The sequence below is a fragment of the Cupressus sempervirens genome, chromosome 11 (assembly GCF_028749045.1).
Source record: "Cupressus sempervirens isolate cs-2001-9-10 chromosome 11, ASM2874904v1, whole genome shotgun sequence".
NCBI lineage: Eukaryota > Viridiplantae > Streptophyta > Pinopsida > Cupressales > Cupressaceae > Cupressus > Cupressus sempervirens.
Window position 1 is genome coordinate 352,350,541 of NC_143128.1, and position 144,179 is coordinate 352,494,719.

Below are 144,179 nucleotides of genomic sequence, written 5' to 3' on the forward strand. Positions count from 1 at the left end.
TTTGATAATCTTGTCAACGAGAACATACATAGGAAATCAAATAGGGACAAAAAGACAAAAAATAAAAACATATGCAAGCAAATTAGGACTATAGATATAATATAGGACAGAATCATGAACTATGCAATCATCTAGCAAATCACATTTCTATATGCTTTCAAGTTCTACAATTGAGCATTCATCATTTGCCACTCTTTGTGTATTCCATGTATGTATGGTTCAAATATAACTCTAATTAACAATGCAATGAACAACTATACCAAACTTTTACGAGATCATAAACTACATGTTGTGAGAGATCAATAAAATACCATTAAACAAAGTCAACTAACCATCTAGAATTATTTCACATGCCAATCGTGTGAATTCCAATGAAATGAACAACTAAACTATGTATTGACCAATGCCAATCATGTCAATGAAATGAATGACTAAACTATGCATAGATCAAGTATGTATACATACGTACATACATGCATGTACATACATATGCATAGACATACATACATACGCACATACATACATACACACATACATACATGTGTATATACATATGCATGTACATACATACATACGCACATACATACATGCATGCTTAGCAAAATAGTAAAAATGTGCTCAGTAATGATTTTCAATATAGTGTTGTGACAGATCAATGCAATACCATTACATAAAGCCAATTAACCATCTGGAATGACTTCACATGCCAATCATGTGAATGCCAATGAAATGAACAACTATCCTGCATATTGACCAATGCCAATCATGTCAATAAAATGGATGACTAAACTATGCATAGATCAAGTTTGTATACATACGTACATACATGTGTATACATACATATGCACATACATACATACATACGTACATACATGTGTGTACATACATATGCACATACATACATACATATGCATATACATACATACATACTTAGCAAAATAGTAAAAATGTGCTCAGTAATGAGTTCCAGTATAGTGTTGTGAGAGATCAATGCAATGAATAGATCAAGTATGTATACATGCGTACATACATGTGTGTACATACATACGCACATACATACATACATAAATGTGTGTAGATACATACTGTTTGTTTCAAATCTGTTTAGTAAAATAGTCAATTTGTGCTCACTAATGAATTCAAGTATAGTGTTGTGATAGATCAATACTAGTGAAATGGACAACTAAACTTTGTAACAGTTTCTTGCCAATAATGAGTTCTAGTATAGTGTTGTGAGAGATGAATGCAATACCATATAAATAGAGCCAAGTCATAAACTATGTATAGATCAATGGCAATCATGGCTTTTATCTAGACATAATCAATATGTGCTCAATATGTGCTCAATAATGAAATTTACAAGTATATCACTAGCTTTTATCTATACATAGCTGACCTATACATAGTTTATCATAGTTCTATTTCTATATGCTATCTGCTTAGCATAGTCAATAGATGTGGTAACTATTTGTTTCAAATCTATTTAGCAAAATAGTCAATATGTGCTCACTAATAAATTCTAGTATGGTGCTATGAGAGATCAATACCAATGAAATGAACAACTAAACTTTGTAACAGTGTCTGGCTGTTTGTGTCAAATCTGTTTAGCAAAATAGTCAATATGTGCTCAATAATAAATTCCAGTATGTGCTCATGTGATTACCTATATATGTCATAATGCCAATCATAATAGAAAAACATGGCAATCATGCTTTTATCTATACATAGTTGACCTATACATAGTTTATCATGGTTCAAATCTATTTAGCAAAACAGTCCAATATATGTTGTAGCAGTTTGTTAGAATCTGTTTAACAAAATAGTAAATATATGCTCACTAATGACTTCCAGTATAGTGCTGTGAGAGATCAATGCAATACCATTAATCAAAGTGAATCATGCCAATGAAATCAACAACTAAACTATGGATATATCAAGTATGTATAGATCCATGCAAAATCATTCAACATACTTATGACGTCATAAACTATGCACAGATCAATGCAATACCATTAAACACAGCCAACTCATAAACTATGTATGGATACATGAAAGATCAATGACAATCATGGCTTTTATCTATACATAGTTGACATATACATAGTTTATCATAGTTCAAATCTGTTTAGCAAAACAATCCAATACATGTTGTAACAGTTTGTTTAGAATCTATTTAACAAAATAGTAAATATATGCTCACTAATGACTTCCAGTATAGTGTTGTGAGAGATCAATGCAATACCATTAATCAAATTGAATCATGCCAATGAAATGGACAACTAAACTATGGATATATCAAGTATGTATAGATCCATGCAAAATCATTCAACATACTTATGAGGTCATAAATTATGTACAGATCAATGCAATACCATTAAACGCAGCCAACTCATAAACTATGTATAGATACATGGAAGATCAATGACAATCATGGCTTTTATCTATACATAGTTGACATATACATAATTTATCATGGTTCAAATCTGTTTAGCAAAATAGTCCAATACATGCTGTAACAATTTGTTTAGAATATGTTTAACAAAATAGTAAATATATGCTCACTAATGACTTCTAGTATAGTGTTGTGAGAGATCACTAATTAAATAGTCAAAATGTGCTCAATAATGAAATATAATATAGTGATGTGAGATCAATATAGTTTTAGTTTAGTGCTATTAGAGATTAATGCAAAACCATTGAATAGAGTAATCATGCAGCATAAGTCATTGCAATCCAGTCAGTAGATAAAATAGCTAAATGGTACCAAATGTCATTGCAATCCACTCCACTCTCTCCACCTCATCCATCATCAAGAACCCTTTGCCTCTTTCACGTTGAAGCACAAAGGTATCATGTGCTTTCACGAAAATTGTTCGACTTAATTCAATGACAGCTTTGAGAGCAGTATATGCAGCAGTCAAAATATTATCATCTTTAGATTTATCCACTTTTACAATCTTAGGCTTACTGAGGCCATCTTTCAGTTCCTTCATAGTTTCACATATCACATCCAATGATGTATCCAAAGATGTCTTCTTCCTCTTTCCCCTCCTTGATGATGATGATGGAGGAGTCCCTCTAACACTTGCACTCGACTGATTGGAATGATATAACTCTTCATCAATATCTGGTTGGCTGTCAAGAGGTGTACCACAATTGGTATCATCCTCATCAAGCACATTAAATGCATCGTTCATAGGGTGCCCTTCTTCAGCATCAAGGGGCATTTTCGATACGAACTTTTTAGCAATGTCATTACAGACAATTATAGCCAACTCATTGAAATATTGGAAAGGTGACCTCTTATAAATTTTTGCATTTTTGAATTCTCTCCTCTACATGTAAGCATTAATAGATGGATTCGGTTGTAAGTTTTTCATTATTAAAATAAGAAGGGAAAATTTCTTCAATAAAAAGAGTACAAAGATCATCCTACCTTCAAAAAGTCATCCCACACTAAATCCTTAGCATCCACAGTTTGAGTTTCTTCATTCCAAGCTAACCCACTTGTATTTTTCAAGTCCTTCATTACTTTATATCCTACTTTCCATGTTTTCAGCATATTCTTAAAATGATCTCGTGATAGATTCAAGTTCATCACTGCATTGAATGTCCTCTCTATCACATTCCACACCTCTTTTTTAAACCAACCTTCACCTTTCCGTCCGAGATGGACTTGTTCAAGGAGCAAGTCTAAAAACTTGTGTTCCATCGATTTTGTCCACATTTTCTTCTTTGAAGAAGAAGATTTGTTGCTGACAGTGAGGGATCCATCTATATCACTCAAAGTAATGAAAGAACACATCTAGTTCACATGATTAGATCCGTCCATGCTCATCATGAGCTCCGTATATGCCATTGTGTACTCCTTCCTGTATTTCATTTAAATTTGAAGGTGAAAATCTTTAACTATAAATTTGTAATACGTCATAATGGAACGAGGCTAACATATTGAATAGGTAAACGTATTACGATTTAAAGTAATTATACGACTGAAATTGAAATTTATTGCTCTTTAAATTTAAATGGAATGCAGCAAGCAATAACATCAGAAAAATAGGATTTTCAACGAATTCGTTGTTCTCTTCTTACTAGTGAGCTTATGATCTTCATCATTTGATACTCCTTGTTGTATTTCATTTAAAATTGAAGACGATAAACTTTAAATATCATTTTTTAATACATCCTAATGTAATGAGGCTAACATTTAATAAACTTGAAAGCATTTAACTAAAGATGATACACATTTTAAGCAATAATTGATGATAACACATCAACATCAAAAAAACTACCAATAAGACAAAATGGTGATATCAATGGCAAGTAAATAGTCATGAGCCCCATTATGAAGCATGTTATTGTACTTTCTCAATGCAAAGATGTATAATAATTGTGCTTTCTTGCATTTAAAACAATGTAATCTATATTTCAAGTTGGATTGTGTATTGCAGATATGATCAACAATTTTTGTACATAATGTAGGTATGAAACTGAAAGTTCATGTTCTTTTTATTTAATTAGAATGTAGCAAAGACTAATATTAGAATAAAAAAATCACACACCATCATTGTATATGCATACCTCAATTTAATCATATAAAGCACATTGCCTTCTAATAAATCATTTATTCTCGAGATCTATAATCTTCCCACATCCTATTTGCTATATCTTCTCGAAATTGGGCCCACTCATTTCTATCCTCCTGAGACAACCCATATGTCTCAAGTAGTGGTACCTCTATCCCATCATGATCATCTTCCTCTTCAATAGCTTCTTCCGATGGAAGGCCATCCTCTATCGTAATGAAATTGTGAAGTATGCAAAATGCTAAAACAATATAGGATTGTGTCATGATATCATAAGACATTGCATGTCTTAAGATTGGAAAATGCTACTTCAGAATACCAAATGTACATTCTATTGCATTTCTAAGAGAGGAGTGTCGATGGTTGAACAACTCATGTGCAGAGTTTATTGGGTTTTCTCTTGACCACTCTTTCAAGTGGTAGCATGTACACCGATAAGGAGCGACAAATCCATGTGCATTTGGATATTTAGCATCCATGAGATAATATTTTCCTACATAAAGAAAGTATATTGTCAATACTTGAACCATTTAGCATAACCTTGAGTATATTAAAATGTGATTTGGCTTACCAGGGGGAACTACAAGTGGATATGATCTGGATAGAGCTGAGGCTAGAACATGGCTATCTACAGCAGAGCCTTCCCAACCAGCAAGGCAATACTGAAACTCACAATCAAAGGAGCAGACACCCATAACATTTTGCGATAGGTTCCCTCTTCTATCATGATATTTACCCTGTATGTCAACATCGACTTGCACTGGAATATGGGTTTCGTCGATGGCTCCAATGCAATCCTGTGGGATATGATATACTGATCAAATGTATGCTCAAGTAATAATAAGATAAGGACAACATTCTAGACAATAAACTTGTAACAATGTGTGATTTACCTTGAAGAATGGTTCAAAATGATCCTTCCCACTAATTTCAGGAGGAGTGCCTGGACCAGGTGGTATGAAGTAATCTCTATGAAGGGCTAAGATAGCCATCAAAACCTTGTGGAAGTACTAACTGACTGTCTCTCCTGAGTGACCAAAGTTATAGGAAATCTTGCGGTTCCTTAGATTTTTCCCAAGGGTGTGGAGGAACATCACTAGTTGTTCCTCTAACTTCAAGTGGATCGTTTCTCTCAAACTTCCTTTCAGCCTCAGAATATGAGCTAGAGAAAAGAAGGCTGCCCTACTCATCTGAATCTGATCATGACAATCCACCTCATTCGAATGAATAATGTCTCTACAAAAGGAATTTCCTTTTCTTATTCGTTTACCCATTTGACAGCCTTCTCGAGCTACCAGTACTTTGGCTATGCCAACAAAAGCAAAAAGAATTGTGAGAATGCGGGTGTATGTGGTCTTCCTAACTATGCTTCATTGGACCTCTATACTCTGCATAGGATCCATCAATGACTTGAAAGGTGGACAATTTAAACACTATCAGTTATGAGATATCAACTATCACCTATCGAGATACAACATGATTATTTGCTAGCCTCATTGCATTAAGAAGTCAATTATTTATTCAAATACAGCAAGGAGTACCAACTACTGAGGATCATAAGCCCATAAAGAACAAATTATAATAATGTGTCATTATACTCCATGTAATCTATCTATACCAATGAAAGCATAATACTAATTCCATTTGTCTATATGTATACACACATGTATGTATATATGTATGTGCACACACATGTATGTATGCATGTATGTACACACACACACATGTATGCATGTATGTATGTACACACACACACACATGTATGTATGCATGTACGTATGTACACACACATGTATGTATGTGTGTATGTACATACACACATGAATGTATGTATGTATGTATGCATGTATGTACGTACACACACATGTATGCATGTATGTATGTTTGTACGTACATACACACACATGTATGTATGTATGTATGTATACATGTACACACATGTATAAATGTATAGACACATGTATGTATGTACACATACACATGTACAAACTATAACCTAAATTTGGGCTTTTATGAATGTGTTTTAATAAACTGTCGAGTCCACTGAAACTAAGGCTCATCTTTTAGAAGATGAAAAGTAGCATTGTTGGCAATGGGAATAGAGTTTCTTTCTACATTGATCTATACATAGTTTGAAATCATGGATTTTATCTATACATAGTTTATGACCTCATAAGTATGTTGAATGATTTTGCATGGATCAATACATAATTGATATATCCATAGTTTAGTTGTTCATTTCATTGGCATGATTCACTTTGATTAATGGTATTGCATTGATCTCTCACAACACTATACTGGAACTCATTGGACTATTTTGCTAAATATATTACCTACAAGATCATAAATCTTAATAGAAGAAATACCTAGAACCATGAACACTGTGAATCTTCACATGCAAGAAACATACAAATCACAAAACTATGTTCTGATACCAATTGAAGGGAAATGGGAGCATCCCAAAAGGATATTTGATATCAGTATATACATCCAATAAGCAATGATTTATTTAGTAGCTTCTAATAAGCAAATACAAGTATATACTTTACCGGGCCATAAAACCAGGAACATACATAGTTGATTCTCTCAATTAAAACCTTAAAGGAAAGTGATTGCAATTACAAATCTAACAAATTTTTGCAGCATTACAGCATACAGATTTAATAATCTACAATCATAAAAGTAGAAGAATGAGACATGATAGAAAATACAGATATACGTAGGGAAAACCTTTCCAGGTAAAACATTCCATACTCCAATACATCAAGCTAATGTATTATTCAGCAACAAGTTACAATTTATTTTCAGCCTTCACATGGAGATTTGCATCTTGCTCCAGCCTAGAGAAAATTCGATAGCATAACCCTGTGTCATGAACTTTTCATCTCTCTTACACATTTCTTCAACAACACGTATTTATGGAGGTTTCATGCAAAAGGAAATTGTTTCTAAATGTCTACATTCAATGTATTTACAACCTATTAGTAACTTCCTTTGTGCACAACTCTTGGATAAAAACAAATCCAAGAGAATGTGCCAAAAAAAAAAAATAAATTATTTTTCGCTCCAAGTCTATCCTTGTAAAAGATTTGGTCTCATTTAGCATCTTTCCTAAAATGCTTAAATAATAACCAATAAAATATCCTAAGGTTGACTCATCTTATCCCAACAACAAGTAACCTATTGATTTTTGTGACAACTTCTCAACACATGCAATATTGCTTGTGGATGTGCCTAGGTTATTGTAGTATCCAAAAACTTGTATATTCCAAGATTGTCCCTACATAATCATCTTGCCTCTGAAGAGACAGGGTTGCCCTTTGATATATAATTGGTGTCTAGCTTGCATTACCCTGTTAGGGGGTTCCCATTCCACAATTATGTCCATTTTATCATAAACATTGTTGGGGTCTTTTCCTAGGATTTCATATGATTATATGTATTGAAACATTATTAGTTCGCTAGTCATTTTTAATGGTAGATTAATGATGCAAAAAGAAAAGTATGAAATGCATCGTACGAAGAAGTAGGAATCTTTTTTGTTTTTAATGATCTTAAAGAATTTTGTGTCTTAATCATTATTTTGGCTTTTTAGAGTAAATCATTAAGCAATTGATATTGAATGAAAATTCAATATTTTATTTTATCTTGTTTTGATTAAGTAAAAACAGGTTTTGAAAGGACCCGAAACCTTGTACAAAGGGAGAAGAAAGATATAACAATAAGGACCATAACACAACTATGGAAAACCACTTGACAAACTAGAGGGACCCACCCAAGTTCCCAACAAGAGGACAAACAGCCCAAGAAACCAAAGTCCATAAGATTTACATTTTGGTCCCGACTTATAAGAACATAAAGCCATATCAAATGAGGGTTTGGTGGACTTGCCTTTTTTTCCTTTAATTGCTGTCCAACCATCCTCCACCTTCCTAACAACCTTTTGCTAATCCCCACTAACACCCAAAACCCTAGCTATAGGAAAAGCACCAGCAGCAAAGTTCTGGCCAGAGTCAGCAGCAAAAAAAGGGGCCATTATCAACCTTTTTGACTCAAAACCGCCAAACGAACAACAATTGAATCAACAGATTTAGTAGCAGGAGAAGAGCCGTTAGCAAGAGAAGTGTCAGTAGTCAAAGGGACATCATACAAATTGTCAGAGACAGCAACCGGAACCTCATCATAATCAGCAAGAGAAGAGCGGTCTAACTCATCTACCACCATGGACACTTTCTGAACCGTATAGTGATCATTTGAAACCCCCAACCACCAAGAAGGTGATTTATTTGAACGAACTTTGTCAGAGGAACAACATGCCGCTAGATGGCCAGTCATATGACATTTCTTGCATCCCTCATAATCAAGAAGTTGAATCCATGACCCAAGAGGAGAAGCCAACTTTATCTTTTCTGGAAGCCCCTTAGAGACATCAATCTCCACCAGGATGTGGGCATACGTTGTCCTATAAATGTTGGAGGAAGCCACATCAACCATCAAGAAATCTCCAAGGGCCTCTCCCATAGTCTCCAAGATTAAATCCACTCAAAAGTGAAGGGGGAGGTTCGGCAGCCAAACTCAAAGAGGAATCTTATTGAAGGTTTCAGTATTAAGATATTTTATTTTATCTTGTTTCATGATGCTGGGGGATGAACTAATTTTCCTCTAAGGGACCATATTTATTTTTAGGAAGGACACTTAAATTGTTGGTTGCTTACTTATCTTTCTCCTGTACATTTTTAATGGAATATATTTTTTATTAGCTTATTTGTAATTCAAGCTATTTCTACAGCTTTATGAATTATGAGTAAACAATGCAACTTGAAAGATTTCTGCATATTGTAAACTTAATGCTTCTCCACTTGGACTACTGTTGGAGATACAGATTTACTTAAACTATGCGTTTCCACTAAACATTTTTCTGGGCACTTACTTTCTGCTATTGTGTTCATTTCATTCGCTTTGCATTGACAGTCGCATTTTGGGAGCATCATCGCTGTTGCTAGTTTTCTCATATCCTCTCATGAAAAGATTCACATTTTGGGTAAGAAATGTACTATTAAAATATTCTACTGTCCCACGGGATTATGATGAATTTATATATTTGAATCAGTTAGGCTTGGGTCAAAACATATTAACTAGGTGTAGACTACGCATCTATGTGGGATCATAACTGTCAGGATACAACTAAGAGAATAATTGTCTTTTTTTGTTTGTAGCCTTAGGCATATCTGGGGTTAACATTCAATTGGGGTGCTTTACTAGGTTGGGCAGCAATAAAGGGTAGCCTAGACCTTGACGTGGTCTTGCCACTATATGCCTCTGGAATATGTTGGACCCTTGTGTATGACACTATCTATGCTCGTCAGGTATGATGTATAGTCCTTGGTGTGTATTCACAAAGTAGGAAAATCAATATTTCAAGTTGATTCTGTTATATAGAATCGTACCATATGGATATGCTTATGCTTATACTATCTGTTACTTTTTTAAAGGACAAGGAAGATGATTTGAAAGTTGGTGTCAAATCAACTGCATTGAGATTTGGGGAGCAGACAAAAACTTGGATCACTGGCTTTAGTGTTGCATGCATGAGTGGGCTTCTACTTAGCGGGTTTAATAGTGGCCTTGGTAGGTACTTGGGTGAGATTTTTGTTTTTTGGAGTTTTCAAGCTCATTCATTTATAAAACAGAGAACAGTAACATATTTGTTTTTGAGAAAGAGAAATACATAAAAATATTTGGTTATATGTACAGGATGGCCATTTTATGTGGTGATGACAACAGCAGCTGGACATCTTGCATGGCAAATCACCACACTTGATGCCTTGTCCTGCACTGACTGTAACAGAAAGTGGGTATTATTGAATGTCTTGTTATTTGTCATGATAATAGTAATGATAATTAAGTACTATAACCCCTCATCAAACGAGTTATGACTTTAGGTTTCTCTTTTGTATTTTGCTCATTAATGTGTATTTTTCAATGCTCTCTATGGATCTATTTTTTTAATTATACAGTAGCTTTGTGCTACCATTTGAGTAAGTGCTTTCATTTTAGACTGGAAATAGATATAGCTTTATGGCATTCAGCTTTAATAATGGTAATATTCCCTTATACCAATTTAATTTTTAAATTTGCATTTTTCTGAAATAAGCTCAGTACATCTTCATCCTTCTATCTCTGATATGTGTCTTTTCATTCTACAATCCCCCTTTGTCTTATGATGTTGTCATACCATTATTTAGTTTTTATTTTGAGATTTCAAAATGTGTAAAAGTAATTCTTTGTACTTACCCAAACTCTATTTGACTGTATTTTTTGATATAAGCTCATGACTGTCAAATGTATTCCTAAATTCACTAATATATTAACTCCATAGATGACATACACTTGTTTTTTTGTACTACTTTTGGCTATTCAGTAATGCTTTTTTAATCATCTTCCCACTTTGGGCTATCTTTTGGTTATCTTCAACACCCATGTTTCTGTTTCCTGCGAATTGGAGTCCTCCATTGATGTGAATGTGAGAAATACAAATTAAAAATTTTAACTCACAACCCTAAACCTAAAAATTTTACTCGGTACTTTGAAAAAACTACTTGGCACATGAAGGTGTCGAGTGCCAGTTTTACTCGGCACATGAAGGTACCGAGTGCCAGATAGCTCGACACTTGCTTAGTGCCGAGTGACAAGCAAGAGGTGTCGAGTGAGCTCGGCACAAGAAGAGCTCGACACACAATAATTGCACGGCACCAATGGATGCTGAGTGAGCTCGGCTCCAACAAAAAATGCTCGGCAACAATAGATGTTGAGTGTTCTGTTTCAAACTTAAGAAATATAATTTAGAAAATATTTCAACGTGAGTGTATTCACCATTAAAACCAGAGAGCCAAAGCTTTAAGTTTTCAATCAAACTTGTCAAATGCAATGAATAGAAGAGTAAGAACAATAGATTCGAGTATGCCTACTTGCTTAGTATTTAACTTTGATTTAAAACAATACCAGATCTGGGAGCATTCGGCTTCAACCAGAAAACCCTAAATTTACCCTAAAACTTCAAACAACTTCAATACTTCAAACTTTAAACTTGCAGCTCTAATGGTTGCATACAAAATTCCTGGAGCAATCACTGCTTCACAGGTTGAATCCAATGAATAGTAAACTTATAGAATAATCAGAGAGAAGACGTGCAACTGCAGGCACGAAATAAACAAACTCCTTCTCTGCACTCTGACGACTAGATCTGCTGACCTTCTTCCACTGCTCTTCTCTGCAACTTCTGATCTGATCTACTTGATCTGCTCTCTCTCTGAATGAATCAAACAATAACATTTCTTTTTTGTCCCATTCCATTTTCCCTCTCAACGTTCAAATTCGAAATCTCACCTACCAAAATGAATGCCTACCGTCCATGAATGCATGTAGTGACCTAACAGGGTAGATGGGTGTGGGGCTCAAGGACAACCTGTAGGCATTGACGTTTATTTCCAACACTCCCCCTTTGTCCTGAGACCCACAAACAAGGATCATTGTTGATCCAAATCAACTACACCAAGACTCTGTCTTAGGTGCACAAAAGTTCCAATGCCTAATGGCTTGGTAAAAATGTCTGCTAGCTGCTGCTCAGACCTACAAAATTTCATCTTGATATCCCCATTCTTCACCAACTCTCTGATGAATTGATATTTGATTTCTATATGCTTGCTTATCTCATGGAAGACCGAATTCTTAGACAATGCAATTGATGAGATGTTGTCACAATAAATTGTGGTTCCATCCTCTTGCCTTTCATTCAAATCTGTCAAGATCCTCCTTAGCCAAATTGCTTGACATGCTGCTGCATTTGCCGCAATGTATTCATCCTCTGTTGTAGATTGAGCAACAATAGGTTGCTTCTTGGATGCCCATGAAATTGCACCCGATCCCATATGAAACATGTATCTGAAAGTGCTCTTCCTATCATCTAAACTTCCAGCCCAATCACTATCAGTGTAACCAACCAACTTGAAATCATCATTTGCAGTATATAAAATTTCAAATCCCTTGGTACCTTTCACATACCTTAGGATCCTTTTTCCTTCTTGCCAATGGGAATCCCTTGGTGTTTCCATAAATCTGAAAATCAAACTTACTGCATGCATTAGGTCTGGTCGAGTTGCAGTCAAATACATTAGACTTCCAACCATACTCTTGTATAGTGTTGGATCCACTCTTTTGCTAGAGTCTTCCTTACTCAACTTCAGACCTACTGCTGTTGGTGTGGGGGTTGCCTTACTGTTCTGCATTTTAAATCTCTCCAAGATCTGCCCTGCATATTTTTCTTGAGAGATGAAGATGCCATCATGCATTTGTTCTACTTCTATGCCTAGAAAGTATTTTAGGAGACCTAAGTCTGTCATCTCAAATTCACTTTTCATGGTCTCTTTGAACTTACCAATTAGAGTCTTATCATTTTCAGAAAAAATTAAGTCATCTACATACAAGACAACAATCATACATTACCATCTACTGCCTTGATGTAAAGAGTGGGCTCACCATTGCTTTTGCTAAAGCCATTGCTCATCAAATATGAGTCAATCCTACTGTACCATGCCCGTGGAGCTTACTTGAGCCCATAAAGAGCTCTCTTCAACCTATATACTTTGTTCTTTTCACCTGCAACTTCATAACCAGGTGGCTGCTTCACATACACTTCTTCTTTCAATACACCATTAAGGAAGGCGAACTTCACATCCATTTGAAATACCTTCCATTTGTGCTGAGCTGCAATTGCTATGATAGCACGCACGGTTTCTATTCTTGCAACTGGGGCATAGGTCTCATCATAATCTCTTCCATACTGTTGTTTGTAGCCTTTGACTACCAGCCTTGTCTTATGCCTATCAATCTTGCCTTCAGCATTGCATTTGGTCTTATAGACCCATTTCACTCCAATCATTTGCTTCTTTGGAGGCAATTCAGTTAGCTCCCATGTCTCATTCCTTTCTATGGCATCTATTTCCTCATCCATGGCATTACACCATTTCTTCTCCTTAATAGCTTCCTCAAAATATATTGGATCACTATGAAAAAATAATGCAAAATTAACACTCTCATCATAATCTCCATACCTTTCATCTTGGTATATCTCCCTAAGACTCGTGGTCTTTCTTGGTAACAAGGAGGAGAGTGTGGGATTAGAATCTTCATTGCTGTGGCATTGCCGACTTGGTCAGTCTTCACTGGTGTTGAGATAATGGGTGTTGCACACATTGCATAATATTGTTATTTTATTATTTTATTTTTATTATGTAATGTTGTACCTAGATGGACGTGCAACATGTAAAGATTCTCATAGAATATTCTTGATGAGTTGTATTGAAAGATTGTGATAATATTTCATGTAATTATTTAATATTGAGAAAAAGAATTAAATGCCCAATATTAAATGTGGGGTCAGTGGGTTAGGTAGCACATGGTTTTAGCACATGATTTATGTAATACCACTTAGTGGTTTTGTGGGACTTGCTACTATATAAGAAGCCACAAGGGTAGTTGTTGTAGAGCTAGAGAGAGTGACAAGGAGAAGACAAAAGGCAAGAGTCGAGCGAGACAAGGCTTGACAGGTTAGCCAAGGGAGCATTTGTGAAGGTTGAAAGCATGGCATGGGATGTGTGGATTCATGCTTGTTCACATATTTTGCTCGGTTGTGGCTATGGCCATGAAGGCTTCCATGGTTGTATGGCAATGGTATTTTTGTTGAATAATACATGGTGATAGATGCTTTTGGAGGCTGGGTTTTTTCCCTCAATGAGGGTTTCCCAGGGTATATCTTGTGTCACATTTTATGGGTATGTTGTCTATTCTCTTGCATGTGGATTTTAATTTCGTATTTATTTTAGATCTATAATGGGTTATGTGGAAACGGTTATATTCTTTGTTGCCAAATTTCCTTACAAGTGGTATCAGAGCTATGGTTTTATTATTGTAACCCTAAATTGAATCCATGGGAATGCATAAGAGGATAAAAGAAAGGGCAAGATATATGAATGATTTATTGCAGATCTGAGGACTTTGGATTTGCTGTTATGATGGGATGTTAAAAGATTTGGGCATGTGAAATTGTTGGACAAACAGAGTTTTTCGGATGTTTCATTTAAATGAGGGTTTTGGGGGGTAGTATGTAGAAATGACCTCCTGGGTAAAAACAAACCTCACCATTGGATCTGGGTCAACATTTCCATAAATTTTGATATATAATATGTCCTAGTTTGGCCATGTTTAGAGGAAATGCAAGAGTTTTTTAGTTTCAGCCCATGATGGCCATCAAATTTAATCCCATCGGAATTTTCGTCACTGAATTTTTTTTTTTTGAAAAATCGTACTGAAAATGGTAAAAAGACTGTCTTAGTAAAATGGCCATAACTTTCTCTTAGAATATCGGATTTCAATGTTCTTATAGCCGTTGGAAAGCAAATTCAGAGCACTACAAGATGGTGTAGGTTTGGTTCTATGATTTTGAAATTTTGTCAGGTTTTAAGAGCCCTAAAGTTAGATGTTGTTTATTTTGAGCACGGACTGGGGCATAACTTGGGCATACGAAGTCGGATTTTGGACTTTGAGTAGTCAACGGAAAGCTCTTGGAGAGCTCTACAAATTGGTTCAGATTTGGTATAAGTTTGGCATGATTTATTTGTTGATATATTGATCTGAATAGTTTATAGGTATATTTTGACTATGGTAACATTGTGAGTTTATGGCATTGGAGATTTAAGATTTGATGTCATTATATACTTAGTTCATATTGGTCTCATGATGATATGGTTATTAGTGTTGGATTTTGGATATGCATGATGACTTGTTGGGTCTACAAGTTGTGCAGTGTTGTAAGCGGTCTATACTTACAGGTTGCATTTATAGCTTGGTTATGGGTTGTCTTTGCCCATTGATCTTTCATTATTGATGCATATTCAGATTGGTGGCTTGGATTTGGGTTGTCTATGCCCTAAGTCACATGATTTTATCTTCATGTAGAAGGGATGAGATGTTGTTACCAGGTACAGTCATGGTGGAGGATTGTGGTTGACTATTTTATGCTGATAGGTTGGACACTTTGAGAGCCAGATGCTCAGTTCATGGATGTGATTATGGTGTCATGGATTTTGGCATGACATGATTGGTTATACAAGTACATCCTTGATGTTCATTAGCTTGGATTTCTGATTCAGTTATGGTGGTATATCTTCTTGGTTGAGGATCATGGTTATTTGGTTTCTTTTGAGGAGCTCATGATGTGCACTTTGAGTTCTTTGATGGTTTGATGCCTTGGTTGATTCTCATGGTTAGAGTATTTTTTTTTTCATCATGATGTCATGGATAGCTTGGATACATGGTTTAGTGGGAGCTTGTGACAGTGATGGGGTGACAGTGCAGGATTAGTTCCTGGTTTGATTTATATCTTCTTGGTTTGGAGAGGATGGATTTAATGATGCCATAGGTGACTTGGTACCACGGTTAAGTGAGAGTTTTTTGGCATTGATATATTTATTGAGTGTTTGCAGATGTTGGAGGTTTGTCTTAGATCCTGTTGCTGCAGAAGCGTCTTTGACATTTGCATTGTGCACTTGTTATCTTCATGGTGTTTGAAGATGGTTAGATCTTGAGGACTCATGGAGTTCTTGATTATCTTCATGGTGTATGGAGATGGTTCTTCCTGGTATATAGAGATGGTTTTTCTTCATGGTGTGTGGAGATGGTTGCATCTTGAGGACTCACAGGGTTCTTGGAAAAGGTGTGGTTTATGCTTTTATTTGGCATGTTATCTTTGGTATGAGGATGGTTTCATTATTATGTCATGGTATACTCTTGATACGCGTTTAGAGTTGTAACATGTTATGGTATGTTCATGTGGAGCATGTTATCTCTTTAGTTGAGATGGTAAGATCATGTTGTCATGTTTATGTTCCTAAGGCCATGGTTGGAACTTTGACATTGATCTTGGTTTAGTTTCTTGGTATTGAGTACACTGATCCTAAGCTGGATACTTCATGATATTGCTATGTTGCATTTCGAGTTGGCATGGATTGATTGGTTACAGGTGCTCATGGATACTTAGAGACGGTGGTGACGCTGATTTCTCTTGGATTAGAGAAGTATTTGTTGGGACAGTTAATGGTTTCAGCAGGAAGTCCGAGGGGCAGTCACCTGATATGGACTTGAGAGGAGATTTTTCTTAGATGAGTCTTGGTTGGAGACTTGGGTATCTTGACGAGCATTCTCATTCCCCACTCTTGGTCTACTCGACGGTTTGCTACTTGAGAGGTATAGCCCATGATTTTCTCTCAGTTGCATTATATTTATGCTTATCTTTCATGGATATGGATCTTGAGCTATGGTACATGAGTTAGTTCTGGAGGGTTCATTTGAGAGATGGTTTAGCATTGGTTATCTCCATGTGCATATGTTGTTATGCTGGCTGAATTTGGGAGATGGTTTTATATTGGGCATTTTCCTTGGATTAGGAATGGTTATTCCTTGGTTTAGGAATGGTTTATTGAGTTTGATCTTCTTGTGAGAGGCTTACATCCATGATTAGCTATATGGTATGGTTTGGGTGTTGTTAAGGCTTCTTTTTGGGGTTTTATGGAGGAGATCATACTTGCACAGTTTACATCTAGAGGTGTGTGTAGAAGGACATGATACAAGTTATGATTTGCATGGTTTCTCTGGTCTTGGTTATCTTCTTGGATGTTCAATTTTGCCTACATTGGATTTGAAATTGGTTAGAGATTGTGATCACTGGTTTGTGCTCATGTATGTCATGTGAGAGATGACATGGTTATTCCTTTATCTCTTTCCTCTGTTGGTTGTGGTGAATTTGGGAGACTATTGGAAACTTGTTATGAGAGTTGTTCTTGCAGGATATCAGTTTATGTATTATGGATGTCCTTGATACTACATGGATTCACTTCTTTGAGATGTGTTGAGTGGATTGGTTATAGATTTGATATTATCTTTTGTAGTGGGAGCTTCTTGGTATATATGTGGCAGGTATTGCTCTTGAGGCCTGTGATTGCAGGTTACAGATTGGATATCTCGGTGATATGAGATTCACTTGTTATACCTTTGAGGTATGGATAGTTGGATGGGTTTGGCACTTTGCTGTGGGTGCTATTTCAGCTATGGATATTTTGACAACTACGGATACATGTGATTACCTTTGGATCAGGTTATTTGTGGTTGAAATTTCAGGTTGCACAAGATTTTATGATCTTCTAATGCGACATGTTGGGTGGTTTTCTCTTTGGATGGCTTCTATGTATGTCCAGTGGGAGTGGCATAATAGGAGGTGAGATCATTCATGTTCGAGATGCTAGATACTTTGATTTTGTTGTGGCTACTAGGATGGAGCACTTGGTGTATTTTGATCCATGATGGTGGATGTGCTAGGAGGGATTGTTCCCTTGTTCATTTTATGTGGCTACGGATTGACCCTATGCAATGTATACAACAAGTGGGAGATTGTTGAGATAATGGGTGTTGCACACATTGCATAATATTGTTATTTTATTATTTTATTTTTATTATGTAATGTTGTACCTAGATGGACGTGTAACATGTAAAGATTCCCATAGAATATTCTTGATGGGTTGTATTGTAACATTGTGATAATATTTCATATAATTATTTAATATTGGGGAAAAGAATTAAATGCCCAATATTAAATGTGGGGTCAGTGGGTTAGGTAGAATATAGTTTTAGCACATGGTTTATGTAATACCACTTAGTGGTTTTGTAGGACTTGCTACTATATAAGAAGCCACAAGGGTAGTTGTTGTAGAGTGAGAGAGAGTGACAAGGAGAAGACAAAAGGCAAGAGTCAAGCGGGACAAGGCTTGACAGGTTAGCCAAGGGAGCATTTGTGAAGGTTGAAAGCATGGCGTGGGATGTGTGGATTCATGCTTGTTCACATAGTTTTCTCGGTTGTGGCTATGGCCATGAAGGCTTCCATGGTTGTATGGCAATGGTATTTTTGCTGAATAATACATGGTGATGGATGCTTTTGGAGGCTGGGTTTTTTCCCTCAATGAGGGTTTCCCAGGGTATATCTTGTGTCACATTTTATGGGTATGTTGTCTATTCTCTTGCATGTGGATTTTAATTCCGTATTTATTTCAGATCTATAATGGGTTATGTGGAAACGGTTATATTCTTTGTTGCCAAGTTTCCTTACAACTGGTACTCGGCACTGACACTCGATCATGCCTAGAGGAGCTTGGCACTGTCTGAATTTGCTTGCCTTTTCTTCTATCTGATCCTTCTTCTTGCTGCTCATCAGCATCCTCTTCACTCATAATTGGCACTTTACTTAAAGTGCTCGGTGACTCAGCAATTGAACCATACCAAGACTGATTTTCAAGAAATTCCACATCTCTTGAAAGCATCATCTTGTTGTTCAATGGGTCATACAATCTGTATGCCTTTGATTTTGGGTTGTACCTTGTGAAAATGCATTTCACACCTTTGTCATCAAATTTTTTCCTTTTCTCTTTAGGCACATGTGCATATGCAACACATCCAAACACTCTTAAGTGTTCAACTGTCCATCTTCTTCGTGACCAAGCTTCCATTGGAATTCTGTCACGGACTGCCTTTGTAGGACACCTATTAATTAGGTAAACTGTTGTTGCCATAGCCTCTCCCCAAAATTCAGTGGGGAGACCTTTCTCTTTCATCATGCTCCTTGCCATTTCAACAATGGTTCTGTTCTTTCTTTCAGCCACTCCATTCTGTTGTGGTGTATAGCCGGATATGAGCTCTTTCTTAATGCCATTTTTTTTGCAAAAGTTTACAAAAGAATTGGAGGTATACTCCCCCCCTTTATCTGATCTAAGGACCTTGATATAGTGTCCATATTCTCTTTCAGCTTGGGCTTTAAATTTTACAAATTTATCAAATGCTTCAGATTTATTCTTTAAGAAATACACCCATGTCCTACGACTGAAGTCATCAATAAATGTCATAAAATAAGTACTCTTCCCAATGGGAGTAACTTGCATAGGACCAACTAGGTCATTATGCACTAATTCTAATGGATATCTAGCCCTCCTAGAATTTTCAGAATTAAAGGGAAGCCTATGTTGCTTATCCAAAATGCAAGCCTCACACTTGTCACAAGAATTTCCTACACGTGGCAAACCATCTACCATTCTTTTATTTGACAATAAATTTAAACCAGCATAGCCAAGATGACCATACCTGAGGTGCCATAGCCATGAGGGGTCTTCAATCACACTCCTTAAAGCTGATTGTGTGAGAGGTGCAGCACTAACTTGAGATGAGAAACATGTCTCAATCCTCAAGGGAAATATTCTGTTCTTGGTCATTTGAACTGCTACAAGTAGGTTCTTGCTCCCATCCTTTTCTTGAATGACACACATGTCATTCTCCATCAGCACTTTGTATCCATTTTGAATAAGCTGACCAATGCTCATCAAATTGTGCTTCATACCAGAGGCGAAATATACATTTTGTATTTCTCTTTTCTCACCTTTCTTGGTGTGGACCATAATAGATCCTTTGCCCACAACTGGTAGGGTTCCATTATTACCCATCTTAATTTCTGATTTGAAACTCTTCTCAATGAATGAAAACAAGGTTTCATTACCACTCATGTGGTTGCTACATCCACTGTCGAGGTACCAAACTTCAGGGCTTCCTTCTTCACCAACATTACACATTATGAAGGTAGTGTTTTCACTTCCCATATTCACATCAGCCACATTTTCTTGTCCTGACTGATCTTTCTACTTCTTCCAGCATTCATTTGCATAATGCCCATATTTATGACAGTAGTAGCATTCTACATTACTCTTATTTGAGTTGTAGTTTTTCTTACCTCCTCTTGAAGTATTTTGTGAGCTACTTGCTCCATCTGCTCTTCCTAAGCTTTCTACTGCAGCATTTCTTTGTCCTCCATTACCTCGGCCTCTGCCTATGGAGTTTCTGCCTGAGCCATTTCTTCTTCTCCCCCTTCCTCTTGGATTCGACTGAGCCTTGAATGCTTGGTCTTGGGTAGAAGAAGATGTGGATCTATTGATCCTATACTCATGGGTTTGAAGAGAACCCATCAACTCATCCATTGTCAAAGTAGTGAGGTCTTTTTCCTCTTCTATTGTCATGACCAAATGGTCATATTTATGAGGTAAACTTCTCAATATCTTTTCCACTATCCTCTGCTCTTGATAGTCTTCTCCATTTGACTTCAGTTGGTTAATCACATTGGAGGTTCTTGAACTGAAGTCTGCAACTGATTCATTCTCCTTCATTTGAAGGTTCTCAAACTCCCTCCTTATATTCTGTAGCTTTACAGCACAGACTTTATCAGTCCCCTTGAAGTTTGTCTCAAGGATATCCCATGCTCCCTTTGCATAATTTGCTGCTGCAATCTTTGGGAATACTATCTCTGTCATTGCTGCTTCAATAAGGCTTAATGCCTTAGCATCCTTCCTCCTTGACTCTTTCAAATGAGTCTTCTATGCATTTGTGAGAGTAGCATATTGAGTTGGATCAGTCACATCATTTAATTCATTAACTACAAACTCTCACAAATCATTTGCAACCATAATGGTCTTCATCTTCTTTGCAAATATATCATAATTCTGTCCATTAAATGATGGTGGCTGCTGCCAAATCTTTCCTGCATCTCCTGCCATGATAAATATCCCAAGGAAACAAATGCCCTAACTCACTTTGGATGTGGGGCCTCAAAGCTCTGATACCATGTGAGAAATACAAATTAAAAATTTAAACTCACAACCCTAAACCTAAAAATTTTACTCGGCACTTTGAAAAAACTGCTCAGCACATGAAGGTGTCGAGTGCTAGTTTTACTCGGCACATGAATGTGCCGAGTGCCAGATAGCTCGACACTTGCTTGGTGCCAAGTGACAGGCAAGAGGTGCTGAGTGAGCTCGGCACAAGAAGAGCTCGGCACACAATAATTGCACAGCACCAATGGATGCCGAGTGAGCTCGGCTCCAACAAGAAATGCTCAGTAACAATAGATGTCGAGTGTTTTGTTTCAAACTTAAGAAATATAATTTAGAAAATATTTCAACGTGAGTGCATTCACCATTAAAACCAAAGAGTCAAAGCTTTAAGCTTTCAACCAAACTTGTCAAATGCAATGAATAGAAGAGTAAGAACAATAGATTCGAGTATTCCTGCTTGCTTAGTATTTAACTTTGATTTAAAACAATACCAAATTTGGGAGCATTCGGCTTCAACCAAAAAATCTTAAATTTACCCTAAAACTTCAAATAGCTTCAATACTTCAAACTTTAAACTTGCAGCTCTAATGGCTGCATACAAAAATGCCTAGAGCAATCACTGCTTCATAGGTCGAATCCAACGAACAATAAACTTACAGAATAATCAGAGAGAAGATGTGCAACTGCAGGCACGAAATAAACAAACTCCTTCTCTGCACTCTGACGACTGGATCTACTAACCTTCTTCCACTGCTCTTCTCTGCAACTTCTAATCTGATCTGCTTGATCTGCTCTCTCTCTCTCTGAATGAATGAAAGAATAACATTCCTTTTTTGTCCCATTCCATTTTCCCTCTCAACGTTCAAATTTGAAATCTCACCTACCAAAATGAATGCCTGTCGTCCATGAATGCCTGCGGTGACCTGATAGGGTAGATGGGCGTGGGGCTCGAGGACAACCTGTAGGCATTGACGTTTATTTCCAACAGTGAAGAACTAACATTGACTTTTTACAAATTTTAAATTATAATCGAGTTTTTACAAAATCAACCTACAAACTAAGTACAGAGCTCCAAAAATTAAACATAGCCAATGACTCTTGCTACTACAAAGAGTACTACACTAGGGGATTGTAGGACTACTAGGACTCGATGATGAAACTCCTAGGTTAGAGACTTGTAAGTTCTTCAATAAATTTTATCAAGGTCAATTGGATCCTCAACAGTATTTGATTTTGCCCATGGAGAAACTAGTCTTGGTAATATTGAAAGTTTAAAAACCTAATGCCTGTAATTGTAACCATGGTTTCAAGTATATCAAGATTCAAAAGTCTAACTTTGAGCTTATTGCCATTTGTTTGCTCTCTTAGATGGTTGTTTTTCTTTGAATGTATTTGTCTAAGACAATCCGAGTTCACTTGCAAGTCAATGAATGACACAATTGGCTCAAAATGTGTCTTACCATCTATCTAAGATTTTTTCAGTTTCTAGGCCAAAAGTTTGTATACTCGATTTGAAGATTTTCTTGCCTTCCACAACAATCTATAGCTGACAAAAAAACCCTTTGCTTGCTTGTACATTGGCTACTTTGCCATAAGTTTTTGAAAGTGTTTTGAGGCAATGAACTTTTTCTATGCACATGAACATGCCCTATCTGCCCTCAACGTCATTCACCTTTGAACAAGGAGCTATAGAACAATGTTGGGTTCAAGTATTATCTAGCAGTATGGAGAAGAGAGTGCATTTGTTTGTTCCACCTTCTGGGTCTTATCCATGAGATGATGACATTGAATGAGTGATTCCATGATGGATACTTTTGTTTGACTGCATTTCCATTCATGGATGTAGCCATGATGGACCCACCCTCTGGGAGTAGCCATGGTGGAGGTCATTCCATTACTAGACACTTATCTCGAGTCACCCTTTGGGAGTAGCTATGGTGACTGTCATTGTGACATGAGAACATCACGTGAGTGATTCCATGACAAACACTTTGTGTTTATTTTCATTGTTTCATTCATGGGAGAAACCATGATGGAGCCACCCTCTGGGAGTAGCCATGGTGGATATCATTCTATAACTCAGATATTTGAGTACATCCTCCTTAGCTAAGAGGGAATGTTGAAAATACCATTGGGAGGACTACCACAAACAGAGAGCGAATATGTATATCATAAACAAATTAATGGACTATCATTAATACTATTAGGGTGTTAATCTGAAAACAAACACTTAACAAGCAATCATGATTAATGAAGATGCTAACGATTATGATAACCGGTGATTATAACTAAATGAAAAAGGCATGAGTTTGAAAGACACATTGTATGGATGTGGTCCATTCATAGTGCAGGTATAAGACCATGAGAATATTGTTTTCCAAAATCATTGATCAAACATAAGATATTCGGTCTGCAGTCTAAAGAAACATTGTAGAGGATAAAAAGGTCACTGATATATATATATTTGAAGATTGCTGAATACTTACGATGGCTGAGTATGTAAGATGTTTCGACACATACGATTGCTAAGATTGCAGACTACATAAGGTCATAATACATATAAGGAAGTGAGCATTATATATATTGCAGCATTGAGGAGGAGATCATTATATATCACAGAATACATAATTGCAGTAAATAACTGGAGATGTATATTGTTGAGCATATATATGTATTACAAAGAACATGCTTACTGGATTGCAGACATTAATACGTATTGGAGATACATCTTGCAGATCAAGATTGTCTTGACAAACAGTAATCAGACATCAATAGACGAAATAATTGGCAAGCATAAAAACTTCTGATTTTTTTACTAGTCGGCGAGGTTTACATGTATGTGCTGTTCTATGAGTTCTAGCTCTACCTTTTTGCATTTGAACTTAAGCCTCCTCACAATCCCTACTTCCACTTCTACACTTTTGTTTGTTAACCATTCAAGAGAGTTGCAACTTCATATAAAAGAAAAAATAAAATGAAAATCCGTTTCAATGTAATGTCCTTTTCGTGGCCTTCCCAGTAATTTTGGTAGCTTCAATTTTCTTGCAGCATGTCAATCTTTCAAGACAAAATTCTGGAAATGACATTTAGTTCTAGTAATTAAAGTGAGTTTCGTGGAACTTTTAAGGTATAGTTTTGACTTTTTGGGTGCTTGTCACACCTCCTAGAGAGGTCTGCAATTTATGAAAAGCACTATTTTTCACAAGGTTTGATTTCTAGATAAGTAAAGAATATTTTGGCATGATCAGAATTTATGTTCGATCCATTTTATTATTATCCAGAGCATTGATTGGATATGTGGAAAATGATTAACTTCATTGTTTTGCTATTGAAAAAGCACAAATTAAAAGATTATTTATGTTAAATATTAAATTGGAGCATAAAGGCACTTAATAGGAGCAAAAGTGATCATCTAAAAAAAGGTGTTGAATACAATTGTTGGAAAGTTCCACCGGAATGATAAAGAGAGGTTGAGAAGACTCTTTGATTCCTTCTGGGTATTTGCATTTTATTGAAACCCTAATTCTGGAGTTCAGCATATTTGTGCCACCCTAAGATGAAAAATCCTACAGTGAAAATTGGGTGCAAGTGAAAGATTTCTCTAGCCAATTGCAGAGATGGATTCAGACAGAGTTTGCATTTTAGATGAATGCTTACAAAGAAAAAGTTTGGAACAATTGAAATATCTATGACTTGTAGCCAAGAAATTTGTAGGATATTTGCAGGCAAATTACAAAATTGTACATTTTGTGTATGTGAATGGAGAAGAAATAGTAATTATAAGTGTTGTGTATAGTGTATGAATGAATTAAAAGTAATTATTTTGTATATATATACTCAAGAACCCACCCACAAACCAGAATGAGAATTTTTTTTTCGCTTGAACCCATGAACCCGAACCTCGAACCCCAATCCATCCCTGAACCTGAATCAGCAACTTAGCTTCAGGTTCGGAGTTCGGATTCGTGGGTTCGGGCAATTTTTATTTTCCCATTTTGGTTCGTGGGTGGATTTGCGAGCATATATATATATATACCAAAAAAAAAAAACTCGTGGGTCCTCCTGGGTTCATTGTGGGTCCTCCCTGATTCGCCACGGGTCCTCCCGGGTTTGCCATGGGTCTGTCCGGGTTCACAGTGGGTTCGAGAAGGATCCTTAATTTGGACTATACATCTTCCTAGGTTCATGCTGACGTGAACCCAGGCGTGCCCACAATCCAAATTAAGGACCCTACTTGAACCTGAAGTGAACCCGGGCACGAACTTGGACCCATGCGAACTCGGACCCAGATTCGGGCAGCAGGGTCCAAACCCGGTAACTAAGGGTATTAGAGCTTGGTAACAGGTGTAAATTCACTCACATTGTGATGAGTAATGTTGGGAGAGCGATTTTTGGCAGTGCACCAACGTCCTTCGTAGGGATTTGTGATATGTTTGAAGTTTGAACAGCCTCATGTGGATTCCATAAGTCTTGTGGTTGTATCGGGCAATAAAAGCTCAATCTTTTTGGTGCAATGATAACCACTACTTCCAACACCATTGACAATTTATTTGTGACATTGACTTTGTAAGAAATTTTTTGTATAGACCATTTTGTAGCAACAGTTCACAAAATTATTTAGTGACATCTCATGCATATAATATTCAGTGCTTTCAGTAAAATGAAGTTTTATCAATATTTGGAAATTGAGAAATTAATGTTATGATCATTTATAATATTCCATCAAAAAAAGTTGAAAAAGGTATGAAAATTACAAATCTGATGGAAGAAACTTGAAGGGTCGTTACACCTTACATGTTTAATTATTTAAAAAATCTTGAAAAATGCAAAACAAATTTGAAAAAATAGATGTCAGATGAACTTACCTCTAATGTTGTGGATTTGATGCTCTAGTGCCTTTATTCAGCTTGTGTTATCTCCTCTTTTAATTGCTTCTCTTATACACAAGTTTGGAAATGTTAAAATGAGATAGCAGAATAATCTAATTTTGCTACAATTTCGTACATTTGTCTGAATAGGTTTGTTGCCAATAAGTGGTTTGGAGCCATTGTTTTCACTGGAATTTTTCTTGGAAAATTAACTGCATGAAGATATGAGGTCAGTTGAGATTCAAAACAAATAATATATGCTCGTGAACACTAAAATCATGTGAGTTGTTTTAGTGGTGTTTATGCTTTATAAGAATTTTTTTCTGCTCTGACACACTATGTTTGCTATTTTTTATGTTTGTAGGTGGTACATTCCCACACAAGTGTTAAAATCATTCTTACCTAGCCAATGCAAATACTTGAATTTAGAAACCCTGTTATGAGGCTTGGCTTGTCTATGATGAGTAATATTTGTTTATTCTTTGTTGGTAGTTATCAAATAGTAAAGGGTTATATTTGGAGGGTTGTATACCACAGGATAACTGAATACAAACCTAATATCTTAAGATAAAACAACGAACAAATCGAACACTGTAGTTAGAAATCATCCGTTTTGAATCTTTAGGTGTTTTTATTTTGATAACAATTCTTCAAGTTGATGATATATAATAAAGAAAAAATGTTTATTCAATGTTGTTGGCCATCAAATCGCAACAGGTTAGATTTTGAAGAGTTATATTCTGTGTCGTGATTATATGGAGTGATTCTCCTCAGTAGTCCCGCTTCTCTGAGGTTTGCATGATATCCAATTACACTCATAATTCAAGCAATATAAAATGAAAACAACAAAGTACTTACGGAGCATACCTTTGAATCTTTTCAATATTGTGTTTCATTTTTTTTCGTGTGCTTTAAGGGATAATTGTAAGGAGAGCAAGAAATTGGGTTCTTATACTAATCTGATAGATCTATCATCTGACATTATATACTTTCTCTAGATTCAAGCATTTGTGATTTCATTAAGACTTCATTGTGTGCATACAGGCATTTAATTCATCATATGTATCTGTAGGTGAAATCTATGATGGTCAACCTTACAGAGTTTCCACAAGCCTTATATTGTCTCTTTTCCAATTCATGCAAGCTCTTCAGTTGTTAGATTAAAAACATAATTTTTTCATCGTAACATATGCCATATTACTGTCATCTAAAGAACGCAAAGGTTTTTTTAAAAATATGATTTTCATTGTACAATTCCAAGCTTTCACTTTCTTTTGGTAAATACATTAGCTATTTATTATTGTATTGGTGTGTTTTTATTTATTATTGCCTTCTACATTCTTTCATCACTTTGCAATAATATTGCATACCTAAGGAACTTGTTTTGTAGCATGTTTTGTTGGGTAATTTGTGAGATAGTTTAAGGAATTTTCTGTGACATACTGAATTTATGGTTGGATATTTATTGCATTTGTTCATGTTGGGTGGATATTTTGCAATACCATGTTTGGGATCAATTGCAAAAGTGGTTCTTGCCACAATGTGTGAGATATGTTAATGTATTTTCCCAAAAAATAATTTAAACAAGGAAGAGAGAAAATGACACACAACAGACTCAAAATATTTATCATGGGAAAACCCTTCCACTTGAAGGGAAAAACCCAGCCGCACTAGCAAAACATCTATTTTATTGATAATAAATTGTTTGAGTACAAAACTTTCACTTGACTTGATTTACAATATACCACACAAACATAAAAATAGATTGCATAAGACTTCATCTTACACATGAATGTCTCTTTGAGTCTCGAAAATAAAACCCTTCAAATTTTCACATATTCAACACTTCACATTTCCATATGCATGCCTCTTCACATGACGCATGATGCATGTCTTTTGCATAATATTAACTTGAATATATTCACAAATATCTCTTTCAACTGAAGATGATAAAAAACATATTTCTATTAGAGATAAAGATTTCTATCGCAGCTACAAACTTCAACACTCCCTCTTAGCAAGAGAGATCTCTAGTTAGACATGCACACATCGCTGCAACCAAAGATGATACATTCATACATGGTATCTCAACATAACATAATCAACCATAGTTACTTCATAGGCACCTAGAATGGAGTCACACTCATGACTTTCACCATATTTTCTTGTAAAGGGTAGAATAAAGACATTTTATTCTAAAACTTCTCTCAGATAAGGATACATTTCCACCATGCCTACTTGTAGAGGGTGATACAAGAGATTTCACCTCAAGCTTCTTCCAGAGAAGAATGCATATCCACCATGCCTACTCGCAAAGGGTGGAACGAGGGCTTTCACCTCAAACTTCTCCCAGAGAAGAATACATTAATAATTAAGAGTTTCTCTTAATAATGACTCCCTCTTAGCAGGGACACTTTTAGTAACTGAGATTTTCTTTTAACATAGACTCCCTTCTAGCAGGGATAACTTTAATAATATAGGTTTTCTCTTAATGGAGACTCCCTCTCAACATGGATAGTTTTAATAATTGAGATTTTCTCTTAACAAAGACTCCCTCTTAGCATGGACACCTTTAATAACATAGATTTTCTCTTAACCTAGACTCCCTCTCAGTAGGGATAGTGTTAATCTCCATAATAAGATAAACTTGCAAAGGTTTGGGCATCTCCCTCTAGCTTCTACCAACAAATACTCTCTATCTCTACCATGGTCTGAGTCGACATATCTATCAGTACTAGACTTACAACAACTCCGGAGGCCTTTCTTTGTCGCTTTTCAGATTCTTGTGCATTCACTCCTTGAAGTTTGAAATTCCTTAAGAGATGCTTTGATTGAGAGTGAGCTTACAAAACATTGGCTCTTTCTACAATATCCAACAATGAAAGTCGTACAAGGTATCATCTACATTCAATACTCAAACACCGACCTTCTATCCAACCAAAAGAAACAAGACTTTTCCATTTACAACTAAATTAGGTAAACTTGGCTCTAATATCATGTTAATGTATTTGTCCATAATCAAATAAACAAGAAGGAAGAGAGAAAATAATCCCTTTTATTGATCTTATAATGTTTGAGTATAAGGCTTTCACTTGACTTGATTTACAATATACCAAGCAACCATATAAATAGATTGCATAAGACTCTTCATCTTACACACGAAGGTCTCTTTGAGCCCCAAAAATAAGACTCTTCAAATTACCACATATTCAACACTTAACATTTCCATACGCATGTCTCTTTGCATGACATATGTAACGTCTTTTGCATAATATTAACTTGAATATAATCACAATATCTCTTTCAGTTGAAGACGACCATAAAAATTACAACAAACATATTTCTATCAGAGATAAAGATCTCTATTATAGTTACAAACTTTAACAAGATTCTCTCCTATTTCTAAGAGAAGGCTCTCCCTTCTTATTGCTACTATAAAACAATTTAAGCATTTGGATGGAGCCTTCTCCGAATACCCTTGTAAGGAGAAGAGAAAATACCATGAACTATTTTCTTTTTGAGGGCAAGTAGAATCATTAACCAACCTTTGCACCATAGGATCCATTTTTGCAAAGGAAAAAAATGTCTCAAATGAAATTTTTTCTTCAAACCAACATTTTCCTATTCTTATCACTCCAATGAGAATGAGATCGTCTTCAATTTTAGTTGCCAAATTTTGTGCACCTATGAGGGTTGATGGAGTTGCTCTTATAGATAGAAAACTCACCTCAAGAATTTAAGCATTGAGTAAGAAACACTTCAAAATTCTCAATAGTAGGTCTAGCGCTAGTAAAATTCTATATGTTAACTTGTTGATATGGGCAATGGATTCATCCATAGGCACGTGACATTTGTTCTTCAACTAGGTGAGATGAGCCAAAAGGGGTGAGCATCTTTTGCAGGTTTAAACTATTCGTCAAACTTAATTTTGAGATAGCCTAGTTTATGATAGTCTATGGTGTGAGATAGTAAAACCAAAACACAACCACACCTTAGAGAGTCTCAAAAAACAACCTTATATATACATCTTCATGTTCAATGCCATGAGCTCCAAAGTATGTGTTCATCAAGGCGGTGTTATCCATTGCCAAAGAAGTTAGGAATGTTCTTCCTTGAGCCATAAAAAGGAACATGTAGAGGTGGAGTCAATGATGGAGAGGGTTATGCAATGCAAGGTAAATCTCTGAAACTTCGAGGTAAGCAACGTTTGATTGACCCACTCCTTGGTCTTCCTCAAGAGGCCATAATTCAATAAGACTTGTCTTGGAGAACACTCATGTGTCCTACCTATGTACAAGTAATCCTATTTCATGTGAGATACAACTTCTCACATCACACTCATCTTCACTTGGAACATACCCTCGCATCCAACCCTAGCAATATGATATCTATCACCATACATTGAAGAGAGGAGTTGTGGATGTGTTTTGATTCTCCCTTTGTCTCATTGGTTCAATTCCACCATTAGAAACCAACTTGAGAAACCCACTACACTAGTTGGGGTATGAGACCGCATAACAATTAGCCCTCCTAATTAATTTTTTTGATTACAACTCCCAATCTTCCTAAAAAAGGGACCCAAACAATGATGGTTTCATATACCATTTTGATACTCCAATAAATATTTCAAAATGGACTTTGAGTTTGGCTTTTGACCAAATTAACTCCACCATGTCCAAATTAATGAAGGATCCCTATACCAGTCAACTTTCCTATCAATTGGAGTATTGGGACATCTTTGCACATGTCCAAGGCTACCAAATTCACCCTTAGTTCACACCCACTTGCTAATTTGATCACTCTACAACACCAAGCTATCCACTTCCTGACTTGTCACATGGTTGTGCCAAGCATAGGGCTTCACCTCAAAAATTGGAACTCGACAAGTCTGGTTGGATTTCTTTTGCAACTTATAGTACACCCCATAGTCTAACATTACTCATAGTTTGGGCTAGATCCCTTGGTGGAATGTCAAGTTTCCATGAATCAATTCCAAAACCCCAGTGTATGGAGAATTTCATAACAATTTACACCAAAACCATTTGATCTCACTCTAAACCTTGCTAAATGAGTTCAAACCAAGTGCAAAGGAAAGGTAGCTCATAATACTTAAAAATATGCCCTTGATTTTTCCTTACCAATCACACTATGTTTGTACATATGTGATGAAGCAACGAGAGCTCTGTAATTCTTATAACAGTCCAATCAAAACTTTAATTCAAATCACTGAAATTGCTAGTTACATCATTTTTTGATCCAATGGGTCTTATACAATCTTCTCACATTAGTTCCAATTGGTCCCAATTGAATTTCAAATTAGTCAGCTGTTACTTCGCAAATTGCAAAAAATGTTATCAAAGTTGAAAATCAACATTGAAAACTTTTTGACAACATTTGTAACTTTCAACACATTATGCATTCAACCCATTAACCTATCCTATCAATCTTACAAATAGGTCACATATGACCAAAACCATCAAAAAAACATGTTTGGTCCCCTTCTAGACAACCCAGGTGGCCATTAACTACAATTGAACTTATAGGTCCTAATGGGTTGCGTTCATCAAATTTTCTCTATTGGTCATACTCCAATGCAAAAAAGTGTAGAATGGTCTTCACAAGACCTTAATACATCTTTTGACAACGAGATGGGCACCAAAGTATCAAGATCCTTTACGAGTCCTTTAGGTGCTCTTGCACTAGTTAGATGCAATGGGCTAAAAACATTCACCCAAGATCTTGGGCAGCCATTTACATGTCCTTGGTGATAGCTTGAAAAAATTACAAGAAATTAAATTATAATTAATCAGATATCAATATACTTCAAATTAAAACATGAGGCTTTTGAATTCATATTGTATTGATGTTGGATCATCTTGGCTTCTTGACTATCTTGCATAATTTTGAGTAGTTTTGGTTCTTTTCTATTTGAGTTAGCCAATCTGGATGATTTAAGTGTGTGGTTCATCAGTCGTGCAATTCAGCTTGTGTATTTCTAGTGGCTTTCTATGGACCTATTTAGAATCATTCTCTTATGATCTCACATCATTTGGATTCTAATTGGTTGAGTTATGGATCTTTTTTCTGTCGAGTAGTGTGTTCTTCATCAGTGTTCAAAGTGATAGTTGGAGATTTGTTGTGCAATGCATTATTTGTGTGCACATTGGTTTGAGGTTCGTCATGAAGATTCTTAGATCATATGTGGATCTATATATGTGATCACACATCTCTATGTTAGGATTAGTTAGATAGAAAATAATATTTTAATGTAAATACAACCAATATCAGAAAGAAATAAAGCACACAAATGAAAAAAAGACATGGATTCAACATGATTCACCCAATCCTCAGGCTACATTCACCAAACAACAAGTCCAATATTATTATCCAGTGATTCAATCCGATTACAATCTGCAATCTCTTGCAACTCAATACCACTACAAGTAGCTACTAAATAATCATAAAATCCCTAACCCTAAGTCATTTTATACAAGACTTAAGGAAGTTGCAAAACTAGGGCTAGAATATATCGTCCAATACGAAAAACAACTTTTGATGCCTTTTATTATAATAAAGTCATTTTTGGCCTTGGGGGCATTGCCCTTGGTCCCCATCATGGGGTTGTTACCCCAAAACCCCCATAGAAAAAATATGGTGGTAAATCGCATTGAAGGAAGTGGGGAAAAATTAGCCTTTGAGTTTGATAAGGTTGCACATAGCAACACTCTATGTGCTTCTGGCATTAACCCCTGACCTTGTCTTTAGGGTTCTAGTTGTTGTAACATGTTTTCCTATTAATTGGGGAATGTGATTCTTTAAGCTGACCTATGTGTCATAATAATTATAAATGAAATGTAATAGAGTGTTAAGGTAGAGATGTGTAGCCAAAGAGCTTGTAAAGGTTATCTAGTTGGCTCCTAAGGGATCAAAAGGAAGATTAGAGTTTGGTTTTCTTTACATTGGCCGTAGTAGAGAAGGCCTTACAACTTGACATGCTTGATGTCTATTTGATGTAATAAGACACTTTCTAATATAAAAGTTGTTTTATTTCAGTTACATCTTTGGTGTTTTCATTGTGACTCATTGTTGCAAGGTACGTGCATCTCCTTTGGTGATTCTCCACTGCATCATGTATCCTCAATAGTGTTGCCAAAATTTGTTGGATGGATATTTTGCAAATGACAATTTTGGGATCATTTATAAAAACAATGGTTCTAACCATAGTGTGTGAGACAATCTGTCTTACTTCTAAAAGAAGGTTCCTCATTCTTATTTATTCTATTACACAATCTACACTAAACTAAGTCCTAAGATTATGTACACTAAGCTAATTCACGAGGTGTCACATTTGCCATATTCTCTTCTTTAAGAGTGGGTGCTCTTTCTTTATTGTATTCTCTTATTTCAAAATGTATTATTTTTTTCTACAATAAACTTTCGAGAAAAAATTAACAAAGTTAACAACAAGAAGCTCATAAAATCCCAAAGTCTTCCCATGACTCCTTACATGAATTCAAGAACAAAAATGAAACATATGAGCAACTCAAAGTCTCCAACATATACTCACCGTATATGCACAACATAGAAGCTAAAATCAACACAATGTCTATAAACTATTTTTAATAATCTTATATTGACATATTATTAATCTAAAAATATTTTTAATTACATACTATTGTGAATGCAATCATAATAATCAATATAGATAACAACGGACAATTTATAATCAATATAAATAAGTAGTCATTAGTATTCATTATTAAGATAATTAATAACAAGAGCTCTTTAAGAGCTAGAGTCCCTGCATCTAGGGAAACAAATTAGACGTAATATTTGTTAAAATTATGGTTTTGAAAAGAGAAGTTATAAATTTTAGCAAATTTAATTTAGATTTTTAGTTAATATTTTAAATTTTAGTTTTATAGAATAATGTGGTGACTAGCCATTGTTTAAAAATATACAACATAATGTAATGCATTGTAAAATCACGAGATTTGAATGAATAGAGTTTTAACTAAGAAATTTAAGATTTTTAGAATTTTATTACATAAGTTAAATTTGGAGATTAATTGTTTTTTTTTTTTTTAATTAATATATACTAAAGTTTATTTATATAAAGCAATACAACTCTTTATAGCAATAATATATTTTAATAAAAAATCAAATTTAGTAATTATTGATTTATATCAAACTAATTTTTAAAATAATATAAAATATATTAACATTTTTAAATACTATATTAAAAATTAAAAATTGTGATATTTAATATTGATAAGACATTATTTTTGTTGTGGAAGATAAAAACATGACTTTTTAATAAATCTAATGAACTTGTGACAAATATCTAAAAGATAAAATTGTAATTATTTTATAAATCTAATGAACTTGTGACAAATATGCAAAAGATAAAGTTGTAATTAATAATGAACTTGTCACAAATATGGAAAAGATAGAGCTGTAATTAATGAATTCATTAATGCATGTTAGAAAATATTGTATTTTTTGGAGTGGAAAAATAAAATAAACCCCACCAAAAATGTAACAGACCAATTAGAAAAAGGTAATAAATCAATATAAATTAATTTTAAAATAGAAAGCTTGTTGAACTTTAAGAATAACTTTAGAAATAGAGTAATTGTTCTCCAAAAAATTAATTAAGGGCGGGGGGGTGGTGGGGTGTGAAAAAAACATTAGTACCCTGCCTATAGATAGGCAGGGACTAATAATACTAAATCATATTAATTTACAAATTATTCATCAAAGATTATATTTTATAGGTCTCAAACATTATATTAATTATTCAATATATAAAAATAATATAACTGGCACCCATCATGTAAATGAATCAAGGTAAATAATAATATTCAACAAGGAAATCAACCATGATTATTAATGAATAAACAAAGCTAAGCGGTCAGCTTTCAAATGATGCAATCGATGGCCCATTAAACATATACATGTGAATCATTAACAATTGGGGTGAAATAAAAAGATTACATCATAAAAGAAGAAGGCATTAATAATGAGGGAAACATTAAACAAAAAAAAGCTTCATATACACATGGCACCAAATAGAAAGAAAGGGAATTAATTAAGGCTTAAAAGGAGATAACCTTATTCCTATTCAAATCTCCCTTATGTATGCTAAAGTGGGGAGTATAATGAGTATTAAAAATTCAAAGATAAGTTATAAAAGGTGGACATAACCACTCAAGATATAAGGTATGCTTTCTGAGGTGAATTTAAAATTAGAAGTTAGGATGATATTTACAAGTGAATCAAACATGACTTGTATCTAAGATCCTATAACACAACTTGCAAATGAACATTACTTATAATAGCGTGTATTAATCCTTACTTGACAATACAATTTGAAGACCAAAAGACTTAACTTGTGGTCAAGTCCTTGAGAATCGACTATAAGTGCAACCTAAATGGAATGGTGATTTGGGTGTTTGGACATAAATTGCAAATTGGAAAAACAATGCAACTTACTAAGGATATGACCTTGTAAGTGAGGTCTTAGGATTGACTTCCAAGTTGTAATGCAACACACTTGTGAAAGTATCTCAAAGACTTGGATAACATATGTAATTAATGGCTTGAGGCTCAAATTATGAGTTACAATGCACATAATCTACAGTGATGGGTCTTAGACCCAACTTTACATATGTGTTAAGGCTAGGTTGCATATTCTAATGCAAGTTACTTGATAAGATGCCTTTGAGACCTAAAATTGCAAGGTTTTAAGTCATTGAAACTCAAGAGATGAAGATCAAGGACTTTTTCTTGTCAATGAACATTGTGGAGTTGGAAGGTTATCTATAATTTTCACTCTAAAAAAATTGGGCACAACAATTCAAAGATGGCTTATTTGAGTTGTCTGTCCTCTAAAAACAAGTGCTTGGTTGTAGAGAAAGGGTCATACACTACCAAGATGTTGACTACAAATTAAAGTGCAAAAAGACATAATTAGGTTGGGGAATATGAAATGCAAGGCAATTAACCTACATCAACTGCCTATGACAAGCAAAGATAAAATTCAATGGCTACCTTGGTAAAACTGGATAACTAGGTCCAATATATAGTTCAATCTACTATCCATAGATTTATTTGTTGATTGTAGAGATTGGAAATACATTGAACTTGAATCTTGTAAGAAACTGAATACAAAATACATAGATGACCCATAATAAAATTTTGCTATTCTCAATTTTGTATTCCCAAAATTGGGGCAATCCTTTCAAAAATTCTCTAAGGTATTTTCTTAGTTGATCTTTCTTGGTCTTTTGTTTGGGTTTTCATTTTCTTTTTGCCTTAGATTGATTACATTTTCAATTATGCACATTTCGAGCTATCTTAGGCTTCAATCAGAGTTTCCTATAAAAGGTTATTAAGGAACTAAGTGTTTTGTAGGTGGGCTTTTTTGGCTTAACTACATATCCTTGTTCTTTAATTAAAATATCTTATTGGTGAGTTTTTTCGTTGGCAATTACATTGTGTAAAAAGTATCATTTACATTTAAGATGGATTTAAAACTCGATTTTAAGTTTTCACATCAAAAATTGTGAGACTTCAACAAGTTTCTAATGTGAAGGTGGATTTTGAAAGTCCCTTACATATCTCTTCATTAAAACTATGTAATTTAAAACAAGTGAAACCTATGTGCACTAATGTGAAGTCTTTAATCAACATTTTTCACAAATGACATGTTTTATTTTTGGACATATAAGTTAATTTGAAACTCCATCATTGATGTTTTTAACTCATAAGCCATAAAAGGGTGATTTTAAATGTATTTACATATTTTTGAAATAAAATTATAAATGTATGCAAATCAAACAAAATGACCCATCGTGATCAATGGTGTCAATTCTGGGCTCATTTACATGTATCAAAATACATTTTATTACACGTGTTCTCATCCAAATAGCTCACCAAAGGCCTAGAGCACCATTTTTTAAGCTATTGCATATGAAACTCCAAACTATATGTTTCAAAACATGTGCATTTTTCTTCCAACAACTTGTCTATAGTAAAGTGGTGATTTTAAGGTCACTTGCATATGATCAAAACACGTGTTTGGCCATCAAAATCACATTTTTAAGTCCATCAAAGGATTCAATGGTGATTTATGAACAATTTCATGTTTTGAATTCTTTTGAGCATATGAAGTTTATTATAAAAATGCCTTTTGACCCCATATACATGTGCTTTTATACAGGCAATAATTTTGGACATCTTTTCATGAGTTTAAAGCCTTTATTTTACATGTGAATGGCTTGTAGAAGCCTGTTTTAACATAATATGGGTTGCATTTTCCTCATCTAAGGCAATAGGGTGATTTTGATAGACATTGCATGCTCTAAATTACATGTAAACTTTTGTGAATCCATAGTCAAAGCTTGTTTTAGCAAATTTACCATTCCAAAATATGTTTTTATCATTACATGTCTTTCGTCTTGTAGTTCAAATGTGTAAATGGCTTGTAGATGTTGGAATTATGATATATTTGTCATTAGTGCAAACACTTATTCAATTCTGAATGCTTATCTAGCTCATCACTTAGTCTACAGTGTATATCGAGCATTCAGTGGTTACCTTATAAGTTCAGTAGGTAAACAGTTCTCACCGAGCATTCCAGAGGATACTGAGTGAATGAGAAGTTCAACAGTATTTACTGAGTGAAAAAGGTAAATGAAGGACTGAGTATTTATCGAGTGAAAAAGGTAAACGAAGGACTTAGTGTTTACCGAGTGAAAAAAGTAAATGAAGGACTCAGTGTTTACTGAGTAAAGCAAGGTAAACGAAGAAGTTAGTTTCTACCGAGTGACACTATATCTACCGAGTCACCAATGGTTACCGAGTTCCAAGCAATGTTGTGTGGCTAGTATGAACCGAGCCTCTACTCCTACTGAGTGCATGATGATGTCGATTAATGTAGTGGATGCCAAGTATTAGAAGGTCACCGAGTCAGTTCAGTGAACCCGAGTTATTTACTATTGGACCGACTCAGTAATGTTTTGTTCAGTTGTGTTTTGGCCAACCTTGCAATTGTAAATATTGGAAAGGTATATATGTAATGTATGATATCATTTGCAGTATGGTGTGTGAAAATAAAAAGAGAGTGATGTTTGCATGTGAAGAAGGTATTGCTATATTTTGAGAAAAGTGAAAGTGAATCTGCAGTAGAGAAAAATACAGCAAGGTCAACATAGGAGCATAAAAGTTATATCTATCACATCAGGTGATCAATGCAAAAGGGATCTTATCAGCAAACAGTTGTAAGAAGATCCACTTCTTCATCCTAACAGGTGAATCAATTTATAAATCCTTTAACAGGGTAGACTTAACAGTCTTTTTGTAAATCTCCTAACAGAGTGCATACTTCACTATATGTTTGTAAATCCTCTAACAAGGTGGATCTAGCAGTCCTTTTTGCTCCTAATAGGGTAGATCACCAGAAGTGATCATTGTAAGCCTTAACAGGCCAACTTTATGCTGCAGTATTGAAGTTTTGTGGGCATCATCCCCACCCCAGTTTTACTTTCTATTTGGAAAGTTTTTGGGTCATCAAATCTCTGTGTACATGTGCAATGAATGTTTGATCTTTCATTTATGCAATAGATTAGATGAATGAACGATGAATGGTTAAAATCCTAAATTTTTTAAAAGTTTTATAAGTTACTGATTCACCCCTCCCCTCTCAGTAACCTATCTTATCTTGAATATTTCCAACAATTGATATCAAAGCTTTGTGGTTCTCAGGATAAAGTTTGACAACTTGAGCAAAGATCAAGGACAATGGAGATATTCAGACTTGACAAATCTATTGAAAGTGAAAAGCTCGATCTGGAAATGGCCATGGCTCAACTCAAAGAAGCAAAGGAACATCTTTCTCAATCTCTAAAAAGAAGGAAGGAACTTGCAAGACAAATGAATGATCATTAGTATGTTGAAGAAAAGATTGAAGACCTTTTACTATCAAGCAGTTCAAATGAAGCTAATGAAGCAATCAAGGAACTCCTAGCAAAGAATGGTTCTCTGGAGGAAGAAGTAAGAAAGCTTAAAAGAGAACAAGAAATACAATTAATTAGGCTATGTGAAGTTTTGGAATAGCGAAACAAGGAAAATGAATACTTAGAGGCAAGAAATAATCAATCCCTTTAGCATGAAGATCTTGTAGGTCAACTATCTAATGCAAATGAAGAAATTATGAATCTAAGATCTGAGAATTAAAGATTGAGAAATGATTTAATCACTGAAAGACAAATCAATGCAAGCTTACAAAGTGATCTGAGATCTGAAAGACAAATCAATGAAAGTTTGGAAAATGACTTGATCACTGAAAGGAAAATCAATGAAAGAATGATGAAATCTCAAACAGACATGAATCAATTGAATCAACAAAATGAGCAGAATCTTCATAGACAAAAAGGTAAAGCTAGTCTTGGATATAAGGAAGAAGGTAAAACCTCCAAACAAGGTGCACAAAGGAATCAAAGATCCACTTGCAATCACTGTGGCAAGATAGGTCATACATCAAACAAATATTGGAGTAATGGAAAGGAAAAATTCAATGGTAAATGCTTCAACTGCAATCAACATGGTCATAAAACTAATGAATGCAAAGAAAAACCAAAATTTGAAGGCAAATGCCACAAATGCAAGAAACAAGGTCACAAGGCATTTGAATGCAAATAAAAAACATTCAATCCAACAGAACAAATTATCAAAGCAATATTCTGTTGGGACTACAATACTTGCTGCAGGTGTCACTATTGTGGAGAATATGGACACATTGGGATAAACTGTGCAAGACATCACCTAAGAAAGAAGGATACAACCATAAGATGTTACACATGTACTGAACTTGGTCATAGAGCCAAGAATTGCATGAATATTGGAAGACTTGAAGATGAAAAGAAAGCTAAAGCTGATAACATTCGAAAGAAAATGAGACAACAATGGATTCCTAAATCTACCGAGCAAGACAGTTCAAATAATGGTCATATCACTCAAGAAGTGGGTGACTCCACCATTTCCAATTAGATTTAAGAAGAATCAGGAACTACATATTCTAGCCATATCTTAAATAGTTCCAGAGTGAAAGAGTGCAAAGGATAAAAATTAGTATTTCAGATGCAAGGATCAAAGAGAAGTTATCATTCACCGTGTTGCATCTACCGAGCAAGGTTGGCTAAAGACCCTACCGAGCTAGGTCGGGAGTATCAAAGATTTTGTTCGACCACTGAGTTGCAAGGTTTTACTGAGTAAATCAATGACAAACTGGCACACACTATGTCATCTCAACCACCTTCTTACTGAGCATTAATAATAGTATTTCCATCAAAAGGGTAAAAATCGATTTCATTTTTCACCACGACTTAAGAATACTAAGAGCTAAAAGATTTCCAGTTGCATTCCAGTGATTCCAAGTAATTTGAAGCGAATTTCCTACAAAGAATTTGTTTAAAAAATTTATCATCCACCGAGCAGCAATGGCATCTGCAAGCACCAGCAGCAGCAAGGCAAAGAGGGCTTCTGAAATGCTCGTCAAAGGAGTCAAATGGAAAGCCCCAAAATTCAAACTAGTGCCCACAATTGCTAAATCACTTCACCCACACAGATCTCAATCGCAAATTCCACCTAAGCTACTTCTTATTAATGATATTCGTGCTCATTTCAAATGCACTATTCAAGAAATTGATACATTAGATATGGACAATGCCCTAGGAAAATTATGTGTTGATGGAGCCCTAAAACCTGAGCATAAGCACTTAGAAGAAAAAGGCTTGACCCACATTCTGGACCTACCAAGGAATTTCCAAATTAAATGGGTGAGATATGTTTTGAGCCATGTACACAATGGTTAGTTTTGGTTGGAGAAACCCATATTGATAACCAAGAAGATGATTCATAAGATCAGGGGTTTGCCTATGCTCAGCAAAGCCAAAACCACTAAAACCCTAGGTCTAGGTGAGTTGCAGAAGAAAACCCTTGCAAAATGGGATGGTAGAGGACTAAAGCTTAACAATATATCTGACATGGAACTTAGGTTTAGCATTTATGTAATTGCATATAAACTATACAGCTCCAGCAGATTGAATAGTGTACCGTGTGAGGCTATGGATTTAGCATTTAAGGTAGTAAAGAAAAATCTAGAATATGACTTGGCAGACTTACTGTTGAAACAGTTAAACAAGAATATGGAAATTATTAGGACTTCAAAGAATAACCCTTGTAAATTTGGCTCATTGTTAATTTTCTTGTTCTTTTATGTGCAAAAATTATTTCCATCAAAAGGAACAGTAGTATGGAGAAAAGACATTCCAATTCTATATCAGATTAATGAGTTTATAGTAGAAATGGGTGAAAATTTTGACAAAGTCATGGATAACTATTTTGAAGACTTCAAGGAAAGAATGAATAACAGGTTCAGAATTCCTCCTAAGCTTGTTGAGGATTATAAAGATGATATATGTTTCATGGATGACTATGATAAAGTGTACATACAGGTAGTCATACCCCGAGTGGCATGGGTAAAACCATTTCCTTATGAATTAAATATTGATGAAGCAAGAGACATCATTGAGGCACTGGTAAATGAACCAGCTATTCCTAACATCCCTGCCTTTGGAACTTATGATGAAGCAAGGGCCAGAATTGAGCTTGAAATCAAGCTACCACAGGCCATAAGCAAAGGCAAGAGGAAGATAGCCAAATTGAAAACTGCAACCGGTCCTCTAATGCTAACAGAAGGAAAAGGTGAGGACGAAGAAGATGAAGAAGAAGGAGGAGAAGAAGAAAAAAAATAACAAGAATTTGAAGAAGAACCTCCAAAGAAGAAAGGTAAGTCAATCATTACCAAACCTAAGAAGAAGCCTACCATAGTATTCACCAGAAAAGGCAAGCAGGAACCTATACTGGTCAGGCCTCCACCCATATTTGAGGAAAGGCATTAAAATTTGAAACAAGAACAGATGCTGAGAAAATACAGATTGAGGAACTGGTACTCTCCAAGATGGGTAAATGGAAATACTCCCTCGACTAGCTTGCCTCTCAAATCTCCAAAGAACTACTGGAGAGATTACAACAAAGATGGGAGTCAGCCACCCAAATGGTAAAAGACATATATGAGAAATCTCTGAAGAATCTTCGACCAAGTCTCACTGGAGCAGAAATAAAGACTACAATGAAAAACCATGAAGGTAAAATGATGCAACAAACATGTGGAAAAACATCTATCATCTACATAAGCCCAGTGAAGACCCAGTAGAAATCAAGGATGATGACAACAGTGATAGTGATGATATTAAAGGCACTCCATCCATCATAGTCTCACCAGGAGAGATACATGCATTAATGGAAGAAGACAAGGAGGAAGAAGGAATGGAGGAAGAAGCTGAAAAGGAAGATAAGGAGGAAGATGATCTAGTAAAAATTGCAGCAGTAGTGATTGCATCCCTTCCTCACTCTCCACCTAAAACTATCACATCATCAAGGTTGGAGTCAGATTCAGTAGGTTTGATAGCATCTACATCAAATTTATCATCTGCACTTGCCACATCACAGCTCCAGGTATCATCAAAAGAAAGTGTCTACCACTTCATCTATCGAGCTGCAGCCCTCTTCTTCAGCTACTGAGCCATCCTCCTCAGCTCCATCATCATCAATCAGTATAACAATAAGTTCCACAATTTTATCAGTTCTAGCTTGTTCTACAATTTTGTCAGCATTATTTGCATCTACTTCAAATATAATTAGTCCAGATACTGCTATATCGAGTGTATCATCATTTTTGGGAAGTATCCCAATTTTTAATCCGGTAAATACTTCTATTGGAATTCAATCCTCAAGTCCTATCCCAATTTTTACTGCTATTCCTTCCATCTCCACTATTGTGTCTATTCCTAAGATCGAACCAGTCATCATAGAAGTCAAACAAAAGCATTCATTAAGACTTCTGATCACTAGAAAGGAAATTCCAGAAGATATTGACTTAGACATAGAGATAGTGATTCCAAAGATTAACTATGAAAATGCTAACATTGAAGAGATGAGGTTTGCTAGTCAACTAATAGAGATGAAAGCTACGCAAAAGCAGTTAATGTCTAAAAGGGATAAGAAATACAGAATAATTGAGAACACCAAGAATATAATTACAGATGCTATAGGTGTTGAAGTAGATTCTACTCAAAAAATTTTGATTCAGTTAGAAGAGGCTGTAAATAAATTCAATGAGGACACCTTTGTTCAAGAAAAATTGATTGAAATGGCTAAAAGAAAATTTGATAATAAGGTGCTTGAGTACATTGCAATAAAACAAGTAGAATTGTCCACAATTTTGGCCAATCTTGAAAATTCCTTTAATAATGTAACTTCACTTTTTGCCAAACTTTGTGATGTTACCGAGTACACCAAGGAGATCAAAGAAAAATTGAATAAAATTGATGAGGATATGAAGGTCAGTGCCCAAATGCTGCAACTTGACCCCAATTCAAGTTCATCCCATCATTTCAAAATCAAATGTTTGTCAGAAAAGCAAGCAGAATTTTTGAGAGAGGAAGCAAGGATTAGGTCTACCTTGATTGACATTCAGAATATGATCCTTCCTATCAATGACACAATGCAAGAACACATTGTCTACTCCAAAGCATTGATCCATGACAACAATTTCTTAGTTGCAGATCATATGATTGAACTTTTAGCTGAAGTTCAAATAGCACTCTCCACTTGCAAAATTTTGCAAGAAAATTGGGATAAGACTTTGGCTCTTATTTTCAAGGTACACTCTGAGTTTATCTCCCATTTTGGTGTCTCTGTGTAAATATATATTGTTTAATTTGGCATTATTGTCAAAAAGGGGGAGATAGAGAAGAGATAGAGATATTTGTAAATACTCTATGCATATTGTATGGGGGAGATATATGTAAATCAGTATGTCAAATTTTGCACATAAGTTTTGGCTCATAAGTGTTTTTTTCACTTATGCCAAAGGGGGAGATTTTTGGAATTATGATATATTTGTCATTAGTGCAAACACTTATTCAATTTTGAATGCTTATCTAGCTCATCACTTAGTCTACAGTGTATACCGTGCATTTAGTGGTTACCTTATAAGTTCAGCAGGTAAACAATTCTCACCAAGCATTCCAGAGGATACCGAGTGAATGAGAAGTTCAACAATATTTACCGAGTGAAAAAGGTAAATGAAGGACTGAGTATTTATCGAGTGAAAAACATAAACGAAGGACTTAGTGTTTATCGAGTGAAAAAGGTAAATGAAGGACTCAATGTTTACTGAGTAAAGCAAGGTAAATGAAGAAGTTAGTGTCTACCAAGTGACACTATATCTACCGAGTCACCAATGGTTACCGAGTTCCAAGCAATGTTGTGTGGCTAGTATCAACCAAGCCTTTACTCCTACTGAGTGCATGACGATGTTGAGTAATGTAGTGGATGCCAAATATTAGAAGGTCACTGAGTCAGTTTAGTGAACCCGAGTTATTTACTATTGGGCCGACTCAGTAATGTTTTGTTCAGTTGTGTTTTGGCCGACCTTGCAATTGTAAATATTGGAAAGGTATATATGTAATGTATGATATCATTTGCAGTATGGTGTGTGAAAATAAAAGGAGAGTTATGTTCGCATGTGAAGAAGGTATTGCTATATTTTGAGAGAAGTGAAAGCGAATCTGCATCAGAGTAAAATACACCAAGGTCAACATAGGAGCATAAAAGTTATATCTATCACATCAAGTGATCAATGCAAAGGGGATCTTATCAGCAAACAATTGTAAGTAGATCCACTGCTTCATCCTAATAGGTGAATCAGTTTATAAATCCTTTAACAGGGTAGACTTAACAGTCTTTTTGTAAATCTCCTAACAGAGTGCGGGTAAAAGCATAGATCTGTGTCACCGTTTGTGATACAAAAACTTGTTTTGGTCAAATCTCATTTCTCTATCAAAAATCAATTTTAAAAAAAACTAAAAATACCCTTTTATAGATTTTAGATTCAATATCATCATTATATAAATTTTTGAGTGTTTTGATTAGTTATAATATGTTATAATCTCAAAATATTATAAGTCGATATTTTAACATTTCAGAAGATGCTCTCTCAAAGAATGATAAAAAATAGAAAATCATATCAAAAAATAAAAAATAAAAATTTATCACTAGAGGAGAGAATCCTCTTCACAAATATGTAATTTATTTTCAAGAAGGTATAGATTTGATAGGGAAGTTTTGATGGGAGGAAAAAATTGTTGGATTCTGACAAGGTCGAACTTGAGTACTTATAACAAAGAAAATATACATCAAAAATAATTATTTCTTTTTTTGTGCACTAGCTATACATGTCATCTATAAAATATTTTCAAATTAGAACAAAAAAAGGTGATTTGCACATACTTGTTTGACGAGAACTACATCCTATATTTTTTACAGTTAAAAAAGGGACTTCAAAATAAAATAAAATGAATAAATTCTTAGTCAAAAAAATTATAAAAATTATAGGCATAAAATTCATACAATTCTACATATTTCATTAGTTTACACCATCTTCATATTTTAAACACAAATACCATTTTTTTTGTCATTAATGTTGAACTGTCACATTCTGATATCACATTTCTTTATAAAAGGTGACACAGATTTGTGCTTTTACCCGTGCATACTTCACTATATGTTTGTATATCCTCTAACAAGGTGGATCTACAAGTCCTACTTGCTCCTAATAGGGCAGATCACTAGAAGTGATCATTGTAAGCCTTAATAGGCCAACTTTATGCTGCAGTATTGAAGTTTTGTGGGCATCATCCCCATCCCAGTTTTACTTTCTATTTGGAAGGTTTCTGGGTCACCAAATCTTTGTGTACATGTGCAATGAATGTTTGATCTTTCATTTATGCAGTAGATTAGATGAATGAATGGTGAATGGTTAAAATGCTAAATTGTTTAAAAGTTTTATTAGTTATTGATTCACCCCTCCCCTCTCAGTAACCTATCTTATCCTAAATATTTCCAATAGTAGAAGCATGTTCTACAATGTCTAGGGAATTCTTAGTCTTAAGTCCATGTTTTTCATTGCAAAGATAAAGAGATATATTTTACAACTTGTGTAAACATCTATAAACCACATGTATACATGAAGGGAACCTTTTTCTCTTCTCATTGCATGTGTACTTGCAATGTCATAAAAAAATCAATGTGTTGAAGGATTGAATAGGTCTTTGGCTTCCTATCTTCAAGAAAATTTCTTCTCACACTCAACCATTTGTCTAAAATTCATTAGGACTAAGTTTTGGTTAGAAGATCTAATTAAACTATCTCATTTATATAGCTGCAAATTGGATGGCTATATTGGATTAAAATTTATCAAGATTTGAGAGATTTGTATTTCAAATATTGACAAATTTCAAATGAGAGAATTGGTTTTCAAAATAATGCAAGCACTTCCCCATATGTTACAATTTTGTGTTATAATTAATGATCTTTCCCAAATTTCAATGGAAGTTCTTTCCAGGATCACAACTAGGTTCTACCATCCATGAAAATGTTCCAAAAATTCATATGTAGTTGGGATTAAAAATATCGTTCTATATAATGAACTACTCCAAAGAAGCAAGCCACTTTTCCATAATGTAAATGCAAGTTAAAAACCCAATTTTCAAGCATATTACATACTCTTTACATGCTCTTTCCAAGGCTGAAAATGGACATAAAAACCTCCTTTATGAGCTTTAAGTGTTTGTCGAATGACTTGTAGTGGTATATGGAAACACCACATAGGAGCAAGATACTTAACCTCGTGTATATATACCTATCTATGCTTCATTTTCTCGCATTAAGCTTTTTGTCTGCACATATGCAGTGCCCCCAAAAAATTCCATTTTTGATTTTTTCCCTCATTTGAAGAGTTGGTTTCACTGAAAATAAAATTCCATTTGCTTCCTAAATTTGTTCACTATTATTCCCCACTTTTATGCTTCGAGTTTTGCAAAGTTGCAGCTTGAAAGATCATGTTATGCCTTGTTTGGTAACTAATGAACATGACAAGGATAGTATAATAATATGATGGATCCATTCAAAGAAATGGATGGGTGGAAGAAGTGATAAAGAGCATAAGATGCTCTCAAGATAGTGATAGTAAATAAAGGAACTTTTCAAGAAACCACCATTATGATGCAGAACAATCCAGGATACATTTCTTAGTCTAGATTGTGATGCTTTCACCAAGCCTAAACATTTCAAACACAAAGCATCTTGTAGCACCAATAAAGGATGATGTAATATAATTTGTGTCATCTTAGACACTTAGAATATTTTCATCATTTATTTGTAACTTGTGTTTGACTAATTGCATATAATGTAAAAAAAAGATGTAATTGCATGTGATGCTATCATGTGAAAATTTGTAATATTTATTTAGAGTACAAGTGTATTAGCCTTGTAGTCTTAAATAAGTCAAAGGTAGATAAGGGTTTCCCCTTCTTTCTCACATTTTTCTCAGCCCCTTACCTATAAATAGAGGAGTGTGCTCATTGTAATGATAATCTTTTGGCAACACAAGAAAATTATGCCAAATTATATGCACTCTAAGACTTTCATCTTAGATGTAATTCAATTGCTTTGAATAAAAGAGGTGGGTTATTTTGAGATTTCAATTAAATTGAAGTTGTTATGCGATAACATTTCTTGGGTTGACTGTAAGTTTTAATGCTTTGTTCAAGAAGGATTTGAGTTTAATTATGTATACTTTGAGCTTCCGATTATATTTAGAGTCAATCTGAAGTTTTGAAGACCTTGTACTAGAGGAGGGAAAATATTATAATTAATACTCACATCAAATGCCTAAGTTGATAGGCTTTGTGCTTCATTGTTATGTAATTTTACATAATGGTGAGCATACAGTAAGAGACTTTGTGCCTTACCATTTATTCTAATTATCGAATCCTAATTTGAGATAATCACATGATACTTTGGTTTTTCATACATATTCCATAGTAGACTACTCTCTTTGGAATTGTTTCTACGTCAAACCTTGAGCCACTGATATTATCGTAGCAATAATACCTTTTTGTTAAGTTGAAAGTTGTATCTTTTAAATCACTCCTGAAAAAGAGGATTTCGTTAAGTGAACTAGCCTTTTGTAATTTCTAGTTAAATTTCTACTGGAGCCACCTATAGTAAGAAGGGAGTCTCCCTTGTTTATGAAAAAAGAAAAATATCATGATATGTTTGCTAAACTCATAATTTTGTAATGTGTGGTCATAATGAATTGTAAGTGAACTACCATTTTTGCAATTTTTAGTTAATATTCTATTGAAGCCACCTATAGTAAGTAGGGAGCCTCCCCTATCACTGATAGGAAAGAGGAGTATCATGAGACATTGCTTAAAATTATAGTTTTGAAAGTTGGAGTTGTAATAACTTACAAGACTTTCAGCCACCTTTTTTTGGTGACTCCTACGGGGACACAATACACATTCAAAAGCCTCGCACTTTTGCTTGAAGTATACCTATATATTATTCATTGCAACATGTTTATTGTGGGTTTTTGAGCTTTTACTAATGAAATGTAAATGAGTCCCTAAGGTTCTTGGTAGGGCAATTCTTTTGGTCCATTGAATTTGACTCTAACTGTACATGCTCTTCTTGATGGCTATTAGGAGAATTTTCCCAAATTCTTTGGGGATGAACAACAACATCCCGATGGACATATTGGTTCTTTGTGGATTTCATGCAATGTTCATTGTGTTGAACATGAAAATGTATCCATAAGGTTATTCCTAGAGACTCTCCAAGGAATGTTGCTAATTAGTTTTACCATTTACCACCCTGTATAACATAGGTTGGGTTACTCTTATGAACATGTTTGAAAAAAAAATCAAGTCTCATGAAGATTCTCATTCATTTTTTACCCAACTTACTCAACTAAAGAAGGCATCTCACATGCCTATGCATGAATGTTTTTCTCATTTCAATAAATTGACATGAAGAATTCCAGTTGTTTCTCAACCTACAAATACAAATATGAAGTGTTTCTTTGTTCGTGCTCAAATTCTTGAAGTCAAATTTTTAGTTGAGAAGAGAAGCTCCTGCTATAGTTTCAGCTACACAAAATTTGGCAATTGAAATTGAAAATGATCTTATTCTTTCTAGGCAGATGAGAATTAAAGCAAGTGAATTTGAAGAAAGTTATTTTTCTTCATATTCATTTTCTTCCATAACAAGAATAGATCTTATTATGCTAGTGTTAGCAAATGAGTTGTATTGAGATAATGGGTGTTGCACACATTGCATAATATTGTTATTTTATTATTTTATTTTATTATGTAATGTTGTGCCTAGATGGACGTGCAACATGTAAAGATTTCCATGGGATACACTTGATGAGTTGTATTGTAACATTGTGATAATATTTTATGTAATTATTTAATATTGGGGGAAAAAATTAAATGTCCAATATTAAATGTGGGGTCAGTGGGTTAGGTAGCACATGGTTTTAGCACATGGTTTATGTAATACCACTTAGTGGTTTTGTGGGACTTGCTACTATATAAGTAGCCACAAGGGTAGTTGTTGGTGTGACAAGGAGAAGAGAAAAGGCAAGAGTCGAGCGGGACAAGGCTTGATAGGTTAGCCAAGAGAGCATTTGTGAAAGTTGGAAGCATGGCATGGGATGTGTGGATTCATGCTTGTTCACATAGCTTGCTAAGTTGTGGCTATGGCCATGAAGGCTTCCATGGTTGTATGGAAATGGTATTTTTGTTGAATAATACATAGTGATGGATGATTTTGGAGGCTGGGTTTTTCCCTCAATGAGGGTTTCCCAGGGTATATCTTGTGTCACATTTTTGTGGGTATGTTATCTATTCTCTTGCATGTGAATTTTTAATTTCGTATTTATTTCAGATCTATTATGGGTTATGTGGAAATGGTTATATTCTTTATTGCCAAGTTTCCTTTACAAGTGGTATCAGAGCCTAGTTTTATTATTGTAACCCTAGATTGAATCCATGGGAATGCATGAGAGGATAAAAGAAAGGGCAAGATATATGAATGACTTATTGCAAATTTGAAGGTTTTGGGTTTGCTGTTATGATGGGATGTTAAAATATTTGGGCATGTGAAATTGTTGGAGAAAAAGATTTTTTTAGATGTTTCATTTAAAATGAGAGTTTTGGGGGGTAGCTTGCATAAATGACCTCCTGGGTAAAAACAGACCTCACCATTGGATCCGGGTTGACATTTCCATAAATTTTGATATATAATATGCCCTAGTTTGGCCATGTTCAGAGGAAATGAGAGTTTTTTGATTTCAGCACATGATGGCCATCAAATTTAATCCTGTCGAAATTTTCGTCACTGAAAAAAAAAATTAAAAATGAAAAATTGCACTGAAAATGGTAAAAAGACTATCTTAGTAAAATGGCCATAACTTTCTCTCAGAATATTAGATTTCAGAGTTCTTACAGGCATTGGAAAGTTAATTTAGAGCACTACAACATGGTATAAGTTTGGTTTTGTGATTTTGAGATTTTGTCAGGTTTTAAGAGCCCTAAAGGAAGATGCTATTTATTTTGAGCATGAATTAGGGCATAACTTGGGCATACGGAGTTAGATTTTGGACTTCGAGTAGTCAACGAAAAGCTCTTGGAGAGCTCTACACATTGTTTCAAATTTGGTGTAGGTTTGGCATGATTTATTTGTTGATATATTGATCTAAATAGTTTATAGATATATTTTGACTATGGTAACATTATGAGTTTATGGCATTGGAGATTTAAGATTTGATGTCGTTGTATACTCAGTTCATTATTTAGTTTGGTCTCATGATGATATGGTTATCAGTGTTTGGTTTGGATATGTATGATGACTTGTTGGATCTACAAGTTGTACAGTGTTGTAAGTAGTCTATACTTATAGGTTGCATTTATAGCTTGTTTATGGGTTGTCTTTGCCCATTGATCTTTCATTATTGATGCATATTCAGATTGGTGGCTTGGATTTGGATTGTATATGCCCTAAGTCACATGATTTACTATTTTCTTTATGTAGAAGGGATGAGATATTGTTACTAGGTACAGTCATGGTGGAGGATTGCGGTTGACTATTTTATGCTGACAGGTTGGACATATTGAGAGACAAATGCTCAGTTCATTGATGTGATCATGGTGCCATGGATTTTGGCATGACATAATTGGATATACAGGTACATCCTTGATGTTCATTAGCTTGGATTCTTTATTCAGTTATGGTGGTATATCTTCTTAGTTGAAGATCATGGTTATTTGGTTTCTTTTGAGGAGCTCATGATGTGCACTTTGAGTTCTTTGATGGTTTGATGCCTTGGTTGATTCTCATGGTTAGATGATGGTTTTTCATCATGATGTCATGGATAGCTTGGATAAACGATTTAGTGAGAGCTTGTGATAGTGATGGGGTGACAGTGCAGGATTACTTCCTGGTTTGGTTTGAATCTTCATGTAGGAGATGGATTTTGTGATGCCTCAGGTGAAATGGTACCACAGTTGAGTGGGAGTTGTTGGCATTGATATATTTATTGAGTGTTTGCAAATTTTGGAGGTTTATCTTAGATCCTGTTGCTGCAGAAGCGTCTTTGACATTTGCATGGTGCACTTGTTATCTTCATGGTGTGTGAAGATGGTTAGATCTTGAGGACTCATGGAATTCTTGGTTATCTTCATGGTGTGTGGAGATGGTTCTTCATGGTATGTGGAGATGGTTTTCTTCATGGTGTGTGGAGATGGTTGCATCTTGAGGACTTATGGGATTCTTGGTAAAGGTACAATTTATGCTTTTATTTGGCATGTTATCCTTGGTATGAGGATGGTTTCATTATTATGTCATGTTATACACTTGATACGCATTTAGAGTTGTGACATGTTATAGTATGTTCATATGGAGCATGTTATCTCTTTGGTTGAGATGGTTAGATCATGTTGTCATGTTTATGTTCCTAAGGCCATGGTTGAAACTTTGACATTGATCTTGATTTAGTTTCTTGGTATTGAGTACACTGATCATAAGCTGGATACTTCATGATATTGCTATGTTGCATTTGGAGTTGGCATGGATTGATTGGTTACAGGTGCTAATGGATACTTAGAGACAGTGGTGATGCTGATTTCTCTTGGATTAGAGATGTATTTGTTGGGACGGTTGATGGTTTCAACAGGAAGTCTGAGGGGTAGTCACCTGATATGGACTTGAGAGGAGATTGTTCTTAGATGAGTCTTGGTTGGAGACTTGGGTATCTTGATGAGCATTCTCATTCCCCACTCTTGATCTCCTCGACGGTTTGCTACTTGGGAGGTATAGCCCATTCTTTCTCTCAGTTGCATTATATTTATGCTTTTCTTTCATGGATATGGATCTTGAGCTATGGTACATGAGTTAGTTCTGGAGGGTTCATTTGAGAGATGGTTAAGCACTGGTTATCTCCATGTGCATATGTTGTTATGCTGGTTGAGTTTGGGAGATGGTTTTATATTGGGCATATTCCTTGGATTAGGAATGGTTATTCCTTGATTTAGGAATGGTTTATGAGTTTGATCTTCTTGTGAGAGGCTTACATCCATGATTAGCTATATGGTATGGTTTGGGTGTTGTTGAGGCTTCTTGTTGGGGTTTAAAGGAGGAGATCATACTTGCACATTTTACATCTAGAGGTGTGTGTAGAAGGACATGATACAAGTTATGATTTATGTGGTTTCTCTGGTCTTGGTTATCTTCCGGGATGTTCAATTTTGCTTACATTGGATTTGAGAATGGTTAGAGATTGTGATCACTAGTTTGTGCTCATGTATGTCATGTGAGAGATGACATGGTTATTTATTTCTCTTTCCTCTATTGGTTGTGGAGAATTTGGGAGACTATTGGAGACCTGTTATGAGAGTTTTTTCTTGCAGGATATCAGTTTATGTATTGTAGATGTCCTTGATACTACATGGATTCACTTCTTTGAGATGTTGTGAGTAGATTGGTTATAGATTTGACATTATCTTTTGCAGTGGGAGCTTCTTGGTATATATGTGGCAGGTATTGCTCTTGAGGCTTGTGATTGCAGGTTATAGATTGGATATGTTAGTGATATGAGATTCACTTGTTATACCTTTGAGGTATGGATAGTTGGATGGGTTTGGCACTTTGCTATGGGTGCTATTTCAGCTATGGATATTTTGACAACTATGGATACTTGGATTTTATTGCACGTACTAGGATTGAGCACTTGGTGTATTTTGATCTATGATGGTGGATGTGCTGGGAGGGATTGTTCCCTTGTTCATTTGTGTGGCTACGGATTGACCCTATGCAATGTATACAACAAGTGGGAGATTGTTGAGATAATGGGTGTTGCAAACATTGCATAATATTGTTATTTTATTATTTTATTTTATTATGTAATGTTGTGCCTAGATGGACGTGCAACATGTAAAGATTCCCATGGGATATACTTGATGAGTTGTATTGTAACATTGTGATAATATTTTATGTAATTATTTAATATTGGGGAAAAGAATTAAATGTCCAATATTAAATGTGGGGTCAGTGAGTTAGGTAGCACATGGTTTATGTAATACCACTTTGTGGTTTTGTGGGACTTGCTACTATATAAGCAGCCACAAGGGTAGTTGTTGGTGTGACAAGGAGAAGACAAAAGGAATGAGTCAAGTGGGACAAGGCTTGACAGGTTAGACAAGAGAGCATTTGTGAAGGTTGGAAGCATGGCATGAGATGTGTGGATTCATGCTTGTTCACATAGTTTGCTAAGTTGTGGCTATGGCCATGAAGGCTTCCATGGTTGTATGGAAATGGTATTTTTGCTGAATAATACATAGTGATGGATGCTTTTGGAGGCTGGTTTTTTCCCTCAATGAGGGTTTCCCAGGGTATATCTTGTGTCACATTTTTTGTGGGTATGTTATCTATTCTCTTGCATGTGGATTTTTAATTCCGTATTTATTTTAGATCTATTATGGGTTATGTGGAAACGGTTATATTCTTTATTGCCAAGTTTCCTTTACAAGTTTCTTTTCCTAAAACAACAAATAGCTCAAGTTATGTTCTTCATTTCTTACGAGGATGTACAAAGAAAAACTCTTCCGAATAATTCTCATAGTCTTGTTGGTGGGAATAAAAAAATGTTAGTGATTCAGAGAGCTTGTGTATTAACCAATCATACACTAATCTTGGTTGGAAAGGTCCTAATGACCACCCAATGGTCTTCTTATTAGTGGTCTTTCTAAGGCTTCATTTGTGTTGGAGTTATGAACCCACCAATCTAATCAAACCTTGATTCCTTATCCTTCCCAAGGACTACCTTCCATAAGTGCTCTACCAACTTGTACTTGATCAAATTCCAACTTTCCATGGAGGATGAATGAGGTTTTATGCTATTTATACCCAACATTTATCAATAGTCCCCTTGGTTTCCAAGCAAGAAAACCCACAAGAAACTTTGATGCAATAAGGCATAAAAGAGACCTAATATTTTTGGGTGATGCAAGATTGCATAAAAGAGATCTAATTATAGATTTGGATACCTAGTGAAAGGTGCTCCCCTTAATACCAAAAAAAACAACATAAACAAAGAACAACACAAATTGTGAGAACAAACTATGAGCTTCTTATTATCGCCACAAATCCAGAATTACAAAATTACAATATGCAAACCCACATGGGCAGCTTCCTTACAACAGTTAGCAAAATAGAGCTACAACTATCACCCCTAATTTCCCTAGATAACCTACAGGCTTCCCTTATATATGCACTTTTTATCACATGGAAATGTTCTAGACACTAAGGCCTAGGCCTTTAGGTGGACCAACCTCATATTATAATATTTCATTACACTTTATAATATTAGATTGACTCAAGACAATTTACAAATTACATTTTCATACGAGTCCACTTCTGGAGACCATAAATAGAAAATCGTTGACCTGATGGGCTATTATACCCCATTCTCAAATCCTTGGCTAGCAATCTACAATGCTGATTTGCACAAACATCAACCAGATGTGGTTTCACCTAATTTCATAACCATTTAGGCCTCCATCTCTGGACTTGAAGTTTGGATATCCAAAATGTATACCAAAATTTTGTAATAATTGCACTTATACATATGATATGACAATAAAACTCATTTGGTAGGATGATATGTCAAAGATGAACTTCCATATGTGAGGTTAGAACAATCTAAGCACATAATACCAACTTACTAAAATTAGCAAGCTCCCACAAATAAAAATTTTGTACATGAACAACCCTTATTAAAAACAAAAAAAGTAGAAAAGTAGAAATATAAATTTTTTTTGATGTAAGATTTCCCTTACACCCATGATGCTCCTACATCAAACACCCGGGGTAATTTGAGAAGTGACCCTGTTATGTCTCAAGTAGTCAGAGTAAAACATAGATAGTCAACCTCCTCCCATGCTAACCATCATGAATCCTCCACTCACCTCCCTTCCCATTGGACCATATACTCCTCATGTTTTCTATTCCATGTGCTTCTTCCCATAGAACTTTGCAATATCTTCTCAATCTCATGTGTGGCTGAGATAGATGTTGCAATACTCCAATGTGCTTCTATAACTTCATGTCCATCATCTCCCTCATAATATTTGGTCAAATATGAAATGTTAAACACTGGTGACATATTTAGTTCAATAGGCAAGTCTACTTCATAGGAATTTTTAGAATCATGTATTTTCACTATCTTGCATGCTCCAAACTTCTTCATTTTCAGCTTATTATATGTACCCACTAGAAATCTCTCCTTCCTCAAATGAAACATGACTTCATCATCAATATGAATTTGTTATACCTCTTTTTCACATTTTCCTTAGCCTTATAGTGTTTATTAATCTTTGTAATGTGCTTCCTGACCTTGTCATGGATGTTCTTCAAATATTCAACAAAATCTTCTGCTTCAGCACTACTTATTTCTCCTTTATCCAACTAGCTCAGTTTAGAAACATTCCTAAGACTTTTCACATATACAATCTGGAATGGTGATTTACGACTACTACTATTGACATAATTATTATATGCAAATTCTTCCCGTGGTAAAATCAGATCTTAACCTTTTGGTTTATCTCTAACCAGTCATCGCAACAAATTCCCTTGAAACTTTGGTTCACAACTTCTGTTTGTCCATGTGGATTATAGGATGAACTGAACTTCAAAATTATCTTCAATTTCTTCAAAAATGTATGCCAGAAATACCCAACAAACTTGGTATCTCAATTAGAAACAATACTCTTTGGCATACCATGTAGTCTTACCACTTCTTTGAAAATAACTCCACCACGTGAACAATATCACTAGTCTTCCTGCAGGGAATGAAATGTGCCATTATTAAAAATCTGTCAGCCACCACAAATGATGAATCATGCCCTCATTGTGTCCTTGGTAAACCAAAAATAAAATCCATGCTAACATCATCCAATGGCTTCTTAGATACAGGTAATGGCTGATATAACCTCGTATTTTTCTTTACTACCTTTTCCATCTAACATACTCTACAACACTACACAAAATTCTTCACATCTTGCTGCATTTGTGGCCAATAATAATTTTTAAAAACCAAAGCAATGGTCTTATCTCTACCAAGGTTTTGAAACAATCCTCCACTATGCTTCTCTTTGATAAGATTCTCTCCCATGGAACTTTTTGGAATGCACTACTAACTTCCTTTGAATAACATACCATATTGGATTATGAAATTCAACCACTTTGTTCGATCAAGTGTAACAAGTTCTGTACAAGTTTTCCAAGCCTCACCAAAATTAGGATCATTTGGATACAAATTCTTAAGTTCCTTGAACCCAACCACCTCAATATGTATTTCTATTAGCTACACTAATCTTCTTTTAAGATCATATCCAACTCTGTTAGACTTCCCACTCCCATTTTTCAAAACAAATGTATAACTTTGCAAAAATTGAGCCCACTTCAAATGCCTTAGATTCAAATTTCCTTGACTATTTAAATATTGCAAAGCGTGATGATCAATATACAAAAAAATCTCCTTAGGAAGAAGATATTCTCTCTACTTCTTCAATGCTTGGAATATAGCATACAATTTTTTATCATAAACATAATACTTTCTTTTAGCATCATTCAATTTCTCATTGAAATAAGAAACATGTCCACCTTCTTGGCTCAAAATAGCACCTATTGGAGTACCACTAGCATCAAAGTCTACTTGAAACCACCTTATTAAAATCTGAAAGTGTTAAAGCATGTTGCTTTGTAACTTTTTGTTTTGATAGATTAAAACTCTTATCTACCCCTATAGTCTATTTAAATTCTTTCCTATTCCCTCTCATTGTTTTAGTTAATGGTCTACATATACTATTAAAACCTCTAATAAAGTTTTTGTAAAAACTAGTCAGTCCATGAAAAGATCTTACCTCTGTTGCACTCCTTTGAGTAGGTCATTCAAGGATAGATTTCACTTTCTCAAGGTCCATTTCATACCTTCTCTTGATACTAAAAATCCCAAGTAGGTAAACTCCTTCATAAAAGTACACTTCCTCAAATTTATCAACAATTTTATGTCCCTCAACTTATCAAATACCATATGAATGTGCATCAAATTCTCCTCCAATGTCTTGCTAAAGATCAATATATTGTCTAGGTAAATAATGAAAAACTTACCTAGAAACTCCTTCAATAGCTCATTCATGAGCCTCATGAAATTTCTTAGTGCATTGACTAGCCCAAAAGGCATGACCAACCACTCATACAATCCTTCCCTTGTCTATAGGGAACTCTCCCAACAAATCTACAACTTTTGTAGATACCTCCTCTACTTCTTCTTTACCATATTTTGGGATTATAAAAAAACACACATGCTCACATTTCATGCCATTGAGAAACTCCTTTCCATGAACGAAACATATTTTGGGAGCACTACATACCTTCTCTTCTTTCTCCTTCAATGGCTTCAACTAATGTTTTACTCCATCTTTTGTTAGAGTGTAGGTATTTGCACACCCATCACGTACATCATGCATGTCAAAATGCCACAACCTACCTAGTAACATATGACATCTATCCATAGGTATGATATCACACAACACCTCATCCACATAGCTTTCAATACTGGACTTCAGTAAGCATTGTTCATTGATCATGACCTTGTGGTCGTGCTACACCTAGGCAATTCAGTATGGATGCAGGTATTTCTACCTCTTGATATTTAGCTTCATGACCATATTTTCTAATACCAAATTATCAATTCTTCTACCATCAATGATCACTTCACAACACTTATCTTCACATTTGCACCTAGTATGAAATAAGCTCCTCGTTTGATTAGGTTCACTCTTGTTGCTTAGCATGACTCTTCTATCAACTAGGACTTCTCCTTTTCAACATCATCAGAATGTGATGATTTAGCATCTTCATCAACATGTGCAACTCTAGCCTGGCCTTTTTTTCTACTATCAGTCATTCCTTGGTGTTGGGAACATTCAAATGCTCAATGCCCTTCTTCTCTATAGTCAAAACATTTTCCACTAAAACCTCCTCTTCCAAATCCTTTCCCTCTACCTCTTCCTCTTTGATCTCTATTATTCTAATAATGAAAATGATTGGAATTATTTCCCCTATGACTTCTACTACTTGCCTCATCCTTATTATTTTGATCATCATTTTGACCTCCATGAGACCGTCCATTAGATCTTCTGCCTTGACCTCTTCCACTATTTTTGTTATCAAACTTCTTGTTCAACTTTTCTCCAACTCTTAGGGGAAAATGGTACCCCTCTTCAATATTATTCATCCAAACTAGACTCAATTCCTCTTGAATACTTAGACTCAATCTATTAAGGTAACAAAAAAATTTCTCCTTGTCAGCTTCTACATGGCCTATTTTGATGAGATCTCGGTAGAACTCCTTAGTACACTCCTGAACAAATCTTCCTACTTACTTCAACCCTTGCATTTTCTTTAGCAGATTAGCCTCATAATCCATGGGAATGAATTGTTGCTTCAATTTAGCTATCATCTAATCCCATCTGGTTATTTTATCCTTTCCTCTCCTATTTCACTCCACCTAGATCCCTTGCCACCAAATCTTTGTGTGACCCTTTAGTTTGGCCTTTACAAATTTGACCCTATCTAGATCTTCAATATCTTCATACTCAAAGTATTCCTCCATTTCATTGATCCTATTAAGATTTTCCAAAAATGTGGGAACATAAAACTTAGGTCTTTTTCCAATCTTGGAAATGGCCTTAAGAGGCCTCTCTTCTTTTGGGTTCAAAATTATCTCTTCCTCAACATTTTCTTCCTCTTCTTCTTCTTCATCATCATCCTCATTTTCATCCCTTATGATAAGATTTACTCCTTTGTGCATCTGTTTTACCAATGCTTGCATTTGTCTCTAGAGGGCTCTAAAACCTTTAGGTGTAACACATGAAACTCTTTCACCGCACTCTCTTTGTGGAGGCATTTTTCATGCTTCCACTAAAACCCTCATCCAAACTACCTCTCAATCAGTGATTTATTTACATGCTCAGCCCAAACTATGGTCCTAATGCAACAACCTCTAGTTGGCGATATATTTACACATTCAGGAACTCTTGTTCTGATACCATTTGATGAAGGGTGCTACCCTTAATACCACAACAAACAACTAAAATAAAGAACATTACAAATTGCAAGAACAAAATATGGGCTTCTTATTATTTATGCAAATAGGGAAATACAAAATTACAACATTCTACCCCTCATGGACACCTTCCTTACAACAGTCTCTAAGCTAGAGTTGCGAATATCACCCATAACTACCCTAGACAACCTATGGGCCTCCCTTATATAGGTAACTTCCTGGGAAGGTTCTACATACTAATCCCTAAACCTTGAGGCTGACCAACCTCATATTATAATTTTTCATTACACTTTATTACATAAGATCGACTCAAGATAATTTACAAATTACATTTTTAGATGGGTCCACTTCTAGAGACCATAACTAGGAAATCGTTGACCTGATGGAGTATTATAACCCCATTATAGAATCCTCAAGTAGTGATCTATTGTGATTGATTGTGGAAGTGTCCATCATTTGAGATTCTGACTCTATTCAGATCCATTTAGGCCTCCATCATTGGACATGAAGTTTGGATAGCCAAAATTCATACTAAATATCTACAATAACTACACCAATACATATGATATGAAAATAAAACTCATCTGGCAGGCTAATATGTCAAAGATGAACCTCCATATATGAGATTAGAACCATCTTATCACATAACACCAACTTACTAGAATTAGCAAGCTCCCACAAACAACAACTATGTATAGGAATAACCCTTATTAAAAACAAAAAAACTAGAAAATTGGAAATATAAATATTTTTTAGATGATGCAAGATTGCCCTTACACCTAGGATGATCTTGCATCAATACCCTTTTGGGGTTATTAAACAATATCAAAGATTTGGAACTAGATTTTACTCCTGATTCACCTAGCCCTTATAGGGATAAATTAGGCCTAATGTGTTATTAAGGACCTAATTTGTTTGATTGAACTAGAAACCTTCACCGATAAACTTACCTCAAGCTTTGAGAAATCATGTTGGGTTTGCACCTCCATAAAGAGATTTAATTCACCATTAGATCCAACTAATCCATCCTCTTTGCAATGTTATGGGTCTTCTTCCTAGTCCTCCTAGCTCACCACTTCTCTGTGATCAGCCTAGGGCATCACTTACTAAATAGAAAATAGTTCTTTCCAAATCCAAAACTGTGTGTAACCTTTATTATACATTTTGTCTTGGCAATAAAAAAAGGTTTTTAATTTCCTATTGTGGAAAGCTAAGGTATGACCATTTTTGCTCCAAAACCCTGGGTTCTTGAGGGTTTAAGACTAAATTGGCTTCAAAATCATGACTCTCCTTATTGGTGAAACTTCAATACCTCAAGAAAAATTCTTTGGATGTATAGTTCACCTGGCTAAAAGGCCTAATCAATTATAGATCTATACCAATCTATATAAGGTTGTACACAACAAGTTTGTATGCATAAACAATAGAAAAATATGATAAATCAATTAGAAAACTTGCACACAATATTTTGTTATTAAAAATATTGATTAGTAACCTTTGAAAATATTTTCTAAGGCCTTTTAACTAGCTCTTTTAGTTACAATAGCCACAACTAATTTTTAGGCATAATCTAACAATTCTTACAAAAAGTTGCAAAGTTGCAATTTTACAACATTTAAGAAACTTTCCAATATTGCAACATTTGTGCTTATAATCACTTCTAAGTGTCCTATCACATCTTGAAACTTATATTATCTCCTACAAAAACTTCTAATAATTCTTTACACATTTGGCACCTTGAGTAGCTTTGAGCCCAAAATTGGCTTTTGTTACCATTAAGGGTCCCGACAAGCAAAATGGGTCTTTGTCAAGGCTTGACCCCACAAAGTACTAACCTATAGACCTTGTTACAAAGCATGAAATTTAAGAAAAAAAAAATATAATCAAAATTATGGGAACACCTACACCATACTCATGGGGTAGGGAAAAACAATCAAGTCCGTTGAGTTGACAAAGCTTGGACATTGGTACCATGTTTCAGTATGTGAACTTCAGACATCCAAGTAGCTTTTGATTCAGGTAGAGTGGCCCATTTAACTAAGTATTCTTTGTATATACCTTTCTTTTCCTTCTTAATGACTTTGGAATCTAGGATGCACTCTAGCTGAAAAGTTTGGATAGGTGGCAGGTGTTTCACCTAGTCAAATTCTTCAATAGCTAAAGGATCTACCTATCCTATATCAAATACAGATTCTTGGAATGGGTACAAATAAATGCTGTTAAAAATAGTTGAAATTCCTAAATTCAATGGTAATTATGCATCATAACCATTCTTCCCAAATTTATGCACCACTTTTAGGCAACCTATCTCTTTCATAAGTAATGTTGTAGGTTGCCCCTTGGGTAACCTTTCTTTCCTCAAGTAAGCCATAAAAAGGTTATTTAGTTATAAGTGTGCTTCTTGTCTTGTACAATCTACTTGTTTCTTATGCTTCTTTATGTTTTGTTATGAATTCTTCCTAATGTGTTGAGGTATCTCTTTCATATTCTCTACAAAACTCTCACCTTGAGAAATTCTTTTACCTATTGCACTGAGGTCCCAAAGTTCTATTATGTCTCTAGGATGATACCCATACACAATTTCAAATGGGATTTTACCTCTACTCTTGTTAACTAAGTCTTTATATGCATATTCAAATTTCCTTATTATCAAATCCCATGTGTGGCCATGTTACTTGGTAAAACACCTAAGAAAGTTGCTTAATGATTTATTAATAAATTTAGTTTGACCATCAAACTATGGATGATAAGCTAATGAAAAATAGAGATTGTTACCCAATGTATTCCATAAGGTCCTCTAGAAGTGACCTATAAAATTGGAATCCTTATCACTACCAATGCTCAAGGGTAATTCATGGATTCTAAGATTCTCTTTAAAAAATAATCCCATAATGTAAGATGCATCATTAGTGCATTTGCATGGAAGAAAATGTTCCATTTTGCTAAATCGTTCCACTACTACATATACACTATCAAAATCTATAGGTTTTTTAGGTAGGCCAAGGACAAAGTCCATACTATTACATTCCCAAGGTCTTGTAGGCATGGCCAATGGTTGATATAGCCTTGCATTGGAAGAAGTACCTTTTTCTCTTTGATATGTGGAGCATTGTTCTACAAACTTCCTAAAATCATTTTTCACTTTAGGCTAAAAGTAACAACTTAGAACCTATTCCAAGGTCTTGTCAAGACCAAAATGGCCTTCTAGACTTCCTTGATGTTTTTCTTTGATGATTTCATCTCTCATGGAGCATTGAGGTATACAAAGAAAGTGTCCCTTGAACAACAATCCATCATGCAAAAGATATATTTATTTTGATAATAATTGGTAAACCATGAGAAAACAATATAAGCCTCTACAAAATATTTATCTTCTTGATACAAATCTTTTAGAGAGTCCAACTCTGTAGTTTGTAACTGCATTTCTTGAATTGTGAATACTCTTTTGCTTAAGGCATCTTCCACCTTATTAGTAGCACACTTTTTGTTTAATTGTGAAGGTATAGGCACACAAATGTTCAACCTAGTTAAGATGTATTTTGTTTAAGTTCTCTTGTCCATTTAGGAAACTGGGTGCATAGTTTTAAGTATATACTATAAAATCCTTGGTTAGCATGTAATGCCTCTATTTCTGTAAGGCCTAGATGATAACATACAATTCTAAATCATAGGTAGTGGTGGAACTTTTAATTTTTATCCTAAATTTGGCATTAAAAGTTTATAAAAGTATATTTTTGATATTTTGGAAGGTCAAATGTGAATGGTCAATGAAACAGTGAAAAATCTAAACTTTGCAGACACATTATGAGGGGTGATGTGAAATGACAAAATTTCACTAGATCACAAGGGGAAATTAGATATGGTATGAGAAGATAAGCTTTACTATTTAGAAAGAGTTTCATATAGGTAGTGTGAAGTCATAATTTCAAAAGAGAAGCATAATATGGTTTGTGAAATGGAATTTTTTTAGAATGTCAGAGGGGATATTGTAACGTGCTCGTTGGTCTGCCTCACAATAGGTGTATCATAGTCATGCTCTGGGCCATGCTTAGGAATAATGTATTCAATCTAAGGACTATTTTTTCGAATATGAGGTGCATTTAATCTTGTCAACCCAAGGACATATACTTGAAATGGTCATCACAGTATGTGCATTAAGTCTTTTAATGAGTCACTATGCTTATGTTGTAGGAAAGTAAAATGCAAGGAAAATAACTTACACTATTTCTACAGGAAACTAACACACTTAACTCTTTATGAAACAAATATTGGAAATACAATAAAAGGCTAATAGATATTCCAACTCAGTTCATCCACTATAACTATTCTCACAAATGTTGTAGGAACATTCACAAAGTATGATGCTACAAGAAGGAACTTACAACTTCTACTTGCAATACTAAAAATGCTTGGAAATAAATCTATACTATCCTAATCTAATCCACCTCCCAAGTGGGCCCTTGGTCGGCTTCAAGTAAACTACTAACACAGGATATAAGCCAAAAACTATTTCATTACATTTTAGAAATTCATTACATAGAAACAACACATAGAACTGTAAAAACACAACTCACTATAAAATTTAACAGTCTATTCTGATAAACTTTTTCCTTCTAACTAAACTAACACACTTAGTCCAATCCCTATATATAGAAGATCGATGCTTATTCTAAAATAGAAAAGTAAACAACCTAGCTACAAATTCGCAGGAGAGAAAGAAGGAAAATAACAACTCAATGCAGGAAGAAGAGATAATGGCTCAAGGCAGGAATAATAAAGTCTAAACAACCACTTACAATAATCAATAAATGCAGAGAATGCAGTAAGTCTTCATAGCTCCTCCATACTCGCTGCCATGTCCTTTGGTACCATTATGAATTTTCTCCACCGTGGCTACACCTCAACGTTCTTTTCTCCTTGAATGCTATTGGTTGTCTTCAATGTTCATCTTTGAATTCTTCCAATCATCTTCAGCTTCATTGCTAACAGGTTAGTTATAATGCAGAGATAATTGCAAATAAGAATTTTCAAATTAAATTCAAATATAAGAACACACATTTTGAAAGTTATATGAAATACTGCATCATATATATGATATTGGCAAAAGATGACATGCTATCTACCCATAGGTTAATCATTGGTTTAGGTAAACATAAGTTCACAAATGTCTTGATGAAAATGAAATAGAGTATTAACAAAGTGTTTAAAAACTATCATGAAATAGAGGCAATAATTAGCCTCATCACTCGCGAAGTAGAAATTTTTGAGGTTTCGGAGAGCATGATTGAGGTATCATGAGAAATGGATATGTTTCTTCCAATAACGGGGAGTGTCTAGGATAAGCTTTGAATTGGTGAAATGGCTTCAATTGCATTAATATTCATTGCAATTTGAAATTACAAAGAAAGTGATTTTAAATTGGAAAAGGAACTAATGCTATACAAACCTACTTCTACTTCTCTCAGTTGGTGTCCAAATTTATATCTACAAGAGCTATTAATGGGTAAGAAGATGCTTAAGTATCTAGAGGTTAAAATGCAAGAGAGAGACCTCAAAATGCATGCTTTGGTGACAACAAATAAATCTCTAATAGAAAATAACATTCTTTATATCCACAAGTCTTACTATTTCAAGAAACACCCTTGGACAAAAATCTTGAATGACAAAGCATGAAGGATGAATGGCAAAAAATGAAGGGGGAAGGGAAAAATTGAAAAAAATAATTGACAAAAAGAAAAGTCACAACAATACTAAGACATCTCAAGATAAGGAGAAGCTGATATGTTACAATAGTTTATTAGGAAATAGAGAGGTTGACGAGGGAAAAAGAGTTTTTGTGATGTTACTAAAATATGGAATAAAGAAAATACACAAATTGGGTAGGTATACAAGTAAACAATTATATGAATAATGCACATGATAGGGAAGTCAAGGAAAGGCAAATCAGGGTAACCAACATAGTTATCAAAGGAGTAAAGGAATATGGTGAAGGGGAAGAAACTTTGGACTTAATGAGGGGGTTCTTAAAGGAAGTGTTGCTTTGGAAAGACCAAATCTATCAAGCTTAGAGAGTTGGGAAGTTATTGAATGAAATAGATATCCCCATTAAAGTGGTTATGCCTCATATTCATGATATGAAAAATCTTTTGAGAAAAAAATGACTCTTGAGGGGTTCCTTCTTCTTTTTAGAGGAGGATCTAACTATGAGACAACATGAAGAGACAAGGGTAGAATAAGAAAAAAATAGAAAAACTAGAGATGGAGGAAAAAGAGCATGGTTTTACAAGGGTAGATAAGTTATTTCTCACTTTCATCACTTTTTCAATACATAGAAGTAGGTGAGAAGCAAAGGCATGGTAGAAACATCCTCACTAGGAAATTATGAGACAATATCAACATTCATTTCTAGGGATAAAAACCTAATGTTCAATATTCCATATCAAAACAAATAGCAATAAAGCTCATCCCATGCCTCTCTAAGTGTAGTTTGTTGTAACTATAGGGGATATCCTTGAAGACATGGGCCTGGGTTGGGACCTATTACAGAAGGGAATGACTTTATTTGTCTCATAGAGACACATGAACATGAGAGATGTAAGATTCCCATTGTTTGAAGGCTATTGGAAGGCAACAATGTGGAATGAAGCAATGACTAATGGTACAATTCATGGAAGCATAATGGTTCTAGTAAAAGAAAAGAAAGGAAATATCATTCAATTAGAAAAGGAAAAAAATAGCAAATAGTTCATATGGTTCAAAATCATATAAAATAATAGCCTTCTTAGAATCATTTCCTATTACTTTTGCCCGCATGTTTCTAAAATCTATAGGAAGTGTAGTTTAGATCACAAAGAGCCCTATGCTGCTCTAAAGAAGGATCTTCTTCTTGTTGGATATTTCAATGCTAGAACAACAAATGACCAAGCTAATATTTTCAGCGCCAATGTAGAAAACAATCCAATTTGGCTCACAAAAAAGAGTAAACACTTGTGGGAAAGAGTATCATATGATGCTAAAGGCTACAATCATTTTAGGGAAAAATTGATCACCTTATGTGGTATTTTTTATTTATTAAATTGTAATGGCATGTGATTAGATGGAAAAAATTGGGAAGTTTCACTTGTGATACCTATAATGTTGCAATTGTGGTGGAATATGCACTATATTCACATTATGTGTGTGAGAAAATTAAAGAATTTATGAATTGGGAATAAATTTGGATCTTAAATTAGACCATAGGGTGTTGCACATAAAATTATTGTGGGAAAAGGATAGGTATCTTGGGGCAATGGGCCAATGCCCTCAACAACAAATTTCACAAGACATAACTTTTTTTACTTCAAAAAATAGGGACATCTTTAGTACTACACTTGAGTGATTATATAAGAAGGAGGGCATGTATGTGCACAATGTCAATATCCATGAGTTATCAAATCTCATTCACAAGGTGATTTCCAAATGTAGAAGATCAAAGGAGAGAAAAATCTTAAACAAATTATTTCCCATCTAATGCATGCTTTGATAAGGATTGTAAATTGGCTAGGAGAAAGCTAAGAGAGTCTAATAATACAAGCCTCAACATTAAAATGTACAAGTAGATCCTAAAGAATAAGTAAACTAATATTATGATCACAAGGAGAGAAGAACTAATCTTCTTGGTATTTATAACCCCAAACTACTTTGGAGAGAACTACAACCAAGAAAGAAAGAAATTGAAAGTGTTATTACAGTCACTTAATGGTTTGAGAACATTAGGAAACTCTATGAAAAAGAATATGAGATGGACCTTCCACCCTTGGTCAACAATATGATAGACCTTTTCACTATGTAAGAGGTTGAGATGAGTATTAAGAAGCTTGGTATGGGTAACCCAAAATATTTGGTGGAATTTCAATGAGAGTAACTCAAGTGGGGCATGCAAATCCTTACACCACACATTAGAAATTTTTTCAATAAGATTAGCCAACATGGATTCCCTAGAGAATGAATGATTAGTCTTTCTATACCCCTTTGTAAGAGTGGTGATGTTAATAATCCCTCCACTCACAAGACTATAATGACCAACCTTCTATTTGTAAATTTTTTTGGTAGCATGATAGAAAATAGAACTAGTAAATGGGATGAGGAAAATCATAAGCATGCAAAAGGATAGGTTAATTCAGGCTAAAACACTTGACTACTGACCATTGCATCATGTTGAGGCACAATATAGGAAAATTGTGGAGAGAAAGCATGAGGTTTTTGGTTGCTTTGTTGATTTAAAAAATGCTTTTGACACTGTCATTAGGGAAAAGATTTGGAATTGAAAAACTTAAAGAATGGTTAGACATGCAAAAGGATGAGGGTGTCTAGCTAGGGGAATTTCTAATAAGGCTAATCTCTTACATGGACAATATCATTTTGGTTTCCAAATTTGCTCATTGTTTTAGGAACATTCACTCTCACTTGAGTGCTTCTACAAAATGGTAGGGATGTTGGTCAATATTAGTAAGACTAAAGTCATGAATTTTTTAAGAAGCACAAAATAACATCATCATAAGTTTATTTTGAGGGTAGTATCTTGAAGAAGTGGTAGAGTATAAATACCTTGGGATTGACTTTAACAAAAATCTAAGTTGGGAACGTTGTAGAAAGAAAAGAGTTTTAGGAGAATAGAAGGCACTTTATGCACTTAAAAATAGGTGCTATAATGTAGAGGTTTGGAATTGGAAAGCTACTCAAACTTTATATTGGGTTCTATTGCTACCAACTATTTTTTGTGGATGTGAAATGTGGACCAACAACCATTCTGCCTTATAATGGAAGCAAATTGAAAGGATTCAAAAAGTGATGGATCACAAGAAAGTTTAAAATAAAAAATAGTGTTTCATATGATATCATAATTAGTGAAGTGGGAGTTTCATATATAAGGTTTTTTCTATGGTCTGCCTCATTAATCATTTTAAAATAATTTTAAAAAAGTGTACAAGTAGTGGGTGAAAGGGGTCTTTGATGATATTTTTTGGAAAACATAAAAAGGCATGCATGCAACAAAAAATGAAGTAGATAAACAAATGGAATATCCATTCCAATATGTGTTGAAGAAAAAAATAAAGAAATTAAGGTCTTTATTATAGAGAAATTCTATAATAAAAATTGGGGAAATGAGATCGGAAGGAAAAAAGACTTATTACATTAGCAAGTTCAACCCTACTCGGAACCAACTCCACTAGGAATACATAGAGGCAAATGTTTCTTGGAGAGAAAAAAACTCTTAATGATCAACTTAGAACCCTTACTGGCTTTGATATGAAATTGACCAGCAAAAGAGGCCAAAATAGCCTTGGGAAGAGAATTTTCATATTTTGCAATTCTAGGAAGGTGGAAATCGAGCAACACATTGTTTTATAATGTGATGCATACAAGGAAAATAGGGTCATATTCATATATATTATATATGATAGATCTTGGTGCAACTTATTCAACAAGGAAAATATTGAGCAATTAGGTGGTCTCATCATTACCTTGTACCAAAAAAGAACTAAACTATTTAAATTTGGTTTGGTGGTAAGGTTGTCCCATATACTATTTTTAGTCTCGTGGATGTTATAAGTTCATCTATCTATCTATCTATGTGTAATCTTAATTTGTATGGATTAATCACGTAACCTTAGACTTTTTTGTAGCACATCAAATCAACAAAGTAGTATGTCCTAGTTATAAGCCACTTGGTAGTATTGGAGTGGTTGAGATTTAATAAAAAAGAGAAAACTATCAAATTTGGGTGTTTTCGTATGAAGGGAATGTACATTTCAGAGCAACCAAATTCATAAACAACCACATAGCCAAATTAATAAGGACATTGTCAGAAACCGTTTGTAACATATAGTATTTTTTTATCAATAAAAAGTTCCCTATATTTATTATATTTCAAAATCAGTTTTACATCTTGGGTCCCATGGGATTCCAATCTGACTAGAAGCCCCAATTGATTCAACTAGTAGTGATTTTTATGCCTCCATTTTTTTTCTTAGTTTCTCTCCTTCTTTACTTTATTTTTCTTCCTGAATTAATATTATATCATATTCAAATAAATAATATTCCATGTGGTTAACTTCATGGGTTCGTGGGAAGGTACTTCGCCTTCCCTGCATATAGAAGAACATTTTTTTTTTCTGCCATTCCTATAGTTGCTCTTAGTTCAGCTAATGATTTTCTTCCTATTTTTCTGTTATATTTACCACATAACATATACTGGATGTCCGGTCCTTCCATTTTTGTTGCTATCCCTAGATTATCTCTATTACTTTTTACATTTTATAAGCTTGCTACACTATGGATTCATCTCCCTTATCGTCTAGTTGTTCTTTCTCGAATTCTTTTAATGTTTTATCGCTAAAATTTCTTCCCCCTCCTTCAAGCTCTTTTTTCCTTTCTGTTTAATGAGACCTTGTTCCTTAATATGATTTTCAAATTCCCGTTGTAGTTTGTCTAGTTCTTGAACTCCAAAATTTTGGTCCATAATGTTGCTATCCTCTTGAAAATATGGCCTTGTTTTACTTATAAGAGTCTCAACTTCAATTGGTACATAATTAATGATTCCTCCTTCCTAAGCCTTAGTGTTTAGAGTTTCTGATACTGGTGTGTTGCTCATAGTTTTATCTTTTTCTATATATTCACAGTCTTCATCCTCTAGTTGTTTTAATTTTGTCTAATTTTTTTTAATGTATGTATCCATTTTCATCAAGTCTAATATCTTGTTCTAATTCTAGAAACTCTCTATTTTGTTCTCATCTTTAGATTCCCATTCTTCTTTCTAGAAACTTTCTATATTTTGCTCTCATCTTTAGATTCCTTATTCTTCTTTCAAGTAATAATTTTCCCACTTTTTAGTGATTTTAATTTCTCTTCTTTTCTTGAGTCTTTTGTGAAGTGAAATCATTTTTATCTCCCTCTAATGGAGGGGGAGACTCAGTTCTTGATTTTTGATCTTCTGTGTTTAACTCTTATCCTTGTGTTTCGGTTGGCTCTTCATTTCTTATGTCTTCATTTGATATTACATTTCCTTATTCAACCTCAAGACTTCTTCCATTGAGGGACCCTTCTGGTAATGATGCTTGCCATGATCCTCTTTCCATAATGTGATTTGATCACATATATTATTGTATACTAAGATGGTTTCTCTTATTAATTTTCTATGATGTCTTATATTTTCCTTGTTCTCATTTGTAAAAGAGTTCTGACACGTACATTTTTCACAAAGCTCCATCATTTTTATTTGTCCTTCCAATGTTGTGATTTCTGGAAAATCCTTGACATAATTTGTCACAAAGCTTTCTTCATTATTGGAATAGTTGGATATATCATCATAGGTTTCCTTGATGTCTGTTCTATGTTGCTAATATTTATCAATTGAGTTTATTTCTGAATCCTCCTCTATAATTTCACCATCCTCAATTTCTTATTCTGGGACTTGAATCTTACTAACTAAATATTATATTTTATATTGTTTCTTACTTTTCTTGATTCTTAAAACCTTCATCTCTTCGCATTGTAATTGTTGTTCGAAATTTTAGACACTTTTCTTTATTCGAAAGATTCCATTCTAACTTAGTTGTGTTTGAATCCACCTTATGGAAGTTATATTCACTATTTCTTGAATTTGAATAAAAATGATGATTTTTTTGGATGTAATCTTAGAATAATTTAGGTTGTAAATTATAAATTGATATGTTAATAATGATCTTGATTGGGGCCATGCTCTAAGAGTTTGAATTCATATTAACTGGTATTCTAATATCATTTGAGATTTAGGAGCTATGATTCAATCCTAGGAATTCTCCTAAGAAATTACCTATTCTTTTGATTATCTGAAGGTGAATTATCTCTATCGGCATTGTTTTTTTCACATTTACCATCAAATTAGAGACCCATTCATAAAAACTAACGCTATAACCTTGAAGGAAATAATGAGATTCATGTGTGACATTTCATCCCTAATTTGACAATTATTGCATTGTAGATATGCTAAAGAATCTGAGAGTGAGAGTATACTTGCTTGATCCTTACAGCTTGATGTTAGCCATTCTTCTAGGGAGACTTTGCCTGGTTTCAAATTATTCCACACAGCGAACAGTCCTAAGTTATTGCACTGAAACCACCAATCCTTGGAGTTATGATTACTTGTGATCAAGATATTGTCCTCTTTGCTTTGGTTAATATTATCTAGTTAATTGATCTATTTTCTTCAGTTTCTCCTTACATTCTAGGACTCTGAAACCCTGGGTAAAGCCTCTCTCCAGAATGAGATTTTCTTTCTTCTCCAAAATGAAAATTTTCAATTTCCTAAATTATGATAATCTTTGAACTGAGGGATTTTGATTAAATAGTTGATTATGAGTATCCTACGGGTGAGGATTTTTGACAATTTTCAATGAATGCTCATGCTCTGAGTATATGCCCTAATTTATCATCACCTCGCAGATTGATTTTTGCCTTCGTGAAAATTTATTTTGGATTGAGTCTTCGTAGATTATTGGTTTGATGAGATCCTATATGGATGACTGGTATTTTAGGGTTGATAGGTTTCTTCACATACGACAAGGGTTCTTATTTTTCTTGACTCAAGTCCAACCCTCATTTTCCTTATCATCCGCAATCACCGTGAAATGGATTTGATCCATCTTTTATATGGTGAGATGTATTTAACATCTAACCATTTCTCTACAGGAGCCCTAGCTAGGACTTGAAAACTATTTTTACAGGGGAAAGTGGTAATAATATTGTGTGCCATATTGTATATATCCTGGCCGTATTTAGTAATGCGATACATGCCTTGCATATCTAAAGCTATTAGGGTTTACATTATTAAATTTTCCTGCTTATGTTCAAAATCATTCACTGGTTTCGCTAAGAATTTCATATTGTTATTTGCAAACACAGATTTAGTTCTATATTTAGCCTAATGAAATTACCAAATTTGTCTTGTAATGCTGGACTGATTTTTCCACCCTTTTAGGTGGAAACCGCTTTGGCCGGAAGCCGTAGTGGTGCAAAATCTATGGGGTGCTCGGTCTTAGTGTAAACATCACACACTAAGTTTAATTTCTAGACCAAAAGTGTTAAATGGTCAAAGTTGACTTTTTTTCCAAGCTTAATTCTTCCCTTAATGTGTGATGTTTAAGGGTGGCCAACAAATCGAATGCAAAGAGCAGCTGTCCAAATTTAGTGTGAATGACTGAGATTAAGTGCTTGATGTAGCGTTTGACTGCACATAAGACCTATCAAATTTGCACTTGAGATCATAGATTGGGACACCACATGGAGCAACAACTGTTTCTCAATGTCCAATGCAAATTAGGCAAAGTCGTCAAGCTCGGAGATCAGAGCGTTTGTCTTATATCAGGATGACTTGCTGATATGAATGTAGCATCTCTTCTTAGAGTCACTGCAGGTACGAGAAGATCTCTATGGTGATCAATTTTACGTTGGCTTGGATCACTAAATGAAGATGTTGATGCTTGTGTGGATCACTGCAAGAGCTCCTTCGCCTTTATCAACTTGATCTGAGGAAGAATTGCAGATGGCAATGGTGGTTGGAAAATGTGCTTGAATCTCGAAGGTGGATCAGTGTGAGCAGAATTTAATTTTCTACTCTTCATCATATTTTATTATTATTTATTAAAAAATAATTTGTAACATATAATTGCTGCTTTGAGTAATATGGAATTAAATTTTATCAGAGAAAGACTCCATAATTGTCCTTCAATAACCTCATTGTTTTTTCGACATAACTAAGTTTTCCATGATTTAGTTAAAATCTATGAGACTGGAATTCTTGGCTTATTATCAGTCCCTTCCATGGTGCCAATGGGTTCTCCGCCTTAAAAAGTGATTAAATTGAGCTTTAGTGACCAATAAAAATTTAAATTTTTTAAATATGTTAGTTGGGAATTAATTTAGGAACTGGACTTTGAGCAGATTCCCAAAATAATTGCTCGATTTTGTAAAATGAGAGTGGCAAACTAGTATTCATTATTAGTCTTCTACCGCTCCTTTATTTCTTCCAAAGTTCCTATAGAATATTTTTTGGTCTCCCACGATAGAATACAAATATCTAAGCTTTACTGGTTCAAAGTAGGTGTAAGTCACAAAAATGAGATCAATTTTCTGATTTGAATATTTTATATCTGTTGATTTGTATTCCAAGTTAATAATTAAGTCGAGAGGCTTCTACAATGAGAGCAACTTTTGTTGTAAATATTTTAGTATTTTTGAAAAATTTGACAGTCTGAGGTGGCAGTATGCATTGACGTGGCAAGAAATTGGTGTGAATCCATTGATCAACCACACAATTGAAAATCTAAGTTGTCCGAACACAAATATCATCCATTTCATATTGTAGAATGCCAACTATTATAAAGAAAACGTAGCATGCAACACCAATTATTATAAAGAAAACTGATTGTGGATAGTGGATATCATTTAATCATCTTCTATCCTTCTAAGAAATTTACAGTAATAGATTTCACTACATAGATATTTTGTTTCATATAGTAAACGCTTTAGACATAATGCATCCTCCTTTGAGATTTACAGCCGTGGATTTCGGCACAAAGGTACTAGTTCATTTTATATATTTTTGTGTAACATATTTATTCTATCCCTCTAAGAAATTAAGTGATTGCAGGGGCATTGGAGGCAAGCGAGGAGTCATTCATTTGGGTGATGAGAGAGGAAGTGGAGGAACTATTATGGCATCTGTCTCTATGTTTCAATTCTGACTACATCTGAATTGCACATTCTCATCCTCCTCATCCTGAATCTACTCATTGACTGTTTCCTCTTCTCAGGTCTTTCGGAAAGGATTTTATATGACATTGAGGCTAGGTAAGCTTAAAAATTGAACAATAGGGGATGCTCTTTACACGATTTGAGGAATGTGAATACTTGTGTGTGGGGGCTCATTGTTACAGGTTGATGTTCTTGGTCATTGATGTTATCTATCTATTTGGATTTGACCTCGTTGTTCTGCTTGCATTGAGAATGAGAAATTTGAAGCCATGGAGTTTATACTAGAAAAGAGACACTGATTTGTAGTGTTGTTTTTAATGTTTTGATTTTGAAATCTCCATTTTAATGCATTTAAATCTTAAGATGGATTTAAGATGGGATTTAATTAAGTCGAGAGGCTTCTATAATGGGAGCAACTTTCGTTGTAAACATTTTAGTATTTTTGAAAATTTTGACAGTCTGAGGTGGCAATATGCATTGAAGTGGCAAGAAATTGGTGTGAAACCATTGATCAATCACAGAATTGAAAATTTGAGCTATCCAAATACAAATATTGTCCATTTCATATTGTAGAATGCCAACTATTATTAAGAAAATGCACCATGCAATGCCGAATATTATAAAGAAAATTGATTGTGGATATCATTTAATCGTCTTCTATCCTTCTAAGAAATTTATAGTAATAGATTCACTACACAAATATTTTGTTTCATATAGTAAATGATTTAGACATAATGCATCCTCTGAATTTACAGCCGTGGATTTTGGCACAAAGGTAGTAGTTCATTTTATATATTTTTGTGTAACATATTTCTTCTATCCCTCTAAGAAATTAAGTGCTTGCAGCGGCATTGGAGGCAAGTGAGAAATCATTCATTTGGGTGATGAGAGAGGAAATGAGGGATCTTTTATGGCATCTGTTTGTATGTTTCAATTCTAACTACATCTAAATTGCACATCCTCGTCCTCCTCATCTTGAATCTACTCATTGACTCCTTCCTCTTCTCAGGTCTTTTCGCAAGGATTTTATATGACATTGAGGCTAGGTAAGCTTTAAAATTGAACAACAGGGGATGGTCTTTACACAATTTGGGGAATGTGAATACTTGTGTGTGGGGGCTTAGTGTTACAAGTTGGTGTTCTTAGTCATCAATGTCATATATCTATTGGGATTTGATCTCAATGTTCTACTTGCATTTTGAATGAGAAATTTGAGGCTATGGAGTTTATATTAGAAAAGAGACACTGATTTGTGGCACTGTTTTTAATATTTTGATTTTGAAATCTCCATGCATTTAAATCTTAAGATGGATTTAAGATGGGATTTAATTAAATCTTATTTTGTTCTTTCTTTAATGATTTGTGTGACTAATTATCAAATGTGGGAGCAGTACATTTTGTTTGATTAACTTCTAAAATATACTATAGATGATCTATATTTTTACTTTATTAAAAATAGAACATAATATGAATTATATCTATTGTATAGTCATTTCAAATTGTTTTGAATATCCTTTGCATATGCCTTGTCTGGAGGTTTCAACATCCTTTTCATATTTGTCATCCGGAGGTGAAATGGTGAGAATGGTTAGAGAGATATATGGAGAGGATGGTGGGATCCAACTTTGTTAAGTTGTATTCTATTAAAGCTTAATATGTTTATGAATTGGATCTAGCATGGATATTTGAAGAGTTTTTCTGTAGTAAGGTTGAAATATAAATAGTTGCACTCAGCTTTCCTATTTCAATGCCTTGGATGCATTTGACTTTTTCCCAGCTGATCCTAAATATCCTCCCTCGTCTTTAATCTAGAATGGATATTTGAAGAAAAAATAAAGTTTTTCCTCCCTCGTCTTTAATCTAGAATGGATATTTGAAGAAAAAGTAAAGTTTTTCTAAGTAGTAAGATTAATATTAAAGCAATTGCATTCAACTTTGAATTTTTTTTTGGGCTCAAGGATTGATGCTATTTCTATATCTCTTGTTTTACCCTATATTGAGCAGAATAGAGTAGCCTTTGATGAGAAGAAGAGAGTTTTGAAGCCTTTGATGAATAAAATACATTGGACGTAACTAGAGATCTTTAAAATAGTTTCCTATTATAGTGGAACATTAGCAATGGAGGAGAAATGAATTCAGAGGACTTATTGCTAATGAATGGAAATTAAACAAAGAAATATTTAATAATGTAATAATTTAAAAATGATAATTCAACTTTGATCTTTAATAAAATACTATTATATTTTGTAAAGCAAATTGAGATTTTTCATTTATTTAAAATATTAGAGATCGGCTCCTTTTCTAAAAAGAAAATGCAGTGTTGTAGTTTCATCATTTTTATACATGTTAGTATTATATAATTTTTAAATTTTGAAGCATACAAGAAATTAATTGTTTTCAAAAATATTAAAAATAATAATAGATAAATTTACTTTTTTAAAGAAAAAATAATATAAATATGAATATTTAGAAATAATCAATCTCTTGTATAAATGTCAAATAAAATTTTTATTGTAGAAACTACAACCCAAATCTAACTAAGCAATAAATTGAATTTAAACTCAATTATAACCTTAATGAGTTCAAATTAAACCTTAAAATTAAGTCACTTTAAATCTTAACTTTATACTAAATTAAACTAAGACCTAACACTAAATTAAATTAGACCCTCACATAAAGTAAATGGGCCCTTAATCATAACTCTAAAATAGGTCAATCTTAACATTAAATCAAACATATAAAATGTTAAACCATATTAGCTAACCCTAAATAATTCCTTGGTCCCTAGTAATGCTAACCCTTATACAAAATTCTAACATTAAATCACTTTGGAATTTAACTCTATACTAAAGTGAACCTTCACCTAGACACTAAACCAAATTAAACCCTCACATAAAGAAATTGAAACCATAACCCTAATTATAATTTTTTTCAAACATAACATATACTAAATTGATTTAAACACTAAATAAAATTAAATCTCCAAAATGTTAAACCCTACTACTAACCCTTATTAATGCCTTTATCATAAAGGTTAAACTTTAATCTTAATGCTAAACCTAAATTTGTATGCTTATATAAGTCTATAAACCTAACCTTAATTTCTAAATCCAATCCTGGTCGTAAACCATTATCCTAATCATAAATACTAAATAATAACACCAAATAATGAAACTTAATACTTACCCTCATATTCATAATTATAAGAGGGAGAGGGGGAGAGACATGGTGTAGAGATAAATGGCAACTGGGTGGAGGAGAAGGGGGAGAAGGGGGGAGTGAAAGATAATAATTAGATGTAGATAGATGTGAGAGAGACAATGAGATAGAGAGAGCAAGAGAAGACAAGGAGAGGAAGTGTGAGAGACAGGGCATAGAGATAAATGGTAATTAGGTGGACGAGATGGTGAGAGGGAGTGAGAGATAGGAGAAAGGGAGAATAAGGGGAAGATATATATGGAAAAAAGAGACAACATAGTGGGGGTAGATATGAGTTAGAGAGAAAGATAATAATTAAAACATTGGAGAGAGAGAGAGAGAGAGAGAGAGAGAGAGAGAGAGAGAGAGAGAGAGAGAGAGAGAGAGAGAGAGAGAGAGAGAGAGAGGCATCGGGGAAATTGTAAGATGAAGGGGAGGAGATAGTGAAAGAGAGTAATGAGCACAAGATAGATGTAAAAGACAAAGAGAGAGATGGGGGGTAATTAGTGGGAAGATATGGTTTGACTAGTGAGGGGAGAAAGTGAAAGAGAAAAGTTAGAGAGATAAAGATGTGTGGAGAAAGAGATATAGGGAGGAGGGAGAAAGACATCAATCTTAACATAAAATCAAACATATAAAATGTTAAACCATATTATCTAACCCTAAATAATTCCTTGATCCCTAATGTTAGGACTTAACCATAATGCTAACTATAATACAAACTTCTAACTTTAAATCACATTGAAATTTAACTCTATACTAAATTGAACCCTCACCCAGACACTAAACCAAATTAAACCCTCACATAAAGTAATTGAAACCATAACCCTAACTACAATTTTTTTCAAACATAACATATACAAAATTAATTCAAACACTAAATAAAATTAAACCTCCAAAATGTTAAACCCTATTACTAACCCTTATTGATTTCTTTATAATAGAGGTGAAACCTTAATCTTAATGCTAACGCTAAATTTAGATTCTTATATAAGCCCGTCAATCTAACCTTAATTTTTAATTCCAATCCTGATTGTGAACCATTATCCTAACCATTAATACTAAATAATAACTCCACATAATGAAAATTAATACTTACCCTACTAAACCATATTTATAATTAGAAGAGGGAGAAGAAGAGAGACATGGTTTAGAGATAAATGGTAACCAAGTAGAGGAGATGGGTGAGGGGGGGTGGTGTGGGGGGTGAAAGTTAATAATTAGGTGGAGAGAGATATGAGAGAGACAAAGAGAAATAGAGAGAAAGAGAAGATAGGTTGAGGGAGTGTAAGAGACAAGGTGTAGAGATAAATGGTAATTAGGTGGACAAGATGGTGAGAGGGAGTGAGAGATAGGAGAAATGGAGAAGAAGGGGAAGATATATGGAAGAAAGAGACAACACAGAGGGGTAAGATATGAGTTGGATAGAAAGAGAATAATTAGAGCATTGGAGAGGGAGAGGCAGGGGATATGGTAAGATGGAGGGGAGAGAGTGAAAGAGAGTAATGAGCACAACATAGATGTGAAATACATAGAGAGAGAGAGAGAGAGAGAGAGAGAGAGAGAGAGAGAGAGAGATGGGGGTAATTAGTGTGAAGATATGGTTTGACTGGTGAGGGCGGAAAGAGGAAAATTAGAGAGAGATAAATATGTGTGGAGAGAGAGATATAGAGAGGAGTGAGAAAGAGAGAAAAGGAGAAATGTGTGTGTGCGCGCGCACGTGTGAGAGAGAGAGTGGGGGTATGATAAATAAGGGAAATAGATGGTTAGAGGGTGAGGGATATGGAAGAAGGGGGAAGGGGAGTAATCATTGTAACCATTTAGAGAGGGAATGGGAATGAAGAGGCAAATTATGTAAAGAGTCAATGATAATAATTAGGGAATGTAATAGATGGACATGGTATTGGGAAGGAAGAGGGTAGGGGGGAAGAGAGAGAGAGAGAGAGAGAGAGAGAGAGAGAGAGAGAGAGAGAGAGAGAGAGAGAGAGAGAGAGAGAGAGAGAGAGAGATGGGTTGGAGATATATTATATTAGGGGGAAGAGATGGTTAGAGGGGGGAGAGCTAGAAGAAAGGGGGGAAGGGGAGAGATAAGGTAGAGAGAGAATGGTGATGGGTATGGAATAGATGGGACATAGAGAGAAGTGGTGGGGGGGGGGTGTTGTGGACACAATATTGACTTCCCTATATATACTAGAGAATATATAAGCTTGAGTATGACATTTTCTCTATTTCAAATTTGTATATAATCTTAAGGATGATACCAATGCAAATAAAAACTCTAATTTCAATTATAAATTTATTTTAGTTACTTCAATGAAAACAATTATTAAAATTAATTATTCTCATAATTAAATAAACTTAATAATTGAAAATAAATATTTTTAAAATACAAAAATAATTAAAATAGATAAAAATAATATATTTAAACAAATACTATGATTAATTATGTGTTGCTTCTGCTACTAGCTTATATATATACATGTATATGTATATGTATATATATAGATATATACATATACACATATACATATATACATATATATATATACATATCTATATATATGTATATATGTATATATGTATATATATGTATATATGTATATATGTATATATATATATATATATACAATAATTAAAATAGATAAAAATAATATATTTAAACAAATACTATGATTAATTATGTGTTGCTTCTGCTACTAGCTTATATATATACATGTATATGTATATATATAGATATATACATATACACATGTACATATATATATATATATATATATATATATATATATATATAGATATGTATATATATATATATATATATATATATATATATATATATATATATATATATATATATATACATATCTATATATATCTATATATATATATATATATGTATATATGTATTTATGTATATATGTATATACATATATACATATATATGTATATATGTACATATAAGCTAGTTAAGTTTTTGATGAATAAAAGTGTGTTTCTCTCCTCACGTGGATAACTAAATCAAGGGTAGCTTATGAATGAGAAATTTAAAAGGTCCAATTGAAAAATAGGTGATGAAAATTGTGTTATTGTATTTATCTATCTTGTACAATTGTAATCACTTTACCTATCTAGTGGTTAATTTTTTCTACTTCAATTAATGAAATGTTTTATTTTTTATTTTAAGTTTTTGATTTTTCTAATGTTTATATGTAAGCTTTTAAAATTATGAAAATCATTTTACTTTTGTTTCATTGGCTCATAAGTTTTGGTGTTATAGGAGCAAATTTTGAGGAACGCCCAATATTTGAGAATGAAATACATATAAATATGAAACCCATAAGTTTTCATTTATAATAGTAACAAATGATAAAAATAGATATTTTTAATTATAAAGCTCCTCACGATGCTTCATAGAGGTTTTTATTATTTATTATTTATTTATTATTTATATGGCAATGTTCAAATTGATTAATAATTGGAATAAATGGAATACAATTCCTTTGATGTCATATCAATTTAGAATAATCTTTTGTGTTTTAACTGGTCATTAATCTTTTCTACTTCAAGTATAAGCATTTTTAGTTTTATTTATTTACGTTTTGAATTTTTAATGTTTAGTTAATTTGATAAATTAAAATTTATGTTTAATTATAAATATCTTTATATTAAAATAATTTTATTTTTGTATGTATAAGCAACAACCTTGTTAGAATAAATAATGTTTATTTATTTCTTTGTAGTTGAGTATTCCATAATGTGGTAGTTGAGCATTTAATATACAGTCCAGAAACATCCTGAACTAGCTAGATTGCTCCATATCTCCACTATAGCTTACAAGAACTTTCAAGAGGTCTATAGTATGCTTATAAATATCCAACCTCTTGTCTTATGTATGTAAAAAACTTAGTAGTGATTATTGAATAATACCTATTGTTTTACTATTTCTCAATTATACTAACTTTGTCTCTCTATTCAGTTGTTCCTCTGTTCTGATGTTGCTTTGTTATGCCCTACTTTTCTATTGTTATCTATGTCTGTTTCTATTAAGTATTTTATCATGATATCAAAGCATTCTTTGCTCTTTGGGCTGTGAATTTTTTTGGCTGAATCTTTTACTTGTAAGCTGTAATTTGGGAGTGAGAAACATCAGCAATTCTTGTGGCAAAAAGATTAATACAACAATAAAAGAAAGAGACATTGTTCAACAAATTGGTGAGATGTTTTCAATTTCAATTTGGGCATTAATATTTTTTTGAAATTTCTTTCATTCTCATCCAAAAAGGAGAGAATTTGGCAATGGAATCACTTGGTGTTACTCTGCCCATAGTTAAATTAAATGGAAAAAATTACTATGATTGGGTATCTCATGTTGAAGTCACTCTAACTCTTCAAAATTGCTATGATATTGTGATTAGTAGTGAACAGAGGCCTACAAATCCAGCAAAGGATCAAGATAATTGGGATATAAGGGATAAGAACCCAGCAACACCAATCAAGCTTACACTCTTAGAAGAGGTTTTTCTAGAAGTTCATAATAAGAGAAGTGGAGTAAAATTATGGGAAATTTTGAAGGATCTATATCAAAATTTAGGTGATGTATGGATCTTATCTCTCACTACTAAGTTATATAATATGAAGTTATCAAGCTCACAAGAGATAGTCCCACATTTAAGTAAATTAAAGGAAAAGAAGAATGAGCTTGCTTCTCTTGGACAAGATATAGATGATAGAGATTTTGTGCAAACTATATTACAAAGTCTTCTAGGATCTTATCAATCATTTATAACGGGTTTAGATACTACAGATAAATTTTTAAGTTATAAGTTTGAAGAATTCCGTGCTAAGTTAGTTCAAGAAGAGAAAAGGCAAGTTTAAAAAAAAGAATCATTTGATGGTGAATGTCAAGCATTTGTAATGAAAGGAAAACAATATTATAAGATGTCACAAGATAATCAATTTAAAGAAAGAAATGTGAAGTATGAAAATAAAGGAGTTTCATCCATAGATCATAATAGAAGTAAATGGAAATGTGATTATTGTAGCAAAATGGGTCATAAAGTAGATGAATGTTTCAAGAAGAAAAGAGATATAGAGAAGAAGATAAGTAATTCTCCCAAATTTGGTGATTCTAAAAGAAATGCATTTTGTGTTGCACTTAAAGAAAATAATACTTTCAAAGATGATTGGGTTATTGATTCTAGTGCTACACAACACATGACTCACAATAAGGAACAATTTGAATCAATAAGTGAAAATACTATAGAGAAAATATATTTGAGAGATAATAGTGCTTCAGAAGTTAAGGGATTGGTAATGTCAAAGTTGATAAGGTTTGATCTATTAGTTTAAATAATTAATTACTATTTACACTTTACTTAAGTTTAATTAGGTTAATGCATTATTTTATTATTTATTAGTTAGACAACGCAAAAGTTAGCAACTCTTTTATGCACATGGTGTCTACAACATAGGAGTTAGCATCTAATTTAAGCACATGGTGTCTACAACATCTCTATATGAGATAAACCTTGTCATACTTATCCTCTCATTGATGCACATACATTCATGCATGATGGAGGATAACCCACTTCTAGTGGATGTGTGCTTAGTTGTTGATCTTATCTCTTCACTAAGGCCTAGACATTCTAGAAGCATTCTAGAGGCCTTTATATATAGGCACTTCTAGTGTTTATTTACATGAGATACATGAGGAAATCATCTATCATTGAATAATTTGATAACTAAAGAATCAGTTATTCATTCTCACATTGTTATGATCATACATCATTTGGTCCATATCGTGCTAAGTCTTGTGCTTCTTGATCTTGGCATTATTTTTCCCTAAGGAAAATTCTTACATGGTATTAGAGCTATACAAAATTCTTACATGGTATCAAAGCTAAGGGAGCTTCATTTCATAGCCATTGGAGACCATTTTTGCTTCACCTCTCGGAGGACCTTGATTTAGATCTAGAGTATCCGTAGCTATTGGGAGTGTCTAGAGCCAAAGCGGACCTCACCATTATGTTTAGAGTGTTGATTTAATGAATCTTGACTATAAATTTGCCTACCCTAGGCAATAGTCAAAATTGAGGCAATTTTTTTTTGCAAACCAGAACCCAAAGGCCTGATTTGCAGAATTGGTATGATCTTTTCAGGTCTGTACAATTGATTTTCATATCTGCATTTTTCATTTGCTTCTCCTTTCAGATATGCAATTTTTTTTTGGATTTGTAGTTTATTTCCAAATTTCTACAAAAATTTTGGCCATCAAGCTAGTAGGAGAGGATTTTTTGTAGGTGAATATTGGAGCTTGCTGGTGCAAATCAGATATTGGCATCATATTGAGAAGATTAAAAAAACCCCAAATCAACTTTTGTTTCATCAAAATCAGACATTTGACGTGAAATCTAGAGTCATCTAAATTTTGGAGGCGTGACATGGAAATTCAGGAAAAATAATTATAGAAATGATTTTCAAACAGCGATATCTCTCTCAGACGGACTCCTTTTTTCGAGTAATTTTTTTGTTTGTTTTGGGGTAAAATTTCATGATCTATACATTGGTGTAGGATGTTTGAGATCTCTATTACTGATTTTTTTTGCAAAATGCAAATCCCAATTTTTGCCACTTCAAAGGCTTACCATCTGGACACATAATTAGGTTCCATTTTTTTTGAATGTGCATAATTTTTCATCTATTTTCCAGATCTGCAATCAGATTATAGGCTTCTATGGATAGAAATACTACTTTCAGAAATAGGCCCTAAATTGGCAAGTGGCTATTGTAATCACACTAAATATAAAGTGCCAAATCATACATTAGGGGAGGTTTCTTTGATTATTTTTTCATTTTGGGGGGTGCATACATTGATCTTATGGAGTCTTGTTTCACATGTCAGTTTGGCTTAAGATCAAGTTTGATGAGGAGGAACTATCACAAATGAAGTGCTTTGATGATTGATCATCTGAGAGAGCATAAGGAAGTATTTCCTTTTCTGTGTTCCAAAGAGCTACCCTCTTACACTGATCTAATACCTATTTGCATAATTGTGTCAATCATTTTTTTCAGTATCAATGCTTATTGCTTTTATGTCATTGGAAAGGCAATTGAACCTTGTGACATTTGGATGTGACTTTGGAAAGCATATGGAGATCCAACAGTTCCTCCATTTATAGAGGATATTTTGCCTCCAAGCACTCCAGTTATGGTACCTACAACTCTAGTTGAGATGCCATCTCCTGATGCAATTCTAGCCACAAATGCTTCTGATTCAATGCAACAGGAAACACCATGTCTTCCTATTTCAGCTTCATGGGATGACTTTCTTCTAGTTATTGTAGTGTTGTTTGTGGAGATTTATATTGAAGATGTGGGAGACGTTATCGATGACATCCATCTTCTCTTTGTTGAGGAGTATTCTTCTTCACTTTTTGAGACTGACATGATTGTGGACACTTCTTTTCAGCAGTTGGAGGAGGACTATTTTACTTCAGAGGAGACATATCAATCTTTGGAGATTGTATACTAGTGTCCTCAGACATCATATCTTTTGTGAATTCTTCCTACTAGTTGAAGAGCATTCTCTACTACACCTATGGAACCATTTCTTCATACAAGGAGGAACACCATTCAATTTTTGTGGTGCAACTTCTTTACTCATCAAGGAGCTTTTTTCATGAGTGTGCATTTATCATTGAGGGGAGGCCACATTACTTCTCTTTCCATATTTTCCTATAAGGATGGTTCATTGTCTTTGGAGTTTGATTCACTTTCATACATGGACATGTTACCTTGTTTTCCACCTTCTTTTGGGCATCCATCAGATTGGCTTGTGGCATCTACATTCATCAAGGACTTGTCAACATATGAGTAGGCTTTAGAGGTAGAATCCATAGCATACTACATATGGTTCCCTCTTCCATCTTCCTATCCACAGTGGGAAGCATACTTGCACCTATATTTGGTGTATCTTCTTCCTAAAGGGAGAAATGTTGTTTGTAGGCATTGGATTCTCTTTTGTCTTCAAGCACTCATCATCAGGAGATTCTTCACTATGGGGGCGATTTCATGGAGGGATTCTCTATTGTATATGCATGATGTATGTCATAATGGGGGGTCTTGATATCCATCCATACATGCATCTTTATTTATTGTACATATCTCTCTTTTCAGGGGAGGGTTTTTCCCATGAGGATTTCCCTCTTTCTCTATTTTTAGAGAGATTTCATTTCATTGCATTGTATGTATTTCATTGCATTTGTACATGTGGTTCCCTAACATGGCCTAGTAGCTGAGACCCATCATAGCTTTTGTAAGCTTAAGTGCATTCCCCTAAGTTGCACTTAAGATGGGGGGGCAGATATGTGTTAGTGTAAATAATTAATTACTATTTACACTTTACTTAATTTTACTTAGGTTAATGCATTATTTTATTATTTATTAGTTAACAACATAGGAGTTAGCAACTCTTTTATGTACATGGTCTCTACAACATAGGAGTTAGCATCTAATTTAAGTACATGGTGTCTACACCATCTCTATATGAGATACAACTTGTCATACTTATCCTCTCATTGATGGACACACATTCATGCACAATGGAGGATAATCTACTTCTGGTGGATGTGTTCTTAGTTGTTGAGGTTATCTCTTCACTAACTCCTAGACATTCCAGAATTATTTTAGAGGCCTTTATATACAAGCACTTCTAGTGTGTATTTACATGATATACACGAGACAATCTATCATTGAATAATTCAATATCCAAAGAATCAGTTATTCATTAAATAGTGCCAAGATCAAGAAGCACAAGACTTAGCACAATGGAGGATAATCCACTTCTAGTGGTTGTGTGCTTAGTTGTTGAGCTTATGTCTTCATTAACTCCTAGACATTCTAGAAGTATTTTAGAGGCCTTTATATACAAGCACTTATAGTGTGTATTTACATGAGATGCATGAGGAAATCTATCATTGAACAATCTGATATCCAAAGAATCAATTATTCATTCTCGTATTGTTATGATAATACATCATTTGGTCCATATTGTGCTAAGGCTTGTGCTTCTTGATCTTGGCACTATTTTCCCTAAGGAAAATTCTTACATGGTATCAAAGCTATACCAAATTCTTAGATGTTCAAAAAGGTAAAGTTAATCCCTGAATTAAAAACAGATCTACTTTCAGTATCTCAAATTGCAAGTCAAGGATATAAAATATAATTCTACAATGATGAGCACTTAATCAAGGATGTCAATGATAATTATAGAGTTATTGAAATTTGTAAAATGGACAATGGATTATATAAGTTTCAAGAATTTACTTCTAAATGTGGAGATAAACATATGTGTTTTATTGCCCAATATGATGATATGAGCAGGTTATGGCATGAGCATTTGAGGCATGTCAATTTTCAAAGTCTCAAGCTTATGGAGAGATTACGAATGGTGCATGGGCTTCCGAAGATATCATTAAGTCCAAAGGTATGTGAAGGATGTGCAATGGGAAAACAACATGTGGAAAGTTTCCCTCGAGCTGAATTGTGGAGAGCAAAAACTCCTCTACATCTAGTTCATAGTGATGTAATGGGTCCTTTTAAAACACCTTCAATTGGAGGATTTTATAGATGATTATAGTAGAAGAATTTGGCTGTATTTTCTAAAAAAGAAAGATGAAGTATTTCAAAAGTTTAAGGAGTTTAAAGCTTTGACTGAAAAACAAAGTGGAAAGTGTTTAAAAATTATAAGAACTAGTAGAGGGACTAAATATATGAATAAGGTATTTTTAGATTTTTGTAAAGAACATGGCATAAAAAAGGAATCAACTATCTCATACTCACCCCAAAAAAATGGGGTTGCTAAAAGGAAAAATAGAGCTATAATAGATATGGCTAGGTGTATGCTTCACTTTAGAAATCCATAAGCTAAATTTTGGGTTGAAGTAGTTCATACTACCATATATATCTTGTATAGAACACCTATTAAGGCAATTTTGAACATAACACTAGAAGAGTCGTGAAGTAGAAGAAAGACTACAATATCTCATTTTAGAATTTTGGTTGCAATGCATATGCTCACATTCTTGATGAAAGAAGGAGAAAACTTGAAAACAAGAGTGAGAAGTGCATAATGGTTAGATATAGTGAGGAATCAAAAGGATATAGGTTATACAATCCTAAAACTAATGAAATCTATATTAAAAGAAATGCATGGTTTGATGAAGATATTAAGAATGATAACTCTCCAACGTTATCTTTCTTTCCAATTTTGATTGATGAAGAAAAGACTACTTCTACCAATAGTCAAAGTCAAGATACACAAACTACTACAGGAGAAGAGACCCAAGTTGAAGAATAAAGTGAAAGTGATAATGAAAATCCAAAGGAAATTTAGAAGCATCCAAGAAATTTATCAAGAAGGTCCTAGAAATATATTTGCTAACTATGCTCTCATGACTAAGGTGATGCAGGTTGACACTCCAAGAAGGTATGAAGAAGCAAAGGGAAAAGATGAATGAGATGCAGCTATGCAAGAAGATTACAACTCTTTGATAAAAAATGAAATGTAGGAACTAACAACACTTCCAAAAGGAAAAAATGTGATTGGTTGCAAGTAGACCTATAGAAAAAAGTTTACATTAGGTGGAGCTATTGAAAAGTACAAAGTAAGGTTAGTGGCAAAAGGTTTCTCATAGATAGAAGGTATAGATTATACTGAAACCTTTGCTCCAATTGCCAAAATGACTTCCATTTGTACAATAGTCGCTTTAGTTGCAAAGTTTGGTTGGAAATTTTTTCAAATGGATGTAAAAAGTGCATTTTTGCATGGTGACCTAAAAGAAGAAATTTATATGCAACAACCACCAAGATTTATCAAATATTGTGAAGAAAATTTGGTGTGTAGATTAAGAAAATCACTCTATGGTCTTAAGCAAGCACCAAGGGAATGGTACTAAAAAATAAATAAGTACTTTCTAGATGTTGGATTTAAAAGAAGTAATGTTGATCCAGATGCGTATGTAAAATATAGCGATGATAAAGTTGTTATCATTCTATTGTATGTGGATGACTTGATTATTATAGGAGATCACATGCATGATATTGAGATAACTAAACATCAACTCAAACTAGCTTTTGAAATAACTAATTTAGGACTAATGCATTACTTTTTGGGCATACAAGTATGGCAAGAAGAAGGAAGGATCATGCTTTTTCAAACTAAATATGATCTTGATGTGCTAAATAAATTTAACATGAGTGATTGTAAACCATGTAATACACCATGTGAAGTAGGATTGAAGTTGAGTACTAACTCTATTCAAAAGAAGGTGGATGGAAAATTATATAGGTAGCTTGTTGGAAATCTTTTGTATCTTACTATAACTAGAACAAATATTGCATATGTGGTTGGTATTGTATCTAGGTACATGGCAGATCCACACATTGAACATTGGAAAGCAACAAAAAGAATATTAAGATACATTAAGGGTACTTACCAGTTTGGCATCGAATATGAATATGGAGGAGAACCTACTTTAGTCGGATATACAGATTCTGAGTATGAAAAGCCCTCCACTTCAAACAAGGTATTTCTCATGAAGCATTTATTTAATAAGAAAATGACAAAAGGTGGATCTATTGTTGATCATCAAAATGAGTTTAATATTGTTACTAGTCAGTTATCTTTTGTGGGTATTAATTTTGATGAATAAATTAGGGCTCTCTTGATTTTGTATTCTTTTCCTTAAAGTTGGAATGGCTTGGTAATGGCTATGAGTAATTTTGTTTCTAGATCTAGTACCCTAAAATATGATGATGTGGTCGGTGTTATTTTGAGTGAGAAAACTCGTATTAGGAAGTTCTTTGAACACACAAAGTCAAGGCAAAACAACTGAGAGAGGAAGTAATTCAGAAATCATGGGAAATCAAGAGGAAAGTCAAAAGGGAGGAGGTCTCAATAGAGAGGACCAAACGATTGCTGGTGCTATGGTAAAATAAGGAATTCCTCTTTAGCTTCGGTTGGTCTTCTAGACTGAATAGGAATAAAAGAACAACAAATACTAGGGTGGTTTGATCCAGTGGGAGCCCCATGTGGTAGTGGTATTGCTATAGGATCAATCTCCAAGTGGAAGGTTGTTGTATAATGTGGAGTCTGATCAGTCCCCAAGTGGGAGATTGTTAGTTTGTGGTGATTGATCAGGGAAGTATTGCACATACTTCATAAATTCTTTGGAGTTTAGGGCATCACCCCGAAACAAAATAAAATTGGGCCCTACTTTGTCAAGATTTTGGGCTGACATCTAATTATTAATTATAAGCCTAAAGCAATAAAAATACTTGTATAAAAGGGCTTAGGGTTAGGGATTGTTTCATTGTGGGTGATGCAAAAATTGGTTCTTGTAGCGATGTTGAATTGTAGGGGATTGCAGATTGTAATTAGGTTGTAATTACTAGATCTTGATAATATTGGACTTGTTGTTTGGTGGACGTAGCCCAAGGATTGGGTGAACCATGTTAAATCTTGGTGTCATGTGTTCTTTTCTGTGTGATCTATTATTTTTTGATATGGTTTATATTTTCATGTAATTGTTATTTATGTCTGAGGTTTAATCCTAACAATTTTCCTGCAGGAAATAGAGGGTAGTGGCCACATAATGCATGATTTTAGTGGAGAAATCTGCTAGAGTTTCAAATTTTTAGCAAATTCCAATGTTATTGTCCAACAACTCCTTCATCAATTGCTCTAGCCTATCAAGCCAACCCTTTCCATGGCTATGCTTCCCTTCTCCCCCTCACTCTTTAGGAGTACCTTTCATGGGGGAGGTGATGTCCTTCCCCCACACTTCTAGTTGGGTAAGGGTTAGCTTCAAGGGTATCAGAAATGTGGAAGGGACTAAGTGGGCTAGAGATAGGCTTCTTGCCAGTGTCTTGGTGGGGTTTCTTCCTCTTAGTGGGTTTAATATCACTTTCAATAGACTCCAAGCTAAAAGCCTATTTGGCAGGGGGGACTTAAATTTCTTTAATTGGAGATGTTTGTTGGTTCTCTGAGCACTCTGCTTGCTCTTCCTTGTATTCATATCAGAATCAATGAGGGTAAATTTAACCTCATAATAGTTAATCACAATAAATAATAATAACTAACTTTGGCTTCGACCTCTTACCAATAAAAAAAAATTATTATTTTTGTATGTAGTTTAAATGATAATTTTTTTTAATGTTAATCAAATATTGATCAAATTATATTAAATATTTTTATTAAATTCCTATTAAGTTTTAAAAATTTTAAATATTAAATGTTATAACTTAGGAAAAATGCAAGCCACTTCATGAGACTTGTTTATATTTTGAACAATCTTTGAATCAATAGCTTAAATTTAATCCAATGTCAATAATATTGTCAATTTTTTGGTTATGCTAGTTCAACAACTATATGGATTTGGAGGACACATGGAAAAAGAATATGTAAGAGAAAGCATAGTAGCAAGAGAAGTAGTTAGCAATCTAAAAATTGTAGCTACCTTCAATGTTGAGGAAAAAAATCTGAATCTTCTTGACAAGAAATTGAATATTTATCTCTAATCTAAAATCTGAAGTGGGGTCAATTAGCTGATACAACTCACATTAGATGGATCACTTTTTTTGTTGCAAAGATCTTGCTAAGTATATGTTATATCACAATGTATTTGATTCTTTTTAAGGCTTTTGATAGGCAACCCAAAATAATGAAACGCCAACATGATAGTGAATTAATCAAAATATCTTTGGTATCCATGGTTTTATTTGTTTTCTAATGGATTTAAAAAATCAGTGTCTAAAGTTTATGATAGCTCAATGTTCTTTTATTATTTCTTGTCTAAATGAGCTTCAATAATTGAATATTATAATAGGCACTAGAAGTATATGACTATTAAAACCTTGAAGATTGGATTTCTAAAGTTATTCATTTTACAAAGCAATGAGTGCCATATTACTTTCTTTATGGTGTCAATATTGTGCAATATAGTATTCATTATCTTACTTACTATAGCTCATGTTTGATCCAATTCTTTAATCTACATAAATCAAGTACAAAAACCTAATATGTGCTAAGATTAAAAGTGAACTGCCAATAGTGGCATGTTGTGATGGTTAAGTTGTTGTATTGTTATCCTTTCCATCAAGGTTCAAATATCATGGGGATGAGCTCCCCCGTTTGTGGCCTCACTGGTTCATAGCTCCAGGTCAAAGCGTTTACCCCTCTATTAAAAAAAAAAAAAGATTAAAAGAGAACTCAATTTTCATTCAAGTGGAAGAAAGGGAAGTGTATAATTTTAAATGTGCCCCTCTTAAGGGTCAAAATCTAATTTTTCATGTTTAAAAAAAATTTGAAGCTGAATTAAAGAAAAATCATCCTCTTCTAGGTGTCTATCATGTTCCGTCCAATCACAATAACATTAAAAGGCTAATAAGAAAACAAAATTTAAAGCATATGTTTGTAAATGTTTTAGCAATAGTTCAACCAACACTAGTGTGGATAGTGGAAATATATTTTAAATCCATTTGTATTGTTCCTTATAATGAGTTGGTATAACTTTTATGGCAATTCTCTAAGTTATTGTATGTCATATTCACCTATGTTAGACCAATTTGATAGTGAAAAAAATTAAAACCATTTTATTTGTCTTTGGTGATAAAGAATACAATCCATAATAGTGAATCTAAGTTCAATCTCAGTGCAATATCTACAAACACTAGGTACATCTCAAAATAGCTTTTTCTAACTTCTTAATACCAAAGCAATTTTTTTGTCTACATATTAGGTGAAGTAGAGTTTTTAAAAAATCATCTTTTATAATAAATCAATTCTTTCAAGAATTAATATTTATTGTAATGTGAAAATATTATTTCATAAAATATGAAAAATCATTGAAGAGAAATGTGAGTGACTTAGGTGAAGAGGAGTTACATTAGTTACAAACTACACAAATGAAAAGTCTTTAAAAAGGGGGGAAATCTTAGTGTAAAATGGGGGAGAGAACTTCAGCAAAGGGGGAACTGTGCTGAAATACAAAAGAACTTTCAATAAATTATGTTTTAATATTATATATAAAGGTTTTTGTGTTGGTGCTTTCTCAAAAAAAATAAAGAATGCATTTTTTTTTATGTTCAAATGTCTCTTTGAATTATGATGGCTAATTATCATATGTCAAATTAGTAGCTCCTTTATACATTTGTGTGGATTATGTAATTGATGCAAAGAAACACATTGATCTCTTGGTACCTTGGCATGACTGCAATAGGATAGTTCATCTTTTCGTATGTTAGGGTCGACTATCTAACCTTTTTCATTATTGCATGTTGTGCTCAAACCCCCTTGCAAATAGTTATCTTTTAGGAATCCCATTTGGTTCTCGTATGTATATCTTTTGGGTTTATGTTGTTTATGGACTATTTAGTTTTATGTTCTATCCTTTTGTACTTTAAGGTAAAAAGTACTAAAAATTCTTAAATATTTATATCATATGAGAGAGATGTCCCTCTCAAATGAAAAGGAAGGTTGTATATCAAAGACCTATCCAATTGTTGAGAAATACTTTGTCACTATTTCCATTAGCCATAAATTTTCTAGAATTTTGAAGTGAAATATCTATTTACCAATAGATTTTTGGTGACTCTACTAGGGGTAAAAGTGCCTTGTGCATTCGAGTATTAAAAATCTAGAGGTACCTCCCCTAGGATGGAGGTTGACATCTCTATTGAAAATGAATACCAAGAGGTATTCCAAAGATATCCATAAATTTTGAAGGATTGGATAACTGTAAGTGATGAAGATAACACATAGATATCTTCCTCTTTATACCACCATTGTATGAAAATTCTATAAAATCTTGGAAAAATTTTCATTATCAATTAAAATCGTGGACAGAAGTACACATACCTAGAAACCGTGATTTTACTATTATTATATGGATCCTAATTGATTATGAAATTTGAAGGTTAAATTTATCTCACTTTTATCATTATAGTTTCCCTCCAAATTATTGATGTATGCAAGCAATATCCCTATAATTTATGATTATAGGAGGATCCTAAACCAATGGCCTAAATCCTATTTTAGGAAATTTTTTTAAAAGAATACCAAGTTTTAAAGAAATCCCTAAAAGTAAAGGCACATGTTCCCAATCAAATCTACTTTGGGCCAAAGTGAGAAAGGATAAGAATTTTCATGGAAAGTCTCTGGAATATAGATGCATGCCAAATCTACAGACTTAACATCAATTAAGATACAAATTGGAAATTGTCGGCGAATATATATAATTTACCACATGGAAAAAATAGATTGCACTAGTGAAGTCATCACTAAAATACAAATACTTATGTATTATTATTGGCGATTGGCCTAAGCATGGGACCAAATTTTTGTAAATTGTAGGAGACATGGTCACCCCAATAGTGCAAAAAAAAGTCAAATTTGGGGTCCCTAATGAGTGAGATTAGCCAATTGGAGAATATTAGCCAATAAAGTTATCCTTGCTACTCTGACCTTATCAATCCCCTTGAAATTCATCTCAAGGATATCGCATGCTACTTTTTAGTAATTTGTTGTTGAAATCTTGGGAAAGATTGTCTCTATCATTATTTCCTCAACCAAACTTAATTATTTTGCATCCTTTCTCCTTGACTCCTTCAACTAAGTCTTTTGTGGGTTTGTGAGGGCATCATATAGTGTTGGGACGATAACATTATTAAACCCATTAATCACAAACTCCCATAAGTCATTAGCTACCATTATGGTTTCCATCTTCTTTGCCCATGTATCATAATTTTTTCCATTGAAGGACAACAACTTTTTCCATATCTTTCTTGCATATCCTTCTGGTATATATACCCAGAAAAAAATGCCCTAACTCACTTTGGATGTAGGGACTCAACGCTTTGATACCATGTAAAGAATTCAACTTCACAACTTCAAATTTTGCTCGACAAATAAGGAATGCCAAGTGACAAGTTTTGTTTAGCACAAGAGGGTGCCGACTAATAGGTAGATGGTGCTGAGTGACTTGGCCCACGAACAATTCGAGTAAGCTTGGAAGAAGGGGCAATTCAGCAAAATAGGATGTTGAGTGAGCTCAATCACTGAAGGGAAGGTGGACCTCGACACAGTGGTTTTCGAGTGAGCTTAGTCAACAAGGAGAAGGTGGAGCTCGAAAAGCTTAACACTCAACCAATCACCGTGAACTAAGTGGACCCAGTTGATGAAGGAATTGAGTGAACTTGGTAAGGACTACAAATAGAAGCACGATAGACTTGGTAGAAATAATTAGTCTTATACTAACTGAGTGAGTTGTCTACAAACTTTCTATCTGAACATTTCCACCATTAACATAGAGAGAGGACAACTATGAAGCTTGCAAGTATGAACTTCTCAAATACTCAACATGCAATAATGAATAGAATGGAGACAACAATGAGCCAAGTATGCCTTCTTGCTTTCTATTCAACTAGGTTATAAACTATTACAAAATCTGGGAGCATTTGGCTTCAACCAGAAAACTATACAATACTTCAAATTGATAAAACTTAAACTTACAACACTAAGGTTTGCATGCAATAATGCCTAGAGAAACCACTACTTCTTAGGACAAACCAAAATGAACTTACAGAATGATAGAGAGATTCAAACACGTGTTGTTGTAGACACAAGAACTAAACCTTCCTTCTATCCTCAATCGTGTTCTAAATATTCTTCCTTTGCTTTGATTTGTTGATCTTCTTCCTTCTCTACTCTATGGTCTGCACTTCTCCTCTATCTAATTCCTTCTTACTTATTAGATGAAATGAGATTCATTCCTTTTGTCTCACACCAAATTGTTTCTCTCTAATTTTTTGATTTGAACTCACGTACCTGCATTTATTGTTTCTGAGTGTTGCATGTTGAACATCATAGTTGGTAGGTGGGTGTTTGGCTAGAGGGGAAACCATTCAATATGAGTATGCCTCTTGTCGAGTGGTGCCGCATGATATTCTCAAGGGTTAGTGCTAATTTTTTCTTTACATCTCATATGAAGCACATGGAATAAATTTGCACAATCACAAAAAATCTTATGAATGATGAAGAAACATAATGAATATCAACATTAACATGTGTAATAGGTTTTTTTGGGAGAGCTCAAATAGCTGAAGTCCAATTGATCTAGTAGATAGTAGATAAATGCAAAAATTCGAAGGCATTTTATCAAAGTGAACTAGGGTTGTCCAAAATCTAGTCTTGGGCAAGTATTATGCATAGAGTCCCAAGATTTTTCAAGTGTCGTTCTTCCATAAGAGTTCAAGTGAACTAGCAAGTGACTGTACAACATGATTGTGCCCTAATATTTAATGATTCAAATACATGTCAAATGAAAAATAGATGTTATAAAGATGGATATTATTGTTGCCAACAAATAAAAGGATGATGTCAAAAAATATTTCAATGGAACTATGATAGAAACATCATATTTTATTTGAAATCCCAAATAAGATTCAATACAAGGTGGTTGGAGAGGAAGTATGTGTTCTAATTAGTACTGGAATGGTTGAAAAATGGAAATAGCCTAGAGCACACTCACAAATGACTTCCATTGGGAGTTAATTAATGAGAATTTTTTCTACTCAATGATGAATGTTAGGGAAATTTGGGTTTGGAGATTGATTCATGGTCAAAGATTGGAACTATGATGTTTTTTCCAGAACTATGTACCAATGATGTAATTTAAGAAGCGAACTCCAAATTTTTTTGGGGCCCATCAACCATTGGAAAATAAATGACTAATAGAAACATGATGGCTATTGTTTGTGGAAGAATATTTAAAAACTTGGAAAATTTAATTCAATATTCTCAGTCTAAATTATGTGAAAATGTTGTGAAAGAATCAACGGTTCTCCCTACTAAAATATTTGCAATTATAGTGGATAAATTTTTGACAAATGATTGCCAACATTTGTAAGTAGCAGTTCACTTGTTGGTTGATTGCTCAAGCAATAGAAATGTTTCCTTTTGCAACATATGAAAACTTGCATTGGTTCTGAAAGAACTAATGCATCAAAGGAATTTCTCTATTTTAGTATTTATGGAAATGATTTGGAGAAGTGTTATATGGTGATTCTGGCCCAATGGATAGGCATTGAAGTGTCCTAGAGGTTCTGAAGTTCATTACATCCTATCACACATTGCAACCCCTAGATAGAGCCAATGTTACCAAAGCAATTTTCCATCTACATATGAGGTGAAGCAGAGTTATTAAATTATATCTTTTGTATAAATTAATTCTTTTGAGAATTAATTTTGATTGTAATGTGAAAATATGATTTCACACAATATATAAAATGTAGTGAAATGTAATATGAAAAGTCATTGAAGAGAGATGTGAGTGAGTGAGGTGAAAAGGAGTTATGATTGTTACAAACTACTTGGTTGGGAGTTCTTTAAAAAGGGGAAAAATCTTATTGTCAAAGTGGGGCAGAGAACTTCTACAAAGGGGAAACTCTCCAAATACATAGGAACTTTCCATATATTATGTTTTCATATTATGCGTAATAGTTTTTAGGTTGGTACTTTCCCAAAAACAATAAATAATGCATTTGTTCGTATGTCCAAATCTCTCTCTGAATTATGATGGCTAATTTATCGTATCTTAAATTGGTAGCTCCTTTATGCATTTGTGTGAGTTGTGTAATTGATGCAAAGACAAGCATTCATCTCTTGGTATTTTGACCCGGATGCACTAGGATAGTTCATATTTTTGTATGTTAGGGTCTACTATCCAATCTTTTTCACTATTGCATGTTGTACTCAAACCCCCTTGCAGATAGTTGTCTTTTATAGGAATCTCATTTGGTGCTCATATATATATATATATATATATATATATATATATATATATCTTTTGGGTTTCCGTTATTCATCCTATTTAGCTTCATGTTCTATCCTTTTGTACTTTCAGGTAAAAAGCACTACAAGAACTCAAATATTGATATCATACGAGAGAATTGCCCCTCTCAAATGTAGAGGAAGGTTGTATATTGAAAAGACCTATCCAATTGTTGAGATATATTGGGCATAAAATTTCTAAAATTTTGAAGTGACAAATGTGTTTACCAATTCTCCTCTTCATCTTTTCCTATTTTCCAAAACCATCCTACCAACTGTTGGCGGGGGCCTATGTTGTCATTCAACCCTTGTTGGTTTAGCTTTGTTTGTAATTAGTTTTTTTTGGTTCTCATTAGTTAGAGTTAGAAATGTGTTAATTTTAGTTTTTGTAACATATCCTAATATACACTATTATTTGTTACTATATGCAAGTAGAAAAGATAGCATAATTTTATCTTACTATGTAGGATGATTTCTCATTAACTATTAGGTAAAATATTTTAGATCACAATAAATTTTTAAACCAAATTTAATAATTAAAATAGTAATGGTTATAAATATCTAACTACATTTTTGTGTTTATGCCTTTGTTATTTTCATTAATAAGTAGTATCATTTTAAAATAATAATACTTAGAATGATCACAACATAAGATATTATGTAGGTATATAGATTATTTTAGCAAAAAGACAAGTATATTTAAATTTTAATATTTTTCAATTCTAAAGTGAAAACTATATATTTTGTTTTATGTATTGGTTTTTAAAATTAGGTTATGTATAATTGTGTGCCAAATGGAAAGAGTTAAAGTTTTAGATCAATCAAATATATGTTTAAATTATTTAGTTTTTAATTTGTAAAAAAATATTACTATAATAGTAAATCTTTTTCAATTATTGAATATATTTTACTTTCAACTTAACCAAATGTTGGGCATCAACAAAGTGAAACAAAGGGTGATCATTATCATTATATATGGGCTTTATATAAGGTAGATCTGAAGCAGCTTGCCTTATGTTCTATATTTAAGCTGAAAATTTTAGTTCCAAAATTTAAAGAATCCCTCCCTCAAAAATAGACTATCTGCTTCCTCAAAAATAGCTTAAGCTGCTCTCATAGAATCCCTCCCTTAGTTTGACATAACCCTTCTACCCTTAAAATGTTTTTGGCACGATATTTGTTTTAAAAGCGAGGATATCATCCTTATCATCATTTTACAATAAGCAGTTGGGGATGATTGTTGCACTTTGATTAGCTCTGCGAATGCTCTCAAAAACCTTCCCATTAAATATGTTCAACGTTTTTTTTTCATTTTTTAATATTGCTGGCAGAAAAACATTCCTATAATTTCTATCCTATTTTGTAAGTTTTTCTCAATAAAAACTTAAAACAAAAATTGTTTCTATATGGATCAAGCAAAATTCCTGAATATTCTGCAATTCAGTTCTTTGGTCCGCATGCATTCTGCAAACAAAGTCTGTCATAAACAGGAGATTGATTTTGAGGCAATTGACCATGTCGGGGCAAGCCGCGATTATGACTATGATCAGCATTCAGAAAGCTCTGTTGATGCTTCTGTTGTTAGGTGAGGGATGATGAATCTATGGATGTCTTTGGCTAAATATGAATCTATGTCAAGTAGAAAGTGAGTTGAATAGTTTGTTAGATGAAAGAGAGAACTTGTTACAAAAAAAGTTTTTAAAACCTGGAATTCTGGGCATGTTTTCCAGGGGATGACATTTATTTTTGGGCTCTCGTTCACATGGATTATCTGCACTTCAAATTTTGGTATGCATGTCAACCAAGGTAGTTGCAATAATGACATCTGATAAATAATTGTAACATTACACTTTATGCATATTCATACTTTGTTCCTTAACCAGGCATGGCTAGGGTGGACCTGATCAGTTTATCGTAAACCTGTTACACAGGTAATTCTGATTTCTTTACTTTTTGTTGTGTTTAATCTTTAGATTGCTAGTTATGTTTTCAAGCTTGAAATCAATATTGATAATTTTAGAACTAAAGTTGATGTCTGGTAATGTATTTTTCTCTTGCCTTAATGGCAATAGTGCATTGTTTAGTTAAGATTGTAAACATGGGCGAGGCTTGAATATGCACTATCATCACACCACAACCTCTCACTATATATTTATTGCTTCAGTCAGAGATTTGAACTGAATTTTTCTTACACCAAACTCCTTTTGACCTGTGATCCTCAATTGGAAATATAGCTACTTATTTCAATTATGCTACATGCCCCTAGATTTGATATCTTCATCGTGAAACGTGTTAGCTGGTTATATTTTGCAATTGCAATTATAGGCTCTGGGAAGAGACCTACATAATATTCTGATTATGGAACACTCTCTACAAGAACATGAAAAAAAAACTACCCGTATCTTTTTTTGGCTTTAGAAGACATGAAATATGCAACTCTTTTATATTACATTAAAACCACAATAGGACCAATTCTTGTTATCTCAAGGCCATGGGGTAAAGCCCATTCACTCTTATTTAAATTAGACAGTGCAATCCCTTAATGGCCAACCATTATCATTACTTTTCAAAAAATGACAGTAGGTCAATAGGACAGTAGGATGAGCAAAATCATCAACCAATTTTCCCATACAAGTTGTTTTGTTTTTCCTTAGGCTAGATAAATGTTGGCAGAGGTCATGGAGTACCTTTAACAACGTGTGGTTTACTCTTAGACCACACTTTATAGATCTGTAAAGGTGTAAGCATATGCCTTGTTCTAATGCGGCTCATACTTGCTAAATCATTACATTTTTCTTGTCTCATTATCTGCTGGAATTATGAGAAGTCTAAATGCACTGGGGGTATTCAATCATAGTTCACACTCTCACACAAATTTTACTTGTTCTTTCCTGATATCTAGTTTCCGCTCATGGGTTAAAGTAGTTAGTTACGAGATTTGCTTGTACTTATTACCTTTAATTTTTTTACATTATTTTTTTTGTGGCTCTTATAATTTAGGTTGAGTGCTATTTTGGTAGTCTTTTGCAGTAGAGGATATTAAGGATGAGACAATTGATGAATGCACTGGAAGTTTTTTAAGTGCACAACCTTCCAAAGCTAAATATAACATTTTGGCTTAAGGGTGGTAAAGATGATTACTATGAATCTATGAATCTATGCATTCACAAAGCTCCGTTGGATAAGGGTGGTAAAGATGATTACTATGATCTTGATGTCGAGCCATTCGTTTATGTTCAAATTGCAGAAAGCTTACTGGACGACAATGATGTTAAGGTGAGGGCTCAGGAATTCTTGCAACTTTTTGTGAAAGATAAAGATATAAAAGTAAACAAGATGATGATCATGAGGTTGATGTTGAAGCATCTAACAATAAACTGGCAAGCAATTGTCATGATTATGGTTAAAGTTGGGTAAAACTATTTCAGGTAAATGCATTTGCGTCTCAGTTTTGCAGTCAGATAGAACCGATGGCCTTCTGGAAGTGCCATTATGTGAAATCAATTTTGTTGTCTTCAACACAAGGTGAAAGAAGAAAATAGTTGTAATTTGCTAAGCTTTGAGGTTGAGCCTGTTTTTGAACTAAGCGCTAATGATTCCATAGAACAGTTTGTTGTATATGAGAATAATTCTGATCAACCTGAAGAAACTCAACTTTCCACTAAATCAAGGAACCGAATGCAGCAGTCCTACAGAACCTGACTGCACTCAAGGTGTAACATTATCTATAGAAAATGAATATCTCGAAGATGTTGTGGAAGAAGAATAATGCTGTAAATCAGGAAGCTCGGAGGGTTTATCTGTTTCTCACTTTGATCACACAGAGCTGCGAGTTGGCTGTAATGACGATTCTGATCCGATTAAAGGATCTGAACCACGCTTCTTTATTCAGGTAAATGTTTTTGGACCTGAATGCAACATTTTAACAAAACCTTATGTTCTACCACAAGCAACTTTATCTGAAGCAAATTCATCCCTAAATCCTAAAGGTGAAGTCAAAGATCATTATAGGTGCCTTTCATGAAGCTCTTAGTGTGCTTCTGATTTTGATGATATTGATTTTAATCTCACAGAACACTCTGCTACCTACCAGGACATGGTCAAAGGGAGGACACCGAACACTGCTCTGTTTTGATAAATTCTCTTGGAACACACTACAACAGTCAGAAAGGTTCTGATGGTATGCCTATGTGTCATTCTCTCAAGTTCTATTTCTCTAATACTATAGGTCTTCCACAAAAGCATTCCATCATATGCATTTGTCTTCAATGGATCTCTAACTTATTCTTAAAGATGTTGACCCATAAGAGTATCTTCTTAAACCTTTTCTTTTCAAATTTAAAATTTCTGGTTTCTAGAAGGATTATCAGTTGTGTCTTCCATCTAAGTTTAAAAGGTCTGTTTTGCTATGTTTGAATATCTCATTGCCGTATTTATTCCTACTTCAAGGTCTCCTTTCCTTTTAGAACGCTTTAGAACTGTTGGTTGGCGATTCCATTTCTTTATTGAAATGATCATTATCAGATATCCTTGATGTGATTTATGCCAAGTAGTGACAGCAATTAATATTGCTCATATATGTGATAATTCTCAGTTGGCTGCCATATATTCTTCCCACAAAATTTTAGTCCATATTATATTGCTTCTTGCTCTATCCTTACTTTGAAAGGTATACTATTCTGTATAATCTTTAATCTAAAACCTATATGGAAAACACTCATTTAGACTTCTACACTCATTTAGACTAAAATCTATATCTAAGGAGTCTCTCTAAAATATAAATTATCTCTGAATTTGCTCTGCAATAAATGCATTGTCTTGATTGGCATCCCACTGATTTTCCATCTCCTTCCACTCTTCACAAGTGTCTTGCCTTGAATTTTTCATCGATGTTGCAATCTATCTTCTTCCTTCTTCTCTCAAATTTATATGATTTTTTCAAAACATTGCAGAATTCACAACTTAAGATGAAAGGTCAAGAAAGGTTATAGAATCTAACACCAAAGTGTACCGAAGAATCAGAGTGATTTCTACTGTCTACCTCCTAAACTTTTCAAATGTATTTATCAATTATTCTAAAATTCTTCATGGAGATGCAGAAATCTTCTCCTCTGAGATGTTTGTGAAAACTTATGAAGTTAAAGATTTTGTTAAAAAACATGCAGTCCTTGAACGGAACTTGACATCTCAACTTCTGAGAGTATGCAATGACATTTTTCAATTCTCATCGATAAACCATTAAAATTTTATAAAAGAAAAACAAAACATACTCAAACATATATTACATAGTATGTCTATGAAAGTAGAACGGGTTCTATTTAGAAATGTGCTGCCTCCTACAATACTAGGAAACAGAATTTTGTACTTCTTTCTAATAATGAATCAGAGAGAGTGATTCAAATTTTTAATTTAAAAAAACACTAACCCAAGATCTTACACAAGCTTAATGAAGAATACATGGGCTGTAAAAGATTAATAACTACTAGTGACATATAACTTTTGTTAACCTCACTTTACACTAGATACCATACTACACACAAACAGCTACTTGGATTTATAAATTAATAAAAATTTTACTATGCACTCCCGAGATCACAAGGAATTTGTCTTTTCAAGGGTTTTCTTGATTGCCAACAACTTGGGCTGCTGAAAACCAGATCAGCCCAATCTAGGTTGACAAAATGATTAGATCCCTTCCCTCATGATATTCAAGAGAAAGAACTTATTTGCTCGATATGAAAATAAAAACTCAAAATAATAAACACATAAAGATATTGACATACTTATTAGTATTTTATCAACTATAATCAGCCCTGTGCAGGCTAAATGTTCACAATTAGGTTGCTAGAAACAGTTCTTGGGAGAGAACATCTCAACCTCCCTTAAAATCTTAGTTTCACACTTGGAGAGCGGTTCTACCTTACTTGACCTGAAAGGGGAGAGTCTTTTTAAAGAAGAGAGTTTTTTCACTATGTTCATGAAAGCATAATCCAGCATCCACTCGTGTGTTCTTCTTTCCTCAGTCATCTGATGCCTCAAACCAGCCTTTCCAGCTTCAGAATTTTGATTATCAAGAGGACAGACACGCCTCTGCCTAAATTTTTGTGGGCTGTCAACCTCTGTATTACTACTGCATTGCACACTAGAAGTGCCAACCTGAATATGACAATTTTGATTGCCATCTCCAGGGCAAGAAGAATTAAAAAAATCACATATGCTGCTATCAAGCGCAGTAGTTTCATTACCTTGTCTGCCATCAGCACCTTGATCATCTTCCCACTCAACAAATTGTTTTATATGACCATCTGCATTGACTTTGGAAGCCATTTCAGCCCCAACACTTCCTGAAACGTAGTCATGGTTTTCTACTGCCTCATCTTTGGGGCATAAATTTACTTGAGAGAATGATACAATAGATGTACCATCCTCAGAATCTCTCTGACTGCTACGATCAGTTCCAAGAGCATTTATCAAAACAGAGCATTGTTGTTCAGTGTGCTCACTTTGATCATTATACATGTCCTGGCAGCTAGCAGATTGCTCTATGAGATCATAAGCACTAACGTCAGAAACAGAGCCTGCTGAAATGCACCTATCTGGTTCTTTGTCTTCAACTTTAAGGGATGGCATTGCTTCAGACCTAGCATGCCCTGTTTTAGCACAATGCACCCTGGCAGGCAATGGTGTAATGTTATTTTGAGTCCTTCTATAAGCCAAAAGCTGCTTCACAGAGGGGGTCTTCACACAATGAGAAACATTCAATATCTTGCTACACAAATCAATCTTTGGGGTTTTCGATTTCAACAACCCGGGAGCCCTAGAGAGCTTCGAAGCATCAATTTTTAGGGCCGTTTTCTCAAGGGACTTGGAGGGCTTCGACCCATTGATTTGCACAAGATTTTTCTGGCTCGTTCTACACCCCAACAAAGAACTCTTCCTACCAGAATCTGGAGATACAAGTCCTAAGGAAGAGTTTCTACACTTTGTAAAATGAGGAGGAAACTGAGTTAAGGGTTTGAATTTTTCTCGAGCGCGGATGGATGAATTGGCGGTGGGCCACTGGTAATGGGGCACCATTACCTTGCCTGCCTCTAAGCCATTCTTTTCTTTAACAATGGGGCTCATTTTTTCAACTTTACTAGAAAGCCTTCTCTGAGGTATGGAATCCATCAAAGCCTCTGCTTCAAAGTTTTGATTATTGTTATAATACCTCTACACAGGCGTGGAAAGCATCCAAGTTTAAACTTTTGTAATGGCGGGAAATTATTTAAAAGAGAATGGGGCTCTGGAATTAGAAATAGGAAATTGGAAGGGAGAATGGGTGCGAAAATGCGCTTTCCATTTCAGTAAGACCGAAGATTTGAATGAACATTTGTTCACTGCCATTTTCTGTTTAAATTTGTTGACAGCAGATTTTTACGGAGGCAGTGTTTCTCAAATTTTCCTTTGCCCTTCCTATTTTCATCATTCATTCTTCTCGGCACTTCTCTATTTCCGCTGCAGAGACAGAATATGAAAAGCGCGGCAAATTTAAATTATTCATCAACAGTGTCTGCCATACGAAATTTGAGCTTGTCCGAGAGACTTGGAAATGAATTTTGGTGTGGAAATGAAGTTTGGAAAATATTTATTTTTCTTAGCTTGTCTATCCACTTGCTTTTTCCCGATGCTTAGATTGAGATTTATCAACTCTTATTTGGACCACCACTATTAATGTATTAATAGTTTAATTATATAATAAAAAATAATGGACAATAATTGTTAAGTCTATTTTTTTATTAATTTTTAAATTTATCAATTTAAATGTCATGTACCTTTCATACATTGATTATGTTGGAATAGTTCTTGTAAATCAAATAACTGACTTTTTAAAATAATTTGTGTGTTTAATAAATGTCTTGAATGATTATTTATATGTATCTTAATAAATGCATATTGTTGATTTTAACATTATGTTGTATAAATTATCTAGGTATTTTATTATTGTAAATTAACAACTAGATAATTGAAAAGTTTTAATTATTAGTCCATGTTATATTAATTTATGTTAATAGTTTTCGAGTGACCTTACAATTAATCCATGTTATATTATTTATTTAACTTATTTTATTCAAATTTTTAGCTATTTAATGATTGGGGTTTTTTTTGTTTTAAATAGCATTCTTTTTATATTTGCTCATTGAAAAGTTAGGAAAAAATACTCTCAACATGGCGTTCTCTTTTTATTTAGTGTGTTAGATTTGTGCTTTGACAATTTACAAGCCTAGGTTACATGTCCATAAAGGCTCTCAAGTGGCATTCTATTCTTATTCAATGTATTAGGTTTGTACTTTGGTAGTTTACAGTCATAGATTACATGTTCATCTCACACCTTGTGTTTTAATTCCTTTACCCAAAACATATATGGCTTAATTTTTTTGTCACTAAAGCTAGACATGGCAACCTGGTGCAAATAAATAAATTTGTGAATGGACCAGTTTGTTTGAATTTATTTATGGCATAACAACTACTCCTGTTATTCAAGCAAAAACTTGGTAAGCCTATTTTATTTATTATTGAAATACATTGACGAGCATGCTCACTTCAATCATGAGACATGGAAGGAATACGTTGGTAGGCTACTTAGGAAGGAATACATTGGTAGGCTACTTATTCTTCTCTTCTCCTGAGTCCCCTGTTACGATCTAGATGAATAATTTATTTCCAGTGAGTGTGAATTGATTTAAAACATATTGCTAGCAACAAAATTAGTTGATAACTAGGAGATATTTTCCACAGCAAGTCAAATTATGATATTGCTATCAAGATTTAATTATGTAGCTTTTTAGTCAAACTCATTGACTCATTTTCATGAGTAGTGGTTCACGAAACCCATCTCTCATGAGAATGAATGGAACACATAACACTTATTGGGACTATGAGCATCACCTAGACCCAATGAGTGTTATGTGTTCCATTCATTCTCATGAGAGATGGGTTCCATGAATCACTACTCATGAAAATGAGTCAACAAGTTTGATTAAAAAACTACATCGTTAAATTGTGAAAGCAACATCATTAAAAAAATAGTGTTTTTGGTTGTAGCTAGAAAGTTAGAAACTGAAGACATGCAGAGTGGATTTCTAACAACAAAGTTTACAAAACTTTAGTTAGCTTTGACACTTCCATTTTTTTAATTCTTAGTCTTTGTTACATTTGGTTGTCCTTTAGTTAGTCTGTACATTTTTTACTTGCTGCTTCTAATAGTTGTGATTAAGTATCTATTATTTTTGTATATGTACGCAACATCTTGAATTGAATAACACAAAAAGAGTTTTGCAATTTTATTCTGGATTCTCTCTATTGTTCACACAACATGTATAAAGCCTTTTAAATTTCTTTGATTTTTGAGCTATTGTTGAGTACAATTATGTAAGTATCTTCTTCAAACTTTTATTTGATATCAGAGCCAAATATTCTCTACCTCCAATCCTAAATTAGCCTTCTATTGATGATTTTGTATCCCTTCTGAGAAAATAAAGATCAAGAAGCTTAATTTAGATATAGCCCCTCATGAAGTTGCAATTGTTCAGCCCATCATGGTAATGAATTCTTATGTGGAACGTACATGAGAAAATGTGTATTCATAAGAATTTAGAATGAAGCACTCAAAATGATAGTAAATTTGATGATAAAGAAACTTTTAATAACAACTATCAAATAAACCCTTCAAGAATGTCTCATCTGTCCCTAACTAAAATAGCTAAAATTGCTCTCAAACTTAGCATCTTAGTGACCGTCCTAGAATGGGAATCAAGTTATGATGAAGATCTAACAATGATGCTTGAAGATTTCAAAAAGCTACATCAAAGCTAGATGCATGAGTGATTTAACAAGCTACAAACTTGAAATGCTTCTAAACACGATCCTATAAATGCTCTAGAATTGCCTAAAGTTATGATGTTTAAATGAATGCTCTTATTTTCCTATATTTTCAATGCATAAAAACTTGGATACTTTACTCTCAAAATGCCTATATCTCTAATGCATAAAAACTTAGATCCTTTACTCTCAAAATGCCTTCTATTTATAGATTTTTCAAGGGGTTGAGGTAGAGTTTAGATTTTACCATAGTTTCAAGAGGGTAAAGTTAAATGAATAAGATAATAATTTCCATGAGATCTTTTGATTTAAAAATTAATATTTGAAATTCCATTTTTTAATACAAGACTCCTTCTTCAAGTATGAACTTCCATTTTTAAATATAAGCCTCCATGTTCGAATATAAGCCAATTTGGATATATATATATATATATATATATATATATATATATATATATATATATATATATATATATATATATATATATATATATATATATATATATATATATATATATATATATATATATATATATATATATATATATATATATATATATATAGTTTTATGAGGATAGAACTCATTTTATTCTCTTCAAAATTGATTTTCATGTCTAATATTTAAATGGGTTCAAATATTTAGATTTTTTAATGGGTTTTTTATTTCGATTGATTTTTATTATTTGTTTTAAATTTTGATTGATTTTTTTATTTTTTATTTCTGATGACAAATTTAGGGTGTCTACATGGACCTTGCATCTGAACCTCATAACTATCGAAAAGATGAAGGAAAAATCTTTTGGAAGAAGCCATGGAATAAGAGCACAACTCCGTCATAGCAACCAAAATATGACCTTACTTGTGATCACAAGCTTATCAAATGTAACTTGGTATATAGGACAAAGAAAGAAGTAGATGGACATGAGAAAATAAAATAGCCATAGGCTCGTAAAAAGTTTAGAGCATTAACTATGATGAGAATTTTTCTCCAATGGCAAAAATTGACTACATTTAGCCAAGGGTAGTGCAAAGGGCTTGTTGAAATGTTGAAAGTCGGAATGAAGATTGCATGCAAAATAACCCCTTATATTCCACCGCTATTGCATTTGTATGATCCTATAAAATAATTTTTAAAAAAAAAAATTTGCATAATTTATTATTCTAATATTGTATTTAATATCTTTCTTTCCTTTTTAATTTAAGAAAAGTTGGTGCAAATTAAATTTTTTTTGTAGTTGTAGAAATATTTTATAGAAAGCAGAAGTTCCAAGTTGGTTTGTGTGATTTGGCAAATCATCAATTAAAATGATTTTGTAGAACACAAGTGCATGTAAAAAGCTCTTTTTTTCCAAGTAAGCTACGTGGATTTGTAGAAACCAAAGCAAGGGGTTTTTCTTTTCTCTCTTTTAATTGTACATGCAAAATTGTAAAAGGGAAAGGGAAAGGGGGTTTTATATTCCACGACACTATGCCATAGCTTTTGGGTTTACATATGGTGACAGTGATATGGGAGAGGGAATGCCAGAGAGAGAGAGAGAGAGAGGGGGGGAATGAGAATGTATATAAGAGAGATAGAGTAGGGGATGGGAGAGAGTGAGAGTTTGAGAGAGAGTAGGGGGTGGCAGAGAGGTCTCGTACGAGATGGGGGTGAGAGAGAGAGAGAGAGAGAGTTAGAGAGAGAGAGTAGGGGATGGGAGAGAGTGTGAGAGAGAGTAGGGGATGGAAGAGAGAGAGTGAGAGTAGGGGATGGGAGAGAGAAAGTAGAGAGGGAGAGAGAGTACTTAAGAGAGAGAGATAGTAGGCAGTGAAAGAAGGAGTGGGAGAGGGAGAGAGGGGGGGATGGGAGTGTGTGTGACAAATCTAGAGAGTAGGGGATGGGAGAGGAAAGAGAGGGGGGGAGGATGGGAAATGTGTGTGTCTATGAAAGAGAGCGAGAAGGGGATGGGAGAGGGGAGAAAGAGAGTAGGGGATGGGGGAGAGAAAGTAGGCGGTGAGAGAGGGAATGGGAGAGGGAGAGAGAGGGGGAATGAGAATGTGTGTAAGAGAGACAGAGTAGGGGATGGGAGAGAGTGTGAGAGTGTGAGAGAGATTAGGTGGTGGTAGAGAGATCTTGTACAAGATGGGGGAGAGAGAGTGAGATTAGGGGATAGGAGAGGGTGAGAGAGAGTAGGGGATGGGAGAGAGAGAGAGAGAGTGAGAATAAGGGATGGGAGAGAAGAGAGAGTAGAGAGGGAGAGAGAGATAGTAGGTAGTAGGAGAGAGAGTGGGAGAGGGAGAGGGAGAGAGATAGGGGGGATGGGAGTGTGTGTGACAGATGTAGGGAGAGAAGAGAGTGGGGGGATAAGAGTGTGTGTGTCTGTGAAAGAGAGAACGTGGGAGATGGGAGAGAATGTGAGAGTGTGGAGAGAGTAGGGGGTGGTAGAGAGAGAGCACGGGATGGGAGAAACCAAGTGAAAGGATGGGAGAGAGTGAGAGAGAGTGGGGGTGGCAAAGAGAGAGTACACGATGGGAGAGACAAAGTCAAAGGATGGGAGAGAGTGAGAGAGAGAGAGTAGGGGGTGGAAGAGAGAGAGTACAGGATGGGAGAGACAGAGTGAAAGAATGGGAGAGAGTGTGAGAGAGAGTAGGGGATGGGAGAGAGTGTGAGAGAGACTTGAGAATGGGAGATAGAGAGTGAGAGTAGGGGATGGGAGAGAGAGAGTGGAGAGGGAGAGAGAGAGAACTTAAGAGAGAGAGATAGTAGGTGGTGGGAGAGGGAGTGGGAGAGGAGGAGAGAGAGGGATGGGAGTGTGTGTGAGAGATCTAGAGAGTAAGGGATGGGAGAGGGGAGAGAGAGAGGGGGATGGGAGTGTGTATCTACAAAAGAGAGAGTTTAGGCAATGGGAGAGGGGAGAGAGAGAGAGAGAGAGAGAGAGTAGCAGATGGGAGAGAGAGAGAGTAGGTGGTGAGATAGGGAGAGAGGGGCAGATGGGAGTGTGAAGAGAGAGTAGGGGATGGGAAAGAGTAGGAGGTGGCAAAGAGAGAGAATGGGATGGGAGAGAGTGTGTGAGAGAGAGAGTAGGGGATGGGAGAGAATGTGAGAGAGAGTAGGGAGAGGGAGATAGAGAGAGGGGGATGGGAGTGTGTGTGGAAAATCTAAAGAGTAGGGGATGGTAGCGAAGAGAGAGGGGGGATGGGAGTGTGTGTGTGTGTGTGTGTGTATCTATGAAAGAGAGAGAGTAGGGGATGGGAGAGAGTGTGAGAGTGTGAGAGAGAGTATGGGATGGGAGAGATAGAGTGAAAGGATGGGAAAGAGTGTGAGAGAGAGTAGGAGGTGGCAGAGAGAGTATGGGATGAGAGAGACAAAGTGAAAGGATGAGAGAGAGTAGGGGATGGGAGAGAGTGTGAGAGAGAGTTGGGGATTGGTAGAGAGAGAGTAAGAGTAGGGGATGGGGGAGAGAGAGAGATAGAGAGTAGAGAGCGAGGGAGAGAACTTGAGAGAGAGATAGTAGGCAGTGGGAGAGGGAGTGGGAGAGGGGGAGAGAGGGGGGGGATGGGAGCGTGTGTGAGAGATCTAGAGAGTAGGAGATGGGAGAGGAGAGAGAGGGGGGGATGGGAGAGGGTATCTCTTAAAAAGAGAGTTTAGGGGATGGGAGAGGGGGAAGAGAGAGAGAGTAGCAGATGTGAGAGTGTGAGAGAGAGTAGGGGATGAGAGAGAGTAGGGGGATGGGGGAGAGAGAGATAGAAGGAAGTGGGAGAGGGAGGATGGGAGTGTGTGTGAGAGATCTAAAGAGTAGGGGATGGGAGAGGAGAGAGGGTGAGAGTAGGCCATGGGAGAGGGAGAGCAAGAGAGAGAGTAAAGGATGGGAGAGGGGAGAGAGAGTAGGAAGAGAGAGAGAGAGTAGGGTGGATGGAGAGTGATGTGTTTTCACATAGTACATATGCACTATAGTGTGTACACGCTTTATATTGTGTACCCACACCTAAAAATGGTCAAAAAGAAACTTTGGGACCCATTTCATCCATTCTCTACTTTTTGTCTGTTGTGCACTCTATTATTCTGATAGAAATCATGGGTTTCAACATAGAAAACACTATTTCAACACATTTGGAAGCTAGCAAACACCAAATTCAATTATTGGATATGCGATTTGAAGACTTTTTGAATATTCCTTGTATAGAAAAGGTTAGTGAAATCTATTTTAAATATTGTTTGTTGATATATAGATAAAAAATTTAATTATAATTTGACATGGTGTTTAATATATAGTGAATTCATTGAAATTTGTATGTTTGAATGAAATGTTATTTCGAAATGGTTTGAAATTTGACAAGTCATTTGATATATATTGTGTATTCATTCAAATAATTATAAGTAATTCACATGTTTGAATAATTTGACATGTATAAATCATCATCATGCCAAGGAAGAAACCAAAAACTCAAACAAATGAAGATAGGGAGAGAGATTTGGCAATTAAAAGAGATAAAATGAAATTACTACGTGAGAAAATAAAATTGCAAAGAAATAATGAATAATTGACTTTCGAAGAGGATCAAGGACCACCAGTACAAAGAATCAAAGAGGAAGAATTGGAAAGACAAAGAGAACGAATGAGACTGTTACGCTCAAGAACATAATTGAATTGTGAAGCTACACCATCTTCCAATGTTGGAGTTATATCATCCGCTACACCATCTTCCAATGTTAAAGTCATATCGTCCTCTCATGTTGAAGAGACACAGATTTGTAGATCCAACAATATAACACTCCATCATGTCATGTTGAAGGCACAACATTAACCCATCAAGTAGGTGATATTCCATCTTTTGCATCTTATTGCCAAGGCACATCATCTTCGGTTCAAGGTACGCAATACACTCAACCTTATGTTGATGTTCAAAATGTTGAGAGAATTGAAGAGATTATAACACCTTCTAGAATTTTTTTTAGAAGACCAAAATATTTGATTAATATTGATAGTAATATTTTGAAATGAATGCCTGACAAAATTAGCAAGCATACTTGTCAAAGAAAAGTTAATCGTATGTGGAGATTATTTTTTGATGAATTAAATATTATAGGTCAATGCCAATTATTTGTTGAAAAGATGAGGAATTTGAAATTTAGGCCTATCATGAAGATTCTTTGGCTAAGAATGATGGACAATTCAAATGAAAAAAACATTGTAAAGAATCTAATGAGTGCTTATGACAAAGTGGGTTCTAAATCATGCACCAAAGATAGTAATATCACAAGACTAGTACTTACATCGAAAATAGGAAGAAGCCAAATGAAAAAATCTTGACTCATGAGAAAGACAAGCAAAATATTAAAATTTGGTAGAGGTACTCTAAGGAGAGCCATGCTAAGATGTGAGGGATTGGAAGATCCAATAAAAAATGAGTTATGGACATTTAACAGTAGACTACCACGAAAGGATAAAGAAATTAGTGAAGCCTTGAAATCATTGATTTAAGATTTTTGGAAAAATAATACACGTGTTTCCCCTAATCAAAGAGATGTTGTAAGAAGGAGGATTGGTAGCCAAAATCGCAACCCACATGCAAAACATTTTTTGGACTCAACTCAGACACAATTTTTTGCAAAGTTTATTGGTATGTATCCTCAAATTCGAATAAGTCAAAGATTTTTTGAGATGGGTAAACCTTTTTATGTGAAGATAAATCACACACGCACAACTTGTTTTTGTAGGATATATATTGAATTTTCTAACCATTTTGATGTTTTCAGGCATATATGCATATTTTTGCATTCTCAATTTGTTTTGCAGGATTGTGACATAAATGAGCCACTAAGATCTTCAAGGGAATTCATATCCAAATAGGGGACGACCAACAATTTTAAAAGACATCATGCTTGGATGGTACATGCTTATTTTGTAGTTCTTTGCAACTTTTATCAACTTGTCAACATATGGATAGTACACATGCAATTGAAAATGAAATAGTAGATTACGAAAAATTTAAGACAATGACATATGCTCTAAAAGATGGAAAACATGGTAAAAGATGTGATTTAGTCATTGAAAAGATTCCAGTGTATGAGTTCATGAAGATATTTTGTGAAAAAATGATTTATGAGTATGCAAGGCATACCCATAGAGCTCGATGGCTAGATTTGCAATTCAAGTTGTACAAGGATACGTTTCCACTGGATACCATTGTTTCGGTTGTAGATTTCACAGAGAACTACACACTACAACCACAAAATGAGGTGCAAGCAAAGTATTATACTTCTCAACAGGTTTCCATATTTGTTCACATAACATTCATGTATTCACCTACAAGTATAGAGGATGACAGGAAGATTTTGAGGGAGTACCATTTTTACATCAGCGATGATCGATCACATTCTACAGAGTTTGTACATGGTTATTTTCAACTATTTTATGGAGATTTGGCTAACAGGGGCATAACACATCGTCAACACATTATTTGGTCAGACAATTGCGCATCTTAATTCAAGAATGCACAGATGTTCTATTGGTTGAGTAGGATGCACAGGTTGTGTAGAATTCAATATATGTGGAATTTCACAAAGGTCGGTCATGGAAAGGGAGAGCACGATGGTGCAGGCACATGCATCAAAAGAGCCCTAGCTCGTGAATAACCAAAGTACAAAGCTGGAGCAATATTGATAGATGCAAAATCTATTGTCCAATGGTGTAATGCTACAATGGGTCCAGGTAAGGAAGGTGAGTCTACGGTTCATATTTTTTTTGGTTGATAGATAATACTAACATTGCACCATATCAGGATTGTTGCACACTAATAGAATGTAGTGAGTTACACTCTTTTAGAAGCTCTGATGCAGGTTCATGGAGTATCCAGACATGAAAAATGGCATGCTATTGTCCATCATATGTAGAAAAAAATTGGGATGATTGTGAGTCAACTGAATGGGTGGACAAATGGGATATATGAGTTTTGGATCCAATTGTCCCCACAAGCACTAGAAATGGTAGAGATGGATTCGTCTATTGACTTTGACCACTTGTTAGATCTAGTGCAACCTGGTAATATATATATATATTTATTTATTTATTTATTTATTTATATATCTTTGTAATTTCAATATGTAACTTTATAACTTTTACCTAAGTATTTTCTGAATTGATGACCTTATTTTTTACATTTGTCACTGGAGCCCATGTTTTTGCTGTTATTGCACCTGAAGACAATGAAGAAGGGACAAATTATTATTTGTGTCATTGTGTTCAAGCTAAAAAAAAATTGGATCACTCAATTATAGATGGTGAAGGTTTAGAGTACCATGTCAGTGCGGTGGTTGTAACCGGCACATGGCTTGGATGATATTCTATGAAGATACCTAATTTGTGGTTATTTGAGGATTGGCAAATAGAGAGGAAGATTCTTCATTATTCAAACCTTGTTGTCGCATAAAATGTCCACTTTATAAAATATGGTGGAAAACCACACAATAAGAATCTTTGGAATATTTGAAATTGTATATATTTGAAATTCAATGAGAGAGCCATACTTTGTATATATTTGAAATTGTGCACATCTCACTACATACAACTCAGTCAGAAAGGAAGGAAAATTGGGTAAATTTTAGAAGACAATTTGTTTTCCTCTTCCAAGTGCTAGACATGCAAATAGTTTTTGTGTATAAGGATTTGTTTACTAGACACATATATTTCTTTATAATGCTCTATTTATCTAATATTATTGGCTTGCCTCCAAATCCTATAAGAATCTCTCTCCAATTTTTTTTAAGATAGAACAATATTTTTCATATTTTCTTATTGTGAGGATATTTTTCTTTCATTGCATGTTCTCTTGGATGATAGGAGGGAGAGAATAAAAATAAGTAGATTTCCAAACAGCCAGCCACCCTTCTTCATGTAATTTATTCATTTAAGGTAAAAGTCCCATTACCTTTGTTCCTAGTTTCATACTTTTGGCACAACCTATGTTATCACATGATATAATACTTTGTTTGGCTTTGGTATTTGATTAAAAGTTATTATTCTAGTTGGACCTTTGTATGTTTGAATTTGGGATTTTTTAGTGTTGAGAAAACCATAGTATGTATCTTTAAACACCAAACTTGTTAAAGTTGGATGTAATCAATAAATTCAACATTAAATGTATACCATAAAACTAGCATCAACCATTCTTAACTGTGGAAAATTAAAACTTTTTGAAGAATTCAAAGATAGTGTTCACACTCAATTCTTTGATACTTTTCTTTTCCATTGAGTCCACCAAATTTTAGTCTTTTTCCTCTATATTAGAATGGAATCATGTCACTTATAATAGTGAACTCTATTTAATATATTTTTGTAAACTTTATGAGAGGAGGGAGAGAAGAAAACAAGCACATTTTGAAACAAGCAACTAGCCTTCTTCATGTAATTTATTCGTTTCAGGTAAAAGTCCCAATTCCTTTGTTCCTAGTTTCATACTTCTGGCACAACCTACATTATGACATGTTATAATACTTTGTTTGGCTTTGGTACTTGGTTAAAATCCATTATTCTAGTTGGACCTTCGTATGTTTAAATTTGAGATTTTTTCAATGTTGAGAAAACCATATTATGTATCTTTAAACACCAAATTTGTTAAAGTCTGATGTAATCAATAAATTCAACATTAAATGAATACCATAAAACTAGCACTAACCATTCTTAATGGTGGAAAATTAAATTTTTTTGAAGAATGCAAAGATAGTGTTCACATTCAAATCTTTGATACTTTTCTTTTCCATTGAGTCCACCGAATTTGAATCTTCTTCCTCTATATTAGAATTTAATCTTATCTTAGATTTTTTATTGTGCTAATTCTTCATTTGCAGGTCACCAAAGAAGAGGACTAATAAAGTTGAAGCGCTAGTGATAAAGGGTGAGACACCAAAATCATCTGTGAAATGGTATTATCAATTCACACCTTCAATATTTATTAGTGCTTTTTGTTCAAGTACCATTTTGTGTTAATCATCTTATGCCTGGAATTGTAGAGGATCACAATCATCAAAAAGTAAGAAGGAAAATAGGTCTCGATCTGATGATAGGTTTGTAACATTTTAAGAATTAATTTTGTGGATTTTTACCCCATGTTGTACATGATAGGTTTGTTCAAGTGACATATGATGAGGTTGTTTGTACAACATAATGATTGAGTTGAAGTGATTTATGAAGTACAGGGCTATTTAATATAGCTATTTAAATCATGGATATTTGATGGCCATTTCTGATGCAAGGGCATCTAGGAGGGCAACTGAACAAAGGAGGACTCTAAGGACTAAGGAGGATAAAATAAAATAAAAAGAAGTCAAGTGGAATGTCTTGAAGCCTATAATGACCTTATGTAATGATGAATACAAAAATTTATGTAAAGGTCCTGATAAAGGTCTAAGGACCAAAATACAATGTAATAGATGATAAGTGCAATGTAATGGGTGGGGTAGTTTTCATAGTTAAATGCATTCAATAAATCCATTTGATCCTTCATAGGTCAATGGAATAGGTGAGGAGATTAGAACATTCATAAAATGCATAGTTTGAAATTTAAATTTTGAATTCAAACAGTTATATGGGCGTTTTGGAGGGAATTAGCTTTTAGATTGTTTTCAGGCTTAGCTAAGCCTCCATCTGTTTAAAATTGGTTGGGATAGGTAGAGAGAGTCTATTAAATGACCGAGACATCCTTGGTACAAGCAAAAAGGAAGAAACTAATGGCTGGCCTGGTACGAATTGTCTCAGAAATTTGCATGTAAAAGCTTGGTTTTTTACAGCAATTTGAAGGATTCTTGGGTTTCTTTGCATATCTTTGGATTTGGAATGCATTGTGCAATATTCTCAAACATATCTTGATGTTCTAAACTAGGTTTTGAATCCAAATTAGTAAGTTTATTGTTCAATTTCATAGACTATTGGTTGTAGCATACAATTTATTAGCAATTTTGAAGTTCTTTTCAAATAATCATGTTCATTCCATGGAATGTTTGATTGTTTCTTCATGGAATGACATTATTATAACTTGTAACATGTTTTCTAACACTAATATGCTCATCTAACTTGAGGATTTTGGTGGCCACCAAGCAAAATTTCATGAAAATAAGGGGTAATTGTAGGGTACAGACCTACAACAGAGGATTTTCCTTAAGGAGGGCATATTTTTAGTTTTGATTCATGTTATTGATGTTGAAAAAATAGTGTTTGCACCTTTAACTGATAAGAGAAGTGCTGACACATGTGAGATTGGTAAAACCCTAGGTATAAGGCTTTCGAGAGGGAAAATTAGGGCTTTTGGGGTTAAGGAAACCTTAAGTTGAAATTGAGTGTGGAATCCTCCACTTAGAGGAATTTTAAGAGCCTATGCAAAATTTGGAAACTAGATCTTAAGTCTTCCTATCAGTTGCTTTGTAAATGCATCATTCTTACATTATTGAAAACAAGGGCATTGTGAAGGATCAGTGATATTGTCCAAAGGAAGTGTATCTCATTTTTAGATATGTTTTGTGAAAGGATAAAGGGTATCTATAAAATGCATTTTTTCAAGGATTCTTTTGAAAAAAACCAAAGTTATCTACCTATTTGTCTTGCTACTATTACAAAATTATAAATTTGCATTGACAACATTTTGGCATGTTGTGCATTTTGGCTTGAAAGGTATTGAAACTCAAAGGAATTTATTGGAACATTCTAAATAGGTCAAAAAAAACTCATTGAAGCCTTAGAACCTCCTAGAGTTGACCATTTGTAGGATTTGACCATTAGGACCTAGAAGGGTCACTTGGCACATTGTTACAACTTTGCTCATTTTGGGTTGTTTAAGGGTTCATCATCCTTTCCTCTACATAAATTTCCCTCTATTTTTTATTCCTTTTTCACAACACTATTTCTAACATGGTGTTAGTTGTTCAAGATCATGAATGATCACAATATCTGTGACAAGTTTTTAGTTGTGAATTGACAAGTTTTTGATCTTCCTTGCTACATGACTATCCCATTACATTAATATGGTAATTTGAGACCTTATTAAACACAAAATATTTTAAAAAACTCATTACTACCCTTTGAACCCCTTACATGACTCCATCAAGCCCATTTTGGCTTATATTGCCAATGTTGGCAATTTTACAAAATATTGCACTTTTTAGTGCCTTTTTACATCTTTTAGAGGCTTTGTTAGCCTTATTACATTATTCAAGACCTTTAAAGATCTTTTCTATCCACCCCTAACCTAGGATCAATCCAAATCCATTCCTAGTGACCCCTAGGTACCTTCTAGGCTCAATAATGCCATTAAGGATTACATTAAAGATTTCATTACAATATGATCAATCTATGATCAAAACAAGATCACATGTCCATGATTAAACTCATTACAAGTTTTAATGACCTTAGAAGGCCATTTGTCTTCCAATCCACCTAAGGATCCATCAATGTCCCAACCACTCATCTTGCCTCCTACTTGTGACCTTGGTGCTGTTGCACTAGTGTTGGCCAACAATTGGAAAATTTATGTTATTGATTGAGCTACTAGATCTTGTCATTTTCATTTTTTTCCTTGAGCAAATTATTACACTTAGCATCGCTACTATCTTTCAAAAGTTTGTCCTTATCCTTATAAATATTGGATTTCAGTGTAGTTTCAATATTTGGTAGCTTATTACCAAGAGTAGTCATCTCATAGAAAAAAAGTCTTCCAGCCTAAGCTTCTCTTGAAACTTGTTTTATAGTTCTTATTTTCTTGATGTTTCCTATGGAATGGATCTATTATAATGTAATGGGCACCCCTGGATGTCCCAAAAAACTAAACCAAATTGCTGAAAGGAATTATGTCAAACAGTTTGCATTCAACTTCTTATTTCTCCGTTTAATGTTTTAAACCCCTTATAATTCCGGAAATCAAACATTTATTGTTTGTTGTGTTTCGTGCATGGAATTGGTATCATACAACATAAACAAGAAAGCAACTACAATGATATGCAAAGTGGAAATGAACTGCTGGTAACAAAATGTTATTTTCAGAATTCATAAAATCAAATACATAGCAGATTTATCAACTCACTAATTACTTCAGCAATATTGTCATAATACTCCAGCCCATGCTTACGAACTTGCTGCTACAATACTTTGTCCTCCAATCAGTCCACTACCTTCATAATACCATTCCCTCCAAGCGGCATAAGCGTCAGACAAGTAGTGAAGAAGATATGAGCAAAATATCAAATCTGCCTGTAGCCGGAAATGCAACTAAACTGCCTGATAATGAAGCCAATAAGAAAGAATTCCAAAGGCCAAACCCCAAGGGAATGACATCTAGAATGTTACAAGAGAGGATAGACGTCCTCAAATGCCAAAAACAAAGCTGCAACTCACACACCAATTTCTTCTCATATTCAACCTGTCTAATGAAGCCACAAATGCTTCCTTTTATTCTATTCCCACGGGTCCCCTCAACTCTTATGGGCAATGTGGGATAAAAGATGTGTAATATAAAACATATATTAAAATACCCCTTATGTCTCCCTTGGGTACACATCACCATAAAATAAATATTAAAGTAACACTTTAATATTTTACAATTAAATTAGACGTTACTTTAATAAAACTTTAGGCATTAAAATGTATTAGCAATCAGACTCCAAATAATGCGAGTGATAGCTCATCGGAAAGCTCTCACCGAGGAGTATCAAATCCAATCACAAAAATTGACTTGCACTGTGTCCTGCCGACTTACTAAAAATAGTAAGTATGCCTGAAACTAAGTAAATCAACTTCGTTTTGGCCCAAACTGGAAATGACTAGGCCAAAACACTCCAAGGTCCCATTAAACCCTTCGTTAGCCCTCGGGACCATGTAGAACAAGGATAACGCGCACACACTTGGTCAACTGCTAAAATGGGGACATTACAGTCCGCCCCCCTTGAAATTGCTTGTCCTCAAGCAATCTCAGTCCAGCCTGCTGAATAACCTGCTCACTCTCCCATGTAGAATCTTCCTCCGGCAGGTCTTTCCATTTGACCAAATACTCCTTCACTATCCTGTTTCTAAGCTTCCTCTCTCTGGTATCCACAATAGCCTTAGGTACTAACACAAGCTTCCCCTCCTCATCCAAAGGGGGTAAATCTGCAGAAGGCACTACACTCTGACCAATGGCTTTCTTAAGCCTAGACACATGAAACACATTGTGCACTCGATTGCCCTCTGGAAGCTCAAGCTCATAGGCGACTTTGCCCACTTTGCGAATCACCCTGTAGGGACCATCAAATCTAGGTTTCAACTTTTCAGCTCCGCTCTTCTTGAGCGATGACTATCTATATGGTTGTAGCCTCAAGTAAACCATATCCCCTACCTCGAAGCTACGCTCTATTCGGTGCTGATCAACATACAATTTTTGTTGATTCTGGGCCTGTTGTATATTCTCTTTGAGCACTTTCAGGATGTCCTGACTATCCTGCAATAAGTTTTTGGCTTTGGGCACTCTACTGTCCCCCAAAACTAAATCCATGAAGCTAGGTGCTTCATAACCATAGAGTGCCATGAAAGGAGTCATCTTGATGGACATATGATAAGTGGTGTTATAACAATACTCTCCCATATGCAACCATCTGATCCAAGCCTTTTGTTGTGTAGTTACATAGTTCCTCAAATATCCTTCCGCCCATTTATTCACAATCTCTGTTTGCCCATCTGTTTGCGGATGATAACTAGTGCTAGGTGTAAGATCTGTACCACACAACCTAAACAACTCTTGCCAAAAAACACTCATAAACTTACTATCCCGGTCGCTGACAATGAATCTGGGCAGCCCATGTAACCTGAATATCTCTTTAAAGAAAAGATCTGCCACCTGTGCTGCTGTGTAAGTGGACAGAATAGCAAAGAAGTGAGCAAACTTCGTCAAGCGGTCCATCACCACATAGATGCAATCCCTTCCCTGCACTCGTGGTAAACCAGTGATGAAGTCCATCGAAATACTTTCCCATTTCCTATCAAGAATGGGCAAGGGCTGTAATAAACCTGCAGGAAATGTGTGTTCTCCCTTATTCTGTTGACAAACCATACACTCCCTGACATACCTCTGAACATCATCCTTGAGCCCTTTCCATGAAAACTGCTCTCAGATCTGCCTGTAGGTCTTGAAGACCCCTGGATGTCCTGCTGTGGGTGCATCATGAAATGCCTTCAATATCGCCTCTCTCAAATGTGATGACGGAATCAAATAAACCCTGTCCTGAACTCTGATCAATCCATCTATCACCTCATAGCGATCATCCTGTATGGTACCTGAAATCAATCCAGAAGCCCAAGCATCTCCGACATACTCTGCTATAATCCGATCTCTCCAATCTCCTGAAATCTCTGCCAGAGCACATAAGTGAGGTCTCCGAGATAAGGCATCAGCCACCATATTTTTCTTACCTTTGACAAACTCTATGTCAAAGTCATAAGCCTGCAATTTAGTCACCCATTTTTGTTGCCGGTCATTAAGATCACGCTGGCTCATGAAGTATTTAATACTGTTGTGATCAGTCTTGATCACAAAACGTCCACCTACCAAATATGATCGAAATTTGGCCAATGCATGCATTATGGCCAACATCTCCCGGTCATAGACAGAATAACTTTTCTCAACTCCTCGGAGCTTCCTACTCTCAAATGCAATGGGATGCTTCTCCTGCATCAATACTGCTCCAATCCCATCACCTGATGCATCACAATGAAGCTCAAAAGGCTTTGTGAAATCCGATAGAGCTAGAACTGGACATGAAGACATTACCTGCTTGAAATGCTCAAAACACCTCTGTGTTGCCCCTGTCCACATGAAGGCTCCTTTCCTGGTAAGATCTGTCAAGGGTGTAGCAATCTGTGAGAATCCCTTAACAAACCTTCTATAAAAACCACATAAACCAAACAATCACTTAAGTTGTGTAAGGTTTGTGGGAGTAGGCCACTCTACAATAGCTCTAATCTTTTTGGGATCAACCCGAACGCCATCTGCACTAATGATATGCCCCAGGTAAAGGAGCTCAGTCATGCCAAACTCACATTTAGATTCCTTGGCATACAATGACTCTCTCTCCAGAATAGATAACACCTCCTCCAGATGATGTAAGTGCTCCTCCCAGGTCTTACTGAAGACCAAGATGTCATCAAAGAAGATCAAGACAAATCTCCTTAGCTGCTTCCTGAATACCTGGTTCATACAACTTTGAAATGTAGCAGGTGCATTGGTTAGACCAAATGGCATAACCATGAACTCAAAGTGGCCATAGTGACATCGGAAGGCTGTTTTCTCAATGTCCTTTGCTCTCATCCTGATCTGATCGTATCCGGATCGCAAATCAATTTTGGTGAAGAAGCATGCCCCATGCAACTCATCAATCAGCTCATCAATCCTAGGAATGGGATACTTGTTTTTAATTGTTTTCTTATTCAGTGCCCTGTAATCGATGCACATGCGCATTGTCCCATCCTTCTTCTTTACCAATACTACTGCTGAAGCAAAAGGGCTCTTACTGGGCCTGATATGCCCCATCTCCAACAAATCCTTAATCGCCTTCTCTATCTCATCCTTGTGTTTCTTAGGATGACGATAGGGAGTAATCATAACTGGTTTGGCTCCCTCCTCGAGCTCAATAACATGTTCCATCCCTCTGTCGGGAGGAACCCCATGAGGAATATCGCTAAATACTTTAGCGTGTCTATCAAGTATCTTCTGGACATCTAGTGGATGACTCTTTTCTTGTGGCTCTGGTGAAGTTGGCATAATGTGGCACTCTGCCGCCCACTCTATGTCATCATGACGAAAAAGTCTCTGCATTCTCCTCAAGGACACTATTCTACAACCTCCATCTGAAAGCCCTCTAAGTACCACAGTTCTCCCCTCATTCTGGAATCTCATCTCCAATTTCGCTAGATTGAGTGTGAACTCAACTAGTGAAGCCATCCATGTCATGCCGAGGATGACATCATAATCTCCCATGTCCACAACATAGAACTCATCTTCCAACTCGTAGCCATCTCCAAACCTGATGCGAAGATTAGATATCTTCCGAGTGCATAATAACTTATCACCGTTAGCCACCATGACTCTAAACCCATCATGCTCCTCTGTCTGTAACCCTCTCCTGGCTACCAATTGTGCATCTATGAAGTTATGTGTAGCCCCAGTGTCAATAAGAGATATCACTTTCTGCCCCTAGATAGTACCCCTGACCTTAAATGTGATTGCCTTTTGGGCCCCTGTCAAGCGTGCCAACGATCTATCATCCTTAGGAATGTTGCTCTCCTCTATAGTGTTACCCTCATCTGAATCGGAGTGCTGATCCTCCCCTTCTGACTCTGACTCTTCTGCTGAAAAATACTCCATTTGATTTGCCTTAGCCTTGAGAGAACATTTATGAGATAAGTCCCAAGGCTCTCTACAATGGAAGCACAGCTTCTTCTTTCGAAGTTCATTCAAGGTTTCATTGTCTAGTCCTTTTGATCCTTCTTTGGGTTTGCTATACTCTTTCTGAAATGATTTTTTGTCTTTGTCCTTGTGGTAGGAAGAATCTGTTGAATGGTTTTTTCCTTTGTATACCGAAGGGGCTAAATCTCGTGCCTTTTTAGTTGCTTCAGCTAACGTGAGTGGATCATGTCCCTTCACCCAACCTCGTAATGGATCAGCAAGACCATCACAAAATAACACCACCAATCTCCTCAGAGAGATATCAGTAACAAGTACAGACAAGTGCTGAAACTCGGCAATGTAAGCATCCACAGAACTTGACTGTTTTAACTGTGCTAGCTCCTTGAAATGTAACTCGGGATCCTTAGTGTCAAATCTCCCAATCAATGTTTCGGTGAATTCCTCATAGGATGTAATCTGATTATGCCCCAAAGTCACCATGCCATGATGCCACCATTCATGTGCAACGCCATCCAAGTGCATAGCCGCATACTTGATAGACTCCTCCTCAGGCATAGGATTAAGCTGCAAGTATGTATCTACCTTCTGCACCCAAGCTCGTGCAGTCATCTTCCCTGAAGCATCATAATAAGGTAAAGAAAGTTTTCCAAATTTCTTCCTCAGCTCAAAGTTTTGATTCCTCCCTCCTGCTTTAGGCATGTGTCTCATCCTCAAGTCCATATAATCTCTAAGAGAAATATCCGCCTGAAACTCTGGTCCACTAGCCTCCCAGTCCCTCCTGAACTGATCCTGTAACTCGGTAATCTGCGGTTCGTTTACTGGATGAACCAGATCTCTAGGTGGAAAAGTGGGTAGAAGAGGTCTCAAGCTCACAGTCTGTGCTGGGCGTGCAACGTGTCTAAAGTTATCAGCCTCATTCCCATTGTTGCCATGTCCATTATTACCATTAATGTTATTCTCAGGACCATTGTTGTTGCCTTGGCCTTCATGGTTATTGTTTCCCTCGTTGTTATTGTTTCTGTTGTTGGCATCACCTAGATTAATATTGACACCCATCTGTCTAGCCATGAGCTGCAACATCATGTCCATTCGACTATTCTGCTCCTGCTGCATACGCTGCCCCTGCTCTAATGTATCCAGTAACTGTCGGAACAGTACCTCCCCTTGATCTGGACCAGCATTTCTGCCTCCGCCTAATCCTGTATTCCTGTCATCTCGATCATCCATATTATTGTCCTGATCACAGAATATCTCCTCTGTGTCTGTATGGTTGAATTCAATGTCCCCCTGCACGGATGTACTAGACTGTTTGCTTTGCAAGTCTAAAATCCGATTTTGTCTTGCTCTGGTATCGCGGAAATTATAAGACCCCTGTCGCATGCTCAAACATAAATGCTTAGCCTGTGTTTTTTTTTACTTACTTTTCCCTCTATCTGGCTGTTCCAAATTCCCTATAAGACCTCCACAGGATGGCAGGACTTATAGCTCTGATACCACTGTAATGGGCACCCCTGGATGTCCCAAAAAACTAAACCAAATTGCTGAAAGGAATTATGTCAAACAGTTTGCATTCAACTTCTTATTTCTCCGTTTAATGTTTTAAACCCCTTATAATTCTGGAAATCAAACGTTTATTGTTTGTTGTGTTTCGTGCATGGAATTGGTATCATACAACATAAACAAGAAAGCAACTACAATGATATGCAAAGTGGAAATGAACTGCTGGTAACAAAATGTTATTTTCAGAATTCATAAAATCAAATACATAGCAGATTTATCAACTCACTAATTACTTCAGCAATATTGTCATAATACTCCAGCCCATGCTTACAAACTTGCTGCTACAATACTTTGTCCTCCAATCAGTCCACTACCTTCATAATACCATTCCCTCCAAGCGGCATAAGCGTCAGACAAGTAGTGAAGAAGATATGAGCAAAATATCAAATCTGCCTGTAGCCGGAAATGCAACTAAACTGCCTGATAATGAAGCCAATAAGAAAGAATTCCAAAGGCCAAACCCCAAGGGAATGACGTCTAGAATGTTACAAGAGAGGATAGACGTCCTCAAATGCCAAAAACAAAGCTGCAACTCACACACCAATTTCTTCTCATATTCAACCTGTCTAATGAAGCCACAAATGCTTCCTTTTATTCTATTCCCACGGGTCCCCTCAACTCTTATGGGCAATGTGGGATAAAAGATGTGTAATATAAAACATATATTAAAATACCCCTTATGTCTCCCTTGGGTACACATCACCATAAAATAAATATAAAGTAACACTTTAATATTTTACAATTAAATTAGACGTTACTTTAATAAAACTTTAGGCATTAAAATGTATTAGCAATCAGACTCCGAATAATGCGAGTGATAGCTCATCGGAAAGCTCTCACCGAGGAGTATCGAATCCAATCACCAAAATTGACTTGCACTATGTCCTGCCGACTTACTAAAAATAGTAAGTATGCCTGAAACTAAGTAAATCAACTTCGTTTTGGCCCAAACTGGAAATGACTAGGCCAAAACACTCCAAGGTCCCATTAAACCCTTTGTTAGCCCTCGGGACCATGTAGAACAAGGCTAACGCGCACACACTTGGTCAACTGCTAAAATGGGGACATTACATATAACATGTTTCAAATGATACTAACCGATTTGAGTGTAGGAAGGAACATTTAAGGGCCGATCACCATGACTAATAGTGGGAAAAAGAGAGGAAAATGTTGCAATAATCTTTACAAAGGAGTGATATCTTGTTTTTAGATATGTTATACAAATTTTGAAAAGGGTATTTGAAACAAGTTTTAATATACTTGGTGTTTTGTAAAGTTTGTGAGATAAGTCCAAAAAATAGTGTTTGCTGACATAATAGAGAGAGCAGCCTAGTCAAGGGGGGTAACTTGGTTTGTGCATGAACCTGAGTTTTGGGGTTATAAAATCTGTTGAAAGATGTCCATTTAAGTCTGTTAGAACACTTTGTGAGGTTGAAATAGATAGTTGAAGGTATATTCCAAATTTGTGCATTTGAGTGCCTTCAAGAAGCCTAGTGAACCTTGTGCACCATTCAACTTTGTGAATTTATTATTGAAGTTTTTTTGTCTTGTGAAAGTGAGTCAAGCCTTGAGTGATCTTGTGGAGTATAGAGGGTTTGGATGGTAGCTTGAGTCGCTTGGTCAATTTATCCTTGTATCTTTTATCAGCTACACACTTTGATCATCCAATAGAAAATATTTATACCTTCTAAATGTCATTTCCTCCATGAGCTTAACATCACATATGAGTATAACTCTTCTAGTGTTTGGAAGAAAATTCCTATATTCCTTTGAGGTTTTACTATACCAAACAAAGTACACCATATCTATAGTCAGATCTTACTTAGTACATGTGTATCACTTGGAATATGAAAATATATCAAACTTCCAAATATATTGAAGCGACTACCATCTAGCTTCTTCCCTATGAAATCTTCCTCTAGTGTCATCTTCCCTAGCATCTTGTGTGGAGATTTTTTTTTATGTGTATACTATTGTACTACATGTCACTTCCCATAGGTAACAAGGCATGTCCTACTCATGTAGCATATAACACTTTCTACCTTATATATAGAATGATTCTTTCTCTCAACAACTCCATTCTACTATATATTATAAGGAATATTTCAATCTCTTTTGATTCCTTCCCTAGTATTCCCTTTGTATTAGATCAAGACCAACCTCAAATCTAGTGTCACTCATTAGAAAAGATGCTTTTCCACTTCTTAGAGATTCCAAAAGATCAAACTCCAACTGTGTTCCAGCACCAACTAACACCCACTTTGAGTCACAGACGTAATTGACCAAATTAGGCTAGGTTACAAAGGAAGTATGAGTACTACCAATCCGTACATACCAACCATACCAAAATTTCACCACTACCAATTCGTACAGGCTGTACAAAATTGAAACAACAAAGAAAAAGGCAAAAGAATTTTATTCAATGTTTGCTACTCATTGGTCAAGTTGATCACATATAAGTATGGATATCTAGTATGGTTGGATGGCTTTGTGAATCTTATTTCTGTTGCACTTGGAATGAGGTTCTAATTCACTCTACAACTCAAGATATTCTCATTTTACTAACTGTTGTCCCCATTGTGTGCCATACCTAGGGTTTCATCTATTTTCCCTCATATCTTGAGATTCCACCATGGAAAATTAACAACCCTTGGTGGAATTTGAGTTAGGACAATGTTTTTTATGTTCCTTTTGGTTTTAGGTCAAAAGAATGAGGCTGGAGAGAAAAACTTGATGCCCTAGGCATGCAAGATCCATGTGCATGCTAGAAATTTGTAGCAACATCTTCTATAACTCACTAAAAATAAGGTTATAAATGTCCTTAGGATCATTAGTTTAAATTTTAGTCATTTAGGAGTTAAGATGTCAAAAAATGCAAAAAAATGCAAAAGTTGTCAAAGCAAAATTGTAAAAATGCTGACAACTTTGTAGGAGTTTGGGAATTGCTAAAGGGATGAGCATTTGGAAGTAATTTATTTTACTATTTTTGAACCTTTTCTAAGTCATAGAATTGGAATCAAGTGAAAAATGTAAAAATTGCACTTTTTGTACAAAGTTGCATTGTTGAAAGTTGTAAAAGTTGCTCAAATTTGCAACTTAGTGGAAAAAGGGTTGTGGGATTGAACTGTCTACTCCATTAGCTTCGAGTGGTCAAGTAAACCCTATCCCCAACCTCATCTCATCCCCTTTAGTGCTTGAACATTCTTGGTCATGCCGAATCAAAACGTCCCTAAGGGTCACTAAATGCCATAGGGCTGTGATCCTTGACGAGGCATATCTCAGAGCTTGTGCAAGGTATGGATGCAATTCCAATTCTTATAGGACCGTGTTGTGGATACCTACGATAACCTCTCTCACTTTTTGGAGATCACACTCCGTTTTCATTTTACGACACCATCTTGGGTGATGTTGAAACTTGCAGTATTGGCCAATACAAAGTTGCCAATTGCCAAATCTCTCTCACTTTTCATCATGGTATCGAACTGTCTACTCCGTTAGCTCCAGGTAGTTGGCTAAACCATATTTCCAACCTCATCCTATCCCCTTTAGCACTCGAACTTTCTTGAGCACGCCGAACCAGAATGTCCCTAAGGGTCACTAAATGCCATAGGGTTGCGATCTTTGATAGGGCATATCTCGGAGCTCGTGCGAGGTATGGATGCGATTCTAGTTCCTATAGGACCATGTTGTGGAGATCTAAAATAACCTCTCACTTTTTGGAGATCATACTCCATTTTCATTTACGATGCCATCTCGGGTGATGCTAAAACTTGCAGTGTTGGCCAGTACAAAGTTGCCAACTGCCAAATCTCTCTCACCTCTCATCATGGGATCAAACTGTCTGCTCCGTTAGCTCTAGGTGGTTGGGTGAACCCTATCCCTGACCTTGTCCTATCCCCTTCTGATGCAGAGGAAAGTATGATGAGCCCTTTAAACAACCCAAAATGAGCAAAAGTGTAGAAGTGTTCCAAGAGGCCCTTCTAGGTCTTGACGGGCAAAATCTACAAATAGTCAATTCTAGGAGGTTTCAAGGCATCAATGGTTTTGTTTTGGCATATCTAACATGTTCCAATCAATAACTTTCAGTTTCAATACCTTCTAAGCCAAAATGCTCAATGTACCCAAATGTTGTCAATGCAAGTTTTTCCAATTCTATGATAGCAATAAGATAAATTGATCAATAATTTTAAATTTCCCAAAAGAATCCTTGAAAAAATGGATGTTTTGGATACCCTTTATCCTTTTAAAAAACATATATAAAACTTAGATACCCTTCCTTTGGAAAATATTAGAGATCTGTCATGTTGCCCTTGTTTCCAACAATGTAAGAATGATGCAATTACAAAGCAACTAATAGGAAGACTTAAGATCTGGTTTCCAAATTTTTTATTGTCTCTTAAAATTTCTTTAATTAATAGATTCCACACTCAATTTCAATCTAAGGGTTTCCTAACCCCAAAAGCCCTAGTTCACCCTTTTAGAACCCTTGTTCCTAGGGCTTGGTCAATCCCGCACGTGCCAACACTTTTTTGACCAATTAAAGATGCAAACATCAATGTTTTTTCATCACAATCATGTTCCCAAACTCAAACACTATCCTTATTAAGACAAATCTCTTGCTATAGGTCTATCCCCTCAACTTTAACCCTTGTTTTCACAACTTTCTTGCTTGGTGGACACCAATTCTTTAGATTAAATGCTCATTACAAGGTTAGTAAGCATGGTACATGTTAGAGAAGTGTCTTAGGGAGTATGGTTTTAGTTGTGTGATCATATATATGGTGATTCTTACAAACTAAGTTGATTTTTTGAAGATCCTTTGTGTTATTGAGATATTTTAAATTGGTTTGAGATAGTTTAGCTTTGATTTAAAGTGTTTAAGGCAAGTTTTCTAGAAACAATCTAAGAAAAGGCTTGTTAAGAGCTCATTCCACAAATGAAGCCCTAACTTGTATTTGAACTAGTGGAATTCTCTAAGATTATATAAAATTCAAGTAAGGAGGGTATAATAATAGATTCCTAGAGCTCAGGAAGTGTCTGGATGGAAAAACCATGTTTGCATTAGTCCCTAAGTTCAATAGCTTAGTGTATTTAGGTAGGATTGAGACCAAAAAGATTTAAAAATGTTGAATTAAATTGATGGGTAGTTTAGTGGTAGATTTGAGTTATTTTTGGTTAGTAGAGGTGGTCTGAGGCCATGCACCAATTCATGCACCAATTATCTAGTAATTACTTTGGAAACCAAACCTAGTGTGACCTTATTAGGTCTATGTACTTTACATGGGTTAGGTGCTATAGGAATGGAATTGGGAATCTAGTCTTTTGAGTCTTAAATAAATTCCAAAAGGGTTTCTAAATCTACCCATTGAATAGTTAGATTTCAACCTAAGAGGAATTTAAGTCCAGAAAATCAGAGTAGGAGACCTACAAGGAATTCTATGATAGTCAATATTTTGTACTGTATGACAATTGGAGGGTTAAACCAAGAGTTGATTCTCGATTAGTTCAACATAAGGAAGGTGTCCCAATAGAAACTTGGGGTTGGTGAAGCCACTGGTGAAGAGTTATAGTTATTGGCTTGGAATAGGGCTAGTGTCCCTAAAACAAAAAGGTGCAAGATCTTGATTGGAGAAGTACTCACCTTGGAGGAGTTCACAAATGACCCTATCACTTTGGATAGGCCACAAAAATGATATCCTAAAGGAGTAAGATATTAGGAAGACCACAAGTTTAGTTTGGTAGATTAGGAAGAAGGAAGTGCTTAAACCTCACTTCTTGCTCAACATCTCTGCATTAGTGAGTGGGAGATAAAGAGGATTGATGGCTACATAGATATGGAAAAAATAGAAATATAAAGAGGTGGGGGAATGAGAGAGAGTGAGATACAAGGATATAGAGATATGAAAAAAAATTATATAGAGAGATAGAGATAGAGAAGTAGGGAAATATAATTATAAAGGGAGAAGGAGAGAGGGAGAGAAGGAAAGATGCATAGAGATAGAGGGAAACAAAAGAAGGTGTAGGTAGACATGAAGCTTAAAGGAAATAAAAACATAGTGATAAATGAATAGAGATATAAGAAGAGGATGAATGTGAGATAAAATAGAGAGAGTTAGGGAGACGCAGAGAGACATCTAGATGGTGATATAGATTCATAGAGATCATCATATTAATACTTAGTTTTCTCTAATTCAAAAAATATTGAAGATATCATGCTAGAACTCTCTTATTAATTTTGTAATGACTTCATACTTAATTTTTCTTCTTTAGGTCATCCTTTTTAGGTTTAAGTGTATGTGCATACATTAATGATTATTAGCAATTGTAAAACTTGATCTTCTTCTTATGTAACAATATTTCTATGCTTAGATGAATACACTATTTATTTGATTTAAACTGGTAGCAAATATTATTTTTGTTAAGGGAAGTGTTAGGTATATTTTAGTAATGGATTTCTTTCCAGGGTATTTGATCCTTTTGTGAGTACCTCAAAAGCAAGTCAAGCTATCAAGCAACGCCTCTTAAACTTTGTGAGATTGATCTTGACTAATAAAGTTTATTGCTGATCAATATTGTATCAAAAATTCAAACTAATTAGGTATTGAATTAAACTTGATAAACAAATGATAGAGAAGGAAAACTTTAAACATGAACAAGATCATAAATCATATGATGATGACATATTGCAAATGATTGATTTATGCTTAAACAGTGATAAAGTTTATTGTTAATCAATATTCTATCAAAGTTTTGAACGGATTAGGTATTGAATTTAATGTCATACATAAACATATCTAATTTAATGTCGTACATGCACATACCTAATTTAATGTCATACATGAACATATCTAATTTAATGTCATACATGAACAAATATATAATATAAAATGATAACCAATAATGTCATGTACATTAACAAACACATAATATATTATAATAACCAATAATGTCATATATGAACAAACATATCATATATTAACCAATAATGTCATAAGTCAAATAATGTCATACATCAAATAAAGTCATACATCAAATATAAAATGTCATATACATCAAATGTGTATCGAATATGTCCACTAATGCCTATATATACATGTCTAGATCAACTATATATTTTCCTTCCCACGAGGGGAAGGAAACAAATCTCTCGACGTCTTTTATCATCGTGTGGAGGGAGACAGTGGAGATGATGGGGTCCTCCTAACACACTCACTCGTTGTCTTATTGAGGCTCTTCTCTAACTTGAGAAGATACAAAAAAAGTAGATATGAATCAATATTTATTATACATTGAAATCAAATATATGTACACACAAAATTAATTATTTTCTTACCGCCATCAAATAGTCGCTCTGTAAGTCCACCTCGAAGGCTCATGGATGATCAGGTATGATGAGACCCTACAACAATTCAATCAATATAATCACTTATAAATAACATTAGAAATTTTGATACTAACTATTATAAACAACTGAAACCAAGAAAATTCTTTCATACCTTAGTCAATATCTGTGCTAGCCATAGTTGAGGCCACTCCACGATCGATGGACTGTCAGAGATGAGGAGGAGTATCTGACACCATGAGTTTCATGTCATAAAATACATGTTACATGTAACATGAAACATGAAACAAATATAATCAAATGAATTAAATTAACATGAAACAAATTTACCCATACGTAGCTCATATGATGTCTATGCTCCGAGTCTGTAGTAAAGGTTGATGGTCCAGTAGAGAACTGAAGCACATGCATAATTTTTTTCATCAATCCTTAATGTGATTACTTAATACATATATGTATTAATTTAACTGATTAAATTGATTACCTCTAGACTCATGGAGGGGACAAAAAATAGGGCCAGAGGATCACTGCTAGGCCCGCCAACACTCTAACCCTAAATTTTGAACAATGTCAATAGATGCTAATTAATTAATCATTCACTATACATATGAAATGTGATCAAATTAATAAATTATAATTGTATTTTCCTTGTGTGTCAATGCCAAATGTGTCGTTCAAGAACTGATTAGTGATGAGCTCATCATCTGCACTATCTCCAACATGAGTGCCAAATGTGCATAGGAATCCGCATGAAGTGCACATGTGACCATGATGCGTAGAAGGCTCCCCCTCAACTAATGGGCTCGTGGAATGGATGAGTTTTTGCATCAAAGCATTAATGGTCCATAGAGCACTGGCCTCTACATGTTCCTTCACAACTGAAGGAATAGTCACATGCTCACATTGTGGATTGACCACAGGTGCCTTAACTACATTAGGGTCACAACGTGCTCTTGGCCTCTCAAATAATGACCCCCCACCTCTACCCTGGGAGTATAATATATCAAAATAATTGGGGATCTCCCCAAGGACAAACTCACAATATAATTTCTTCAAAAAATACATGGGGACCTCGTGATTTTTGCAAGGATGGGCATCAAAAACCATCCACCATCTATCCGAAAAATTATTTCTAATAGCATCGTGTATGCACCAATGGATGGGGAATCGTTTAGTACCCTCTTTAACAATATTTTTCTCATTGGGTTTTCTAAATAATTCACATATTCTACCTTTTGGTTTTTCTTTTTTTTAACATCTTCATATGAAAATTTATTTGCATAAAATATTTTTGGTTCATCCCTCTTAACCCGCCAAATATCGAACTGACCACTAACTAAGGATATCTGGGTCTTAATGGATTCGAGGGATGATGCCAATTCAACCCTTATTGGATTGGTTTGTCTAGATTCTTTCAACCGACCAATGAGTCTTTCTAATTTAGTTTTGCCTCTCTCTATTTCATTTATTATATTTTCTTGTGTGCTAGATGAAAGGAGGCATATCGGCAAAGGGGATGGTGAAAAGCCTTGTTTTTTCAACTCGTGTACGCATTGCTATTGGAAGAATATAAAAAAAGTGAGATGAAATAGATGGGTTGTTGGTATGCAGCCCATTTATAAAAAATCACTTTTTTAAAAGCATGTACGAGCTACTCTAAAATAGAAAAAAAAAAAAAGGTTGTCACCTTTTTGGCACCACAACTCGATGCATACACCCATATGGTTGATGGTATTTCTAATGTTGATACTTTCCTCTATTTTTCTCTTTCCCCTCTCTCTTCTCTATAATTTATCTAGGTATGTCCTTCTATTGACTTACCTATCCATAAATATATTTCCATTCCTTATTGAAACCCTATATCACCTATATCTCCCCCTACCTACTGAACATAGAGGGAGCTGAATATATAGTGAAATTTAGAGAGAACACTTTTAGATTGCTTGATAACTTAAGGTATTACCATCAATGCCAGAGAGATGAGATATATGGAGAAGGATAGAGTGAAGTGGGAAAGGGATCATGGAGGAAAGAGAATTTATGGTAGGATGATAGGGTAGATAGGGAGAGAGGTTGGAAAAAAGGAAGAGAGTGAGAGAGGGATGCGAAAGAAGGAGAGAGGGATGGTAAATAGGTGGAGAATAGAAATAGGGTAAGATTAGTATGGAGTTATTTCCCTCACTCTTTCCCCTTCCATCACTCTCCCCCTCTAATCATAACTTAAATTTCTAATCTTAGCCAGAAGGTAAACCTTAACCATGCTATCAAATCTAATCCTATAAAAAATCTAAACAATAATCTCAAACCATAACCCTATCTAACCATTATATAATGTCTAGCTTAATTTAGAATTATTTTTAGTTTTAAATTTTATTCACATTAATGAAGAATGATAAAATTTCTAATCAAGAATGATGGATGGATCTAGTGAAGGAATACCTACTATCTCTAATGAAGAATCAAAAGCTTCTAAAGTGTCTTAAGGGGTTCTCGAACCCCTTAACACACATATATTGAATCTAATAGATAAAAAGAGTTCAAGGGAAAGAGGAAGAGAAGGAAAGTAGAGAAAGAGTGGGAGAGGGGGAAAGAGATGGATAGACCCATGTAGTTTCCTTCTCCATCTAGCCCCTCCCTATTTCTCTCCCTCCATCTAGACTTCCCTCCCAAAAAAAATCACACCTATCCTCCTCTTCTATATCCCATCATTTCTTTATACCCCCCTCACCTTCTCTTTATATATTTTAGGTCTTGAAAATAGATCAAGATATTAGAAATAGATCAAAATTTTATTGTTTGATAATAAAGAAACCAATAGGAACTCATCATGAGAGATATAGAGAAATAGAAAAACATAAATAAGTAGACATGAACATATATATATAAATAGAGAGTGAGATGTGGGAGAGAGGTAGGGAAGAAGGATAGAATGAAAAGGAGAGAGAGTGAGGGAGGTGAAAAGAGATAGGCCCCGCCCCATGTCAAGTTCTCCCCTCCACCTTCATACTGTTGAGATCTAATTGAAAAGATCATTGCTGAGAGAGATTATTGAAAGAGGGAGATTGTTGAAGAAGACTATGTGTTTCAATCATTGTTTTTGTCACTGATGTCAAACCTGCTATTTGCTAGTAAGACAATTGCTTATAAGATTCAAGTACTTTCACTTACTTAATTGATGAAGAGGATTTGATCAATAAGATGTAACAATAGCACCTAGAGGAAAGGTTGAGTTATGATATTGTAATGAAGTACAAGGATCAGTTAAGATAGTGATGACATGATGTATTAATAATCTACTTAAGGCCGGTTACACTTAGAAACTTTAGAAGAACAAGTTACATAAAGTTTATTTGCCAAGCTTGACCGAGTGGATAGTAGGTGCCAAGAAATGTCAGTTGGAGCTAAGTAAAAGCAGATTCTAGTGGATGTTGAGCAAAACAATTGATGTCGAGTAAAGTTTAGTTGATGCCAAGCATTAGTAAACTTTAGTTAATGCTGAGTAATTACACAGTTGATGCCAAGCAACGTAGTATGTGTTGAGCATCAGAAGTGTGATAATGCCAAGGTGCTACATTATTTAAAAGATCAAAGATTCATTGAATCTAAGTCAATCCTATACCTTTATCTACCTCTCTCTCTCTCTATCCTATTCTCTCCACATATTCCTCTATCTCATTTAAAGTGAGATGAAGAAATAGAGAGTTATGTATATTCCATTCCTTATTCCTTCATCATATATTATATTCCTTATTGAAACCTTATATCACCTATCTCTCACCACTAGGTATGTCATTTCTCTTCCACTCTACCATATTTTTCCTAGGTCTCTCACTTTTTTATAATTTTACCTCTCTTCCATTTGGTATTACTATTTATCTCTCTTTATTATTATATCCCTCATCTCCTCCCTCCCTTCCACATTTAGTTTTCTTCCTCCATCATTTCACTCTCCCTCTATATCTCCCCCACAATAGCTACCTCTCTTTATATATTCTCTATGCCAATAGAAGGTACAATCGGTTGATAGAGAAAGTAAAGTGGTAGGGAGATCATGGACAAAGTGAGAAAGGGGGAAGAGAGGGAGAAGGGAAGAGATGGAGAAAGAAAAAGGGGAAATGGATTTTGATAAAAGAGAGAGTATGATAGGATGATGTATGAGAGAGAGAGAAAGTTTGGGAGGAGTGAGGGAGAGGGAGATAGGGGAAGATAAGTGTGGGATGTGTGTGTGCATGTCCATGCGTGCATGTGTGTGTGTGTGTGTGTGTGTGTGTGTGTGTGTGTGTGTGTGTGTGTGTGTGTGTGTGTGTGTGTGCGAGCACGTGCACGCGCATTATGGTTATAGGGCTTTGGGTATATACATGTTTTTCTAATATTCCCAATATTGGTTGAAAGTGCCAAAGAAGAGGAACCACCAAATCACTAGGATATCTAAAATTAAAGGTTAGATATCAGAACATTTATCTTCAAGGAAAAGAGGTATGCATAGCTTGACATTATTTCATTATAAATATGAAGTTCTTGATTAAACTCCAAGACATATTTTTCATCATACCCAAATTTATTTCTCGGTTGGTAATATGTATTTTTTTGTTCATTTGATATTAATGCATATTAAAAGTTGGATATCACAACCTTCCTCTTCAGGTAAAAGAGGTATACGCAACTCAATAAGGTTTGGTTGTAAATATAAATTACTAGTGTGAACTACATCTTATGCCTTCCAAGATACATAAATAATGTTATAATTTTAGATAGCCTAGTCATGTTATATGCCCTTACCCTAAAAAAATCCTCATTCTAATTTCATTCATTATGCTAACCATAATCATAATTTTAATCCCAATCCTTGTGGTAACCCTAATGTATTCAACGATCATTATGAATTATTTTAACCATTATTATATTTTATTTATATTTTTATTTCATTTTTTAGTTATAGAATTTAAACTCAAAAATTTAATACTAACACTAGTTGTTTATGTATCATTATTATAATATTTATAAGATATATTTGTTGAATTATATCATGTAACTAGAAAACTTATTTATATTTTATAAGGGTTAGTTTATTTTAATTAACAATAATTTAATATTTACTTTCATTCACATAATAACCTCTTTTTTTTTATCTTGAATGTATCTTCACAATTTTCTTATAATTATTTTTAATTTAATAATAATTTATTTTTATAAAAGATTATATGATATGTAGTTTTTGGGTCAATGAGTTTGACTCAAAAAGTACACTCTTAAATCCTCATAGCAATATCACAATTATATGATAAAGTCTTATATAAATAATATAATATTCATAGAAATAACAAGGGCTCTGCAAGAGCTAGAGTCCCTGCCTTTTGGTGAAAAAATAGATGATTGTTTTAGTGATTGATTTGTCAAATTTTGTATTAATCATATATATATATATATATATATATATATATATAACTTCGTAAATATGTAATTAGAACATAATGTACAAATATATAGTATGGATAAGATCCAATGCATTTCTTGCAAACAATTTTATGGCAAAAAAATTAATATTAGTTATTGTAAATAAATTTATTGTAAGATAGAGAATAATAAAATAACTGTATATACTTATTTCAATATATATTCATAGTTGATGTTTTAGAGAAAATATATCTGAATACACCAATTTGTCCCTCCAAATATCACATGTAACAATTAGTCTAAATATTTGAAAGCAAGAAAAAGATTAATAAGATAGCAGAAAGAAATTATGAAATTTACTAAAAGATGGGCCAAACACTAGAATATTCACTGTGAAAACAAAGCCCTATCTTTAAAAAATATTTCCTTTAAAAAGAGATGTCAAAGAATATGTACCTGGCTAAGGAGGAGAATAGATACGTGGCCAAGGAGGAGCTTCACATTGAATGGTAGCACAAACTGAAAGTTAGTAACTACAAATATAAAAAATGCCCAGAACATAGAAAATTACGGAAAGAAGAAGAATGAAGATGTATAGAGTCTTCCATACAATGACAAAAACTATGTACTATTAATTTCATAATGAGAGTAGACATCCTCTCCTAAAGTATAATGTTGAACACCATTTTTATCCAAGGAGTACATAACACACCACTCTAACTTGGGGTTTTCATTACTTGAAGAATATGAACTCTGTATAACTCTATTTTGATGCATTATTGAGAATGGAATACCTACAATAAATACAAACCCTTTATAAAAATATATAAGGCTGTTGCAATACAATACAAATCCAATATTGATATGATATGAACCAAAAAAAACCCAAATAATATAAAAGACAAGAAAGTCATAAGGCAGAATGAGCCATAGAATATAATGGAAAAAATGGAGAAAGACAACTACACTGGTTTTACTTATCTCCAACCCAACCAAAAAAATACCAAAGCTTTGTGAGTATTCCAGAAAGTAAGTATGAAATATAAAACAAGTGCAATATAATGGCTTAGTACTTGCCTTAGTTTTAATAGTTTTTACTATAAATCTAATGTTAAAATAATAAATTTATCATAGTATATTAAATATTTTAATCAACGCAAATCTTATATAATTAGGTTCTATTCATATATATCATATATACTATTATAAATAAATTATAATATAAAAATAAAAATATTTTAATAATGATAATATATAATAGTGTTTCTTAAAATATTATATAATATAAGTGTAGATAATATTTTTAAAAATATTTTAGTTGAATGAAAAAAATTAATTCTTAAAAATAGAATATTGAAAGTATAAACATCTAAACTAATTTACTCACAAATAAAAATATTTAACTTCAATCCTGCACATATAAGACTCAAAATGATTCACCCAATCAAATCATCAAAAAATATTTAATAGAAATTATGTAGTTAAAAAACTTGCGTCCAACCATATGCATTTTATAATTAAATTTGAAAATGCTAAATTAAAACTCGTAAAAACAATAAGTTTTAATCATGAGTTAGGCATGAAATGCAATGCACAATAAAATGCATATATGGTGGAAGTTTAATGAATATAATGCAACCACTAAGGTCAAATTAAATGTCGATCCTTTACTTAAGCCACTTTTCTTTCACATAGTAATAAAAGAATTTGAATGAATTTTAAAAAATGTTTAAACCACTAGCAAAAATAGTAATAACCAATAAAAAAATAATATTTAAGTGTGAAAAATATGTATTTTAATAATAATATTAAGAGACATTTAACATTTGGTAATGTTCTCAGATTTTTGAAAAAAGTAATAATAGTATAAACAGGGCAAAAACTATAGTCTCCTACTTATAAGGCAAGGACTAATAATTAGAGATATAAAATATATATTTAACTACCAGTCGCATGGTTTTGTACATGCAATGAGTGCGCCCATAAGAGATGAGATTTAAGAGAAAAACGTCGAATGAACATTAAATAATGTAAATATAAGTTTTTTTAAAATGAAAATACAAAAGTAGAAAAGTTGAAGATTAAAACATAGATATAAAATTTACAATATTTAGAAAATTTGAATATTACTTAAGAAATGTGATCAATAATTTCAAGATTTTACAATTAAATTCAATTAATCAAATATGAAAAAAAATAATCATTTAAAAAAAAGACCCATCAAAAAATTTACTACGAAAAATTAATAAGACAAATACAAAAAAATAAATAAAAAATAGTAGCATCTCTAACAAATATTCCACTGACTAAATAAATTATAGAAATTGAAAAAACATTACTTAAAGAAAAAGCTAAACTAATATAGAACAATAGTTTAAAGTAATTTAAAAACTAAAACCTAAATCAATTTAAAAAATCAAAAGTTTAATAAATAGATATCACAACATAATCTAATGTGATCACAAGTAATTATTTTTTAAATAAATAAGAAAAGAAAAATAATAATTAAAAGTGGATATTTAAAATATAATCTTATGTGAACAAATTAGATTATTAATAATTTTTAATTTAAATAATATAATATTTACTAAATTTTTTTAAATAGATTAATATATATTATTTATTTAAATTAAATTTATCAAATATGAAAAAAATAATCATTTGAAAAACTCCATTAAAAAAAAATCTATTATGAAAAATTAATAAGAGAAATTAAAAAAATAATGTCTAACAAATATTCTATTGACTAAATAAATTATAGAAACTAACAAATAATATTTATAGGAAAAAATCAACTAATATAAAATAATTAAAAAACTAAAATCTAAATCAATTTTAAAAATCAAAAGTTAAATGAATAGATTTAGCTAATGTGGAGATCACAACTAATAAATAAAAAAAGAAAAACAATAGTTAAAAGTTGAGATAACAACTAATAAATATCAAAACAAGAGTTAAAAGGGGAGGGAGATAAAAACTGATCAGTAAATAATTAACGGGAAGAATTTTCAATTTTTTGGCCAAATTGACAATTTTCCCGACCAACTTGCAAATTTTCCATCAAAATTTTAATTTCTGAGAACAAAGTTCCCACAAATAGCCTATCAACTAAAATATTAATTAATGATATATAAAATTAATTTCAAAAGAATTATCAAAATAAATATTTATGTTGTAATATTACAAAATATACATGAATCTAATTATTTTTATTGTTATTATTAATTTATAATAAAAATAATAATATTATACAAATTTTATTTGATTTTAATAAATATAATTAATACTATTAAATAAAATAAAATAATATATGTAAAAAGTAAATAATTATATATATTTATACATATACATAAAATATTACATATATAATTAATTATTTATATATAAAATTCATTTAAAATACTTGTAATATGAAAATTATAATATATATATATATAATCAAACGATGAATTGACATAATCGGTGCTATAAAGTACTTCAAAAATTAAAATAGCATTTGTATTTTGAAGTGTCGAATTTATAACCATATTCAAGTGCCAACGAAATAAATAAGTGAAAAACCAAAGTTTCATTAATTCCATTAGTGTAGTCCCCAAATGGTACGCACCAAATCTGGAAGGCGATGTCTATCTAGCCAAATTTTTGCACTTGATGTGACATTTTTGTTGATTTATTAATTAATTTAGAAATCATAGAAGCACAGTTCTGGGAGTTTTAAATTAATTAATAAATCAAAGAAATAGTCACGTCAGGTGCATTCCTTCGGCTTTTTAGCCACTGGCAATCTAGAATGAGATCATGCATAGCATAGCATGTTTTTGATAATAAAAGTGATCAAAAGCAAGGGGGTCAGCCCAAATACAATAAAAGAGCTAATAACCAGCACATTACCAACCAGAAACACCAGTAGTCAAAAAATAAATCAAGCAAAGATCCAAAAGTTTGCAACCACAAACAAAGACCAACAACTAAGCTAAAACCAACAAAGCTACAAACCAACTACTAGATTTCAACACTGTCCAAAAAGATACCCAAGCCAACCCAAGTCTTAATCACAGCTGATAACCAACAAAACCAATACTGGCAGTAAAGTATTAAAAGTCTTTGGATCCAAAGATCCTAGTAACTAATAAGACATAAAAAAACTTAGTTTTCCTTTTTCCCTTTCCCCTTTTCATGTAGTAGGATCTAGGTCCAGTCATCAGCAAGAAACTTGAAGAGCAACTTATGGTCCTCCATGTCCAAGCCCTTGTCCTCCATTTCCTGTGCTAGCAATTGAAGGGTTGTTGTTGCAGCATGGGTAACTTTAATGCCAAATTTGGAGAAGGAGAAGAACCCCTCCTCTAAAGCTTTGACCCTTCTTTCCAGATGCATGTATTGCTCGTCCATCACCTCGGTCCTATCTTTAGGCCCCTCGTTTCCCTTTGCAACAACCTCCTTCATTTTCTGCACCTGTGATTTGTCCTGCAAAACCTATGGATTAGAGGAAACCTTCAAATTCTCCTTAACAGGGGATGAAATGGTTATGGGGGAATTATCCTTCTTGCTGTTCTCTTCACAAAAGGTAATAGGTTTGAGGGAGAATCTGGCAAACACATGGGTGGTCTTAGTTTTCTCCGCTTTTCCATCAGACACCTGGGTTTGAGTATCATCCGTCAAATTGTTCCTAGAGTTAAAAATTTTCTCCCCCTCCTCATTAGCATCATCCTTCTTGGAGTTGGGAATATCTTCCTCCTCCCTTCTATCACTGTTGTTGCCAGAGCTATCTTCTTCCACCTCCTCCACTGGGTATCTAAGGGACTTCTGTTTGCACCTAGCCAGGGATTGGGCAAGCCTACTAGACCTCCTTCTAGGTTTACCCCCATTATCCTCCCTTGAATCCTCTCCAACAACCTCCACTAATTTTTCAATTTTAATTTTCTTGTTTCCCTTTTGTTCTAAGGCTATGTCAATTTTTTTTTTCTTCTTAGTTTCCTTACTAGGGGATGGCCTAGGGGTGTGCATCGTAATGCCTACCCCTAGTTCACATTCTTACTATCATTGTCGAACTCTTTTAGGACTAGTTTTATGTTGATGATTAATAGTGGCATTGTTTTGAGATTATCAGATATTGTTTCAGATTTAGTTGATATATGATGAGATTACTTGGTACTTTATATTTCATGTATGTATGATGATTATTACAATGTTTGCAGTTATTAATGATGATTAGTTGGATGATTTATTATCATATGTGTTTTCTTATGGATACTTACCCCATACTTGCATGTGTATGGCGTGCGTGTTTGTTCTTATGTATGGCATTTGTGATGTGGTTAAAGAAGGGAGTCGTAGTCACCTGTGAGTCAGGATCTACACAATGCACCACTTCCTGCCATTGCCTATTTAGCTTAGTATATATTGTGTATGTACATGCATGGATTTTATGTAGGTTGCAGGTACCAGATATCGACTTCCCTGAATTGCCAGGATGAGCATACCCTATCGCATTATCTCCTCAGCATGGTGGGAGTGGACCATTCAGGTTCCACGCGGTCGGGTGGTAGTGCTTTTTCACTCTTACCATTTGAGATCCATCTGAGAGACCGTGGCTGACGCATTCTTTGTTGGCATCTATCTTCATGGATTATGATGGTGGACATGTATCCTCACATTGATGATTTGTATATGTTAGATGATGTTATCTTATGCTTTACTTTGCATGTTAGATTACTTTCTACATATGATGTAGTATGATTTAGGAGTGACATTCCTACTATGTTAATACCGATGATCTCTTCGGTGATTTGGAATGTCATGCACAAAGGGATGGCTAGGATCCACGATGGTCTAATGATGCTATTTACAGTTGGGAGGAACCGTGCACTTAGTTAATTATGTTTGATGATTTATGGTTATGA

The 144,179-nt window shown here is 34.3% G+C and overlaps 1 protein-coding gene across 4 annotated transcripts; it reads left to right on the plus strand.

Moving 5' to 3' along the window:
* Positions 1-9,528: 9,528 nt before the first annotated feature.
* Positions 9,529-74,898, plus strand: LOC149529532 (4-hydroxybenzoate geranyltransferase 2-like). 4 transcript variants are annotated; one of them, XM_089810056.1, is made up of 6 exons: positions 9,545-9,627; positions 9,803-9,952; positions 10,079-10,214; positions 10,341-10,437; positions 26,356-26,434; positions 74,538-74,595. In XM_089810056.1, exons 3-5 carry the CDS (start codon positions 10,175-10,177, stop codon positions 26,423-26,425), a joined length of 207 nt encoding a protein of 68 aa, XP_089666182.1. In that variant the 5' UTR covers positions 9,545-9,627; positions 9,803-9,952; positions 10,079-10,174; the 3' UTR covers positions 26,426-26,434; positions 74,538-74,595. The 4 variants fall into 4 exon arrangements, with proteins under 4 accessions (XP_089666180.1, XP_089666182.1, XP_089666181.1 ...); XM_089810055.1 differs by lacking the exon at positions 74,538-74,595 and adding an exon at positions 26,570-26,896; XM_089810054.1 differs by lacking the exon at positions 26,356-26,434 and having other exon boundaries at positions 9,529-9,627; positions 9,849-9,952; positions 74,538-74,898.
* Positions 74,899-144,179: the final 69,281 nt, after the last annotated feature.

Coding starts and splice junctions, on each gene's coding strand:
- LOC149529532 (XM_089810054.1), top strand. CDS start 10,175: ATGAGTGGGCTTCTACTTAGCGGGTTTAATAGTGGCCTTG. Junction 10,215..10,340: donor CGGGTTTAATAGTGGCCTTG/GTAGGTACTTGG, acceptor TTATATGTACAG/GATGGCCATTTTATGTGGTG. Junction 10,438..74,537: donor TGCACTGACTGTAACAGAAA/GTGGGTATTATT, acceptor AAGTGATTGCAG/GGGCATTGGAGGCAAGCGAG.